This window comes from Rhincodon typus, chromosome 18, assembly GCF_021869965.1.
Source record: "Rhincodon typus isolate 14 chromosome 18, sRhiTyp1.1, whole genome shotgun sequence".
Taxonomy (NCBI): domain Eukaryota; kingdom Metazoa; phylum Chordata; class Chondrichthyes; order Orectolobiformes; family Rhincodontidae; genus Rhincodon; species Rhincodon typus.
Window position 1 is genome coordinate 15,164,879 of NC_063349.1, and position 121,090 is coordinate 15,285,968.

A 121,090-nucleotide genomic window follows, 5' to 3' on the forward strand; every position below is an offset into this window, starting at 1 on the left:
CGAGCGTAGGTGTTCTGCAAAGCGGTCCCCGAGCCTCCGCTTGGTTTCCCCGATGTAGAGGAGGCCACACCAGGTACAGCGGATGCAGTATACCACATTGGCAGATGTGCAGGTGAACATCTGCTTGATGTGGAAAGTCTTCTTGGGGCCTGGGATGGGGATGAGGGAGGAGGTATGGGGGCAGGTGTAGCACTTCCTGCTGTTGCAGGGAAAAGTGCCGGGTGTGGTGGAGCTGGAGGGGAGTGTGGAGCGGACAAGGGAGTCACGGAGAGAGTGGTCCCTCCGGAAAGCAGATAAGGGTGGGGAGGGAAAGATGTCTTTGGTGATGGGGTCGGATTGCAGATGGCGGAAGTGTCGGAGGATGATGCGTTGGATCCGGAGGTTGGTGGGGTGGTACGTGAGGACGAGGGGGATTCTTTTTTGGTTCTTATTGCGTGGACGGGGTGTGAGGGATGAGGTGCGGGAGATGTGGGAGAATTGTTCCTTACCTATTAGCATCTGCAGCCTGCAGGCCATCTTCTTTGGTGATAATGACTTTGTAAACAGGTGGTGTGCCAGGGTTGTGTGTTATCTCTTCCTCTTCAGCATCTTCATCACCCTCCTCATTTTCAAACTGCATAATCCCAAACACTTCACCCGCATCAAATATCTAAAAATAAAATGTTATATTAACACTGCAGAATAAAGCACGTAGGTGTAAAACTTTTAAGGAACTGTTACTGTTATAAGCAAAGTCAGGGAGATTGGCTTTATTTTCCATTTTAATTTGCCTAAATTAACATTACTGAAGTAGAGTATCTGGTTATATATCTTATTGTTGTTTGTCGGTTATTGCAAATTTCCTATATTACAACAATAACTGCAATTCAAAAGTATTTAATTGGCTATAAAGGGCTTTGGGGTGACTCATGGCTGGGAATGGCACAATTTAATTGAAAAACGTTTCATTCCCTCACTAACAATTTATATTTGAATCAAGAGCAGGGCTATGCCATTCAGCCCCTCAAGACTGCTATGCCATTTAGTGAGATCATGCCGGATTTAATTGTAACCACAAATCCACATTCCTGCCTATCTTTGATTACTTTTCATCCCCCAGCTTAACAAGAATCTACCTACCTCTACTTTAAAAATATTCAAGTACTCCGCTTCCCTGACTTTTTCAATGAGTTCCACAGATACATGACCCTCTGACATAGACAATCTCCTAATGCCAGTCATAAGTGGGCAACTCCTGATTTCTAAATTGTGACTCCTAGTTCTAGATACTCCCAAAACAGGAAGCATCCTGTTTATCTACCCTAACAAAACCATTAAGGTTTTATATGTTTCAAGCAAGTCACCTCTAAACTCCTGTGGATACAAGCCTATTTGTCTGACCTTTCCTCATAAGACAACTCACTCATTCAGGCACTATTCTGATAAAGCTCCTCTGAACTGCCTCCAATGCATTTACATCTTTCCTTAATATAGGAGACAAAAACTGTACATAGTACTCCACATGTGGTCTCACCAGTGTCCTGTATAATTGAGGCACAACTTCCCTAATTTTATCTTCAGTTCCCCAAGTGATAAATGTCATAAATCTGTTATTTACATTATAATATTGTATACAATTATATTTCTATTAATTTATTTAGTATCAGTTCAGCCATCAATTGCTCAGCTTATCTGGATTTTTATAACTGACAATCAGACTCAAATCTAACTGCCACCGCCATTATTTAAATAAGCGTAGAGTGAGCTAGTTCAAAATTCGCTTGACTTCGCGACTCTAATTGATAATTCAGAATCAGTCACGCAACATGCTTATGAAGTAGTTTTAAACCCCACATGGTGATTAAATTGAGGGGATACCCATCAACTTGAGCAAATAAAAATTGTAGAAGTCCATGACAGTGTTTATCCTCCATGCTAACATTATTAATCAGTTATGTTTCCTATGCGTTGTGAAAACACTACCTCCTAATGAGAGATAGTAGGAACTACAGATGTTGGAATCTGAGATAACAAGGTGTAGAGCTGGATGAGCACAGCAGGCCAGCCAGCATCAGAGGAGCAGGAAAGCTGACGTTTCGGGTCTGGACCCTCCTAATGATTGGAATGCAGCCACCTGGCCTCCTTTCTGCACTAGGTCTATGGGTGTACGGGAGTAATTTTAACAATGTACTTTAAAAACTTAGTTTGTTAACCTAATTTACTAGTTGCTTTACAACCTTTTTGATATCGAGGCATAAGCTGAAAAATGTATACATCCAATCACGTCTGCAATCTTATCAGATTCTTTGGTCTATTAGAAAGCTAAGAGTGAATTACCAATGGTTTATCGTTTCACCCCTCTAACTCTTTTAAATAAAGATGGACAACCCTTTGAATGGCAGTTGTCTTAGTGGGAATGCCAGTGTCTCAAACTTGGGTATCTCCCCACCTATCCCCGTTTACATTACATTCAGCAAATGTAAAACAAAGGAAAATATTATTCTAAAAGTTTCATGGTCACTTTTGTTTCTAGCTACCAACTTAATATAATCTTAAAGCAGTTGTGAAAAATGCTATGCTTTTTTACATCAGATCTTTTTAAGCTACAACTTTCAATGTGAAATTTAACCATCAATGCTGCATTACCCACATACAAACTTTTCTCCACTACCATGAGGCAGGCAACAATGCACCAATGGATATTGTGACAACAAGGAGAATGGTGAAGAGCCGAATCAACATTAGATTGTGGTGTTATTATTTATTTACTGTAATATATCTTTAACCGAAAAGTAAAAAATAATTGCCAAAAAATACTACTGGAATAACTCCAAAATAAATCATTAGGTCCCAAGTTCAAATCAAACATGTCTGACAATTTCAGACATTAATTAAACAATTTATCAGAACACAATATTAAGAAAACCCAAATGGAGACAATCACTCAATTTTCAAACTGTCATCCTCATTTTCAAATCCCTCCATGATCTCGCCTCTTCCTGTCTTAACAACATCCTTCAACTCTTCAACCCTGAGATTTCTGCACACCTCCAATTCTCGACTCTCAATTTTGAGACTCCGTAATTGCCCCACATCTTTGCCCCCTCTTCTCCTTTAAGTTGCTGCTGAGAACCACACTTCACTAAGCATCTGTCATCTGCCCTCCCTGCTCCTTAATTAGTTCAGTATCTTTTTATTTTGACAAGGTGCTTGTGACATTTTAGAACACAGAACAGTACAGCTCAGGGCCAGGCCCTTCCGCCCATCATGACTGTGCTAATCATAATGTAACTCTGAATAAATCCAATCTGCCTGCACGTGGTCTGTAACCTTCTGTACGCTGCCTGTTTCTGTGTCTATCTAAATGCTTCTACCACCTCCCCTGGCAGCACACTCCAGGAACCTACCAATTTTTGTGTAAAAAAAAACTTGCCTCACACATCTCCTTTAAACACGTTCCCCCACCTCAGGTTATATTTATGTCCTCTACTATTTGACATTTCCACTCTGGGAACAAGACTTCGATTATCCACCCTATCCAAGCCTCTCACTTGATTTATATACTTCTATCTGGTCACCTCTCAGCCTCTGTACTGCATTAAGTTACGCAAAGTATCTACAGCATCGAAATAGACCAACAGCTCAATATTGGTGTTTTTGCTTCACAAGCCTCTTCCCATTCCTTTCCATCCAACTTTACCAATCTCTCCAACTATTCCCTTCTCCCTCCTGTGTTTACCTAACTTCAATTTAAATGGATGTTCACAATTCACCTCAACTATTCCCTCTGGTGACTGGTTCCATGTTCTGGGTGAAGGATTTTATCCTGAATTTCCTTCCAAATTCATTACCGCAGGACCATGCCCAAATTTATTTTTGGCTGTGTACCACATTCAGATTTACTACTTTCTTTACTACTTGAGGCAGTTTCCTTTTCAACTAACCCTCCAACAACCACACATTTTTCTAAGTCAGTGTAATCATGTTACAGGCGAACGTGTGAGATAGTAACAATGGCAGATGCTGGATTCAGAGATAACACAGTGTGGAGCTAAAGGAACACAGCAGGTCAGGCAGCATCAGAGGAGCAGGAAAGCTGACGTTTCTGGTCAGGACCCTTCATCAGGCGAACATATGCCTTTTTTAAACTTTCCATTAATGGAATGGATAAGCTTGTTTGTTGGAGGCACATATTTGAAGTTGGGGGAAATATATCAATTGTTGCCCCACCATTCAATCATTAGACCCTCTTTCCAACACCACCCCCCATTCACTCATTAACCCCACTTTCTAACTCTATTCCCACCAACTCCCACATCAATTTCTCCAGCTCAGTCACTCGTCAGAGCTTTCTCCCGAATCCCCTTCATACCACAGACTCCCTACAGTGCAGAAAGAGACCAATCAGGCCGTTAACTCTGCACCGACCCTCTGAAGAATATCCTACCCAGACCCAAACCTGTAATCCCGCATGGGTTTGTTTTTTAACCATGGCTAACCCAGCTAACCTGCACATCCATGGACAAAACGGGGCAATTTAGCATGGCCAAACCAGCTAACCTGCACATCTTTGGACAGTGGGAGGAAACCAGAGTACCCGGAGGAAACTCAGGCAGACACGGGGAGAATGTGCAAATTCCACAGAGACAGTTGCCTAAGGGTGGAATCAAACTCAGGTCCCCGGCAGTGTGAGGCAGCACTGCTAACCACTATATCACCCCTTGACTTTGGGAACCCCTGGACTATGAAGGGGAGTGCCGGGAGCATAGCAAAAGTCAAAAAATGCTTTCGTTCCTGAAAATCCGCCATTGTAAAGATAAAATTTCCACTTTGGGAACCACTACAGTAGTATATTTGCAGCCTTAGTTCTGGCCTTCTCCACAGCAAACCCATCAAACTCTGCCATAACCTTTAAGGCCTCCAACAGGTTATCCACCAGCCTTTTGTTTTATCTCCCTGTCTTAATGTTCTGTCCTGAAAGAACCAAGAGTCATATATCATTCAGTCAAATTGTTATTTCACTTCTCTGGTGGCTTTTTGTAATGGGGGGACCAGACTGTTTATAGCACTCAAAATATGGTCTAGCCAAGTTCCTACACAAGTTAAAGTACTTTCTCAGTTTTGCAATTCTATCCTCCCAGAACTCCAAAGTTGTGTTTGTATTTTTTAAAAAAAAACTCAGTCAGCCTGCACCATTCCTTTCAAGCGACTTATATAAATATAGGTGCTATACAAATGCATGTTCAACAGTTGCCCGGTATTCCAGCCAAAATTTACCCCTCAGCTGCCAACACCAACAGATGAAGCAATCATCTATCTCATTAGCTATCCAACAAATAACTATGTTTCAAAAGGTTCTTAACCAGCGATGAAACCTTTTGTGATAGGCGCGACATCAATGCAAGTCCATTCAGTCAAAGGTTCCCTTCACCTGTCCCCACCACAAACCGGGGAAACCTAGCCTCCGCTGAAATTCCAGGTTAATTTTTGTTGCAAAAGGAAACCACCTCGAACCATGTTTCTCACTACAGTGGCCTCATCCGAAAGACAGCGAGTTGCAAATGCAAACTGGAAGTGCAAATAAAATGCTACTGTTCCCAATCCGTGCATTAAAAGTCTCCCGGAAAAAAAACCCAGCAATGTTTTAACGGTTTAAATGATTAGAAATGTAATTAAAAAGCAGATCCCCTAAGCCGAGTGCTTTTTCAGCATTTTGCACACTGCACCGGAAGAGTTTGTGAGACATCCACACCCTCCCCACCATCTGTAAATCTACAGAATCCGCTGCTCAGTGATGAACGACCTCATGTGCGAGTTTGTGGTGCAAACTCTCCCAATAAAGTGGTGGCACCCCCGACGTTTCCAGGGCCGCTCGGTGAGTCTCTGTGAAAAGCTGGAAATCCGCTGCTGTCTCCCCTGCCATCCTCACAGTCCAGCGGCTACATACACCACACTCCGGCGTGAAGCCAAGTGTCCCAGGCGCCGCCTGCAGGCTCCCTGCACGCCAACAAATACTTCCACTGTCATCGTAACCTCATACACTTCGGCTCCTCAAGCCTGACCCCACCATTCAACAACGGCATAGCAGATCTGCCCCAGGTTTCAACTCCTCTTTCCTCACCTTCCTCAACATATTTTCAAAAATCTACCTGCCTCCTCTCTAAATGCTTTCAGTGAACTAGCCTCCACGACTTAGGAGCAAATTACTGCAGACGCTGGAATCTGCACTGAAAACAACAAATGCTGGAGATCACAGCAGGTCAGGCAGTATCCATGGAGAGAGAGAGAGCAAGCTAACAGCTTTGATGAAGAGTCATCTAGACTCGAAACGTTAGCTTGCTCTCTCTCTATGGATGCTGCCTGACCTGCTGTGATCTCCAGCATTTGTTTTCAGTAGTCTCCACAGCTGTTTGGGGTAGAGAATTCCAGACATTCACCAGCCTCTGGGAGAAGAAATTCCTTCACATCTCAGTTTTAAAGGTGCATCCTGTTATTCTATAACTATGTCCCTTAGTTTGAGATTCCCTCAAGAGTACAAGCATCTTCTCAAAGTGCATCTCAGGCTCAGTGGTTAGCATTGCTGCCTTACAGCACCAGGGACCTGGGTTTGATTCCACCCTCGGGCAACTGCCTGTGTGGAGTTTGCACGTTCTCCCCACGTCTATGTGGGTTTCCTCTGAGTGCTCCAGTTTCCTCCCATAGTCCAAAGATGTGCAAGTTAGGAGGATTGGCCATGCTAAATGCCCATTGTGTCCAGGGATGTGCAGGCTAGGTAGATAAGCCATGAGAAATGCAGGGTTACAGGTATTGGGCAGGTAGTGGGTCTTGGACGGATGCTGTTCAGAGGTTCGGTGTGGACTCAATGGGCCGAATGGCCTGCACTCACAACTGTAGGGATTCGATGAATCTTCTATGATAATTACTCTGTCAGGCCTCTCAGAACCTAATATATTTCAATAAGAACACCCTCATGCTTCCAAACTCCATTGAATGTAGGCCTAATCTGTGTAATCAATTTTGATGAGTCAGCCCCTCCATCCCAGGAACCAGCCCAGTGAATCTTTTTTTGAACTACCACCAAAGCCTTCCTTAAGTACTAAGACCAGAAGTGTACACAGTACTCCAGATGCAGTCTCAACAAAACCTTGTACAGTTGTAACAAGACTGTCCTATTTTTAAACTCTAACTGCCTTAGCAATAAAGGCCAAAATTCACTTTGTTGTCTTAACTAACTGCACTTACATGCTAACCTCTGTGTTTCATGCACAAGGTCACCCACATCCCTCTGTGCTGCACTTCTTTTGAAATCGTTCTCCATTTAAGTAATAATCTGTCTTTTGATTCTTCCTATCAAAGTGCATGACATCACACTTTCCTACACTCAATTCCTTCTGCTAAGCTTTTGCCCACTCACTCAACCTACCTGTATCCCTTTGCAGATAACAAGGTGTAGAGCTGGATGAACACAGCAGGCCAAGCAACATCAGAGGAGCAGGAAAGCTGACGTTTCGGGCCTAGACCCTTCTTCAGAAAATCCCCTTGCAGATTTCTTATCTCCCCATTAGAATATGTCCTTCCACCTACTTTTGTATTTACAGCAAATTTGGAAATATTACACTTCCCCTCCTCCAAGTCATCCATATGTGCTATAGAAAGGATAATGTGAAACTTGAAAGGGTTTAGAAAAGATTTACAAGGATGTTGCCAGGGCTGGAGGGTTTGAGCTATAGGGAGAGGCTGGGGATTTTTTTTCTCGGAAGCATTGGAGGCTGAGGGGTGAATTTAGAGCCATGAAGGGCATGGATAGGGTAAATAGACAAGGTCTTTTCCCTGAGATGTAGGGGTCCAAAACTACATGGCACAAGTTTAATGTGAGGGGGGAGAGATTTAAAAGGGACCTGAGGGGCAACTTTTTCCCATTGAGTGTGATGCATATATGGAATGAGCTGCCAGAGGAAGTGGTGGAGGTTGTTACAATTACAACATTTAAAAGACATTTGGATGAGTATGTGAATAGGAAGTGTTTAGAAGGATACAGATCAAATATTGGCAAAGGGGACTAGATTAATTTAGGATATCTGGTCGGCTTGAATGAGTTGGACTGAAGGGTCTGTTTCCATGCTGTACAGCTCTATGACTCTATTTGAAGTTTCTCATGTCTTTTGAGACTAAGGCTATGTTTTAGAAATGTTCTCCATTTTTCCCTATTCCAAAGCACAATAAAAATAACTTTCCAATTTTTAATAATAAATTTCAATCAATCCAATTATATCAGCTATCGCATTTCCATAGCATTATCCTTGATGTATTGGGTAATATGTAAAGAGATAATACCTGAGTATCTGTTGTCAGCATTCCTACAGAAACTGCACTTTTAATTTGACAGGGGACTTAAATTGCTGGGGGGCTGTCCTGGACCAACTGCATTCTACACCATCCAGACCACTGAGCTGACTAATGGTATATTAAAACAAAGGCCTACGGATGTTGGAAATCTGAAACAAAAACAGATGAAACAAAAACAGATGGAACAAAAACAAAAAACAGAGAAACTCAGCACCTGAGGAAAGAAAGCAGAGTTAACATTTTGAGTCCAGTGACCGTTCTTCAGAATTGATATTAGCGAGGAAAAGGTGGTATATATACTGACGACAGGTGTTGGTTGGGGGTGAGGTGTGGGGTAAAGGAGTAATCAGATAAGTGGAGATGGAGCCCAGGAAGAGAGCGCGACTGTTAGGCAGACACAGAGGTGGAAGATAGTACGCCTGGGAAAGCCAAAAATCGGCTGGCTGTGCATTGGGACATGGTGATGGGTAATTCCAGCTGTTCTGTTATGGCTTGAGGGGTTATTCTAGAGGGGTTACTATTTAGGACATACAAGGCACAACCGTCTCAATTCTAAATTCCTATTAACACAAGAATTCTACACTGACAAAAATATGTAGTGTTTGGAGATATGAGAAGAAATTTGTTCACAAAATGAGTAGAAAACACTGCGTGAAAGGGAACTGGAAGTAGAATCAAGGTAACAACTTTCAGAAGGAGATTTGTTTTAGAATAGAGTGGGCTCTGTCAAAGTTCTTACACAGACATATGTGTGAGGTTGTTGACTTGCTCGCTGAGCTGGCTTGTTCTCGTTCAGACATTTCGTCACCGTGCTAAGTGACATCATCAGTGAGGCCTCTCATGAAGTAATGTTGTTCTACTCCACTTGGAATTCATACTGTCCGGTCCATAAATTCCAAGTGAAGTAGAATAACATCGCTTCATCGGCGGCCCCACTGATGATGTCACCTAGCACGGTGACGAAACGTCTGAACGAGAACAAGCCAGCTTGGTGAGCAAGTCAACAACATCACCCGCAACCCGAGCTACAGATCTTTATGTATACTTAGACTCAGTTGCACCTCTGAAACAACACAAGGCCATTGAAATTCAAGTTAGTGGTATTCTAATATTCCCAATATTATAAAACAATAATTCCAGCTTCTACACACTACTTTCTGGATCTCTCTGCTCGAACAAAATAGTTTTAAAAACAATTTGGCTATTAGAATTCCACTTCCATTTCTTTGTTATAATGTAATAGAAGAGCTGACATTTGAAGTTATCCTTCTTACAATCCACTAAGGTGACTTGTCACATTCCCAGTTCTTACTTGCTCTTTGTCTCCTGAACTGCACTTTCTGCTTGATCCCCTTTGCACTGCAGTTGCTCCTATGAAGTGGTCTGATGCAGATCCCTGACTTCCACACTGCTGTTCCCAGCTCCCTTTCTGTCAAACGATTGATTTGCTGTCATTTTTAAAAAAAATTCATTCACAACATGAGGGCGTTGTAGCTAGGCCAACATTTTATTACCCGCCCCTATTTGCCCAGAGGGCAGTTAAAAGTCAAACACATTGCTGTGGATCTGGAGTCACATGTAGGCCTACAGGACAATAATGAACCAGATGGGCTTTTCCAGACTATTTTTAATTGAATTCAAATTCCACCAGCTGCCATCGTGGAATTCAAACTCGGGTCCCCCCAACATTACCTGGGTCTCTCGATTAATAGCTCAGCAGTAATACCACTAGGTCATAACTTCTCACTCTCACAGACTGTTGTGTAGTGTCAAAATCTTTCTCCCCTCATTATTATACCTTTCTTCCAGGAGGTGCGTTATAGCCAGTAGGGGAGGATGAAAATGGAATATTGACCTTTAAATAACCCATTATTAAACGAGAAGTGTAATGTTCCCACTTTGGGTGATTTTCTAACAAATTTAAAGCTCTAAATAAGGGATGGTACAGATGGATTGTTTAAAATTTGGTGTCATATTGGATTCAGCAAAATAATTTTTAAACCCAGTGTTGATATGCCTTTCTTCCAAAAGTTCAATAATACACTGATGCTGCCTGTCCTTTTCTAGCTGTTGCTCTTGTGTTTATCATCCCTTGGTGTTGTTATTTTGAAATAACTGCACAGAGGCCAGTGTCCAGTCACCAAGTCAACCTGTCTTTATTAGTGCACAATACACGGGCCATGACCAGTCAGTCCAATCTCCTGGTTGTATTGGTCAGACAAGGCTTTCCTGATTGGGGTTGTTAATCTGGGCCAATCAAGAACCTTGTAGTTAAGGAGGTCCATCTGGTCCCAATCATTACATGCCTCCCCTCCTAAGTCCAGGGATGTAGGCTTTTGCTTGTAGCTTCACTTGCAACATTTTTATCCCAGGTCCGGTTCCTCTGACTCACACTGAGACACAGGTGGTGTGTACCTGACTGTGGCCCATCACTTGCATCTGGAACATATCATGACAGTTTCCTCCTCTTCTTCCGGCAGCAACAGTATTGAGGCTGCATCCATTTCAGACTCTGAGGTTCCCTCGACACTAGACAGAGAGGGGTGCACCTGCAGTTTCTGACAAGCCTTCTGGCTGTTCGGAGGGGCCAGGGATATTTTGTTCCAGCCCCGTTTGCGAGCTAACAGCTTTCAGGTGATCCACATGTTTGTTCAGGACTGTATCAACTACCTTAACTTTGTATGTCATAGGGCCTGACCTTGCGTCAACCTCACCTCATACCCATACGAGGCCATTTCCATGGTTCTGGCACCAAATTTCATCCCCTGAATTAAATTGTCTCTCCCGCTTAGAGTGTCGAAGATTATATGACTGGGTTCTTTGAGGACCACACAGACACATTCTTGTAAATCAAACAATAACTTTTACTTGTAAAAGGGCTGATTTTCCTACTGACAGCAAGTTATTGATGCCCTAACTATCAGTCTGAGAAGAGCAAAGGGTTATAATACACACACAGTAATTATATATATCTCTGGATAGATGCAAATCATTTCATTTGGCAGTTGAATCAGGTGATGGGTGTGTGACATAGTCAGAAAATAGTAACAAGATTTACAGAAAACGAACAAAAAAGATGCGGTCAATGAGATTTCAATTTCAACCCATTAGCCCTTAGTTAACAAGGTTCAGGTAAGCTATAATAATAGTCACTGCTGCTTGGCCTAATGAGATTACAATTTCAATGCATTAACCCTTAGTTAACAGGTATACTCCCACATTCCCCACTTTGTGTTGACCAAAGCACGATAAAACAGAAAAGTAGCAGGCTCATCATAAGCAAAATTAAAAACAATAGGACTACCAATACAGTTTCTGGTTCAGTCCACGCGTCACGATTGCCCTGCGGCCACTGCTTGATCCAGCTTCATCCACATTGGGATTTCTGTTTTATATTATGATGACTTTGAGCACAAAGTTAGGCCACAAGAAGGTCCAGCAAAGGAAGGGAATCAATGTTAGGTACAAAATCCAAGGAACGCACCAATTCCACGAAAAACTATAGTATGTGCTGACTGTGGACAGGACTAGGGCTTATGTTCTCCTTTTTCTGTTTCTGGATCAAGAGTCAATAAAGCCCATTTGTTGCTACACTGGAGGATTAAGGTCAATACTGTATATTATAGCATACAATTCTACAAAAGCGAAAAAGGCAGTCAACGAGTAACACAGCCAACTTGTTAAATTGAATTACTGCAAGACAAAAAGACAAAGGTTAGCAAGTTCCTTGACACCATTATCTTCATCAGTGCTCAATTCAGCAGTCTGTTCCATATCCAATATAACCATTTGTTAAATTTGAAGATACCTTCTTTCCCAATTTAGAGGCACATCCATTGCAACAGGCCAATCCAAATCTAATGGCTACACATTCCTAATATGATTCCATCCTTTTCAATATTGTTAGACCTGTACCTTTAAACCAAATATTTAACCAACAAAATGGATCTCAGCCATATCCACCACTGTCAGATACCCCTTTTTCCACGTCTTTCCCATCTTGCTCAATCTGAGTGATGTTGTCAAATCATTTTTGAAAGTCGTCAATCCATGAACAACACTCAGGTCCAATAATGGCACAGGCACCTCCTTCAGCTTGTAGCACATAGTCCAAGGTCATCTAATTTTGTAAGGCCATTGTCCTTATTTCTGATGTTCCCTGGTTCACCAATCCTATTGCAATTATGGTTTCGTTTGCCGTCTTGGCAAATGCATGTGCCAACTCATTTTTTTTGTAAAGAGCTGATACCACACCGTAATTTTGTAGCATAGCAGCAAAGAAATACTGCCATCTAGAGTGTTCAAATATCAGACTATGCTTGCTTCTCGTCATATAGTGGTACAATGTCCATTCAGTTGATGGAGTGGGGGGACATTCCCGTGAGTCGAAAGGGAGGGACATAATGCACCAATATGCAGTGTCCATTAAAATCAACGGGCAAGCTGTATGGTTACACACCCACATGGTAATTTCCATAGAGTTCAGGCTACATTTCTTATTATATTGGAACATATGTAGCAGGGTATTCTGGCCTTGATGCCAACATTCATGGGGCTCTCCAGCGAAGGCAGTTTCATTCTTCACCCATCTCTGGCTGGTTATTTATGCACGTCTTAGTCTATAATTATTTAATGACAGTGGCTAGGGTTAGACCAGCCTACCTCTTCCATTTGTCCACTCTATATATCAGTCAACAATTGGATGTATGGTGAATGGTATCCCTTTGGGTGCCTTCTGGCTTCTCATACATTCTTAGTTTTTCTCATACATTTCTGAGTTTCACCTTTCTGAGTTTTTCCTCCACATTTAATTTGGTGCATCGGCAGTTCTTGTCTTGTGGCATCACAGTATTGATGACTATATGGATCATCTATGTGAAGGTGTAATAGTGCACACAGAGTACAGTGTGAGATTGGAGTCCCCTGAGTAGGGAAGCCTGCTCCCACTGACCTAGGATGAGGAGTGCACAGGATCTTGTGTTTCTCAGGTACAGATCCATTGTTCTTACTCCTTACTGCTTGAGTCTGCTGCAACCATTCACTGTATAGGTTAGGACTTCTAGATTAGCACCTTCCTCCTTTGGTATCAAGGGATAGTGAAATTAAACTGAAAATCCCTTTGTTGTACATGACCTGGCCCTTGAGGGTGGTCGAGGAAATAAACACTAATGGATTGCTAGGCTGCAAAAGTTCCATTTTTGCTTGGTGGACCATTAATTCCATTTGAGTGTTGTACTGAAATATCGCATGCATATCATTAGTCGAAGTGGTGCCAATCAAATTACAAAGATATAGTGCTTGCGCCAAATTTGTTTTAAACAGGGTATGATTGGTATTCACGCAGAAGATTGTGGCATCTTTAAGGGCACTCCAGTTTAACACGTATGCAATAGGTACGATTGCTCCTACAGATGTCAGGGGCTGGTGAATTAGTGGAGGACAGGTGGATAGTAGGTTTTGGGACACTATTATCTGTGTCTGATTTGTATAGAGTCCCACCCCCACTCTCACTTATGCCCAGCATGAGGACTAATATCCTGATAATATAGAACAGTTTTACCTTCATGAAGGCACCTTTTTACAATGACTCAAATGTATCCACTTAAGTTTTCCTTTTATTTTAAATGCAGTTGGTGTCATTAGCAGGACATTATATGGTCCTTCCCACCAGGGCATCAAAGCCTTCCGGTTAAATCTTTTAACCAGTACTTGATCCCCTGTTTGGATGTCAGGATTTAATAATTCTGCAGTCAGTGATACCTCCTGTACCTCTGCTGTCTGTAAATGATATGTTATAATAGCATGAGTTAAATTCACCAAGTAGACCTGCATTTCATTATCTATTGCATGCAAATCTCTAAACTGACTAGGCTTAATCTGATAGGGAACCCCGTCACGGCCTTCCAAAGACAACTTCGGCTGGAGTAAGTTTAGTTTGCTTGTGGGGAAGGGTTTGTATTATTATCAGAGCAATCGGGAGCATCTCCAGACAGGGTCTGCCCAATTCTTGAGTCAACTTAGCTAACAATGCTTTTAAGGCACCATTTGCTCTTTCCACCACTCCCACCAATTGTGGGTGATTAGGGCAATGCAGGTGTTGCTTAATTCTTAAAGCTTTGCAGATTTCTGCATTTATCTGCGCAGTAAAATGAGAACCATTGTCGCTAGAAATTGTGGAACACCAAGCTTAGGTATAATATCTCTCAACAAACACTTAACTGCTGTTTTCGCATCTGTCTTTCTGCAAGGATAGGCTTCCACCCATCTGCTAAATAAATCAACAATAACTAACACACATTTATAACCATTATTACTGGGCAATTGAATGAAATCTAATTGTAAGTGGACGAAAGGTCTCCACGTCAAGGGAGTATGGTATTGTCTTGCCTTAATTGCTTTACTGGGATTATTCAACTGGCATATATGGCTTATGTCTTTGCAGTTTGGTCTGCTTCTAAATGTAAGGACCCCCCCTGGGCAATACCAGGAAGATAGAATTCTGTCAACTAACCCCCTCCTCCCCCTTTGCCAGTGTACATCCATGCACGGAAAACCTTTAAGAGGATGGGTACAAGTGTAGGTGGCACAACGATTTGCCCATCCGGATGGTGCCAAAATCCATTAGAATTCTGCAGGCGACTGTCCTTCATCCAAGACACATGTGAATCCGTAGCTTCATTTTGGAATTCAATAACTCCTTCCATAGACAGAATAGATAGGTGTTGTAGTTGTGGGGCCTGTAAGGGAGAGTCTTCAAAGGGAACTCATAAACTGCAGGAGACAGAGGAGCCGCTTTAGCTGCTGCATTTCCTTTGGCTACTTGATCAGTTAATGTAGTGTGAGCCGCACGCTTAATAATAGCTATATGTTTGGGTAATAATATGGCAGGTAACAAACATAGGACAAGATCCCCATGCTTAATGGCGCTACCTGATGAAGTCAAGAATTCCCTAATCTTCCAGAGCTGTCCAAAATCATGAGAAACTCCAAAGTCATATCTACATTCAGTATAGATATTAACCATCTTTCCCGCAGTGAGAATACAAGCTGTAGTAAGGGCAAACAACTCAGCCTGCTGTGCTGACAAATGAGAAGGCAGTCATCCTGGCTCCAGTATTTCGAGGTCTGAACAAACGCTCTATCCTATCATATTAGTGTCATCAAAGCCTTTGGTAGAACTACCATCTGTGTAAAGGATTAAATCTGGATTCTGTAACGGAGTCTCCTTTAAGTCTGCTCACGGGGATGTTTCGAATTTAGCAAGGTCTAAACAGTCATGTAGGGCATGAGAATCATTTTCGGAACAACTGGTAGAGGAGTTCAGGAATGAAGGATTTACGACACCAGAATGGACAATGGTAATGGTGGGGTTATTCAACGGGGCAAGTTCATACTTAGTCTGTCGAGCTGTAGTCAAATGCTGTGCTGCAACATTGAGAAGCAACTCCTTTACAGCGTGACCTGCATGTATTACTAAAGGGCTACCAAGGGGAATATTTCGAGCAGGACATAACTGCTCCATAAGCAGCAGCCACCACTTGCAGACAGACTGAAAGTCCCACTGCAACTGAATCCAGCTTCCAAAACAAATATGCTCTCGGGTATTGTCAGTCGCCATGTTTCTGAGTTAGGACAGCGAGGCTAAAACCATTTTTGGTAGACACAAACAATTCAAAAGAAACGTTGTACCATTGGAGAGTCAATATATACACATCATGTACAAACTATGTCATCCTCATCATCTGCAGCTGATTCGGAAGGTAATTGGGGGTATATATTTTGTATTAATTGTTTTCATTGTTTCTGATCTCTTCCTTTTTCTCGTTTTTGTTTGTCATGACTTTTTACATCTATTCTTAATTCTTCTAACGTTTTAGGTAATCCATTTAGGTGACATATTCTTAACCCTTTCCTACTTGCATTATCCCTCCATGAGGCAAGCAAAGACTCACTTTTCCTATCCATAACTACTTCCTTCCAGATGCACCATGCCCCATATTCTTCTCGCTTTTTCCCATATTTTCCCTTCCACTCCAATATATTCTGAACCACACACAAATCTAGACTAATTTCTTTCGGAAAAGGGTGTGGACTGTCCTTTGTTTCCTTAGACCGCTTAGAACAAAATTTTATTGCCAGCTTTTCACGGCTTTCCTCAATTATATCTTTTGCAGTTCTAACTGCTGTCGTGACTTTTCTCTTTGTACTGTTAGTCTGTAAAATACAGATATTTGAAAGGGAATTAACCTTCCCAACCTGGGTTAAATTACCTGGGACCTAATTGTGTGTCCATTTACCTGGGATGCCGTGAACTTACAGCACCCCAGAGTGAGGGAGGAGTGACAATAGTCAGCAAAGGAACTAACAAGGTAAACTTACCTTGGTGGCCACTTTAGTTTGTTTGCAACTTTGTCAATCCACTTTGTTTGCTCCCAGATGTTGTTAGTCTATTGGCATCGCACTCTCGTCGCCAAGTTTATGTCAAAGATTGTATGACTGGGCTCTTTGAGGACTACACAGACACATTCTTGTAAATCAAACAATATCTTTTACTTGTACAAGGGCTGGTTTTCCTACTGACAGCAAGGTATTGATACCCTAACTGTCAGTCTGAGAAGAGCAAAAGATTATAATACACAAATAGTATTTATATATATCTCTGTATAGGTGCAAAATGGTCCATTTGGCAGTTGGAGCAGGTGATGGGCACGTGACACATAGTCATAAAATAGTAACAAGATTTATAGAGAACTGAACAAACATTATGCGGTTAATGAGATTACAGTTTCAACCCATTAGCCCTTAGCTAACCAGTGTTCAGGTAAACTATAATAATGGTCACTGCTGCTTGGCCTAATGAGATTATAATTTCAACCCATTAACCCTTAATTAACAGGTACGCTCCCCACAAGAAGAGGCATTTGGCAGGCATTGGCGATCCTGCTGCCATTTCACCCTCCACCACTCCCAGGTCTGGGAATATCGGGTTTAACCTGGTGGATAGTCTTCTTCCCATCAGCAACTCTGCTGGAGCTACCCCTGTAGTTGTGTGGGGAGTGGTCCTATAATTAAACTGGAACCAGGACAGTTTGGTATCAAATGACGCTGTAGGCTGTCTCTTTAAGACTGCCTTCAACATTTGGGCTGCTCTTTCTGCTAGACCATTGGACGATAGATGGTATGGAGCTGTCCTCGTGCCAAATGCCATTGGACTTTAGGAAATATTGGAATTCCCTGCTGGTAAATGACGTCCCATTGTCTATGACCAGTACTTCCGGAAGTCCGTGAATCACAAACGATGCTCACAGCTTCTTAATCATTATCCCGGAGTTTGCCAATTGGATTTTATGCACTGAGAAGATTTGTAGCTTGAGTTGTGGATGAGGCTTCACCGGAGGTGCACTGACAATGTTACCTAGCAGGGTGACGAAACGTTTGTAATCAAACACATCAGCTTGGCGAACAAGTCTGCAACCTCGAACTCTATGCACGCCCAACCACTTTGAATGGGTGTCCACAATGGCCAGGAACATTGAGCCCATGAAAGGACCGGCAGAGTCAACATGCAGCCAAGTCCAGGATTTACCCGGCCATTCCCACGAATGTGGGGGTGCTGCTGGTGGCAAGTTTTGCCCTAGTTGGCACTCAGGGCACTACCCCACCAAAGCAGCTATGGTGGCATCCAGTCCTGGCCACCAGACATAGCTTCTTGCTTGCATTTTCCTCTTGGAAACCCCAGACTGGCTCTGGTGGAGTTCGCCAAGTGTCTGGCGATGACCTTTACTTGGGACAATCACCCCTCCTCCCCACAGTAATATGCCGTCCTCTACAGTGATCTGGTCTTGCCGGGTCCAGGAAGGTTTCAATCCTGGTTGTGATTGCCCTTCTGTTTCACCCATTACCACCAGCTGTTTCAGTTTCACTAGGACAGAATCTTTGTGTCCACAGTCAGATATTGTCCGCACTGACTGGAAGGGTGCCCAGGAAGTTCAAAACCCAGAACACAGTCTTAACAGGGGAGGCACCACTGGTAGAGTATCTGCCAGTGGGAGGTGGCTCAGGGCATCCCCGCATTAGCCACTTGGCTTCCTGGACGGTGCTCTAGCTTGTACTTGTACACGCTGAGAATTTTAAAATTCATTCACGGGATGAGTGCGTCTCTGTCTAGGCAGCATTTATTGCCCATCCCTAATTGCCCAGAGGGCAGTTAGGAGTCAACCGCATTGCTGTGGGTCTGGAGTCACACGTAGGCCAGACCAAGTAAGGATGGCAGTTTCCTTCCCTAAAGGATATTCAGTGAACCAGATGGGTTTTTCCAACAATTGACAATGGATTCACAGTCATCATTCGATTCCTAATTCCAGATATTTATTAAATTCAAATTCCACCATCTGCCATGGTGGGATTCAAACCCAGATCCCCAGAACGTTATTTGGGCCTCTGGACTAACAGTCCAGTGATAATACCATGAGGCCAGCACCTCCTGTTAATAAGGGCACAACACTGAATTCTACTGGAAGCTATGGGCGGCACCGCCTTGTCTTCCTTCAGAAGCTGTTGCAGGGGTTTGTGATCTGTTGCTATGACAAACTCCCATCTGTAAAGGCACTGTGGAACGTCCTCACAGTAAAAAGCGACTGCTAAACCTTCCTTCTCTGTCTGGCATACTTGCATTCAGCATCAGCCCAAGTCTGGGAAATATATGCTATCTGCCATTCCTCTCTGTTGGGCCACCAGTGAGCCGACATTACCCCTATACTGTACATGTCAGCACTACTTTTCACTTCAGATTGTAGTGGGCCAACACCTTTTTGGCTTCACAACCATTTCCAAGGCTGACCCTTTTTCAACAGCAGGTGTAAGGGTGCCAATTTGGAGGCCAGGTTATGTTGAATTTTCCATGATAATTCACTAGCCCAGGGAAAGACCTAAGCTCCAGTACAGACGTGAGAGCTGGGGCTCCTTTGATCGCCCTCACGTTCTCTTCCAATGGGTATAACCCGGTTTTCTCAGCTTTGTAACCCAAGTAGGTCACTTCGGTCACCTGAAACACACGTTTGTCTTGCCTAAAGGTGTATGCCCGCCTGGGAGAAATGTTTAAGCACTATGTCCAAGTTCTCTAAGTGCTCTTTATTGGTCTTATCCTATTATTAGTACATCATCCAGATAAATGGCAACCTTGGATAGCCCTTGTAAAATGTTCTCCATGGTCCGCTGGAAAAGGGCACAGGCTGATGATACCCCAAATGGCAGTCTTGTATATTGATATAAATCCTTGAGGTTGGATGGCTCGCCGAGCTGGTCTGTTGTTCCGCAGACATTTCGTTACCATGCTTGGTAACATCCTCAGTGCAGCCTCCGATGAAGCGTCGGTGTGTTTTCCCGCCTGGTTTTTAAACTCTGGGGTCCGTTGAGCTGGATTGCCTCACTTCTGGTTTTCCTTCGTAGTGGAGTGTATATGGGGTCGAATTTTTTGTGTTTATTACTGGCTTGCTTTGTGGAGTGCCAGGCTTCTAGGAATTCCCGTGCCTGTCTCTGCTCAGCTTGTCCCAGGATTTTGTCTTTCAAAAATGCAGCACCTCACATTTATCTAAATTAAACTCCATCTGCCACTCCTCAGCCCATTGGCCCATCTGATCAAGTTCCTGTTGCCCAGGAATTTTTCAGGGAGGATTCACCAAAATCCTGGGACAAGCTAAGCAGAGACAGGCATGAGAATTCCTAGAAGCCTGGCATTCCACAAAGCAAGCCATTAATAAACACTTAGAAATCGACCCCATATACACTCCACTACGAAGGAAAACCGGAAGTGAGGCAATCCAGCTCAACGGACCCCGGAGTTTAAAAACCAAGCGGGAAAACACACCGACGCTTCATCGGAGGCTGCACTGAGGATGTTACCAAGCATGGTAACGAAACGTCTGCGGAACAACAAACCAGCTCGGCGAGCCATCCAACCTCAACACCCACAACCCGAGCTACAAATCTACTCCAAAACCTTAGATATAAATCCTTATGGGTATTAATTGTAGCGTACTTCTGGGACTCCTCATTCAGTCACAATTGCAAGTAGGCATGGTTTGTGTCCAACTTCTAAAGTACTGCCCCTCCGCCAACTTTGCACACAAGTCCTTCATGTGAGGGATTGGGTATTTATCCAGCTGTGAGAGGCAGTTTACCATTTGCTTATAATTCGCACAAAGGCAAACTGAGTGATCAGCCTTCGCAATCAGTACAACCCGAACTGCCCATTCTGCACTGGTTTGATGATTCCGTCACTCTCCAGTCTCCTCATTTCCGCTTCTGCTTTTGACAATGAGGCAAATGGCTCTGGGCGGGCCTTACAGAATCCCGGAATTGCGTCCTGGTCTACATGTAAAGTGACTTTGGCCCCTTTTATAGTCCCAAGCCCTTCCTGAAAAACTCCTGGGCAACAGGAACTTGATCAGAAGGGGCCAATGGGCCGAGGAGTGGCAGATGGAGTTTAATTTAGATAAATGTGAGGTGCTGCATTTTGGAAAGGCAAATCAGGGCAGGACTTATACACTTAATGGTAAGGTCCTGGGGTGTGTTGCTGAACAAAGAGACCTTGGAGTGTAGGTTCATAGTTCCTTAAAAGTGGAGTTACAGGTAGACAAGATAGTGAAGAAGGTGTTTGGTATGCTTGCCTCTTTTGGTCAATGCATTGAGTATAGGAGTTGGGAGGACTTGTTGCAGCTGTACAGGACTTTGGTTAGGCCATTATTGGAATACTGCATGCAATTCTGGTCTCCCTGCTATAGGAAGGATGTTGCGAAACTTGAAAGGGTTCAGAAAAGATTTACAAGGATGTTGCCAGGGTTTGGGGATTTGAGCTAAAGGGAGAGGCTGAATAGGCTGGGGCTATTTTCCCTGGAGGGTCGAAGGCTGAGAGGTGACCTTGTAGAGGTTTATAAAATCATGAAGGGCATGGGATAGGGCAAATAGTCATGGTCTTTTTCCCAGGATGGGGGAATCCAAAACTAGAGGGCACAGGTTTAAGGTGAGAGAGAAAAGATTTAAAAGGGACCTAAGGTGCAACTTTTTCACGCTGAGGGTGGTGTTTGTATGGAATGAGCTGCCAGAGGAAATGGTGGAGGCTGGTACAATTACAACATTTAAAAGGCATCTGGATGAGTATGTGAATAGGAAGGGTTTAGATGGATATGGGCCAAATGCTGGCAAATGGGACTGGATTAATTTAAGATATCTGGTCAACGTGGACGACTTGGATGGAAGGGTCTGTTTCTGTGCTGTATGTCTCCACGACTCTATTTCACTAGGTCGTCACTGAGGCAACCGTTTTCCAATTGAAAACTGTTGAGCCAATCTAGGTGAATCTTTCTCAACCAATTCCATCCCAATAGGCTTGGGCCCGAGCCTTTTACTACCATCAGCGGTAACTGCACCAACTGCTTCTCACAGGAGACCGGAACCAAAGCCATGCATCAATTTGCAACAGTTCCCCAGTGTATGTTCTCATTGTGGCTGAGGTCTTGCGCAAACTTAAAAGGTTGAAGTCCCGAACAAATCTTGTTGAAGACAGATTCTGCAACCACCGATACAGCTGCTCCAGTATCGACCTTCATGGGAACTGGGTGACCATTTAACCAAACTTTAATTTTAATTGGCTCCAATTTGGATGCCACAAAGCAATTTAATTATTCTAATCCACATGTAGGCGGACTTCAAGGCGTGCACTCTCCTGGGTACTGGCTTATGAGATATCCTACTCAAGTCAGGCCTTGTAGGACTCCTTTGCTGTCTCGATTCTACATACCAGCAGCAGCTACAATGGTTTGCTGGCCCAGATCCTGAAGAACCTTTTAGCCACTTGGCCGAGGGTTGGCTTTGTCGTGGGGTTCTGCTGTGGCCTGGCCTAGGGTCCCTCTGCTCAGGACATGCCCTGTGTGAGGCTCTGTGATTGCCTACACTCAAGTGGTGTTCCCCAAGCTCAGTTTGACAGGTGAAGGTGTCACTTCCATTGGGATGCCCTGTAGTTCCCATGTTCCACTTGCCGCATTTCCTAATGGCAAGGCCAGTTGCAGTGTCTGTTTGAAGTCCAGTTGGGCCTCAGCTTGTAGAGACTTCTGTATTGTTACGTCATTAATTCCACATACCAAACAGACTCTCAGCATCTCATTCAAGGTTAACCCAAAATCACATGCCTCTGCCAGTCATCGTAACCTCATCAAAAATCACAATACGGATTGCCCCAGTTCAGTAACAGCTGAATAAAACTGATAGGGTCTCCATATTAGAGGAGGTTTGGGGTCGTAATATTCCTTAACCAACTCTGTCAAATCTTGGAATGTTTTAGTGTCTGGTGCCTCTAGGAAAGTCAAGCCCCTTATAACCGAAAATGCTGCGGGTCCACATGCAGTCAGAAGGATTACTCGTTGCTTTTCATCTGCCCCAATGTCATTCGCCCAGAAAAAGTAGCGCTTTCTTTCCAGATACTGGGCCCAGTCTTCAACAGCAGGGTCAAATGAGTCAAGCTTCCCAAATAGAGGCATGATGCCAGAAATGCTTACCCCAACCCCCAGATCTCAGTTGTAAGCAAATATTCTTCATGCACGTCCCATTTTCTCCCGTCGCCGCTGAAATAACTACACAGAAACCAGGTCCCGTCACCAAGTCACCCTTTATTTATTTGTACCCAGTACACTGGCTGCAGCCAGCCAGCTCAGAGTCAGTCCTCAACTGAGGAGATTCTAATCTCCTGGTTATATTGGCCAGCGAAGGCTTTCCTGACTAGCCCAGGTTAACAACCCCAATCAAGAACATTATAGTCAACGAGGTCCATCTGGTTCCAATCACGACATAACTTTTCTCTTTCTTCAGTTTGTGCTGTTTCTTCTTTGCCTGCAAGTTTGAGTACTTCTTGCTGGTAAACATGTTCCTTTCCTTCTTTAGCCAATTGGATGGCAGTGTGGTGGCAATGTCAGTGGACTCATAATTCCAAATGCTCTGGAGATATAGATTCAAATCTTACCATGGGAGATGATAAAGTTTCAGTTCAATAAAATCCTAAAGTTAATGAAACCAGTCTGTTAGAAATACCAATCAGGTCACTAATGCCATAAAAAAGGGCTGTTGTGACACAGTGGTAGTATCCCTACCTTCGAACCAGGAGGCCTATTGAATCTATGACTCTAAGTTCCTCCTGAAACTTGTAAATATTGATAGAAAGACTTGGGTGCATTCGTACAAGAAACACAAAAGATTAGCATGCAAATACAGTACAGCAATTAAGAAAGCAACCAGCATGTTGGCCTTTATTGTAAGGGAGAATAGAATAAAGAAGACCTGCTACAAATGTTCAGTGTTTTTGGTCTCTGTAGTTAAGGGTATTCTTACCTTGGAGATGGCAAGGTTCACTAGATTGGTCCCCGGTTTGAGAAGGTCTTAAAAGAGATGCAATAGTAATTGCTCTGGTTTAATTTTCCAAAATTTACTAGATTCTAGAAAGGCTCCATCTGTCTAGAAAATGGCAAATATAACTTCTCTGTTCAAGGAAGAAAACAGGAAACCATAAGCCAGTTAGCCCGACAACTGTCATCGGGAGGTATTGGAACTGATTATTAAGGAGGTTATAGCTGCCCACTTTGGAAAATTCCTGGTAATTAGGAAGAGTCAGTATGGTTTTGTGAAAATCCAATCATGTTTAATGAATTTATTGGAATTCTTTGAATGCGTAACATGCGCAATGAATAAAGGAAAGTCTGTAGACAAAGTGTACCAGGATTTTCCTGAAGCATTTATTGCGATGACAGATTATTGTGTGAAGTAGGCGCTTATGGTATAAGGGGTTAAAACATTAGGATTGATAGAATCTGTCAGAAAACAGTGTATGCATAAGTGGGTCTTTTCCTGATATAAATGTGATGAGTGTATCTTGCAGGGGCCTCTATTAGTTCTTCAGCTTTTAACAATTTGTATCAATGCCTTAGATGAGGGAGCAAAGGGATGGTAGCTACATTTGTAAATAGCACAAAGGTAAGTGTGAAACTCTGTTATGCAGAGAACATAAGCAGGTTGCAGACAGATAAAGAAAGATTGAGTGAGTGGGCAAAAATCTGGCAGATGGTATATAACATGGAAACAGTGAGTCGTTCACTTTGGCAGGAAGAATGAAAAGTCAGAGTATTACTGAAACAGGGAATGACTACACAATTCTGAAGTGCTGTGGAATCTCGGTGTTCTAGTGCATGAGCCTCTAAAACTTAGTCTGCTAAGTACAGCAAATAATTAAGAAAGCTGATGGGATACTATTTTTCATTACAAGAGCAATTGAACATAAAAGTAAAGTTGTCATGCTTCAGGTAAAGCGGGCACATATAGGACCACAACTCTAATACAATGTGCAGTTTTGATTTCCTTATTTAGCAGAGGCTGAAAATGCTCTGGGGATGGTAGGAGGAGAGGTTTGACTGGAATGATGGCTTGTCTTGTGAGGAAAGGTTGCCAGTCTGACCTTATTTCCATTGAGGGGTGACTTGTTTGACGTTTATGAGATCCTGAATGGCCTGGACAAGGTGAATATGGAAAGGGTGTCTTCTTTTGTTGCTGTGTCCAGAACTAGAGGACACTGTTTAAAATTTAAGGGTTGTTGTTTCTGGACAGGTTTGAGGAGAAGCGTTTTCTCTCAGAGGGTTGAATAACTTTGGAACTCTCTGGTTTAGAAAGCGATGGAGGTGGGGTCATTGAATAGTTAAGACAGGTCAGGCATGAATGTTATTGAATGGTGGAGCAGGCTGAAGGGGCTGAATGGCCTGTTTTGTCTCCTGATTCATATATTTGAATGGTCATGTGATGACATGCTGAGTACATTGGGATTATATTCTCTGGAGTCCTGCTGGAAGTGGCAGAAATGGTGGACGACAGCAGGATCTTCTCCTTCCGTCCATTGTCAGTATTCTGCAGGGACCGTTCCCTCTGTGACACCTTGGGCAACTCTCTTTCATCACTCCTAACACTTCCTCACTCCTCCAGGTTATAAAGGGAAGCATTCAGGCCATATTATACTGGCAGTAGTGTTTGGCCTATGAAACAACATCACTTACCTTCATTGTTCTTCATGTTATATCTCCTCTACCATGCTCTTGCTAACATTTGTCCTTGGCCGTTTTAAACTTCTTTGGGTTCTACACACAGCGGACTCTCCCACTGACCTTTGAACTGCCAGCAAATCTGGATATGTTATGCTCAATCTCCTTCACCGCGAGTTGGAATCAGCTTCCTGATGCATTGCCAAATTTATCAGGATTAACCCATCCATCCACCACCACCCAGACCCAATCCTATACAACTCCTATAGGGTACAATTCATCCCATTCTTTCAGGAATCCAGGTTACGATTCTGGTCTGCGTCCCTGTGTGAATTCCATTTCTTTCTCTCAGATACGTCTGTTTTCACCAGGATGACACCAGAAAATTTATTGCCCCTGACCCTTTGCTGAGGCCCTTTCAGGAATGGGGATACAGATCTCACAACGTTGAGTTGTTTTGCAGTGACTTTTTTTTGGATGCAAACAGGGGTTTTGCTCACAACGGGGAACGCCAATGTTCAATTGGGATTAAATGTACCTCAACCCAGGACCTACTTGTAGCCTTTTTGGGGATCTCTTACTGATGTTACAGCAGGCTTAATGGCCACAGGTTTTGAGGGTTTTGGAAAAAGTGAAGGAGGAAAGCAACTACGCAGATCCATGAGTTGGGAGCTGGTTTTAAAGGTCCACACATGGACGTTAGGCTTCCAGAAAGTCTTGGAATCTTCAGGAATTAGAAATTATTTGTGAGGTCACTGCTGCAAGTAACCAACAGAACAAGCAAAGAACATTTACAAAAATGCTGTTTTTTTAAATGCATTTCATAGTACAGCGGGGAAGCAGGCTATTTTATAAGATATAGGAGCAAAATTACGCCGTTTGGCCCATCAAGTCTGCTCCACTATTCGATATGTTTCTCAACCCCATTCTCCAACTGTCTCCCCATAGCCCTTGATCCCTTACTAATCAAGATCCAATCTATCTCTGTTTTAAATTCACTCAATGACTTGGCTTTCACAGCCATCTGCAGCATTGAGTTCTACAGGTTCACCACCTTCTAACTAAAGAAATTCCTCCTCATCTCAGTTCCACAGCATCATCTCTTCACTCTGAGGCTGTGCCCTCAGGTCCTAGTCTATCATATGACTGGAAACACCTTCTCCATGTACATTCTATCTAGGCCTCTCAGTATTCTGTATGTTTTCTGTAAATTTGAACAATTTTGTTTATTAATGTCTTGGGTGGGGCACTAGAGGCAGAAGGTCATAAGATGAAATTTCCAGGTCTACATTTAATTAAGAATTGGGAAACTTAGCTCTCTATCACAATCGATTCATCATAAATTCCATGGAGTTAGATTCACATTGAGTTAGATATAGTTGTTAGGGCTAACGGGATCAGAGGGTATGGGAAAAAGATGGAACAGGGTGCTGTATGGATGATCAGCCATGATCATATTGAATGGCAGAACAGGCTCGGAGGGCCGAATGGCCTACTCTTGTTTCTATTTTCCATGTTTCTAAATTCCCATCTTGCCAACCTCTGTGCTACCCATTTTCTGTCACCAGAGGGAGCTGCAGTAAGGCTTTTGCAACAAAACTTTCACTATGTTACAATTTATCATTAAGGTTATATTTACTTTATTGTGTAAACCATCTTCAACTTGTTCATTCTGTTTGTGTTTTGCTGCACTTTATTTTGGAGATAGGCTTCACGAAATGTTCATGATCTTGCACATCTCCTGGAGCGTTGTTCAGGGATAGTCAGCGGTTAGCAGCACTGTGGTGTGGCTGTTGGTGAGCACCTTAATTTGCCTGTCAGCCTGCCACAGTCTGGCCCACTCCCAGGCGATATCAGAGAAACAGGCAACATGTGTCGTATCCGCATGTATGCTTCAGGCCTTCTGTAACTGATGGGGACTGCAATGCATCTTGAATGATATTAATATCATTATTTAAAGGTTAGTTTTCTTCTGACTTCATTAGTTGTGTCCCTTTTGTTGGCGGTTGTATTATTGTTGGGAGCATCATTCTGTTTCAAGTCCGTCTCTTTAATTTCAGAAAAAAATCCACATGCACCTTGGTGCTAAGCAGTAAAGTAACACTTTCATATAAATCTCTCACTAACCTGGAGTAAATGTCCTGCCAAGATGTGTTTTCCCAATAGTGACAAATAGGCTTGATGGACCAAATGGCCTCTTTCTGTGCTCTATCATTCTATGAGACCCATATATTTGCCCTGCTCACAATAATTTTAGGATCCATTTTCACTGTATTTAAGTACGTGACAATAATCAAATCAAATCAAATCAAATTTCTGCTGAACCAATTTACTGTTCGTTCCTGGATGTGTCAATTATTAATGGTCTGTTCAGGAAGGCAATCTTGTTAGTTATCTTTGATGCAGGGTAAAGACTGTTATTGTTTTATTGGATCGTAGGTTTGTCACATATTTTTGAACTGTAGATTATGCCCATAGGACCTTCCAAACACTACTGTGAGCCTATTATATTATGTGAACCAAAGGGATGTGTGACAACAGTTTTCTGCATTTCAATGGCCAGCACTTAGGAAGCTGTTATTATTATAACAGCCCTCTATTGCTGAACTCCTTAAAATATGAAGGGGAATTTTCTAACGGAATTCTTGGAGATAATATATCTTCAATCCTACCACGGGCTGCTAACAGGTTGAGAAGAATTACTACAATAAGTCTGGAAACGTTGATTCCTGAGAACAAATGGATTCAGAAGGTGAACTCCCTGAGACAAGGTAATATATGGCATGAGGAGGGCCCATCAGCACCACAGAAAACAGCAGTGAGATGTTTGTGATATACAGCTGTGATAATATAACTGTGGGACATCTGGAATGAAAACTTGCTCCTTATAATTTCTATATGCAACCCCTGGAAAACTTCATTTATCATGCACTGAAGGGGTTTGCAAGAGTTCATAGTTTTTCATGGTTCTGGTAAAGCTTTAAGTTTGCAGCAAAAATATATTCAATATCATTTGTTTGATACAGCAAACAAAAAGTAACCATGATCAAAAAAAAATCTGATTCAATACTGTGCTCTTCCCTATACCATATCTAGCTTTTCTTTGCCCTACTCAAGCTAGAGGCAGGATTTTGGCTGCAATCTCCCTTTGGGGGTTGGGGGTGGGGGAAGGTCAGGGTTTATAATGCTGCCGACTGCAGTGCTGGTTGACCAGTTCTAAAGCTATTTCCTTACAGATAGGATCAGCAAGCAGCTTGCTAAACTAATTGACAGATCAATGGAGGAGTCTAGGTTCCAGTCAGTCAATGCACCCATTTCTCTCCCCTTGTTCCCTCAGTGTCAGGGGCATGGTAGCTGCCTTAGGAGCACTATGAGGCCTCACTCTTCACTGCCCACCAGCCAAAGTTGCAATCAGATGCTTTTCTGGAGAAAGACTAACCCTCTCTGATGGAAGCCCAGCAACTTTGCCCTTATTTTTATTTTAATTCTTTTTCAGTTACCAAGAAGACATCTAATGAAGAAGACTCCCTCCCTCTCTCCTCTCATTGCAACAGGTTATTGCAGGATTCCTCTGGGCCCTTCAGTTTTGAGAGCTTGATCACTGACCTTACTTGGGTGACAAGCACACACTCTGGTTGGTAATTGGCAACCTAGGCAAAATTTAGGCCTGTGCCCAACAGTGTGGGGTCGTGAGCCATGGTTGATCCCAATATCATGGTCCTGAGCCAATGTGCAAATTCCTAGGGTCCTCACCTTTCTGTAAGCTGATTCTTCTTTAAGAACAGTTCAGTCTCAAGTCTGGTCGCTGTGACCTCAGAGCATTTTCCCACCTCTCGAGAGTTCTGATTAAAAATTCCAGAAAGACAATCTCCGTAACAATCTGGCATATTCACCAAAATATAAAATCCTGAGCTGAATCATTCAATGGTGTTCTCCTCAAATATACTATGACTGGTTCTCTGCTCTACATGTGAAGTTTCCATCGGTGTGTACTATCAAACATCTTTGCTTTAAAGATTATTAGAAAAAGTTGAAGAGATCATGTTTGACCATGTTCTGATGTTCTATACGAAACATTTGGCTCACTCTTTGAAATAACTCCATGGAGGCTAGTATCCTGTCTTCAAGTCACCCTTGATTTACACATATACAGTACGTGGACCCTGAAAAGCTAGCTCAGAGCCAATCCCCAGAGAGCAGAGTCTCTGACACTCCTGTTTATATCTGTCATCTAGGGCTCCCTGATTTGCCTAGGTTAACAGCCCCAATCAGGGAACTCACATTCAATGAGATCCACCTTGGCCAACCTTGTTCCAATCACTACACTCTTAAAAATAGATTCCATGAGGGTTTTTGTTCCTACTAATCTTTATTTGAGGAATGTGACTGAGGAGCCAAACCTTTTTTTCCACCCCGGCGGATGGACGTAGTTCCATATGTGATGATGCTGTCACTTTAAGCATTGTAAAGCGGAGGTACTAACCTGTCTTTGAAAAAGTAAACTGTTTGTGAGGCCTTGGCATATTTTTTTAAAGTTGGAACAATGGAAGCATCCTGGGTGTGGCCAGCTCTCACAGACCAGGCTTTCTAATTGTTGTTTTTACTTTTTAGGTTTAGTTTTAAGCAGAAGCCTTCGGGGTCTGAAAAGAGTTGGAACCTTCAGAGAATGCCTCCTAGCTGCTACCTTCTCTGAATTTCCTTTGATTTTTTTTCCTCCTGGATTGGAGTACTGCATGTGAGAATCTGTGTCTGAATTTACCTTTTGCCAAGGTTTGTGTTTATGAGATGTTATTATATTGGAACATTTAATTAGTAATAGATACTGTATCTATTATTCGCTTATGTTTTCCAAAGGTTAAGTTATTCTAAATTCCTCTTTCTTTTGTTTGTATTTAATTATAGTGTTTAAATAAATTGTGTTTTGCTTAACTTTGTGTAGTTTGACCAGTCGCATTGCATCTGGAACACGCACTTCACATCTACCTTTAAAATAAGACAAAGTTAGGGTATAGGCTACCTTCTTAAAAAATTTTGAGCGGGCTTGTTCTGGTCCTTGACATGTGCTACTTGCTATGTGTGCAACTTACTGAGTTCACAGCAATATATTTGGAAAGTGCAAAAATTGCAGGCTTGGATTTCTCACTAGACATAATTTAGTTTGGGAACATGGTAGGCATGGACTGGTTGGACCAAAGGATCTGTATTGACTCCATGATTCTATGAGATAGCTGCTGGAAAGCATTTTTCAGGCATTTCAAACTTAAGAAATCGTACTGTACTTCTAAATTTAAGCAAATTCAATGTCAATCTAAAACAAAATCTCTGGCCTGCCTCATAACCACTGATGTGGTGAGGTGCACCACAGAGGTTTCAGGTAGAGTACTTCACTTTAATCTGCATGTATATTTGGAGAGATGTCGTGTCCTTGGAGTAGGGGAAGGCAAGATTTCCCAGGGGGCAACATCAGGGATTAGTTGTGTGGAGGGACTAGCGAAAGTGAAACTGCTCCCCTCGGAGCAGAGAAGACTGTGGGAAGTTTAGTGTTCAAAGTGTCAAGCGGTTTTGACAGAGTAAATAAGTAGAACTTGGCAGGAAGGGCGGTAAACCAGAGTACACAGATTTAAGATAATTGGCAAGAGAGGCAGCAGAGAAATGAGGAGTTACTTTTAAAACAGTGAATTATAATATGGAAGGTTGCTGCCTGAATTGATGGTGGCAGTATTTCAAAGGTAATCTTCCAAGAGAATTAGATTCACACAGATACGTTCAGAACTATAGGGGACACTGCAGGAGACTGAAATGGATCAGCTAGTTTTTATTTTCAACGTGATCCTTCCGTTCTGGAGGATGCTGTGAAGCTCATTGAGAACTGTTACCCAGGAAGAAGTCAGTTTGAGATATGGAAGCATCTATACATCTTCACGGTTTTAGAAATAAATCTGGGCATCACTGAAATGTTAACTAGCATTTGGTTTGTAACAAATCTTACCAAATGCCAACAATGAGTTGATAGAGACATGTGTGAACTTTTCCTGCTGTGCTTCAGTTATACGTATCTGTATACTGTATCATTCATTTTATTTCAATATTCATTTAGAAGTTATTTTATTATTAAGTTACTGTATAATTTTGATCATGTTTGCTGTATAACTCAGTCAGCTGGAGTTATAATTATGCTTATGTAAATGCTTAAAGGTGATCTGCCAGTTGGAGTTTAATTTAGATAAATGCGATTTGCTGCATTTTGGAAAGGCAAATCAAGACAGGTCTCATAAACTTAATGGTAAGGTCCTCGAGAATATTGCTCAAGAGTGCAAGTTCACAGTTCTTTGAAAGTGGAGTCGCAGGTAGATAGGATAGCGAAGAAGGCATTTGGTATGCTTGCCTTTATTGGTCAGTGCATTAAGTATAGGAATTTGGAGGTCATGTTGCAGCTGTGCAGGATATTGGTTAGGCCACTATTGGAATACTGCATGCAGTTCTGGTCTCCATGCTATAGAAAGGATGTTGTGAAACTTGAAAGGGTTCAAGAAAGATTTACAAGGATGTTGCCAGGGTTGGAGAGTTTGAGCATTGGGAGAGGTTGAATAGACTGGGGCTATTTTTCCCTGTGAATTTATAGAGGTTTATAAAATCATGAAGGGCATGGATAGGGTAAATAGATAAGGTCTTTTCCCTTGGGTTGGGGAGTTCGAAACAAGAGAACATAGGTTTAAGGTGGGAAGGGAAGGATTTAAAAGGGATCTAAGGGGCAACATCTTCACGCAGAGGGTGGTGTGTGTAGGAGTAAGCTGCCAGGGGAAGTGGTGGAGGCTGGTACAATTGCAGCATTTAAAAAGCGTTTGGATGGGTTTATGAAGAGGAAGGGTTTAGAGGGCTATGTGCCAAATATTTGCAAATGGGACTAGATTTATTTAGGATATCTGGTTGGTATGGATGAGTTGGACCGAATGGTCTGTTTCCACGATATATATCTCTATGACTCTATGATGCATTGTAGAAAACTTCAGGTTTATAATCCAAAATGAACAAACTACTATCATGGTTGATGTTATCTGAGATGATGTGGACTGCAAATTTGACAGAACTTCTTTTTCGCATTAATAATATCTTTGAACAAATAAAGCAATGCAATCTTTAGGTGGTGCTTTATAAACTCTTTCCCAAAATAATTGCCCTTCTATTGGTAAATATAGACTGAGTATGTTTCTTCAAAAAGCACATTGGCTAGTGCAGTGGAATGGTTTGAGGGCAGATTGCAAGGGTTTACAAGCCCTAAAACATGGAAGTGAATTATCCCAGGTTTGTTTGCTTGTGATCAAATTTCCAGGCATGCTTCTTCACTAGAAACATGTTGGGGCAGTTTTCCTTTTCACAACTAGTTCTTTACAATGAAAAAGTGAACAAGACCGTCAGCTGTACAGAGACACAGTCAGGTACTCACTAATGCCTGAGGTGACAAGATGGACTGTCAATTATGAGTGTAAATCTGATAGAAAGTGACTGGGGTTATGTTCCAGTTATACACAGAAGAAATCAAAGCTCGCTGTTGTGTCATTGAACACTCTGATGCTGGGACATAGTCACTCAGTTTGGACATCTGTGCCTGTGCCAGGGCAGTACAATCTGGCAACACCAGATTGCTGATAGCACCATTCTGACCTGGATTCAAGGGGAAAAAGCCATGTTTCTATGAGGATGCCGATTATATTTTATATTTAATATAAATTCAAGTACAAATTGAAATAAATTTGAAAACTGGCAGCACAGTGTTTAAAACAATGGCACTACTAAGGAATGTGTTGCTTGTTGCGATTTTCAACATTTGCAGTTCCAAGATGTGAAGACCAAGGGATTAAGGTTCTAAGGACCAAGGCTGCTCAACGCAACTTCATTCCTCATTCTAGATATAAAAACTGCAGTAGAATTGACTTCTAATACTGTAAAAACTAATACCAGCTAAAAGCAAGATTTATATTTTCCGCAGAGTTGACTTTGAAATGGACAAATGCTATGAATTTGCAAATAACTCTGTTAATTATTTAATATTAATTTGTTCTAAATCTTTTTTGATTCATCAAATTACAGCAACACTACTTCTTTCAGTTACGGTCATTCACTCTGATCTGTGATATCTGGTTTATTTTTGTAATTTTCAAATGTACCATCAAATCTATAACCCTTTAAAAAATTTAAAATACGGATATTTAAACAGGGAGCTTCAGAAGTCACCAATGCTCTTGTTCAATTAGATTGAAGCCTAAATCCTCTAAAGACATTTAAATACAAACCATTCGGTGCACATCAGCCACATTGATTGAGCCACAATGGATGCCAGAAGCCTGAACAAAAGGGCTTACACAATTGAAATTCCTTTGAAGGTGCGCAGTACTTTCTTAAAGATGGAATGTGCACTGATCATTAGTTGATTTCAGCTGAAACTTGCCAGACGTATGTCTGGTCACCTTGACTACAGTTTATGCAACAGATGTGCAAATAAAGTTAAATATTTATCAAGTGACAGATTGGGCACATTTTCCCTTAATTGAATAGAAAACATATCACAGAATCACAGAATTGTTACAGTGCAGAAGGAAGCCATTCACCCTATTATGTCTGCACTTGCTCTCCGAATGAGCAGTTCACTTTGTGCCATTCTTCCTCCATCTCCCCATAGCCTTGTACACCCTTTTTTTACAGATAACAGTTTAATTCCATTTTGAATGCTTCAATTCAAACTGCCTCCACCACAGTTTTAAGCAGTGAAATCCAAATCGTCACCACTCTTTCTGGGTGAAAAGGTTTCTCTTCTTGTGTGATCCTTATATTAGTGCTGTCAAAAACTTTTTTTTTTAAGTGGACTTCAATCCAGTTCTGTGTGTTGATTCCTTGGATTGTATTTCCCACGAGGAATCACCAGAATGTTTTTGCTGTGAAATGCCTTCTTGCTTGACAATGCTTATAGCTGATAAATATACTCAATATACTAACTTCAATTATATATCAGACTCTACGAAATGGAACATGACTCTGAGAACACATTTGAAGCATTGCTGAATTTACTCAAAAATGACAACAAATTACTAATAACAATGTGCTGAGTAGGGTGATGTAAATATAAAATGCACTAGGCTTATCTCAATTATTTGACATCTGCAGTTCAAGGTCAGGAGTCAAAAATAGGAGCCGAATATGTTGCTGGTTACAAAACTACTAAATGTGGGATACATAACTTAATGTTGGGTAGGAATATTTATGGCTGGAAAAAACGTTACAAGTGACGTGCTCTGGTTGTCTTTAAGTCCGTGGTATTTTGAATCTAGTTTAATTAATTGATAAATAACTCAGGTATGGGTATAATTAGAAAGATCGCTAAATTTTTAGATGATATAAAAATAAGAAATTTAGTAAAGTCAAGAACTTTGCATCCAGGTGAGGGGTTTTGATACTTTGAGCATGGCAGCACAGTGGATCAGTGGTTAGGACTGATGCCTCACAATGCCCAGGGACCTGGGTTCGATTCCAGCCTTGGGGAATTGTCTGTGGGAAGTTTGCACATTCTCCCCAGGCTGTGCAGGTTCCCTCTGGGTGCTCTGGTTTCCTCACACAGTCCAAAGATGTGTAGGCTAGATGGTTTGACCATGGGAGCTGCAGGGTTACAGGGATAGTAAAGGGTAGGTGACTGGGTGGAATGCCCTTCAGAGGGTTAATTTGGACCTGATGGGCCAAATGGCCTGCTCCTGTGCTGTGGGGTTCTATGAGTAACTGCTCCAATACCTGACAGATGCATGTTACTGTTAGCACCTTCCAACCCCACAACCACTTCTTCCTAGAAGGACATGAGTAGCAGATACAGGGGAACACCACCACCTGCAAGTTCCCCTTCAAAGCCAGTCACCATCCTGATTTGGATATATATTCTTCACTGTCGCTGGGCCAAAATCCTGGAACAGCCTTTCTAACATTGTGGGTTTACCTGTACCGAAAGGAATTGCAATGGTCCAAGATGGGAGCTAACAATCACCTTAAAGGCAACTATGGCGGGGCAATAAATGCTGGCCCAGCCAGTAATGCCCACATCCCATAAGTGAATACCAACAAGTGTCAATGGTATAAATTAGTATGGGTAGAGAGGCGCGGAAGAATGTAAAGCATGTAGCCTTGGACAAATTGGACGTTGGCAGGTCGGAGGAGAAAAATAGGATGAGGGCTGCAGAAATTAGACTCTCGATACCGATGCAAGTTGAATTCTGCAACTATGCCGAAATGTGAATCTCACCAGCGAGCAGCGAGCAGGACTATTTGCATCAATCTGAATGCATTAGCATTCCATTACTACCGAATACCCACCTGATTTATATGCAGTTTCCCAATCTCCCATCACGACCGACAAACTAGACCGCAACCCTTCCCAGCATGTAACTCCCTTCATATGGATCCCATTGGCTTCAAACCTCCCCAAGTCCCTACCAAACCCATCTACCCTGTCAACCTTTCTACCCAGGGCCTGGCATATGAACATGCCTGGAGTAGATGCTGTCCCCACCTTGAGGCCAGATTGCTCCAGACTACAGACAACCCCACCTCTTGTATTATGTTATTCCTATCCATGTTTTACTGTATGCCCCTCCTTTACAAATACAGTTGCCCTCCACATTGCCATTTACCCTTCACACCCAACGCCCCACAAAACCTGCAGCCCCCAATCCCATTTTCTGCACACTTTTCTCTGTGCTCCTGTACTCTTGTAGTTGGGTACATGTGGCAATAAAATCTAATCTAATCTAATTTAATCGGTTCCTAAGTCTCCTTCCTGCAGCAGCAGCAGCCCCTCTTCTCCTCTTCCCTCTTTCTCCTTTCTCTCTGCAATGAGACCCAATGGACTGGCAGTGGGCCAACCCCTCACCAGTCACCCCAGAGGAGTGTCCAAATCCCTGACACGTACCTGGACATCTTCCTGACTGTAATAGCCCTAATTCCCACACTGGCCACTATGAAGGCACAGGGCTGACCGTGATTAAAACCAAGAACTGCGGATGCTGTAGATTTGAAACAAAAACAGAAATTTCTGGAGAAACTCAGCAGGTCTAGCAGCATCTGTGGGAAGAGAGCAGAGTCAATGCTTTGAGCCTGGTAAATCAAAATGACACACTTCTTCCTACTGTGTCTGCTGTTCTTTAACCATTGCTCTATCTTGGAGTTTGTTTAGCTCAGTTGCCTGAACTGGTGGTTGTGAAACAGTGTGATGTCAGCAGGGTGGGTTCGATTCCCATAACTGGATGAGGTTACCGTGTAGGACTGTCCTTCTCAACCTCTCCTCTCACTGGAGGTATGGTGGCCCTCACGTTAAATCATCACCAGTCGTCTGTCTGTAATGAGAGAGCAGCCCTACGGTCTGGTAAGACTACAGCGACTCACACATTGCTGTATCTATGCCACTACACTCCCCAAAACCCCATGGGCCCTTAGCTTGTGCAACAGTGTTTTCTATGGCAGCTTATCGAATGCCTTTTGAAAATCTAAATATGCCACAGTTGCTGCCCACTCATTATCTACAGAGTGAACTATGTCATCTGAAAATTCAAATAAACCCTCTAATAAATTTATCAACCATAATATTCATAAACTCTGCCCAGTCATACAATAATTTTCTAAGCGACCTGTTAAATCCTAAAATGGATCCCAGCTTTTCCCTCACAACTGATATCACGCTATTTGTGTCTTGGCTCCCTGTTTTCTCTTCCTCTCCTTTAACAATGTTCACGGAATCATAGAATCCCTACAGTGTGGAAGCAGGCCATTCACTCCATCCAGTCCAAGAAACATCCCACCCAGACCCAACCTCCTACTGTATACATGCATTTCCCATGGCTAATCCACCTTGCCTACATTTCCCTGGACACCATGAACAAATTAGCATGGCCGATCCACCTCATCTTTGGACTGTGGGAAGAAACTGGAGCACCCAGAGGAAGCCCACGCAGACATGGGGAGAATGTGCAAATCCACACAGATGGTCGCCCAAAGCTGGAATTGAATGCCAGTCCCTGGCGCTGTGTGGCAGCAGTGTTAACCACTGAGCCACTGTGTTGCCATACTCTTATTAATATTGATCTTCCCAGAACTTAGTGACTTTTGGAAGTTCAAAATTAGTGCATCTACTATGCTTGCAGTCATACCATTTACAAACTTAGTCAAAGGAATTTGGCAGCTTTTAGTCCCATTAATATATATAATTCTGCTTTACTGTGATTAGTTGCTTCACTCATCAGATCCTTATTTCCCTATTATTTGTTTGTTTTTCTATCTTCCAATTTTTTTTTATTTGGGACAGCACCGTTAGTATTTATAAATGACTGGTGAGTCTTCAGCTGTGGACAGTTCTGAACCCCACTCTTGAGGAAAGGTGTAAAGATATTAGCACGTGTACATGGAAGCTTTACCAGGATGTTATCAGGAATGAGAGACTTCAATAATGTGAAACCATTGGAAAAGGTAGGATTGTTCTCCCTGCTACATAGAAAATTAAAGCTTGGCCTAAATTGTCTTCAAAAAACTATGAGCTGCAGGAAATATAGGAAAATTATTTCCCGTGGTGAATGGGTCAATAAAGAGAGGTCATAGATTCAATTGGAAAGATATGTAGAAGGGAGAATGTTTATTAATTCAAAGTTGTCAGGAACTGAACTATGCTACCTGAAAAAGGGAAGGAAATTGATTCCATAAATAATTTTAAAGGGAAATGAATACACGCTTGACAATGGGGAACCTACAGGTTTGGACAAAAGGCAGGAAAAGGCCTTAAAGCACAACTGCTCGTTCAAGGTGGAGTCATCTGCTGTTAGGCTTTGAGAGTGAGTCAGGGTCATTTCCTGCTCCAGATCCCACTCTGACAGTAAGGGTGACTGCCTCCGGGTTATCTGTCCGACCACGGGTCCTGGGTGGGTTACTAAATGTGCGGGCCCAATCAGAGGGCCAACAATCTTGAAAAGGTGACAGCCCTCCTGCCAGAGGTGGACACTGCTGTTTTCAGAGGAATAACATGATGGTGCCTCCATCTTTTGGGAGTTTTCTAAACAAATATTAACGATAATTAAAATACCCTGGAGCACCGGAGGCTGAGGGATGACCTTATAGAAGTTTATAAAATCATGAGGGACATAGATAGAGTGAACTTTTTCATGCAGAGGGTGGTGCGTGTCTGGAAGTGGAAGCTGCCAGTGGAAGTGGTGGAGGCTGGGACAATTACAACATTTAAAAGGCATCTGGATGGGTATAAGAATAGGAATGGTTCAGAGGGATACGGCAAATTGGACTAGTTGGACTGAAGGGTCTGTTTCTATGCTGTACAGCTCTATGACTCTAAATGGTGGCCCCAGCTGTAGCCCATTGATAGCCTTGGCTACAGGGGCAGGGTTTTGAAGAAGAGGATTTATGAATAACCTAGAGCAGCTTCTTGCAAAGCTTGGCCCTTGTTGAGGGCCCATCTACAATAGGAAGATCCTGACTTTGTGCCTATTTGGCCCACAAATGGATGTTTAATTATGTTGATTGGCTACATGCCATTATCAGGTAGATAGCCCCTGCTGTGACTGACCTGTCTCTGCAAGAATTGCCCAGAGATGGAAACACTGAGACTCTGACATGGCACATTTTTCTCTGAAATTTCTCCAATTCTACCTTGAGGTCCAGCCGAACAGGACCACTAAGATTCCACCGTCCAAGATCCAGCACAAGTCTGATAGGCCAAATGGTCTCTTTCTGGGCCATAAATTTCAATAATTCTATGCACAGCACTGCTCACCTAAAGAAAATAGTTGCCATAAGGTTTTTTAAAAAGCCTACTGATCTTAATACCGTTAAATCCCAATGAAAATAAATAAATGCAATATACAGTCATAGAGTAAATTAGCATGGAAACAGGCCCTTCGGCCCAAACTGGTCCATGCTGACCATGGTGCCCACTTAGCTAGTTCCAATTACCCACATTTGGTTCAGATATCTCTAATCCCTTCTCATCCATGTACCTATCAAAATGTTCTTTAAATGTTGCTATTGTACCGCCTCAACCACTTCTCTGGCAGCCCATTCCATAAACGCACCACTCTGTGTGTGAAGAAATTGCCCCTCAGGTCCTTCTTAAACCTATCCCCTCTCGCCCTAAACCTATGCCCTTTAGTTTTCAATTCCCCATGCCTGGGAAAAAGACTATATGCATTAATCCTATCTGTGCCCCTCATGATTTTATACACTTCAATAAGGTCACCCCTGAACAAAGAAATCTGTTATTGGGAAAATGTTACTGTCTATTATAACAGATGTAATAACAGAGCATTTTGAAGTACATAATACAACCAAGTAGCGTCAGCATGATTTCATGAATACTAAATCATATCTGACAAATTTATTAAAATTTTTTGTGTAGGTAGTAAGTGGAGAGGTGATGGCTGTGGGTATTATTGCTGGACTGTTAATCAGAGACCCAGGTAATGTTCTGGGGTTCAAGTCCTGCCATGAAGATGGTGGAATTTGAATTCAATAAAATTCTGCAATTAAAAGTTAAATGATGACCATGAAACCTTTCCCAATTGTTGGAAAGACCCATTGGTGCACTATTGTCCTTTAGGGAAGGAGACTATCAAACCTACCTGGTCTGGCTTACATGTAACTCCAGACCCAGAGCTATGGTTGACTGCCTTCTGGGAAACTAGGGATGGGCAATAAATGCTGGCCCATGAATGAATAAAAAAGGCAGAATAGATAAAGGGAAAGCAGTAGATGCAATATATTTGCAGTTACAGGGGTTTTTGATAAGGTACCTTGCTACTTAAGAGCCCATGGTGTTAAGGGTATTATAACAACGACAGAGGAGAGAGTTGAGGTAAGGGAAACATTTTCAGAATGGTAATCTATAACTAGTGGAGTGCCACAATGCGGCAGCCCCTGATATTTTCAATATATAAGAATGACTTGGACGAGGAAAGTGAATGTACTATAGCAAAATCTACATATGACACAAAAATACATGGAAAGACATATGATGAGGCTGACATAAAGAGTCTGCAGTGGGAAGTAGACAAGTAACAGGTCATATATTTAAGAATGGGATAAAGAATTTCTTCTCTCAGAGGGTAGTGAATCTGTGGAATTCTTTAACACAGAGAGTTGCAGAAGCTGGGTCATTAATTGTATTCAGTGCTGAGATAGAATAATTAGAGAGGGAGTCAAAGGCTATGAAGATAAGGCAGGAAAGTGGAGTTGAGATTATCAAATAAGCCACAATCTCATTGCATGGCAGAGAGGACTAGAATGGGCCAAATGCCCTACTTTTGCTCCTATGGTCAAATAACAGTGTATTTAACTTAAGGTCAGATTTTGAGCTATTGAGAAGGACAAAAGTAATGAACTCTGCACATTGGAAATATGGGTCAGTCTTACAGCAATTTATTACCAGGAGCATGTTTTTCTGAGCCATTCCAGACATATTACGATGTAGAAAAGGTCAGCAACATCTGGAAACATCTGAAAATATCAAACTCTTGAATCATGTCACATATCACCTGAGGCAATGGCTGTACAACAAGAATGTTAAATCTCCAGGTGTGATGAATGAGAATTTGGTTTCTATGCCTGTAGGACACAAGCGTATCAGGAGAGCACTTGTTGCATGAAAACACGAATTGACAGTCAAATGTCAATTTGTATCATTTGCATTGCATATTAGAAAGCCCTCAGATTTAAATTCACATAAAAGACTTGCCAGAAGTCAGTGTGCCCTGCTCCAGTCCCTATTTACTGTTCCAGAGCATCATACAAACATCTCAGTAGGAACCAGCAGTTCTTGCAGAGTCAACAAGAGCATTTCCAAATGTAAAGCTTCCGCAATGCCTAGGCAATCAACCACACACTATAGCCAGTCCAGTATCTACTATTAATCCTATGACATTCCTAAATATGCATGCAGATGGTATGCAAACACCGGAAGAAAAATGTAACGTTTGCAATAGTATTTCTTTAATGAGTTTTTAATGAGATGAAATAACAAAGCAAATTGATAAGGGTAGTGCACAGAAAATTTCTAATCAACCTGCTCAGCGATGTTATTACACACCTCTGGACCAGGTAGGGCTTGGAACCCAAGCCACCTGGCTCAGAGACAGGGACATTACATTCCACCTCAAAAATCTTCAAGATTTATACTTTTTGTATGGACTTTCAAAAGGTGTTTGACCAAATACTGCCTGACAGACATATTAGAAACATTAAGGCATTGATACAGCATTGCCTAAGATGTAGAAAGCAAAGAATAGCAGTAAGTAGTTGTTTCTCTGACTGGAATGAGCACACAATGTTATTTCCCAGAGATCAATATTCAGGCCACTTTTCTATTTGATGTTAACAGTAGGTCCATTAGTCCATTGGACCAAAGTTGGGCTGTTGATTTTTACTTTAATTAAGAGCTCTTAGCACTGCTGATTAGACAGGTGTCAGGGATCACTTATTGGGATTATCATTGACTGGGATCAATAGCTAGTGATGCGCCACTGAAAGCTTCTTTCATCATGGACATAGTGAAGTACAAGCCAGTTAAAAAAATGCCAAATGATCTCCAAACCTGTAATGGAAAGATTAAGTTGTTCAACAGCAGCAGTGCTGCACAGTCCTGGGTTTGTTGTCACATATCTTCCTCCACCTTTTTAATCTTTCTCCATTGTCATCTGGAAGAAGACTTTAACAATCCTTCACTAGTTCAAATGTTGATTGAAACAAGCCATTAGTTTGAAGAAGCAAATGATGCTTTCCATTCCCAGCTTTCTGCACTTCGATAATTTCAAAATTGTTTGACTTTTTTTCCTCCCCTAAACCATTCCAGCACTCGATAACGTTGCAAGTGCTGTTCACTAATAGCTTATGCAGTGCTGAGAAATTAATGCAAAGAAAATTCTTTTTATCAGGGGTATTACGGTAGCTAAATTCTCACTGGTCTCATCAATGTAGGAACTCATGGCAATTAGTTTGGTGATTCACCCTTACAGAATGCCCCAGTAAAGCCCTGTACTCAATCATTGTTGTTGTTTCTTTGTTTAGAGAAATATGGTATTAGCCTAATCAACTCAGGAGGTCATGACGATAATTTCGGTGTGTCACACTCCATCAGATAGCTCCAGGTGTACTCCGCAAACATGTCTTGCGTGCCCACACACACAACTTTTCTAGTTATAGTTAGAGATGACCTACAGTTGGGTATACAGGATATAATTTCATGTTTGCAGATGTTATAAAACTTGGAAATGTTGTGAAGAGAAAGGAGGATATTGATAGGCTGTAAGACATAGACAAACTGAAAAATTAGACATTCATGGAAGATGAAACTTAATGTACGTAATTGTGAAGTGAAACAATTTGGAGGAAAGAATAAAAAACACAATATAAATTAAATGATACAATTCCAAAGGAATGCAGAACTATAGAGACCAGGGGATATTTGCAGAAACCTTTGAAGTTGGCACGACAAGTGGAGAAGACTGATAAAAACTGAGTATTTTTGGCTTTTTAATAATTGAATGGAATACAAGAACAAGGTGATTATTCTGAACTTTTAAAACCTAGTTCAGCTCAAGCTGAAGTATTGTATTTAAATCTGAGAACTGCACTTGAAAAAAATGCCAAGGCCTTGAAGAGGGCACACAAGAGATTTATTAGAATGGTACCAGTGATGAATAAATTAATTCATGTGAAAAAAGCTTGTGAAACTTGAGTTGTTCTCCTTACAGCAGGAAGCATAGGAACATAAGAACAGAAGTAGAGAATTTAGCACCCTCCCCCAAACACCCCCCCCCCCCCCCCCCCCCAAGCCTGTTCTGCCATTCAATTAGGTCATAGTTCAAATGCAACATTACTCAATATATCTAGCTTTGTCATATATCCGTTGATATCTCTAGCTGATAAGAATCTGTCAATCTCAATTTTAAATTCTACAGACAGAGGGGAAAGAGGGACAGAGTTCCTTTATTCTCCTCGCCTGTAAACAGAGTGGCTTACTTTTGAAAAGACTGTGGAGTGTTTCCCAAACCCTAGTTTGCAACTTGCAACAAACTCTCAGTGTTAAATCAGGTGTATTGTGTATTTACACATCCAAACCTGGAGTGGTCTTCACCCTTCAAGCACACAAGTAAAACACAGGAAAGAAAGGAGTTTTAAATATATGATTATTTAAACCAACATTATAGTTAACAATTCATGTGCATATTAAAGTCCAGTGTGAGAGGGTGTCTGAACTCAGGATTAAACTCCAGGCGAGTCCAAATACCTGAAGACAGGAGTCGCAGAATTCTTTCAAATTTGGAGATGACACAACAAGCTGATGCTTGTATACAGGGAAACAGTCCACTTGCCAGGAAATGAGGAAATCCTTCTAGAAACAGAAGCCTGGTGCCATGCTTTCTGTTATTGCTGTTATATAGACTGGCATGGATGTTAAACACACACTGATCCAAAAGTTCAATAACACATAACTGAAACTCTTCAAAATACAGTGGAGTTTCATCATGCAACGCTGCCATGAGCCATTTTGCTCAACAAAGGAGTTTTGTTTTATTCCCTCTAATCAAAACCCATTGACCATCTCTGGGGGTGAATTGATGCTTTTTAACTTTTTGCAGGCATAATGAGTATTGATATGCCACTTTTGTTATCAATCCTAGCTCGGAGTCAGAGGGTTGATGCTCCCTTTATATTGTCCACACAATTAACAGGTGAGAAATTCCCAAAAGTGATCTGTCTCACCTTGGCCATCTACAATCTATGATTAGAATTTTTGCCCTACTTGCGCATCAGGTAATGTATAGCCATCTTAAAAGTCCTCCAAAGTCCGTTTTCAAAACAAGAGGCAACTACACTTTTTAAACAATTTATAACACTTTTTATGATAAATTTAGTAATGGATTTATCATTAATTGTTTCCAAACTTCAACCAGCTTTTGTGCATTTGCTAATTTCACACATGAATCACCAAACTCTTATTTTTTTGTCTGTGGATCTAGTGGAAATATTTATATCATATTATATTGTATTAGCTAGCAGAAATAATCTATCCTATCTGTTCCCTTTAATGTCATGTAAACTTTTATCATATCTCCACTTATTTTCTAAAGTCAGGGAGAGCAACCCTTCTTCATGTAATCTCTCCTTTTAATTTAACACTTGAGGTCATCTCAGTGAATCTACAAAACTGTCCTTCCAGAACCAGTATATCCTTCTGAGCGTGCAGTGCCCAGAACTGCTCTAGATGTTATCTGACTGGGGTTTCGTACAGCTGAAGTATGATTTCTAAGCTGTCGATTTCTATTCCTCTACTTATGAAAGCCAGCAGTTAATTAGCATTCTTGATAATTCTCTGGAAACATTCATGACATTTTAATAACATGGATCCCCTGGTCCCTTTGTGTCTCCACTATCTCCAAATATTCACATCCACCTGGCTTTGTTTCATTGCAAATTTGGATATGGAACTTTACAACTTATAATTTAAGTTATTAAAGAAAACAAAGAATAGCTGAGGCCCCAACGCTGATCCTTGTAAGCTATCACTAGTCACATCTGGCATATGTGAGTAACTGCACATTATCCCGATTCTCTGCTTCCATGCGCTTAACCAATTTCCTAACAAGATTAATATTTCTTCTTCAATTCCACGTATTTCAATTTTGGGTACGATCTCTAATTAGGGAATTCTCCAAATGTTGTCTGGTAGTCCCAAAATCAACATTTACAGATACTCCATTATCCAGTACTTTGGCCACCTCTTCCATTCCTTCGCTATCAGTGGGTTATAACTTGAAACTCCCTTCTCAACAGCACCATTAGTGTACCTACACCTGATTTCAAGATGGGGCTCATCACCACCAGGGGGCTCACCACTACCTTTTCAAGGGGAACCAAGAATGGCCCATTAATGCCGAGCTTGCCAGCGATGGCTACATCCATCAAAGAATAAAAAGAAAATTCAATCAGATTTGTCAGGAATGACCAATGTTTTACAAATCTAGCAAGGCTAGGAAGAGATTTGATAGAAGAATTCAAAACATAAATGGCTAATAGTACAGTGGCACAGAATCAGTACAAGAGGCTATTAATTTAAAACGATTCACAAAAACACCCGAGGAAGCAAAAAATCCTTTTTTTCTGAAAGAGAGAGTAGTTTTATTCTGGAATGCACTGCATGAATGAGTAATGGAAGCAGTGTCAATAATAATATTCTAACAAAACTGGATAACACTTGAAAGGAAAAAATACATGACCATGAGGAAAAAAATAGGGCAACTTAATTGGTCAGATAATTCTCTCAAATCACTACTAGGTTGAATAGCATCTATCTGAACCATTCCAAGATTCTATAACTATGTCTTACACTCTTATTTCAAGGGAATGGGGATGGGTAGATGAATGACTGACCTGAGACATATCAAATACAAGATGCAACCTTGGCTTGATATCTCTGTACAACTCCCATTAACTGTGTGATGAATTCTTCCATCGCTTTGACAGATGAATGTTCAGCAATAGAAAAGTAAAAGAAAGAATGTTTTAGTTTGATGTCATCCCATGTCTGACGTTAGGCCAAGTCTTGATTTGCATAACTAAGAGCAAATACTGTATATGAAGTCATTGTTGGAGCATGGGTGGAGGCAGTGGCTTTGTGCCACAGTTCTTGCCCTGAAGACACTTGACAGTGTTCACTTCCAATTTTGAAATTGCCTGATGACAGAGACTTCTCCATTTGGACTTGTCTAAGCTAGCCTCCCCCAGCCCCCTGCTTCACAGCCTCTGAGATTGACTTTCAGATTGTCTTTATAACCTAAGGGTTAGCACAGCTGTCTCATAGTGCCAGGAATCTGGGTTTGATTCCACCCTTGGGTGACTGCCTGTGTGGAGTTTGTATGTTCTACCCATGTCTATGTGGGTTTCCTCCAGGTGCTCTGGTTTCCTCCCACAGTCTAAAGGTGTGCAGGCTAGGTGGATTGGCCATGCTAAATTGCCCATAGTGTTCAGGGATGTGTAGATTAGGTGGGTCATAGGGGGATGGTTCTGGGTGGAATGCTCTGAGAGTCGGTGTGGACTTGTTGGGCCTGTTTCCACACTGTAGGGATTCTATGATTCTAAGCCGGGGATGTCCTGAAGTGCAAGTTCCCACAATTACTTAGCTTTAAAGAATTATCTTTGTGTAGAGCCTCATTAACTGAGTATGGAACAATTGTAAACACATTGGCTAACCAGGCTGGCAATGAGCTGATTTACAGAATGTCCAGTATGAATTTGCTATGTTAGAATTTAGTGTTGGTGTCTCTGAAGTGGAACTTCAACCCATAGTCTTCTGACCAACTACTCTATGCTAGTCACTATCAGACACCACTTCTTCTCTGTGCATGTTGACCTTCGTGAATATAGAACAGATGCTATGTATGATATAGTTGAATCCTTCGAGTTTGATTCGCTGTAAATATTTTTGTGGTTAGCTTTTTTTTATTCACTCATGGGATGTGGCATCACTGGCTGGGCAATTATTCATTGCACATCCCTAGTTGCTCTTGAGAAGTTGGTGGTGATCTGCCTTTTTGAACTGCTGCATTCCGTAGTTAAAATTCCTTATGACTGTACCTAAACATTTTAACAAGACTTTTACAAGTGAAATTTCTGTTACAAATCTCACTGGTGTGGTCAGGTGATCTCATACTCTGTGCTCTGCATGACTATAACTGCCTCGTTCTCGATTTTCTTCACTCTTGGCAGTAGTTCAATCATCACACTCTTACCCACTGCAATTCTTCACCCAGTTCCTCACATTTGCCAGCTCTCACCGCTTCCTTTCAACACCAGACTCAACTCCCACAGGTGGCACATTCAGTTTCCCACTTGAGCTTCAGCATTCCCTACTCAGGATCAACTGTAGTCCTTTCCTACTTATCTTAATATAAAACAGTCATTTCTGCAGGTGAGATATGCTACACACTACAAATTGTTTGTCCAGTGACCTATTGCTGCTTTTTTCAACACTCACCAGGTGCTCAGAAGCCTATTATTGTCTGAGTGGCATTTTTACACTGCTCTTGAGCCAGTATGTTTTTCAAATAGTGTGGACTCCACAACTGGATTTTTGTACTTTAGATAATTTATAGGGACTAAATGGCACATTAGCTGCTTCAGAAGAATAAAAATGATTACTATTGCAGATGGCTTGTGATTTACTAATACTTTTACTGTAGCTAACAGTATTCCAGAGGGCGCTTACGAAGCTGTATGATTCACAGTTTCAAAACACAGTCACAAACATTACTCTGTCCAATGTTCTAGGTGACTTCATTTATAAGATTAATAACGCTGGTGGCATGTATAGCGGAAACCCGGGTTCAATTTGAATTTGAGTTCCCAGAAATAAAATGACATTTCCTCTCGAGATGAGAAAGAAGGTGGGACGGCAAGGGAGTTAGGGGAGTACAGATATCTAATCTTTTTTTTAAACAATTGGACAGTGACCGAAGTCACTGTGGTTTCGCTTTTCAATCAGGAGAATGGCTATTTCCCTGTTTAAAAGCTTAAAGAGCTATTAAGATGGACAAATCGCGGGTTAAACAGTTGGAAATGTAAATAGCAATTTAAACAGTTGATTGCCCTTCATTGAAAACGCGGATTGTAGGTCGGGGGGAGGAGGAGGAGGAGGAAAGAAAGGAGGGGAATAAAACCCTTTCTGGCTTGTTTTATTGTACCGTCATTGGTATGGGGGGGGGCTTTTCCCAATACGATAGGACTGATGAATGAAGCCTGATATGTCTGAGCCCTCCTGCGGCCTTCCATTTAGTAAATCCACACTTTTTTTTTCTGAAGTGAGCAGACGTTTCTGTGATTTTCACGCCTTTCTCCCCGGGAGGACTCTTCAATTGCGCCGTTCTTCCTTTGTGTGGAGGTAATGAAGTGCTCTCTCTGAAAGCGCCGATCTCGATGGGACCCATTACGGTGCTGATGCCCAGGCCTGATACAAAGCGTTCACTCAATACATATGTATTTATATGTGTGTAGTTAGATGGATGATAAAACGGAGTTAGAAAAGAGTGTGTCCTTTATATTGTGGATTTTTCTTTTGGTTTTAGCAGCGGGGCTATGGGAATGTAACGTACCATATATTTGAAGTTTGCTTTTTTTTATGTAGGACACGTCCCTGTAGAATTCTCAATCATCGCTCAACAGATGAATCGAACTCTTTAGTGCAAAAGTTGTGATTTAATAGCTTAAGGTGGCATTTCTCCATATCCCCACTATAGGGATTTATTCTGTTGTTAGAACGACTACATATAACGTGTATCATCGCTAGTAGAAAAAGGGGAAGACAAGTACATTTTTCTACACCCCCCCCCCGTGTAAAAAGCCCCTTTCGTGACTTCCTCGCCCTACCAGGGCAACAGCTGAATGAGGTTGGCCAGGAGGGGCAAGTGCCCATGGGAGCGTATGTTCATCTTATCCAATTAGGGTGGCTTCCTTATGATAGAACCTTTTATCAATATGAGTTCCACTGGCAGATTGAAAACATCTCTCTTTCTCCCATCCCACGCCGCTCCATCTTTTCTGAAGACGGCTCTATGTTCCTCAAAGCTTTGATCGATCGCGCGTGCATTTTCATTCGTTCTGATCCCACCTGTAGCTGACTTGAACCGTCCTTGGGTCGCCGGCAGGAGGCGCAAGGCTTTAACAGTTGCGAGACAGGGAGGCCGCTGCCGGCGTGGGAAAAGCAACGTTGGGAATGGTTGATTCATTCATTCAGCACGCATTCTTTAGTGAGTTTACACACACATACACATTCTGTCCGCATTGTGTACACGTCGCGCAATTAAAATTAATACCTTATTACCGGTACGCCGGTTGCTATGTACATTTTTTTTTCACTTGCTTAATAAAGTAGGGGTATGCAAAGTTGCCTCATGTACAGAACTGAAGCTTTTTTATTTTAAAAGGCATGAGGAGGATGGAACAAATTCATATCCAGCTAAATTGCTACATTGCTCTAACGTTTATGTTCGCCGGTGATTTCTGTTGTCGTTTTGCGGGGTGTATCAATTTTAAAAACTTCAAAATGTCATTCTTTTCTACAACCATCCGGAAAGCATGTGTGCAAATGGAGAGAAAATTACATTTGGTTGAATGGTGAAAGGCATTGCGGAAGCACCGGCACGGCTTGTATAATATGGATGCAATTAGAGCACCAGAAGTTTTTTTTTCCCTCCAGCGCTCGACACGCTCCGAGGGAAACCTGCAAGACTTGTGAAAATAAACTGAAACGGCGACTCCCTCTGATCTCTACAAGGACTTGAAGTGAAACAAATACCCTGGTGCAATTTTCTATTTCAGTAAAATAAACAGGCTGCAGTTCCACCTGCATGTGGAAACCGCTCCAGTTAAACGGATAATAAGCCTTTAATGACAGGCAAGAGGACAATATTTATTATTTGCGATTTCACTTTCCAAGCCATCTCGTCAATTGGCTAGGAACAGAATTGCGCTCACCACGAGATGAACAGGAACTCGACCCTTGGAAACACAAGCACAGAGCTCCCTTTCATATTAAGACCATTATTACCGCTCCGTATCAGCAGTGAATGGTCATGCAAATAGCATACTGCTGCAAGCAGAATTTCTTCTTGCTATTTTCACTAACCAATGATCATTCTCTATGGCCGCTTGCTTTTTGACATGGTTCACCGCAGGATTTCCTACTCTGCTCTTCCCTTCATTAACCAGCTCAGGGGCAGATCCTGGTTTATTTAGACGGCTGGTTATAAATCAGTACCCAGACTACCTGAAGAACTGGTTTCTCCTCGTTTTGCCCACTTGGCCAAACTTCCCCTTCTTGCCTTCCATTCTGCTATCTCGTGTACATACACCGCCCCATTGCCACGCCTAAATTCACTGGGTGAGATGCCACAAGAAAAATAGCGATACGCGCATCCGTTATCTACCTACCCCTAGATGTGCGCCTTCCTGCTTGTACGTCTCAGCCATGAGATTTGAAAAAGCTACACCCTCCTTTGGTTAAACATTAGCCTTACCCAGACCCTCAACTGCGACTCCCAGTAGAAACCGGTGTTCGTACCAACGATTCAATCCGCCCCTCGCTACTGTCAAGTTAAACCAAAGTGCTTTTACAATCTCACTATTATTCACCACCAAACTGGGCTTCCGATTGCAATCGCTCTCCATTGAGAAAATGCTTTCACCTTCATTCACGCTGCCTCAAACTGGTCAACCACAACTCATCCATTCCTTGGCCTCCCATTTCCCACATTTTAAACGTCAACCCATAAAGGAATGCTTTGCTGATACTCCAGAGTCAGTTTCATTCTTTTCCCTCACCGTCCAGTATGACGCTATAGACACCTCGGCCATCCACTCCCTAATACTACCATCTCTCCAATGTTAACACTAACCCAGGACATTTCATTTGGTCAAATGTTAATGGTACATCTACTAATCTTCTCCGTCTCTAAGTGGCTCTGTTTCTTTATAAGGAAACCGACAGTCCTCAAAAGCCTCGATCCAAATCGTCTTTCAATTCACTTTGTAGCCAACAGGTAAGATAACATCTGGATGTGAAAATGAAACCGAGATCAGAACACTTCGCCAATTGAGACTAGCCTGCTCGCTCAACGGACTTTAGACTAACAGGAGACCCTTTAGCAACTTTAATAGATTGGAGAAAGGGACTTCTTAATTTCTGGTTTATTTACAACTGAGCTGTTTTTTTTAAAAAAAATAGTCCTGGATAAGAAGTTAGTTTGAGCTGAAGTTTTGAATTTGAGACAATTGTAACTTTCACCAGTTTCTGCAAGATTAGAGAAGGCTTGCTCTTGTTTAGTGACCGAATTTGTAAAGCACAATGAATATAATCAATACGTTCACAAGCTAGCATCCAAAACGGCCAGTTCTGAGGAAGGGTCACCGGACCCGAAACGTTAACTCTGTATTTTTTCCTTCACAGATGCTGCCAGACCTGCTCGGCTTTTTCCAGCAATTTCTGTTTTTGTTCTAGTTTCGGTGAACCTGCTATCAGTGGTTAATTATTATGTCCACAGAGAGAACAAAATTAATGACTTTAACTCTTCGCTAAGATCATTGATCTAATAGTTTCCACGGGGGAAATAAGTCGCTTTCATCTCCTGACTTTTTTCCCCGCAGATCTACCCCTCCCCCCGCGGCAAAAAAAAGCAGCAAATAACTCTAACTTGGACAATGTGTCTGTATGTTTTACCAGTACCAGTTTGGGTTCAAAACATTTCATTCATCCATCCAAATTATTGGAGATTTGACTGGAAGCTAGCAGAAAGCTCTGGTCACAGAAATAGTAACTAACATAGTCACTTTTTTTTACAATACCATTACACAGCTTACCATTTTGCATTCAGGAAAAAAACCACAATGCATCTACATGGCTGCTTGTGAGAGTGTTGGAACCTCATGTTATTATATTTGTTTCCAGTTGAGCCATATCCCTTTGTTCTGACCTCTAGGATAAAAATCACCCTTTGGTTGTCAGGGAGATCGGAGTTGCACACTGACTCCTGTCGACTCGAAATGGCTCGGCTCTGGAAATTCCTTACGGACAGATTGAGAAATCCCAGCAGTCGTCAAGATAACGGGGAGGAATCACAGGAGGGAGATACCAGAAGAGGAAGGTGATAGCAGGGAGGTGCCGGGGTGGGGAAGTTGTGGAGTAGGGGATATGCTCAGGAGCCTGGCTCTGGTAGCAGTGGGAAGATAGAGAGATACTCCTCCATCACCACAGACTGCCCAAACCCCATTCACCTCCCTCCGCGCGTCCCTGCTCTCTCTCTCTCTCTCTTCCCCCCCCGCTGCTATGGCGCGCGGGTCCTCCCACTTCCCCGGACGCGCGCATAGGGCTTGGAGGGGGTGGTGCTCGTGCGCGCGCGCGTCCAGAGTGGGATCTCTTCTCCCTCCCCGAGCTCGCACGCGCCCGCCAGCAGCTGCGACGTGACCGTGCGAGCGGGTCCGCGCCCCCTGACGCTCCCGCATGAAAATGAGGCTGTCAGCTGGTCAATGTCTCAGTCCAAACGCGTCTTATCAAAGAAACACTCAGCATCGAATCATATCATTATGGGCACTGTTTGTTTTTCATGGCACTTTTGTTTGTTTTTCATCCTCTTAAATACTTGTCGCTCCTTGGGAACTGGGGCGCTTGTCGGTAAGAGTTCTGAAATATCTACCTTCTGGCTGCGTGTGTGTGTGTAACCTTTTCTTTCAGAAAATTGCAAAAGGGACATTTCATTATGTTTAATTTCAGCGAAGAGAGTGTGAGTGCTTGTCAGTTGTTAGAAACTGGGAGAAAAATGTGAGGAGCTGCTAACGAATGCAGGTTTGCAGTCTTCCTTTGATACCGTGGGCTTTTGATGGAGTTTAGCAGTTATGTCTAGTCAATATGTTCAATTCTGCAGCTAACTACAATCCCCTTCCTCTTTGGCGAGAAAACGTTTGTAACGCTCAGAGGTGCTAACGCTTCCACCAGCGCGTTAGTTTACTTTTATTTCTGGTTAAGGAACAAACTAAAATACCTGAGTGGGGACATAGAACAAAGGAAGTGAGCATTTATTTCAGCTGTGGCCGTTTCGCATTTTAATGCAAATCTGCGACTCCTCCAATTTTTAAAACAGTTTCAGCGTCGTCGAGATTAATAAAAACATTATTTTGTGGTAAACGCGCTGTGTATGTTGTGGAAACCAATTATGGAGATTTTCTTTGGAAGTTTGTGCGGTCGTTGAGAATTGTTGAGTTTTTTTTTTCTGCGCGGTTTGGTTAATCGCAAACGCCGGGGACAAGATTGGTTTCACCTTTTTTTTGTTAAAATGTTATGTTTTAGAAAATGACAGACCTGAATAACACATGGCAGTTCCCTGCCAATGCGTGCTGTGGTATCATATTTGATCAGATATTCCGTGTAAAAGCCTTTGCTAAAGTTACACTAACTCCATTGAGTAAGCCTACACACAATTCCCTATGTTGCAATCATTAGAGGAATTATTCCCCGAAGAAACGGAGGATTTCTGTTATTGCTTAACACATCGCGGAGTGACCCCCTCAAGCCCAAATGAAAAGCCCCCTTTAGACTCATTTAAAGTAATTCTGAAGGCGGCGGCGGCGGCAGTGCCAAGGAAGCCAGCTGTCAAGTCCCTTATGAAAACAGCACTTGATAATGAGTCAAAATATGACAAGGCAGTTTTTCTTTTCTGCTTCACTGCATACGTCTCCTGCTGGAGCCCACTCTCATTTAGCTGAGACCAGGTTTAGACTTGACTGAGTCGGCAAATTCAATTGCTTTCCCCCCCCCCCAACCCTTTTTATTTTTCCAGAAAAAAAGGAAAGTGGTTGTTTCCGTAAGGGCTTTGAATAATTGTCGCTGAATAAATGAGGTCGTACCCATTCAAGACTCGCGTAGCGTTTTAACGCTCATTAAGTTGCTATTATTGTCATGTAATGGGCCATTGCATTCTACTAAATGTGGCATCAATGAAGCCTACAGACAGATCGAGGCTATCTTTCCTTTTAAAACGTCCACTGCAGCATGACTTAGAGACATAGTAGAAAACGTGCGTAGTTTCGTGTTGTCTGTCCTGTTTCTCGTATTTACTTTGGTGAGCAGACTCGGGGAGGAACTGTCTGACTGTGTCCCAGACACAGATGGATCATTCTCCCGTGAATAAATCGATTACTGGTCAAGTGCCAGTAAATAGAGCCGCCTTATTGACAGCAATCCAGTAATCAATAGCATTAGGTACATCAAGGCGCATGCTATAATGTGACAGCTCTCCGTAAACTTACAACTCAAATCAGAATCGAAAACGTCTCAACCTTTTACATTTTGGTATTATTTTTAAAAACCAACTCCCAAAACTGGAGGCCGTGGAGTCATTTACTTTTAACGGAAATACTTTATAGTCAGTTTCATCGTGCGTTTTATTTTGACTTAAAATCGATGCTCAAAAAAGCAGGATTGTTTGAGATTTTCTATCTAATTCCAAACAACTGGCCCGGGGTTTCTTTAGCATATCAGCTCGAGTAAGAATAATCCTATCAAGTACCTATAATAAACATCCAGGCTTTCTATATGATCACGTATGGAGCAAATTCAGAAAGTGGGATTGATGGAAGTTGATGTTTTGAGACAGTAGGTGGGTTAGTCTAATGATATATGAAGAAAAATATCTCGTGCAGTTCTTGGTAGTTTATCACCGTCTCCAGCAGCTATAAAATCGATTTAAACAAAAACAAAAGTCACCATTTAACGCAATATTGCCTCGATTACCCTACCCCCCCTTCCTTCAAAAGTTCAAGGTACAGTAGATTTGGCCAGAAAGAGGCGACCTTCGCAAGAACAAGAGATTTTTTTTCTACTGACACGCAGCCGCGGGGCTTGCTGCTGGTTATCGCTGCTTCCCTGGCCTCCTGCAGCTAACAGAATGACATCGAGCTGTCACAGCGATCACTCACAATGCACACATTTGTTCCGCCCATTCGTTTGCAATATTGGCCCCATGGGAATACTCAATTCGACAAGGAGCAGATTTGGCGCATACAAACGACGTTTTTTTTACTTTCTTTCTTTCTTCCCACCCCCCAGCAGATTTGAATTGTTAACTGAGCTGGGACAGACCAGAATTTGTATATCCGACTGTCATACTTCTAAATGAGAGGCAGCAGAGTGTGATTCTCGTGATTCGTCAGCACACAGGCAACTATTTTATTCGCTTTTTCTTAAAATCAAATACAAGTAAATTTACAAGTTGTTCACTTAAGATTCATTAGGCAGTTTTCGATTCAGCCCCAGTTTTTTTTTGAAAAGAACAATCCGACATACGCAGTTTCCAAGCAGCTGTTGAGCGTAAATTCACTTTTGTACGGATATCTGTGCCAAATTGCATCAGGTATATCTAAACGTATCGGACCCCAATTCTTGTGATGTGATGCCAAAACATGACGAGGTTTTGGTGAAACGGTGTAAAATTTTCAACGAATATTTATATCCGCCCAGGGTTGGAATTTGGGGCTTTTTGTTCATTTAACGATATTTGGTGAAGGTTTCAGTTTAAGTAATTTAATGTCAGTTTTGTGTGTTGGACTTCCTACAGTCGCAGGCACTTTATCAGCAACCTCGTAAATAGAGCCCAAGCCATTTGTTCGCTTTTGCCAGCTTGGTCCTGTAATAGGGCGCATTAAAGCCATTCTGCGCGATAATGGCTGCTCCAGCTGATCACTTCTTGCTGTATGTCAGACAAACCCGTCAACTAAGGCTGTCACTGTTAGAGCGGGCACTCGCCCGGACTATCTCAGAATGCAGAGTAAGGCATCTGAAAGCTGTTTAAAGCAATCGCAGCACCAGTGTTATTCGCCATCATCGGGAATGCTGCCGCCAAGTCAAAAACGTGTTCTGCTTCTTGCACAATTGATACTGTATATGAACTCCGTGTTGGTGTGATGGTAGGTTGATAAACCACGCATCTCAGAGTAGCTGATCATATATCAAGCGGTGTATCTCTTTTTGGCTGCTTACAAAAAGCAACCACCAAACCAGCCTGGGCTTTCAAAACCCGAAATGCAGTAGACATAATTCTACAATTAGACATAATTTGCCGGATAATCCTGAGTAGTGAAGAATTATATTGACATCGATGAAGAATTGTCAGTTGGGTTAGTAGTATGTCGACGTGCATGTATTGCAACTCTATATTAATACCTAGGGACCTATTGTGTTTAGATAGGAAAAAAAAGTGCATGCGCAATGCCTGTTTTAACGCAACCGTTCACCCTTCAGGGCAACGCTTTGACCAACTGGAGTCGACCTGTCTCGTTTAAAAATTAACAAAACCTGGCAGTTAACTTTCAGTCATCATTAACTCATGCATTTTTCATGGCAGCACGTCAACTAAACCAAGTCTACTTGCCAACCAACCAATATTGGCCCCATGGGAATACTCGAAATTCGACAAGGAGCAGATTTGGCGCATACAAACGACGTTTTTTTTTCTTTCTTTCTTCCCACCCCCCAGCAGATTTGAATTGTTAACTGAGCTGGGACAAACCAGAATTTGTATATCCGACTGTCATACTTCTAAATGAGAGGCAGCAGAGTGTGATTCTCGTGATTCGTCAGCACACAGGCAACTATTTTATTCGCTTTTTCTTAAAATCAAATACAAGTAAATTTACAAGTTGTTCACTTAAGATTCATTAGGCAGTTTTCGATTCAGCCCCAGTTTTTTTTTGAAAAGAACAATCCGACATACGCAGTTTCCAAGCAGCTGTTGAGCGTAAATTCTCTCATTTGGTATAAATGTTTTTGCCCTTGAATTAGTATTCTTCCAAGTTGTGCTGAGTACAAGATGAAAAGCTTCAACAATTTTTTTTCAACAGTTATAGGAACGTATTGAGATTAGGTTGTGTTATTTCACACAATGATTAAGCATAAATGCTTCTTTTGCTTTAAGGGGAAAGGAAGTTCGGTAAGTATGGAAGGGAGAATGAGCTAGTAGGATATTGTGACACAGACAGTAAATTGGAAGGAGGTTTGTGTGGAACGTAAATACCAGTGAAGGTCAGGTGGGTCAACTGCCCCCCCCCCCCCCCCCCAAAATCACCGAGAAATAATAGAGGTCAATGTCAGCATGCTGACTGTACAGGATGCGTAAACATTTACCTTTTTCCCCCCCACCGCCTTCTCAGGATTGAAAATAATTTTGAGTTCTTGTAAAAAGATGCAGGTAAAGTCAGTGATGCAGAGAATGTTGTGCGTATCGCTTACTCAGAAATCAATATGGACCACTGTCTTTGATCTTTTCATTTTGTTAATGTCATGCATGCACACCAAAAATGTGAGCTTTTTTAAAAAGTAACTAATCCTGTCATTGTGTCTCTGTAGTGGGTTTGATTTACATCTTGATGGCGTATGTTTCTGGTTTGGTTCTAGATGTCGATGAATGTGCGGTAGGAACAGACGACTGTCACATCGATGCAATCTGTCAAAATACACCTAAATCCTACAAATGCATCTGCAAACCGGGCTATAAAGGAGACGGGAAGCAATGTGAAGGTAAATTGGAGACTAACATCTGGTTCAATTCATTGCCTTCGTCACCTTTCCGTTCAAAATATTAAAGATCCCTCTGGGTTTGCAAATTATTTAATTTTATAATATATTTTATAATATAATATAAATCTTGTCCTGCAACCATTATTTTTGCATGATCTTAATACTTTGGCTAAAATGTTCGCCTTTGTAAACACATTTTATAGCCTCTTCCTTTAAAGCCTTCTGGATGTAAAGCGAAGCACTTTGCTTTGGTGTCGGCTGTGAAATTTTAGAATCTATCTCGCTGTATTTTGGAGGATTCAGAAGCAGCCCCCTTCGAACATGCATGTGTGCAGACAGATGCAGAGTTCTTGATCCAGGTGAAGCTGTCTGGGGGAGATAGAGAAGAAATGAGGTATTTATCTGGTGATCCAGAATAATGATTCAACTATCTCAACTCCCAAGCTTTTTAGTTTGAGAATAACGCTGACAATGATCAGTAAATCAATTACCCATCAATTGTCACGTTTCCCAAATTGTATTATGCGATGTAAACGTTTTTAAAAAAAACACTTTCTGATGTGATTTTCCTTGGAGATTAAAAGTTTGATTTTGAAATGTTCCTTTCTCTTGATCTCATTGCATGTTCAAACATATTTTAGGAACTTTATTTTCTAAATGCAGTGCTTCATAAATTATTCGCTTGCACTCCATATACAGAAGAGTTCCAGTGGTTTTATAATCGGAAAGAATGCTGAATTGCATGAGAACTGGGGACCTGAAGAAATGCCAAGCTGATATGTTTTTAAAAGTTGCCAAGACCAACTGAGAGTTTCGAAGAGCAGGAGAGTGGAAGAAAACTTTGGTATCTTACAGAGAAGTGTGGAAAATTTTACAAAGCTATATATAGTAAAACCCTTCCCGATGATAGATGCACAGATCTGCTTTCTCTACATTGCATTTCTTCCCTGGCAAAAGTTTTTATTTCCAATTTTCCAGTTTCATCACTTGTTGTTTTAAAGGAGTTTTAAAAATCTTGATTATATCTGGTATGATTGGGTAGATGGGAATAGAAGCAGCAATGTTAGCTCCATCCAGAAGAGCTGGGTAGTAGATGAGAGGTATTTGGGAAGATCATATCATTGACCAGCTCTAAATTTGTAGAAGGGAGAGAGGCGTAATGCAGCATTGTCACAGAGGACATAGCTTGCCATTTTGGCTGTAGTGATTTTAGTTCTGACAGTTGCAAATCTAACTGGTGACATTTCCATACCTCCCAAAGGCAAAGGTAGGCAAGAATTTGCAAGATGCGCAAGATTAGCGTGACATGTTCAACAACTTGAGAGTATCAGAAGGTTGGAGATGGGTTTATATTTTGCAAGGACAAGAGCAGATATTTGAGGGGTAGAGTACCTGAGGAAGTTAAGCTATATTCAGTACCAACTAGCATAATTTGGCTTCTTTTCAGGAAGAAGCAGTGGGTTTATAGCTACTCATCCCTCTGTGGCATTAGGTGAGGAATCAGTTGTGATTCTGCTTAATTTCAGAAGGAGCATCATTTTTCTTCATGTTATTTTTATATAAAACAACTTTCAGCATTTGCAATGAACATATTATTGATCTCAGGATGACACTTAGTTAGAACACCTCCATATAAGATGTTGGAAAGTGCTCGACAACTCAGGAGATGAAGATCTGTAGCCACTGTTGTATAGTCCACTTATTCATTTGAGAAATTCAATTATACCTGAATGCACGAGATTGTAATCTCCTCTATAGTCTCTGAGCTTTCTTTAATGAAGAGCCACCATAGGCCTCGAACAATGTCAACATGCTTTTTGGACTGGAGGTCTGTGACCAGTGGTGTTCCACAGAGATTGGTTCTGCGTCGTCTTTTGTTGGTCATTTGTGGTTTTAAAAATAGGTGTGCTTGCCTTCATTGCTCAGTGCTTTGAGTATAGGAGTTGCTAAGTCACGTTGAGGTTGTTTAGGATATTGGTGAGGCCTCTACTGGAATACTGGTGTTGAGTTCTGGTTGCCTAGTTATAAGAAGGATATGATCAAGCTGGAGAGGGTTCAGAAGAGATTTACCAGGATGTTGCCAAGTATGGAAGGTTTGAGTTATAAAGAGAGGCTGGATAGCCTGGGACTCTTTTTCACTGGAGTTTAGGAGGTTGAGAGGTGACTTTATAGAGGTTTACAAAATAAAGAGAAGTATAGAAAGGGTTATTGGTAGTTGTCTTTCCCCTAAGATGGGGGAATTTCGAGACTAGGGGACACATTTTTAAGGGGAAAGGAGAGACATTTAAAAAAGACATGAGGGACAAATTTTTTTAGACTGTAGTTCCTGTGCAGAATGAATTTCCTGAGTAAGTGTTGAATTTGGGTACAATTACAGTGTTTAAAAGTGGGTAAGTACAGGAATAGGCAGGATATGGAGGGATATGGGCCAGGAGTAGATAGGTGGAACTAGTTTAGTTTGGAATTGTATTCAGCATGGATTGGTTGTACCCAAGAGTCTTTTTCTGTGCTATATGGCTCTGTGAGGAGTGTGGAAAAGAGGGGAATTAACCTATTCTTGGCCAGTGGAACATCAAAGGGCTGGTACAATAAAGCCTTGCTAAATATTATGGTTGTCTTCCTGAAAATCACAATTTCAAGTGAAACATTGGTTCTCGTAGGAGTCCGTGTTAGGTATGTAGTTCAGTTGTGTAGGACCTTCCCTGTTGTTATACTCCAAAAGGTCGCTCTATTTAAACAGAATTCAAGTCCACACATCTATGTGAGAGCTTTATTTCAGTTAGCTAACTCCATAAAACTCACCCCACCTACCACTAACTCCTCATTTATACAAACAATTCACACCTAATTAATTCTTAATATCCATGTCCTGTTCTCTCATTTGATTAGGTCTCAGACATTTCTAATGGACACATTTTAGATGGTATCATCTATCAGACACTTAAATATTGAAATATAATGCCTGTAAGTTTAAAATATTTGATATTGCTGAATTCCTATGTTGGTAACTGAAATTGTGTTTAAAATGTTTAAAAATATGAAAGACCAAGTAACTTGCTACTTACTGGAGGGGAGTGTGGAACGGACAAGGGAGTCACGGAGAGTGGTCCCTCCGGAAAGCAGTTAAGGGTCGGGAGGGAAAGATGTCTTTGGTGGTGGGGTCGGATTGCAGATGGCGGAAGTGTCGGAGGATGATGCGTTGGATCCGGAGGTTGGTGGGGTGGTACGTGAGGACGAGGGGGATTCTTTTTTTGTTTCTTATTGCGTGGATGGGGTGTGAGGGATGAGTTGCGGGAATTGTGGGAGACATGGTTGAGGGCGTTCTCGACCACTGGGTGGGGGGGTGGGAGGGGAGTTGCGGTCTTTGGAAAAACGAGGACAACTGAGATGTACGGGAGTGGAATGCCTCATCCTGGGAGCAGATGCGGCGGAGGCGAAGGAATTGGGAATAGGGGATGGCATTACACTCCCCTCCAGCCCCACCACACCCAGCGCTTTTCCCTGCAACCGCAGGAAGTGCTACACCTGCCCCCATACCTCCTCCCTCACCCCCATCCCAGGCCCCAAGAAGACTTTCCACATCAAGCAGATGTTCACCTGCACATCTGCCAATATGGTATACTGCATCCGCTGTACCCGTTGTGGCCTCCTCTACGTCGGGGAAACCAAGCAGAGGCTTGGGAACCGCTTTGCAGAACACCTACGCCTGGTTCGCAATAAACAACTGCACCTCCCAGTCGCGAACCATTTCAACTCCCCCTCCCATTCCTCAAACGACATGTCCATCCTGGTCCTCCTGCAGTGCCACAACGATGCCACCCGAAGGTTGCAGGAACAGCAACCCATATTCCGCTTGGGAACCCTGCAGCCCAATGGTATCAATGTGGACTTCACAAGCTTCAAAATGTCCCCTCCCCCTACCGCATTCCAAAACCAGTCCAGCTCGTCCCTGCCTCCCTAACCTGTTCTTCCTCCCACCTATCCCCTCCTCCCACCTCAAGCCACACCCCCATCTCCTACCTACTAATCTCATCCCGCCCCCTGGACCTGTCCGTCCTCCCTGGACTGACCTATCCCCTCTCTAACTCACCTTTACTGGCTCCATCCCCGCCTCTTTGACCTGTCTGTTTCCTCTCCACCTATCTTCTCCTCTATCCATCTTCTATCCGTCTCCCCCTCTCTCCCTATTTATTTCAGAACCCCCTTCCCCTCCCCCTTTTCTGATGAAGGGTCTAGGCCCGAAACGTCAGCCTTTCTGCTCCTATGATGCTGCTTGGCCTGCTGTGTTCATCCAGCTCTGCACCTTGTTGTCTCTTTATATTCCATCTGCCAGTTTTTGCCCATTCACTTAAACTGTCTATATCTCTCTAGACTCTCCCATCCTTGTCACTTGCCTTCCTGCCTGTTTGTGTTTGCCCTGGAAATTTTGTCTTTAGTTTTTAACCTACCCTCACCCAAGGTGTGTATGTGGTATAAATAATTGTGGCTCAGCACTGATCCCTGTGGCACTTCACTCGTTACAGGTTGCCATGTCTGAAAATGCACCCCACCCCACCCCACCCCACCCCACCCTGACTTTATTCAAACTGTATCTGCTGTTAGATGCCAGTTCTCTATCCATGCTAACACCAAGGACATATGTTAAGTAAATAGCCTAATGTGTTCTTTCTTAGCAAATACCATTTAGTAATCCAAATACATTACATCTACTACTTCCCTTTTATCTTTCCTACTTGTTACCTCCTGGAAGAATTCTGCTAAATTTGTCAAGCACAGTTTCCCTTTCGCAAAGCCAAGCTGACTCTGCTGCTTCATATTATATATTTCTAAACGCTCTACTTATCAATAGCCACAAGTAGTGGTAGATTTCCTGCCACTTAACTGTGTGATCAATTGAAATCATGACCTGAAAAGCTGTTGTTAAAGTTGTCAGCCACTCCCCTGGGTGCTTATCAATAGATGCTTGTGATAAACCAAAGATCGAGATCGGTAACCCCAGATTAAATGAACCTGTGCAGCTTGTCATATGGTCATGTTGGCCAATTGGAGTGGAGTTGGGCCATGAGGCAGTTCAGGCAAGCCATCGTTTAACACGGAGATCTCTCTGAAACTGTGCAAGTATGGCTAAACCCATTTCAAAGTTGTGCTGTTGGTTGGAGACAAAGTGAAGTTAATAGTGCAAGTGGAATGCTGGTGTAAAGTAAAAAGTTCGCATCAAAGTAGTGGGAGATTGCCCATTGAGAATGTCAAGGTGAACATCTAGGAATGGTTTGACAAGCAGACATCTTCAAATGAGGAAGGGGATGGGAACAACTGCCTATACAGATATCGAAGAAACTCTGCTCATGTAGTCCAAAGCAGCTCAAGCAGAGAATGTTCCATTCTCTGGTCTCATTCCACAGGAAAGGGAAATACTCCATTCATTCATGGGATGTTGACATCACTGGCTGGGCCAGTATTTATTGCCCGTCTGTATTTGCCCTGAAGAAGGTGGCGGTGAGCTGCCACCTTGAACCGTTGCAGTCCTTAGGATGGAGAGACACGCATGTTTGCAATTCAATTGATCATTTTATTATAGGTCGATTGAAGAAGAAAAGGAGACTTTTTTTCTTTTTCTCCTGTTCTCCTCCTGTTCTCTATGTTCCTCATCTGGCATTTGGGTCACATAGGTTGAATTTTGTCAGCCAAGATTTGGATGGTATCTGGTTCTTACTGCAGATTGATATAGGCTGCTTTATTTGTGAATTTGTTTGTTTGTTGGTGAGACATTGTGAATGGATTTGGACCTTGGAATCTATGGTATTTATGGGTAGAAGAATGCTGCTATCAATTCTCTTTCCTTCGCTGGATCTGAGGCCTATTTGGTTTGCAGCAGTAGAGGAACCACCACTAGTGAGCCTTAACAAGTGGATGCTTTTGTCTTTTTGAGATTTAGTTAATTGCATGATCACGTTAGTAAGATAGAAACTTATTAAAACCGAGGAGACTTTGCGTATAGGTCTTTGCTGAACAGAATGCGAAGATGTTTTGTCTTATTTTCCCGCCAGCTAGCATGACATCATTCAGATTAAGTCCAACTTCTTTGCAGTCTTCAATAGTTTTTACAATTTGTTTATGGGATCTGTGTGTTACTGGCTAGTCAGTATTTATTGCTTATCCCTGGTTGCCCTTGAGAAGACGGTGCTGAGCTGCCTCCTTGAATTGGTGCAGTTTTGTGTAGCAAGATACAGATTGAATTGAAGGCACGCTTCCAGGATTTAGACCTAGTGACACTGAAGGAATGGTGATAAATTTGCAAGTCGGATCGTGAATGGCTTGGAGGGAACACCCTTTCAGAACCGTTACATTGTACAGAATTCTGAATTAAGAACAACAGACCTGTCCTAATGAGATAGGAATGCCATTGATGAAACAGCTGAAAGTGTTGTCATCAAGATTGCACCCCTGAGCAACCGTTGTCGTGGTGCAATAACATCATCAAAAACATCAAAACTAGACCCCAGTGATCACAAACGTGTCTCTTTGCAGTTGATATGTCTCCAGCCACCTGGAAAGCTTGTTCCCTGACACTATCCAGTTATGTTTCACATTGTTTATGGTCATTCGTGCTATTATCAGTCACTTGCTGTCATCATGTCAAGGGCATGTACTGTCATTTCTCGTCAGTAATATCTTCGTTTGTCTCCATGAGGCAGCATTGCAATTGTCTATTTGCAGCAATTGTCTATTTGCAAGTTAAAACGCTGATTTTTTTTTTTTTTTCTTTTGTAATCCTCTCAATTCCATATTCTGACACTTAATTTATGTGACTTATATGTACTGTCTTCAAGATGTAGGCTTTGCTTTACTTCTTTTGACATGGTATTCAAGGTTTTTGTCTGACTTGAGCACTGTATACTTTAGACATGACTTTGACATGCGCTTTCTTTTATAGTTTTGTTTGTGATCTTATTTACTTTATTGTTGCTGTTGCATGAAGGGATGCATTGCATTGGTCTTAAAACTTGGGACAGCATTCTGGGCAGGTACAATAGAATTGAGGCTGACAATTTCTTCAGAACTGACCCTGATACTCGGGACGCGCCTGTTATGTCTGTTTAGATGGTGCTGCTGGAAACCTTTGGTTCCAGGCTCTATGGAGAGGGAAGTCCATCATCCATCGCTTACCCTGGTCCCTGTAAAATCTTCTGTTCAGTTTGGACCCCACGTACGGGTGTTATTAGAAAAATACCTTGCACATCTTCAATGGTCCAGGCTATTTCTGTGAATTAGAGCTCTCTTCTGTTCCTTGAGGTTCACAAGTATTTCAAGCTAGGCTGAGGAAGCTTTGAACCTGGGTGGTGTTGATCTGGCTACACCTATCATCAAGTCTAGCTCTGTAACAAACAAGCTGAGGTTCTTGGCAAAACTTGGAAAACAAGGAGCACACAACTTTAACTGTTAAGTAGCAAATATAACAATGCTTTTGGATCTGTTTTAATGCAACCCTTGGCTAGTTTAACACAAGACATGGAGTGTGTGTACGAAATGCTTTTTATCCAAAAGAAACCTTGTGATATACTGCCACTTCTTGATTCACTAATAGGCTTTTTAAAACTTTATTTTGCAGCTCGCTGGCTGCCTCTTAAGTGTATGCTCTTTTTTTTTTTCTCCCCTCAACCCACTCCCGAGAAGAGAAATTCTGGTGTTGTCTTCAAAAAACATTCCATTTGTGTTATAATTTGAGAATTGAAGTATGAATGTAAACTTAAAATGGGACCTGTTTTTGGAGTAGCAAGAACTGTAGATGCTGGAGACAGAGATAACACAGTGTGGAGCTGGAGGAACACAGCAGGCCAGGCAGCATCAGAGGAGCGGGAAAGCTGACTCTTCAGGTCAGGACCTTTTTCTGAAGAAGGTTCCCAATCCGAAACGTCAGCTTTCTTGCTCCTCTGATGCTGCCTGGCCTGCTGAGTTCCTCCAGCTCCGCACTCTTATCTCTGTTTTTAGAGTAGACCGCAGTTTAAATTTTACTTTCAGTTGAGCAACAGTTTTTTTTTATTCCGAACAAACCAAATTTCCTTTTAAGTGTTTTCATTTTGCACTCAAGAAATTTTCAAAAGGGCACATGGAAAGGGGCGCAGCATTTTATACGTAAGAGAAGACAGTGCTGACTAATTAGCAGGTAGACTTTGGCCCTTAATGATTAAATCAGAATTTTTGCTGCCTCCTTGATTTTATTTTTAAATTGAAGCCTGCCTGAAATTTTGATAAATCAATATTTTATTTCAAAACATCCAGTTAATATGTTCCTGTTACTAATCATCTTTTGGTTTTTGTAAACTTTTTTTCTAATCTTAAGAATCTCATCCTTGGGTTAGGCTTAATGTAAGAATTTCTTTGTTACGAATTCAGCATACTTTGGTCATATTCACTTCCACAGCAATACCAGCGAATCTCATTTTTTTCCAGAGTTGTTGAAATTTGGTCCATGTTAGTTTGTATCATTAAACAAACATTCTGCTCCTCTGTTCAGATGTTTCCACAAGTAATTATTTAGCAACGTGTAACTTGTAATAAGGGATAGGATTGTATCAAGTTTTATTTCCTAATGAATTAGTATGAACGGGGCCAACAACCACAAGTTCATTTAGGATACTGTATATACATAGAGGATATGGGCACAGCATAGCTACTAAGTGCATGAGCTGAATTTGTAAGCGTGAGCTAACCATTCTATGGGAGCTAGGATTTATACAGATAAAACCACAATGCAGCTGAATGCTAAGATGAAGACAATGTCCAGTCAAAACCCCAGATTTGGGAATCTGGCATATAAAAAGTTGGGAGAAGTACTGAAGACTCGGTAAATTGTATTGCAAAGAGGCTAGGGTAAACAGTTTTTCTTGATCGATGAGGTAGAAATAAAATGGTTAGCAGCAATTCCTAAGTGATTTCTAAAATGATTGTAAACATCAAAACATACATTTATGATTTGTCCAGAGGAATTGACTTCTTTTTAAAAAGTTGCAATGAGCAATGTTTTTGCATGAATGTTTAGCATATTTATGGAGAAAGGAATTTGCATGTTGGTTTCAATAGATTAAAGAATCCATTAAAATAATGGAGGGGGAAAATTAAAACCAGCCAAGTTAAAATCATTAAGCATTTATATAAAGGGAGCAAACAGTAAATTCCAGGCTACTGTTCTTGATCAGAGAAGCATGTTTTGCAAATGTATTATGATCCTGAAAATATTCAAATACGTTACTACAGAGCAAAACTACTCTGTAGAAACATCATTTCCAAGCTCTTTCTTGCTCCTCATCATGATAAAGACCTTTAAGAAATGAGTTTTCTTATTTACTGAGACAATTGGTATATGTACCAAATGCTTTTCTGCTTTCGAACTTATGCTGATTTTCCAGCAGAAACAAATGTATCTTTTTATTCCTCAGGCCTATTGGCCTATATTTTTCCAGGATTCCACTCTAGGCTAAAATCAATGTCTGTCTCTGTCTGATCTTGCTGGCAAAAAATTAAACTGAAATAGTCCACTCAGCTCATTTGCTTGTTGCATAAAATAGTGTATAACAAATGCAAAATGCATTGCCACACTCAGAGAATCTTGGTTTGTAGCTGTCCTGTCCAGACAGAGATTGGTCTGTTTAGTATTTATTAATTTTTTACTTTTATGCAAGTGGCAAACATGAGCTGAAGATTCACTTGTGAAATTAACAGCCTGTTGTGAGAAGTGGGCACCAAGTGAGCAAAAGTGCATTATCGGCATGGAGAATAATGTTCTCATTTGATTCATCAAGGTTCCTTCAAAGACTTGGTTTGTTTTCATTACAATGTTTGGAGTGCTCCTTTCAAATGTGCACTTGATTAACTCTGTCACTGAAGATGGGTGGAGATAATATTTCCTCTCCCTTTCCTCCTCCTGTTCAGAAGAACAGGAATATAAGCCCATGGTTAGAACTTCTGTAGTGCCTCTTGTTCTTCCTCTTTGATAGACGGTTCTTTGTTCAACATGTCGTTATGTAAATGCCCTATGATCAGTGATGGTCAGGCCAGGGATAGTTGACATCCTGTTGTAATCACATCACAATTTGAGTGCCATTATGCTAAGAATCATTAACATATGTGGGCTTTACTGGCAAGGTCTGCATTTATCATTTACCCCTAACTGCCTTCGATGGCTCCCCGTTACCTTTTTGAATGGCTGTGGTCTGTGTAGTGAGGTGTTCCTTCAGTGCTTTAAGGTAAGCCGTTCTGGTGGTACACCAGTGAAGGAATCGTGATGTATTTCAATCGATTATGGTATGTGAATTGGATGTAAACTGTCATGGTGGTATTAACATGTACCTGCCAGCCTCTCTTCTAGACAACAGACTTTGAGGGTTTGGAAGATTTTGTCAAAGAAGCTTGCAGTGCATCTTGTAGGTGGTACATACTTCTGCCACAGTGCACCTCTGGTGGAGAAGGTCTATCTAAGGTGGTGAATAGTCTTTTTTCCTGGGGGGTGTTGAGCTATTTGTGTGTCAGAGCTGCATTCCTGTAGCCAAATGGAGCAAATGTCTGCTGATCTGTACATTGATGCAACTTTAGGAGGTCAGGATGTGAGCCACTTTTACAAGATATCCTGTCTTTGACATGTTTTTACAGCTGAAATATTTGACGATGACCAAGTTAAGTTTCTTGTCAATGGCAGAGTCCCCAGGTTGTTGAAGGTTGGGAATTCCAACAATGGTAAGGGATGGTCAGAAGCAAGTGGTTAGATCCTGTCTTGTTGAAGATGATTGTCTGGCACTTGTGTAGCACAAATGATACTTGCTATTTAGCATCTCCAGTCTGAATATCCAGAGCTTTCTGCTTATGGGATGAACTGCTCTGTTGTTTATCGATTTGCGAATGAAATGACATAGTGCAGTCAGCAGTGAACTTCCCCACTTCTGACCAATAGGAGGGAAGCACTGAAGCAGCTGAAAATGGTTGAACATGGGAGGCATTGTTCAGGACCTTGTGCAGCATGTTGCTGAAATGATTGATCCCCATAACCACAACCATCATCTCTTGTGAGAGGTAAGACACTACACAGTGGAGAGAGATTCCCAATTCCTGATGTCAGATGCAATTTAGCAGTAAAATTGACATCAAGGCAACATTTGACAGTCACTCTGTCCTTGCCTCTGGAATTAAGCGCTTTTGTCCATCTTTTGAAGAAGGCTGGAATGAAGTCTGGAACCTAATGGAACGAAGGCTGAGCATCTTTTTTTTTTTGGTGAGTAAATGTCACTTGACTGCCCCATCAGTAACAGCTTCTATCACTTTACTGATAATAGGGATTGATCAGATGGGCTGGTAATAGTTTGGATTGAATGTGTCCAGCTCTCTCTGGACAAGAGATACCTGGGCAATTTTCCACTGCAGGCAGATGCCCATGTTGTAATTGTACTGGAACAGACTGGTTAGTGAAGAAGTATCATCTGGAGCTCAGGTCTTCAGTGCCACAGTGCATGTTGTGGGGAATTGCTGCTTGGAATTTAATGCTTCCCCCGACCACGATGAGTTGGGAGGTGGGGGAAATTTCACTGGATGAGATGTTATGAAGTGTGGATTGCAATGAAGGCAATCCCCACCCCATCCCTGCCTTTTCAGGCCTTCAAGCCTCTCGGGTTTTTCTCATGCGGTGGTTCTCTCTCTCTCTGCTTGGTGTGGTTTGGATTGCCAACAAAATCCCAATTACTCGCTTGTTTGGGATACTCCCATGATTTTTTTTTGTGACTGGCATTGGAAAAAGTAAATTATCTGAGGGCTTCTAGGTGACGCAGGTAACACTTCCTTGCAAATAGAAGCTTGTACTCCTAAATTTATTGTCACTTTAAATCATCACTTGTCTAAGTGACTGCAATTATCATTGCAGCTCCATGGATCAAGCTATATACAGGGTATGCATCTTCAGCACTGTACTTTCTCAGACCCCTGTCTTTCCCAGTGCCTGGCGTATCACGACGTAGTGTATTTGTTCAGAACTGACTGCAACCCACTGCCAGGATGTTGCCTGGTATGGGAGATTTTAGCTGTGAAGAAAGGTTGGATAAACTGGATTTGTTTTCCCTGGAACATGGGAGGTTGAGGGATGACCTAATAGAAGTTTATAAGATTGTGAATGGCATGGCTGGAGTGGCAAGTATGAGGCTTTTTCCCAGGGTGGAGGGGTCAATTACTAGGAGATAAAGGTTCAAGGTGCAGGGCAGGAGGGTGAAGATGAAAAGGGATATGTGAGGCAAGTGTTTCTCTCAAAGGGTGGTAAGTGCCTGGAACGCATTGCCAGAGGAGGTGATGGAAGCAGACACAATAATGGAATTCAAGAAGCACCTGGACAAATACATGGATAGGATACAAAGGAAAGGAATAGAGGGATACAGATCCTGTAAGTGAAGACAGCTCAAGTATGGAAGGGCAAAATGTGTTGGCTCAGGCTTGGAGGGCTGAAGGTCCTGTTCCTGTGCTGCGTTGTTCCTTGGAAATCATACCTTGCATAAGTACATCAGGGTAATAGAACAGAATCCAGAATATAGTGTTCCAGAGAAAGACCAACTCTAATATGAGAGGCAGTTTATAAGTCTGATAACAGTGGAGGAAAAGCTGTTCTTAAATCTGTTGGCACATGTTTTCAAACTTTTGAGTCTTCTGCCTGGTGGAAGAGTGGGAGGGGTCTCTGATTATGTTGGCTGCTTTCCCGAGGCAGGGGGAAGTATAGATGGAGTCAATGGAAGGAAGGCTGGTTTTGTGATGGACTGGGCTGCATTCACAACTGTCTTAAGTTTCTTGTGATCTTGGGTAGACCTAAGCTGTGATGCATCTGGATAGGATGCTTTCTATGGTGCAATATATAGACATTGGTCAGAGTCATTGTGCTCATGCTGAATTTCCTTAGCCTTGTGAGGAAGTAGAGGCATTGCTATGCTTTGATTGTAGCATTGACGTGATGGGGTTTGGCTTGTAGCTATTTACACTGGCTGCAGAACCTCTTTCCTAGTTCCACTTATGTTTTTGATATCTATGTACACAATGACTACAGGGTCTGCCCAGTGAAAATATCCCTCCTTCCAGAGCACATGTCCTGAACCCTGGCACGAGCAGGCAACATATCCACCTGGTCCAGCAGACTGGTCATGCCCTGATGATATCAACACCACTCTTGCTAGAAGGGTTCCCCACATAGATTTCAAACTTCTCCCCGAGAGAGCTTCAGCTCCCACTTTTTTTTTTAATGATAGCTGCCAATGTTTTTGATGTGCTCAATTTCTGGTGAACAGTTGGTTTTGTTGTTTTCTCCTGTGTCTTTTGGGCAGATTTTTTTCTTTGTGATCTCAATCAAGTCATGTTCTGTTTTGCTAAAGGTCATTCTCCCTGCTGTACTTGCATTAATACCCAACACCCCTGGTAGCTGTCTTGTATGATGAATATTGTGAGACTCCTTTTATAGTACATCACCTTCTGCTGAACAAAAGATTTCCATCATTATCAGGGCAGTCAGCAATTCTAATGAACCACTGTCTAAATGGGCTGAGGAACAAGTAGTTCAATGTGCTTCTGGCCAGGCTTCCTGTGCCCACATCCTGTGTAGTGAGCTTGCTGATTTGGAGGGGGAAGGAGCTTGTCTTGCGAGGTTTGACATTCAGGTTTCCCCAAGGTTGCCGTAGGTTCATTTGTGTTGTGGGCAAATAGAACACTTTTTTATATTGCTGCCACTGTTAATTCACTGTTAAATGATACATGGTGAATTGCACAAGATTTGCACCAGACATCGACATACCTGACTTTTCCCCTGTAGTCAGTTTTATTGAATGGATAAGTCAAATAATAATGAGAACGGTGTTTCTGCCCAAGTGACTGAACAGTTGTTCAACAGTATGCTGTGAATGACATCGTGCCTGTTTTGCTGGTCAATCTGGGCATTTGTAGATTTTCCAGTCAAAAGTAATGATTTTAAAGTATGGTTCTACACACTCTAATTTTCAGATTGAGTTGTATTCAACAGGAAACTGATTTTCTTAATACTTAATTTTTATTTTTAAGGGTGAAGACATGAAATATTGTGCAGAGCTGGATGAACACAGCAGGCCAGGCAGCATCAGAGGAGCAGGAAAGCTGACGTTTCGGATCTGGACCCTTCTTCAGAAAGCAGGAAAGTCGACAACTTGGGTTTACTGAGTCCTGATGAAGGGTGTAAACCCGGAACATCGACTTTCCTGCTCCTCTGATGCTGCCTGCCCTGCTGTGTTCCTCCAGCTCTACACTGTATTGACTTTGACTTCAGCATCTGCCGTTCTTGCTGTCTCTGATAATTTGCATGATAGTTTCCTATTAACTCCAGCGTGGATTAGTTCCAAATCTTAGGCAAAAAAACACGGCTGTCTTGAATCAAGAATCGTGACATAGTACAGTGCAGAAAGCCACTGTGGAGTCAATCATACCTATGCTGGTTTTTCAAAAGCGTAAAACAATTTATCTCCATCCCATGTTCTTTTGCTATAGCCTTGCAAGTTTTTTTTTCCTTTTTCAAGGAAACACGCAAAATTGAATGAGTTATTAACCAGACTTTGATTTCAGATCAAAGTTTTTGATTCAAAATTAATCAATAGTACTGAATGGGTAAGGCACATATCTGATCCAAAATTGAATTCCTGTCCCCTATTAAGGATTAGCATTATCTTGGGAACAGAAAAGGGTTCAATATGGTGAACTTCTTTCTTTTATTGATGTAACCATTTTTTAAAAACGAATTGTAAACAGCTTCCTAACTATAATGCTAAAGATTTGAACTCCTAACTTGAAATGTAGTCTTGATTTACTTTGTGGGAGATTACCCTGTTAACAAAAGCTGTACCAGTCTCAATTGATTGTCTGGGGAGAGAGAGGAGTGACAGCAGAAGCTTCTTGGTCAACTGATCCACGTTTGATTAGTTTCTGTGGAGATAGATATTGATTGATTGACTATGCCCTCACTCCTTCCAACCAAAGAGGATTTTTGAATTCAGTTTACTGATGTGGAGAAAGTAAAAAAGGAAGAGAATTTCTTTGTAATAAATGGGTTAATAGGAAATAGCAGCTAAGAATCTTGCTGAAGGATTTATTTTTGTTTCTTATGAGTCTAGATTTTCTTTCTGTTTTAGTTGAAATTCCTGTGTTCCTAGTGCTGATTTTTCATTATTTTCATTTGCTGCATTGTTTTGACATGAACAGAAAATAATAACTTATACTGACGTTAATAGGATGTTTGAAAAGCAGTAGCATTAATGCAAATTGAGTTACGGTAGTGATAAACAATTGTTGTTGTGGACTTCAAATAGGCTGAGTTGAGGCAAAGAACCCAGGATGTTGAACTGTCTCGTTTGCAATAACATATGTAGTGGCATCTGTGGGCTAGAATAATATCCAAGAAGGATTCAGCATTTTTAGGAATAATTTAGTATTTTGCTAATTCATTCTTGACATTTTGCATGTACTAAATACATTGCATAGCAAATTTATTTCCTTCCCCTCAACATATTTTCTGTTCCCTTGTCTGTGTTGTGAAGTTTGTTTGGCAAAGTGGTATGCAGTTCTTCAGCCATCTGGTGCACACAAATAGCATCCCTGGGTGCCATAGAAACCCAAGTTACTTGTACCTTCTCTTCATTATAAACTTGATGGAATGCAAAGCAACATTGGAAATAGGGTTTTAAAATTGAATCCTGACAAATGTATTGACATTCAAAGTGCCAATATTTCCACTGTGTTTTCTGCCGATGCATTCTGGAGCAGAATGCAATCTTGTGCTTCCATTTATAATCAATGATTTGCATGTATTGTGCATATTTTATTCTTGGTGTGTCATTGAAATTCATCTGGCTGAAGAATAGAATTTTGCTGGTTTATGTCAATGATTTGTCAACATATGTGAATACTCCCAACAGTGAACTGTTGTGAAAGATCTGGTAATTTGCTTATCATTGTGTTCTGCGTTGTGATTGGAGATTCTCTCTTCAAGGCATTTCAAGAATGCGTAAGAAAATCTTGGTCTTGAACCCTCAATTATTCTGCATAAGCAACAGGAATAATATTTAAAACTTTTTTTTTATATTTGGAATCCACGTGGTTTTGAATTAGTGAGTTTTTAAAATCCCTTTCCATCACTCTACAATTTTGTGTATTTTATAACAATTTTCAAATGTTATTAATTTTAATAAAACTTCTAGACGGATAAATGGAATTGTGATCATTATCAATAAAAGAGAACTTTTCAGATACAACAGCTTATTGCCCCCAATCAGAGAACTCGTGTATTGTGACATTTCTGATTGCTCTGTAAACTTGCTATCTTTTTTACATGAATTCTAAAATGTGCTTTGTTGGTTGAACCAGCATTTAAGTAGTTGCCATTGAGACGGGGATGGTGAGCAATCGTTTTGAATTGCTGAAGGCCTTGTGGTGTAGGAACACACACACGGTGCTGTGACGGGAAGTCAGGATTGTGCTGGCCTTGGATGGCAACTAGCAGGTGGTGATATTCCCACGTATCTATTGCCCTTACCTTTTGAGATTGCAGCAGTCATAGAATTCGAAGGAAAAAAGAGAAATTGCTGGAGAAACTCAGCAAGTCAGGCAGCATCTGTGGACCAAAAGCAAAGTCAACACTTTGGGTCCAGTGACCCTTTTAGATTTGGAAGATACTATCTAAGGAGCCTTGGTGAATTTCTGCCCTGTATCTTGTAGATGGTGTGCACTGTTGCTGCTGCGGGTTGATGGTGGTGGAAGGAATGCTGTGGTGACCACCAAGAGGGCTGCTTTATTGTGATGGTTTTAAACTTGTGTTGTTGGAACCATACTCATCCAAGTAAGTAGAATATTCCTGATTTTATGCCTTATGGCATTAGGATGAGAGTTACTCGCCACAGGATTCCTAGCCTCTGACCTGCTCTTGTAACTCTGCAATTTATATGTCTAGTTTCTGGTCAGTGTTAATCCCCAGATGTTATAAATTGGGGGAATTCAGACATGGTAATGTTACTGAATGTCAAGAGGCAATGGTTAGATTCTATCTTGGATATGGTTATTACCTAGCCACTTGTATGGTGCAAATATTATTTGCCACTTATCAGCCCAAATCTGGCTTTTGTTTGGGTCTTGCTACATTTGCATGTGGACCGCTTCAATATCTGCGGAGTCATGAATTGTGCTGAACATTGTGCAATTGACAATGAAGTTCCTTGCTTACGGTGATAACATTGCTCTGTGCGCATTAGCAAGGGCTAGTGAAAAGTATATGGAGGGGAGATTTCTGCAAAGTTGAGTACAAATCCTATGCAGACCTATAGCATCATAGGTCTACATTTCTGCTCTTTGACAAATAGATTTGATTTCCTACTGGCTGTACCAGTAAACTTTTTAAAGGCAGATTGACAAATGATGAAACCATCGTCAAAGTTAATTCTTTTTCACAGCAAGGATGACTATGGATGAAGGTGGGAAAATGCCATGTCTAAAATTCTTTCATGGCATGTGGGTGTTTTTAGCAAGGCCAGCCATTTGTTGGCCATCCCTGATTGACCTGGAACTGAATGGGTTCATAAAGGAGTTCGGAGTTAGCCACAAGAGTGTGATCGAATACTTCCCACTTGCCTGGATGTGTGCAGCTCCAGAAGCTTAACACCATCCAGGGCAAAGCAGCCTGCTCGATTGGCACGATATCCATAAACATCCACTCCCTCCATCACTGATGCTTAGAAGTAGCTGTTTGTACCATCTACGAAGTGCGCTGCAGAAATTCACCAAAGGTCTTTAGACAGTATCTTACAAACCCACAAGTACGCCCATGTGGGACAAGGGCAGCAGAGACATGGGAACACCACTACGTGCACGTTCTGCTCCAAGCCACACCATTCTGACTTGGAAATACATCGCAGTTTCTTCAATGTTGCTGGATCCAAACACTGGAATTGCCTCCTTAATGACATTGTGGGCTGTCTATAGCATACTGACTGCAGTGGTTCAAGAAAGTAGCTCACCACCCCCTTCTCAAGGGCAGCTGGGGATGGGTAATAAATGCTGGCTGCCAATAACACCAAATCCCACGAGTGAATGAAAAATAAACATATTGCGATGAGTCTGGAGTTGCATGTAGGTCAGACCAGATATGGTTGACACATTTCTATCCCTAATGGAGTTAAGTAATCCAGATGGATTTTACAACAATCAATAATAGGTTCATGGTAATATTACCTCAGTATTATTACAAATATTGCATATTTGATATAAATTTCACCAGCCATTGTGGTCCTGACAAGGGGTTTGGATTGAGGTTGCTAATTAAGTTACAGTGAGAGAAATATTTACTTTTGATAAAAATATATTTTACTTTTACTCTTCAGTTTTGTTTCTTTTCTTTTATCCAGCTTTAACCTTGTCAGTACCGTGTCTCACTAGCAAAGGCAAATGTGACACTGACCATGATACTGTCAATAAACTGAAATTATACTACTTGAACAGAAATAAATGACAGATGATACAAATTTTGACAAAATATCCATTTAGTTGAAGAACTTAGGGGATTGCTTTATCTGGAGCTCGTACAATGATCTTTTACTCTTGTCCGGTCATTTTGTTGTTTACTAATTCTAAATTTAATGCAAGTTTGGCTGTGAAATTGTTTGCAAAACACTTACCTGAGTTATTTATTTATTAATTTGTAAAACAGTGCCAAAGCTAAAGTATTTCACGCTTTCTTTGGCAATGTTTAGCTTTTGACAACATGGAGGGTGGTTGGAGTGGGGGCTTAATGTTGCAGACTGATTGGGTGTGAAAGTAATCACAGGATAACTTGTCCACTTTTTTAGTTTGATATTTTGTTTTCCATTGCTCCCTCGGGGAAAGCATTGAACACCTGCTTTGCCAGGAGCTGTAGCCAAGATCAGAAACTTGCCTTCCTGGGAATTGTGGTGTACACTGGCTTCCTACTACTCTGTGCTAACTGTCGGATTTTGAAGCCCATGAAGGGATATGAGAAAACAAGTAGGCCTCTGGCCCATATGCAGAGCTCAGTTGCTTCCCTATTTCTACATATCCACTGCACCGTTCCTCTATTGCTGATGAACAACTTAAGTTTATGCTACATCAACAAGTAAGAAAAATACGGCAGAGACACAAACTAATCCAGCTTTTACTTCTGTTCTACAATTATCCCAACAATTTCCTTCATTGTTTTTGCACTTCAGTGAGGTTTCCCCTTGACCACTTACATCTGAAGCAGATTCAACCCAACTTGGTTTAACTTCTCATCGTAGTAAATCACTTCATCTGAGGTGAATTTCCAACAGTGTTTCTTCAAAGCCCATGTTCCTATTATCCATCATATGCTACTTTATCCACTTCCATAATGTATCTTTTTGCCTTTTTGCCAGATCCTGCTCTTCAGTGTATCCCTTCCCTTAAAATTCTTTGAAGGCACGCAGGAAGTGTTAGTCTCTATATTTGAGATCTCCTCAAGGGCATCCTTCTCCTGCTCAGTGCCGTTCTGGCTTATAAATGTTTTGAGTGGTTGAACACCATATGCCACTTCAGCAGGAATTCCTGATTTTGCAAGAGTTCATGCCCATCGTGTTCAAACTCCTGCCGTGTGAATGTTGCTAATGGTGATGCTGAAGAGGGAAAGCTTTTGTTAACACTGATGGTTTGAAGGTGAAGCTGAGTATTTCCAGCCTCTGAATGATGTGGGCCATGGCCTTAAATTTGGGAAAATATGGCGAGTGTGAAAAAAGACTCTTGATGCAGCAGAGAAAGTCCACTTTCTGCTTGGGGTTTTAACAGCTAGACAAGAATCAAATGGGGCCCATTTGGACATATGAGGGTTTTATTATTACCTAATCTTGTCTCCGTTTGTATGCCAGTTGCTATTGAGAATGCACAGCTCATGCTGTTTTTTTTTTTCTTTTTGTTCCTGAAATTTGCAATGAGAATTCTATAATTACCATGGGACACCTATTGCCATATTAAAGCACCTCTCTGCATCCAACGAGTGAATGTTCTGCGCTACCATCACAGCCCGTTCCACAAGTCTTTGGTGTCAATAAGATCACTGAGGTTCCTACCCACTTTTAAATACTGGCCTTCTTTTTCAAGAAAGAGAAATCATGACCAATTTAAAAATTGCCTCCAATATTCTCTTAGGCAGATTTAAGCACAGCTTTCATTTGTTGAATTTGAATTTACCTTTTTAATCACCAGGAGGTTTCCTGTAACGTTAGGAGGAACGTAATGTTTTCATTCCACTTACAAGTGAAATGGCTTTGAGATGTCTGCTGTTTAATGCTTCAGTCTCTGATACTGCTTTATTTTGTACTGTTGAGATTTTTTTTCTTTTTGTTCTGAAATAAATACATTGTAATCTGAGAATAGGTGCAAAGGTGCCTTGCAATTTAAATTTAATGTAGATCACTTGTGAAGATGCATTTTGTAATACTTGATAAGTGTTATAAGTAAAGTAGGAAAGCTTCTTTGAGTGGACACTAATGCAGAAGGCTGGTATAAAGGATAAAGAATCTTGCTGCATATGAGATACTCTGGTTCTCATTTATTGATGTTTAGTAGTCTCTACACAGGGCAGTAGTGAAATGAGTAGCAATGAAGGAATACAGTGTCATTTTAAAAACCTGCTTTTGGCTTTGTCATTTCTGGCAGTGGATAAGAGGAACTCTTCTCAACAGCTGTTAATTAATTGTAGGTATAGTTCTAACAGTATAGCTGATCGTGTGTTTTACTGTCTACTTCATATTTGGCTACGGTAATCCAGTGGCTATGGTACTAGATTAGGAACATCAAAATTGAAAGTTCAAACCTCAACTCAACAGACTTGAGTTGAATTCAGTAAACTTTGTGCAATGTGTTAAGCACCATGAAAGTTCTTGGGTTTTTGGAAACCAACTGTTTCACTAATGCTCTTCAGAGAAAGGAAATGACCTTTCCTACATGGTTGGTCTGACTTGCAGTTCTAATTCCGTACTGCCTGGTTGATGTGAAGTAGCCTCAAGCCAATTCCTGATGGCAATAAAGGCTGCCTTGTTAATATTCCAAGGACAATTAAAAATATGCTTAAACTGGAAAACTGACAATGCTACTTGCATAGCAATGTGAATGGAGCATTAAATAGAGTAGTCTTTCTTTGGAAAAAGTACTTGGAGAATAATGGATGGCTAGGAATTATAGTGAGTTGAGGTTAGTTGATGTCATTAAACTAAAAAGAATTTATTATTGTCACCTAAACTGAAAGATTACACTGTCTTGTACTCATTTTCTTCTGTGTCCAATTTCTATCTTGACATCTTATTTTTCTTTGTTAATTGTCAAATGAATGTGCTTAACTTTTAGCATGTTATGTTTTAAATATTTTATCAATAACTACGGAAATATTCTTTTAGTAGCACTATTACAGAATCAAAAGTTGATCGTCTCAAACTGGAAATTATTGATGAAATAATTTTTTTAATAAATACTTAGCGCATTACTAAATTTTTTGCTGTTTTGATCAGAGGTGTTAATTTATTTAAAATAAATTGATTGGCATCTGTTCATACAGTATACAGAAAAATATCTATCAAACTGGTTTGAGTCTTAATTAGCTAATATTGGAAATAATAATTCTTGGGGAGAGGCTGGTTACCAAAGTGGTTTTGATGCCTACTGTGTGGTACAGTGCCATCTCTAAAGGAGTTGCGACCTACTACCTTGTCCTGCCTGAGAATGACAGACAATGGCAGACCACCACTGACAAAATTCCAAGGATTTCACTCGTGAGGGAGGGCTCTTGTAGTGCAGAAGTAGAGTTCTTGCCTCTGGATCTGAAGATCTGAGTTCAAGTCTTACCTGCTCCAGAGGTGTGCCATGACATCCCTGGACAAGTGAATTTAAATTTACCTGTAGCTCAGGAGGAAACATCTGGTGATGATTTCACTTCAAGGAGACCACAGGTGACGTGACCATTTTTAGGCACTAATCAGTAGATTTGAGATGATGCGAACATAGGGACAAGTGACATACTAGACCATAAAGTGGACTAAGGACTGTAAAAGGATAGCTTTTGTTGTAATTTACTAGACATGTTCAATGTATATTCCAATTATTCAATACCAAATGCTTGATATGAGCTTTTTATTAAAAGGAAGTTTTAGAATAAGGTGTAAAGTCATAAGACAGATTCCTCCTTTTGTACCACATAATCAGATTGGTATAGACCGAAGCCTCATTTCTGCAACTAGTGCAACTCCAATCCATTTAACGGCCTGGGTTGGGATCTCTCGGAAAGTGCCCCTAAACATGCTATTGACCCAGTCAATTCCAGCCTAGTGCATTCCAGATGCTCGTAATGCTTTATATTAAACCTCTCTTGTGCTTTTAGCATTAATCCTAAAGTTAGTCTCCCTTTTTGCCTATTCAGTGTCCTTTGAAAATAATCGTCCAATATTTACTTTCTTAATCCTTTTCAGATCTTTGAATTTTTCCATTAGGGCTGGCTCTAAGCTTCTCTGCTGTGATGAATACTGTTTTAGTTTTTCGAGTGTCTCTTGTATATCTCTCATCCTAGCATTCTCTAGAGATCAACTGCTCTTTTCGATTGCTCCAATATCCTTTCTAGAATGGGATACTCAAAACTGCTCATGTTTCTGTATGATTGACCAGGTTAAGAATCATTTACTTGTTTGTTTTTACAATCAAGTCCCTTTGCATAAAATATCATTTTATCCTTGTCTTTTTCCATCTGAAATCCTGCTTTGAAAGGTGTAGAAGTACACTCAGATTTTTCAGTTTTCTGCATTCCGTTGTATTCTTACTCTCTATACCAACTGCTGCCTGTTCAGGTGTAGATAAATAGAAACATTCTTGGCATTGTTTCAGTTCAGAGCCTTTCTCGGTCAATTATTTTCCTTCCACGAACAACAAGATAGAATTGGCTAACTCTTATCTTGTTTTTGCTGTTGTTTCTAAAATATACTGGTGTGTGTGTGTGTGTGTGTGTTGGACCACAGCTCACTCAAGTAAGTTAATTGGCTTCTATTTCCTTTAGTTTAGCACATGCCTGCTCACCTTTTTTTTTTGTGAATCCATCTATGTTCCATTATATTCTCCAACATTGTTCTTCACAGTTTGTGATAGCTCAAAACTTTACACGAAATAATCCTAAAGCATACAGAAAGTAAATCAAAGTGACCAAGAGATGAGCGGAAGAGAGAGTAGCTGCGGATACTGGTATGCAATTTGTCTAATTGCATGTTATGGTTTGTTCAACACCCAGTAACTACATTTCTGTGAATAAATAAAGGACTCCAACACACCCAGCAATTTGCTGAAAGAGTGAAGCCATACAATTCCATGATTTAGACAGTTTCCTAAGTAAAATCAAACAAAACAAACACTAAATACAACCTTGGGTGGTGACCGAATTCTAAAGCTAGGAATCAAGAAAAATGAACTCTAATTAACAGAAGTTGCAGTTGATTCTGAACTGTTCATTTTATACCAAGTGGTAGAGATAATGAAGGCAGTCTTGAGCATTTGCCAAGCCACCCACTCAATGTAGAGGTCATCAATCCCGATCACCAACTCCTTCAAAATTCCCTCCTTCACAAAGGATTTCACCACTGCTTCTTCTAGGCTATTGATTGAGCATCAACTAACTTGAGTTCCACTGACAGTTGTGGACAGTAGGTAAATAGAAGAATTAGAAAGCATTTAGATTACTCAGAACAGTGGAATAGCCAGCAGGCATGTGCAAACCAGACAGCGTTGCCACTCTAGGTGGCTGGAGGTCACACCAATTGGTTGGAAGCCACTTCGAATAGGAAATCGACTGGCTGCACAAAACTCAATAGAAGAGACTAAAAGACTTGTCAAGTTTTTTTATAGAGCAACAAGAGTGAGTAGTAAACCTGAATGTTTGGAGAGAAATTCAGAATTCTAGAAGTGAGGACCAAGGAATTGGAAATAAAAAAGCAAATATGAGAGTAGACCAGCTAAGTGCATTTTTAAAAAATTGTAATAATTTCTATAGGTACGTAAATGAGAAGAGGAGAGAAAAAGTAAATGTGGGCTCGTTGGAGGCAGTGACCTTGAAATTATCAATGGGAAATGAGGAAGTGGTAAAGATGTTTAACAAGTATGTTGTATTTGTCGTCTTGGACAAGACAATAAAGGCATTCCGGAAATATTAGGGAGCCAAGGGTCGAGTGAAAATGAGGAACTTAAAGAAATCTGTATCAGAAATAGGGTCCATGCCAGGAATAGTACTATGAACCAAATGATTGCTTTCAATTCGTAAAATGACAAGAAATGTATGGCATTGTGTGGTAATGAATTGTCCTGGACCTATAATCCTGCATCTTAGAGTTTTGAGAAAGTTGAGGAAATGGTGGGAGTGTTGGTTTTGATTCTATAGACTTGTTGCATTGTAGAACACTGCTCAAAGATTAGAAAGTAACAAACATAACCCTACTATTTCAGGAAGGAAGAGGAGAGAAAGCAGGAAATTACAGGTCCATTAACTTAATATCAGTAGTAGCCAAAATGCTGGAATCTATTGTTGGGGCACCTTGAAAGTCGTAGCATGGTTAAGCAGAATCCATCTGAATTGAGAAAAGGGAAACTAACTTTGACAAATCTATTTGAGTTATTGGGGATGTAATAACGTATGGGTGAACTGTTATAGTTACTTAGATTTTCAAAGAGCATTTGAAAAAGGTTCAGTAATGTTTATTATGTAAACTTTGGACTCGTGGAACCAGGGACAATACAGTGAGATCATAACCAATTGAATTCATGGGATTTTTCCCAAACATTTAGCGCTAAGCAGAAATTCAAAATAATCAAGGAAGCTCCTATATAACTCGGAGCCTTCAAATGTGCTCTGTCAAAACAAAAATCCCAATATGCACTATGTATGTGAAATGTCTTCATTTCCAATTGGGTCACACCTTACAATGGTCTGACCTTTGTAGAGTAAGTGGCATTGAAAAATGTTGGAAGTTATGTCGAGAAAATCTTGTAATCTTTTTCTACTTCGTATTTTTTCTTTGAATGAGGTTGACGGTCTGCCTGTTGCAGTGTAGTCAAATGTACTTTTCCGTGTTTGCGCTGCAGTGCGAAATCCTAGAGCATATCTACAGACTCGGGCAGGGGACACAGGTGGGTAAAGACAAACACTCAATGGACTTTTCAGGGTCATAGACTTTGAAGAAAGAATGTGCTGCACATTCAATTGCTTCATCTGTCAGATGCATTGTGAAGTGTCTAGTTTAATGTACACCTAATTATAAGAAGCTGTAGTTTTTTGGTGCCATCCTGTTGGCACCGAGCAAAGCAGTGACCCATTCCTTCATTTTTGAGCATTAGATATTTAAACATTGAGGAGTGATCTGGTGAAGAATGGAAGAACAGTCTTATATCATCTCCTTTTAAATATCCTTGGTATGCACTTACTCAGGATGTGAGCGAAGCCATTTTGCAATCAATCATATCATATCTACTGTAACTGCCAGACCGTTGCTGTTTACAATGTGGAAGATAATGCTGAGCCTTGTCTTGAATCCGTCCAGCAATCCATCACTGTAGATAAACTGCTTGTGGCCCAGCCCCTCCAAGGCAACTTCACTATCTTGCAGGAGTGCTTCTGAGATGGAAACACTCTCTGCCTGATCAGCTCAGTAGCACAGCTGCTTCACAATGGCTCCGAGACTCTGGGATATGCATCTGTTCTAACGTTGAACCACAGAAGATAGATGCAGGAGCGGGCTATTCGACCCCTTGAACCTGCTCCTCCATTGCACGTGACCGTGGCTGATCGTTGAGCTCAATACCCTAATTCCCCACCCTCTCCCGTATCCCTTGATCCCTTTAGCTCCAAGAGCTGCTTGAAAACAATGTTTTGGCCTCAACCACTTTCTTGAATTCCCCAGGCTCACCACTCTCTGGGTGAAGAAATTTCTCCTCATCTCAGTCCTGAAAGTTTTACCTCTTGTTCTTAAACTATGACCAGGTTCTGAACTCTTCCACCATCAGAAATATCCTTTCTGCATCTAACATGTCTAGCCCTTCTGGTTTTTCACAGAAACATGCAAAGTTCTCTCTCATTGTTGGAAATTCCAGTGAATACAATCCCAACTGACTCAATCTTATTCGTACGTCAGTCCTGCCATTCCAGGAATCAATTTTGGTAAATGTTTGCTGCACTCCTTCTATAGGAATAACATCCTTCCTCCGATAAGAAAACCAAAATTGCACAAAATATTCCAAGTGTGGCCTCATCAGTGACTTGTATAATGGTAGTAAGACATCCTTGTTCCTGTACTTGAATCCCTTGACTATGAAGGCCAACATACAATTTGCCTTCTGTACTGCCTACTGCATCTGCGCACTTACTTTCAGTGGCTGGTGCATGAGGACACCCAGCTCTTATTGTAAGTTCCCCACTCTCAATTTACAGCCATTCAAATAATAATGAACTGCTACGAAAGTGGATAACCTCACATTTATTCACATTATACTGCATTTGCCTACTTACTCAGCCTGTCCATATCACACTGCAACATCTCTGCATCTTCCTCACAGCTCATCTTTCCAGTCAACTTTGTGTCATCTGCGAATTGAGATATTGCACTTAGTTCCCGCATCAAAATTGTTAACATATAACTGGAGTCCTAGTAGCAATGCCTGAGGTACCCCGCTAGTTGTGGCCTCCTATTCAGAAAAGACCCATTTATTTCTACACTCTGTTTCCTGCCAGCTAACACATTTTCTACCCACCTCCATACGCTGCTCCTAATCCCATAACCTTAATTTTACATATTAATCTCATCCCCTTCCTTGCTGGAGTGAATGACTGCTTGTGGATCTGTTGCAAGATGTTGCCTTGTGCTTCAGAATGGTTAATAAACTCAATGGTAGAATCTCCTATGCTTTAGCAACACGAACTTTTAACTTTTTTTTGCTGTAAAGATTTCCAGTGAATCAATTTAATCTTCTCTCTGACCGTATTCTTAAACTTCTCACGGGTTGAGCTATACTTGCAGAGTTTGAACCTCCTTTTGGAGAGATCTTGATGTCAAATGGCAGTTTACCTAGAGTGTTGTAAGTTTGTGCTCTAACGTGGCCTAATCCCTTCTGATGGTTTGGCACCTTGAAATGACTATCTTGCATGATTTTGGCTAATTTAGAGTTAAGAGTCCAGAACGTGGGTTTATCATGGGCATTATTCTATTACATTTGCTGTTCTGCAGGCAGGGATGGCTGGCACTTTGAATGTAACTGGAATTTCAGGTAGTTTTGAATTCAACCTGATTGCAATTTCTCTGTATATTAGTGCAAATGGTGGATTGGCTAATGGAATGAAAATAAGAGGTTGGAGAAACATGGGACAGATTTTGGTTTGGCAGATCTCTTGACCTCCCTGAATGTGCCATCTCCTCTGTCTATTTGTTTAACATGGTTGAAAAGTCTGAGCTGATGAGTAGGAGTGAAGAGATGATTTCTGGGCCCCTGTTTGCTGTAGTAGATCTGCCAGAAAGGAGAGTTTAAGCATGGATGAACATTATCCCTTAGTGAATGAGACAGCAAAGGGAGCGGAAGTTTGTTTGTGTTTGGTGCTCTGCAGGGAGGGGAGCTTGAAGGTGGGCATGTTAATTCTTTTAACCTGCTATGAGCAATATGCTTTGGCCTTGTCATCTTGCATGGCTAGAATAGATGCCTCTTTCACAATCTCCTGGACTTTCTCATGGGTGAAATGTTTTAAAGAAGCATATGCTGGTTCAGGTGCTGTCCCTGCGTGCCCTGTAGAAAAGAGAAATCCCACAAGTCCAGTGTATATTATGTTTACTGGAGGAGCTGAAGAGAGAGTATATGTGTTAATACAAGAATAGGTTTTAGGCTTGCCTATAAGTAAGTAATTACTGTTAAGGAAGTTTCTTAAAGTAGAGGTTTGTAAAGATTTTACTGTACTTTTTTACTTAGAAGTTGTTGGAATAAAACAGATGCCTATTGTATCTTGAGGAATGAGGCACTTTGAACTCTGGTAGACCTACTGCAGCATGTTGAGAATTGAAGGCAAATGTGAAGAAGTTAATGCTGTTTGTCAGAACAATATATCTGAAAAATATCAACTCAGCCTTCAGCTTGCCAGACGGATAGATTGATGATTTTTTTCTGAATAAAGCTGACTAGCATTTTATTGGTATGCTTAATTATTTCATTTGAAACATATGTTAACCTCTCAAATCCACATGATTGGTGAAGAAAATGACTTTCTAAATTTAAAAGAAAGTAATAATTCTATTTCAGATGCATAATTTAGTAATTACACAATTAATCCTAGTCATGGTTTTTCACATGAATCAAATTTGAGCTAATTGATCAAAGTGCAGTGCTTAAACTTGCATGATAATACTGAAACAACAAAGTGTGATGTTGAAATGCGGTGCCTGTATATGAAATAGAAGCATGAAGTGCTACAAACAAATTAAGGAAGATTACACGCAATAACTTCTGTTAGATCTACTGTTGTGTTGCTGCTGCTGCAGAGCTGTAATGGGGAAAGGCCACTTTTAAGGCCTCTCAGTCACAGTACGCTGAGGGACTGCAAACTGTGCAGAAACCTTCAGGCTGTATGCTTGACATGGAATGCATTTTGTAAATATCCAAAGAATTGAAATTGTATTGAGGCGCCTGGGGGTGGAATGTGCTGTATGTAGAAATGTTGAATGCTATTGCACCCTCTAAGTTTCAATTTCAAATATTTAGGTATGTACTTTCCAGAGTTTATGAATAAATGTTGGAATGCTTCATTGCTTAGAATGGGGTCAATTTTCATTGTTTCAAGATTTTGGGGTATTGGTTCAGTTCAAGAATTTGGAACAAGTGTTTTCTTTTGAGTGGCTCCAAGAAAATTGATTTTCTTTTACAACTCGTTTTGATTCTTAATAAAAGACAAAATGAAACACTGCCAATATCATTCATTGTGTTCTTTTCATTGGCCAACTTATTTTAATTTTAAGAATAATTTGGAATTGTTTTCCTATTAAATTCTGTAGTGAATCTCTATCTCAACATTCCCCTTCGGATAGGGGTTTACCTTTAAGACTGAGTTCTGGAGAAATCCTTTACCTTTGAAGGCTTGTGGATGGTTATTCAATGATTGTGTTCAAAATGGAGTTTGGTAGAGTTTACAACAACATTGTGAAGGGAAACCAGGACAGGATATAAAAATGGATGTGATGTAGAATTGCTGAGCTGGCCCAAGGAACGAATTCACCTGCTCCTCCTTTTTTTTCCCTTTTGTGGTCTTCTTTGTATTTAGAAATACAGAAGTACTGTGCTAAAAAATTATACTGCTGCATACTGAGAAATTTTGTTAGTTGCATTGGTGCAGACTGATGCATCCATGTAATTGTAGGCACAAGTGGCATTGGTAACTTTGTTCAGCTGATGGTGAGAAACATGGGAGAAGTAGCTCAAGCTTTTTTCAGGAGGCTTGGGTTCAAGTCCCACCTGCTCCTACAGCGTATAATAACATCTCTAAACAGGTTGATTGAGAAAATATATAGCTCAAGCTTTTAAGATAGACTTAGGCCTCCTAATATAAACTGTAATGAAAGGACTCGGACATGCATAAATATGTTTATGGAATCTTAGAATTTTTGTGAAATGGTTGATGTAAAAATGAGACATGATAAACCTTACTTTTGAATCCTGGGTTCAGCAATTAAATGAGGGGGGGAAAAAAGAGTAAATAACAGTCAAACGATTTTGAGCATTGTGATTGGTTTGTACTTTGTTGTATAACTATGCTTTGATCGAGGCAGACAGAGTTTATCTGATTTTATGAACTGCAGAAAACATTGTATTGTAGAGTTGGGAATTTTTACCTGTGTCAGAGTACTGGAAATGATTGACAGGAAATTCTAGTGTGTTTATATGGCAGTGTGATTTTAATGAAGGACATAATCTGCTTAAAATAATAGTTAAAACAGCCACAATAAACAATTAATGGTCACTTGATGATGTTGGCAGCAATTTGTGTACATGATACATGGGACAAGTTCAACCAAATGACTTGTAATTTCTTTAAACTAAGTAGATTCAAATTTTTTGAATTCTATATTCATAAGCTTATCAGATTTTTAAAAATTAGAGGCATCTTTTTGCAAAAAGAAAGTTTGCCCCACAACTTTGTTGTGGTAACAGACCAGTTTTGTGACTGCTCCCTCATCTGTGGACTTTCACCCCTTTTCCATTTTTATTTCCACAGCCATTGACTTGCTTGTGATGTTTGCTGTGGGTTGTTTGTACTCTTGAATTGGAAACCCAGCTTCACTGGGACTAACAAATAACATCACTATGGTGCTTGTCATCCTCACCCTCAACTACCTTATTTCTGTACGTAGTGCCTTCCAGAGTGTCCTCTCCCTTACTGAAGTATGTCTTTCTAACTTGCTTTCAGATATTGATGAATGTGACAATGACTACAATGGTGGCTGTGTTCACGAGTGTATCAACATTCCAGGCAACTACAGATGTACTTGTTACGATGGCTTTATGTTGGCGCATGATGGCCATAATTGCCTGGGTGAGTAACATCAAATTTCTAGTTTTTTTTTTAGTATGTCGGAGACTTATGGCTCTGTTGGTTGTTAATTTTAGCATTATTCAATGGAGCAAATGCTTGGGAGTATGAAAAATGCTCTTGCATCTGTAACTGTATCTCTCCATCGTACTTTGTCAAAATCTTGATTTGCAGGACTGTTATTTTGAATATGGCAATGAGAATTCTCTATCTCGTGCCCTACTCAAGGAATTTCTTATTTGGTAACTATTGTTGGGCTGTGTCTTAAATTATATTCCGGCTAGTGCATTTTTTGTGAAGAAGAAATTGAGTAAACGTTTCCTAAGTTGCCAACAGAAATGACATTGAGAGAGAACAGATTTGAAAAATCCACCTTGCATTTTAACCTTAATTTGTGACATGTACTGCCTTGGAATGTAATTTACTGCTGACTCTAGACAATGGCATTGCAAAATGCAAATATGAGGAACAAAGTGGGGGAAATAAAAAGATACTTGTGTTAGAGTAGAGGAGATGTAAGGGGTGAGCCCTGAAGATAAAACAGGTTAAATCTCTCCTCTCTGGAGTTGGGAAGGGTATCTAATTAGATTGGGTGGTACCTTGCACAAATCCTGATACATGCCTGTGATCTCTGTCCCTCTGTCCCCACCTCCCGACTTTGGAGAAAACTCTGGGCACACAGGACCACTGTTGACTCTGTCACCAGTTAAGGCTCTTAATTAACCAATTATGGACCACTTAATGGTCAGTCGACTAGTACTGGGATTAATCCATCCCATATGCATAGGAGTTGCTACCCTGCAGATAGCTTTGGGGGAGGGTTTGGGCAAGGAGAAAGGGATCAGTGGATAGGGATATCAAGCAGGGTTATCTGCTGGGAGCCAGTGCTTCCAACTCTCTCCACTGTTGCCTCTCTCCAGCCCCATATCCAAGCCCAGATATCGCTTAGCCCTGCCTCTCCGATCCTGGGGTTGTGAGTTCTCTTCCTGCAGCAGCCACTGTCACCTCCCAAACGTTGCTGAGCGCAAGAACTTGCTCAGCACTGCCTTCAGCCCCTCCCGGGAAAGTGACAGCAGAGTAAGGCCCTGATCCACTCGAGTGAAAGCAAGATCGGATAAAACAGGCGACCAGCATGATACGGTGCAGGGATCAAACTAATTCAGATTTTGGACAGAAGCTGCAGGAATTGTTTACGTGGAGGATTTTGAAAGCATTGGATGGGTTCTGAGTTAATGGCAGCCGAGATGAATACATGATTTGGGATTACACAGGTAGATGGCTGCAAGACAAATGAATAAAGGATATGGAGACACAACTGGTATATATAATTAGGATTATTACTAAAGAATAAATCCTAATGGAGGCTTGTTGGGGCAAATAGCCTGTTTCTGTCCTATAATTTCGTTGCTTTAAGTACCAAACCAGAAAATGTACAGAGAAATGTTAGAAAAGTTTTAGGAAATCCTAGTTGACCACCACCTGTTGTGGTAGTTGAAGGTTTTATTTTTAATCAACCTGTTCCTAAATGTTATTACACACCTCTGGAGCAGATGGCACTTGACCTGGGTCTCCTGGCTCAGTTAGGGACATTAACACTGCACCCCAAGTGCTCCTTTTTAGTCACATGGTACAATGATAATGGTGTTGATTAATCAAACTAAATGGTTATCAAGTAATTCACAACCTGTTAAGATTGGGGAAAACAAGTTCCAGAGATCATAAACTGAGAGCCATGGGTCCAATGTTGCCTCATTGCTTTTAAACATGCTGCAACTACCACAAACAATGTCTCTAATTACACATAGATGAAATGCCAAAATTTTATATGATCTGAGCTTGGATTCTGGAGTGGGGCTTGAACTCAAACATTTAGTTCAGAGAGATGATCGACAACCAAAGCCAAACTGTTAATTACAAATGGCTCACTTGCTATTATCTCCCTTTTACCACCAGTGTGTGCTTACATGTAAAATTGTTTTCTGGGGCTCTGCAGAATTGTGATAACGAAGTGACATTGAAAAATTGAAAATAGAACACCTTTGTTAATATCAGTGCAACACCAATTTCCAAACAAGCAGACAAGTTTGACATTAAACGTGGATGTAATACCAACTGAAGCAGGTCACATATCAACTTGGTTCCTTCGAAATCAAGGTTGTCATCGGTTTTCAGGAAAGCAGCATGACCAGTATGAAATGAGGTGGTTTGTTCCCAGCATGTCACTTGCTGTATTGAAGGTAGTGGAACATCCCATTGTAACCAGAGGAGCCAAATGCAATAGTGCTGTTCCACAAATTTGAAGGAAGTCAGGCTTGAACCCAGGCCGCCTCATTCCAAGGTAAATAACACTTGTGGTGGGGCACAAATGCCCTGCTGTCAGCCAAATCCAGTTACTTGCGTCAATTGAATCATCAGTTTCCACTCCAGCTTGACACACAACCTGGTGTGATTTAGAAATGAACTGTTAAAATTGAGAGACAAATCTGGAGACAAAAACTTACAAAAGTTTTTTTGTTTATCGGTCAGTACAGTTGTAACCAGGATTACACAGACGGCAAAGAATTCTAAAATGGTTCATTGGAACTTTGAAATATAATTTTAAGCTTTGTCTTTTTATTAGCGATAAACATGAAACTGATATCTTTGAGCAAAAGATTGCATATTCATAACAGCACAGCTTTCTCCGTTAGACTGTGGGGTGGACGTTGTAGTGTTCTTCAGTTCTGCCAGCTTGATGGTTTATAGCAGTTTTGCCATGATGGTAAGCACTGTTAAACAATGGTTTAAAAAATGTAGTACTGAGGAGAATCTGACTAAGTTTAAATACCAATTACCATTGCTGTTTTAGTGCTAAATAATCCAACTAGGATACATTTGATCCTGCATGCCCAGCAAGGGGCTGTGCTCGAAAGGATGTTATGGCTCAGTCTTTTGAGTGAAGCTACTACTAGGAGCACAGGATCAGTGAATATATCCTTTTTTTAGAAAAAAAATATGATTTGCAATGCCTATTATTTCTATAGAACAATTCCCCTATGAGAAATTCTTCAAAGGTAACTGATTTCTTCGCTGAAATATTATCCTTTCTCCCTTTGACATATCAATAGCTATCATGACACGAGATGTGAACTAGATAAGTTAAATTGGCAATGCAAAACTTGGCCAAACTCAATCTGGCAGTGTCAAAATCCGAATATTATATACAATGGAAAGTACTGTAATGGAGTCCAATTTAGGATCCGCCGTTGTTCACTTTGGTTTTCCATATCTTCAGAGATCGGATTTGTCTTTTGACAACTACTTGAGGCAAGTCCAAATCCTTTTTATTGGCAATTGTCCATTTCACAAATTAAGTACTCTTACAGTGTCTTTAATCTGTACTGAATCAATATTCTAATACAGGGGTTTTCTAGATTTTTGCTCCTGAGGTTAACCTTTATTTGTAGGAATATTATAACAATTTTTTTCAGAATGAAAATTAGTTATGAAATTCAAGATTTATAATAGGTTTCGTTTAATACTTACTTAATTTGTTGTTGGTATGGAGGCATCTTTGACGTGTATTCTTTTCAATGTTTAGTATTCATCCTGGCTTTTTTTTAAAATCCATGTCACGACTGAATGCAGGCTGTGTTCTGACAGAACCTTCCAATTCCTCAGAAATTAAAGTCCAGCATTCACCCAATGCCAATTCAGTTGGGAACAATGTGTAACTTTAACTTATAGTTTGTTTTGTACGTCCACAAGATAGTTTTACTGCCTTTTTTGTTTGCTTCCATGCTTTGGTAACGTTTTATTTGCCTTGCATTGAAGTAATGGGGTCTAGCTGTACATTATATTAGTTCTTTAAAAAAGGTTTCTTACATAGTGACAGGGGTCCAGTGGCGCGCACAACCACAAAAATCTCCTCTGTCTAGGAATGCCAGAGAGAGATTGCTGGAATCTGAATTAAAAAAAATGTTTTCTGCACCTTTTTTTTTTTTAAACAAATGTAATTCTCCTTCAATTCCTCCTTCCTAATAGTCCCTTTCTTCCCTTACATTTTGGGGTTGTTATTTGTGCTAACTAAACTGGTTGTTTTAACTGCTCTGCCATTTCCTGTTCTCCATAATCTGCTGTTTCAGGTTGTAGGGTGCCTACATTTTCTTCTTACTTTGTAGAAGCTCTTAAAGTCTGCTTTTATGTTCCTTGCGAGTTTACACGCACAGTTTATTTTCTGTTCTTAATTAACTTCTCGGTCCTCATATGCTGCATTCTAAACTGTTCCTTGTCTTCCAGTCTTGCTACTTTTTGAACACAGTATTCTAAAAGTGGCCCAACCCATGTCCTATGCAGCTGGAAAATGACATTCCAGTTTCTATACTCAATGCACTGACCAATAAAGGCAAGTGCTCCAAACGCAGCCATCACTACCCTGTCTGCCTTCGACTCCACTTTCAAGGAACTATGAACCTGCACCCCAAGGTCTGTTTTTTTTTTTTTTTTTTGTTTGGCAACACTCCACAGGATCTTGGCATTAAGTGTATAGGTCCTGCCCTGATTTGCCCTACCAAAATGCAACTGAGGGTAGTAGGTGCCTGAAACCCGCTGTTGGGGGAGATCATAGAAACAGATATATTAGCAACATGTAAGATGTATTTGGACAGATACATGAGCAGGCAGAGAACAGAGGAAAAGGATTCGATGGGGATTAGTTTAGAATGGCATAATGGTGGGCTGAAGGTCCTGTTCCTGTGTTGTACTGTTCTATGTTCCATATATAGCAAGTTATTTAGAATGCTCGTGGAATGTTCATCTTTATTGTAGAGGATTGGAGTAATGAAGAAGTAGTGAAGTCTTGCTTCATTTGGCAGGTCACACCTGGAGTACTGTGTGCAGTTCCCATCTCTTTATCTTGGGGAAGACGATATTGCCATTTGAGGGAGTGCAGTGAATATTCACCAAGCTTGTTCCTGGAATGGTGAGACTGTCCTATGTAAAGAACATGAGCAAATCAGGCCTGTATTCTCTTAAATCTCACGGAAATCAAAATACTTGAAAGGAATAGGCTGGTAGGTGCAAGTAAGATATTTCCCTTGGTTGGGGAGTCTCGGATCGGGGACACGATTTCAAAAATGAGGTTGTCCTTTAGGATCAAGATGAGGCAATTTGCTTTTATTCCAAGAGGGCTGTGAATCTATGAAATTCTCCATCGCAGAAGGCTGTGGAAGCTCAGTCATTGAATATATTTAAAGCAGAAGTTTGTTTCATCATCAATGATGTAAAGGGTTATGGGAATAAAATGGGGGATGAAGCATTTTTGAGTCAATCAGCCATGGTTGTATTAAAGGTCAGCACACTTAACTGTCTGGTCTTCTCCTGTTCTTTGTATCTATGTGCCTACTCCAGGAATTTATCCACCACCATATTCTTGCTAAAGTAGTTCACCTTGTCTATATGTAGATTAAATTCACACATGATTGCTGTAGCACCTTTTGTTTCATCTCTAATTTGCTGTTTAATACAATCCCCTACCTTTACCACTCCTATTTGGAGGTTCTATAGATAAATTTCCCTCGTGTTTCTCTCCACCTTGTTGCTTCTTAGCTCCACCAAGATTGATTCCACATCTGTGTGGTTTTTATATCAATATTCTTTCTCACTATTGCACCAATTTCAGACTTGCCTCCCAACGCCTCCCTGTCCTTCCTGAAGATTGAATACCCTTGATATTCAGTTCCCAGCTACCTCCACACTGCAGCCATGTGTCTGTAATTACAGTCGTATCATATCCACTTAGAATTCTTTGCGCTGTTAATTCATTTACCTTATTGTGCGTTCATGTGGATTCAGATACAATATCTCCTCTTTTTAACATTTTTACATAACCCTTTTATACTCTGGCTGTATTTGCTGTTAGCCCTTGTTTCTTCTGCTTTGCACTTTTGCTTTCTACTTTTCTACCTTTTTTATTGTTTCCATCTTTGTTTCTCTCATTCTCTTGTCTGACCACTCCGGGTTCTCATTCCCTTGCCACTTTTTGGTTTAATCCCTCCATGACATAAAATCGTTGATTTAAATTGTGACTAGCTGACAGCCAAGCAACGGTTCTCGCAGTGCCTACTAGTCACCGACTGACAGCATAAGAATACTGTTTATTAGTCCTGTTTTCTTTCTACAAACCAATCCTCAATATGTCAGTATTTTAGTTCCAATCCCACGTGATCTAATTTGTTTAGTTACCTAATGCTTTTCACGTGTGGTGTTGTCTGTGAGGGTGAAACAGTATCATTAAGTATTCGTCTGCAGCTGCGACCAAGAACATACACATCAACGAGAATCAAAGGCTGAACAACAATTTGAAGAATATGTTGATTCAGCCGACATTCAACTCTGTATTTCAAGCAAGCTGGAACCTAGTCCCTTACCCAACTAGATCTCCTTTCCTTCTTGCACCCAAGTGCTCCAAGAGCCTGCACTGCCACTTCACTGCTCCACTTCAGTCGTTGCAGTTCCAGACCTTTTGTGACAATTTGCTCTGCCTTTGCTACTATAACTTCCTGTGCACCCTATCCCCCAGTATGTCCAATCATCAATACGCCCTCTGCCACTGATGCTCCGTTGCAGCAGAGTGTGCTATCTACAAGATACATGGCAGAAATTCACCAAAGATCGTCAGACAGCACTGTCTCTAAACCCATGACCACTTCCATCTAGAAAGACATGGGAGCACCAGCAAACACCACCACCTTCAGGTTCTCCTCCAAACCACTCACCATCCTGACTTAGACGTACATTGCCTTTTCTTTACTGTCGCTGGGTCAAAATCTTGGAATTCCCTCCCTCATGGCATTGTGGGTCAACCCATGGCAGGTGGACAGCAGTGGTTCAAGAAAGTAACTCACTACCACCACCTCAAGGGCAACTAGGGACAGGCGATAAATGTTGGCCAGAATAAATAACTAAAAACACTCCAATCAGCTAATGTCATGTCCTTCAGACCTGCATCCGACAGCTGAACATTGCCCCTTGCATCCTGTAATAAGCCTCAACAGTCCCAAAGTATTCTCTGAACTCAAACCCAGAGTGATCTCCAGAAGCCAGAGCTTCCACATGTGATTACCTGTTTTGTTTAGGTTTGGGTCAAACCTTCTATGCCTCATATCGTATGAAGTAAACTATTTTATTTCCCATTGCTGTATGTCCAGATCATGATGGTTGCTTCTATTATTAGTTGTCTTGGGGTGATTGGGGTAGGGTTGTTATTGTTCAGTGATGGACTGTTCTTTATCATTCTTGTCTGGTCCAGCCTCAGTGTGGAATCTAAGCATACAGTGTTTCTTCTGACAAGGGCCACAATATAGCAGCCCATTGGACTTCACAAGATGCAGTTCTTGTACTTTAGCTAGCCAATGCACTCCCTTTGCCTTGTACATTCAAGAGTTTCTCTGCCGCAGTCTTCATAGCATGGCCCACCAGTAAGGCTGGACATTACAGAGCTCTTTAGTCTAGTGCTTAGACCATTTAAATCATATGTGGCACTTTGTGTGCATTAACAATGACCTTGTGAAGTACTGCTGCAAAATGAGAGGGAGAGAAACTTCCAATTAGCACACTTGCCTCGTACACTGGTCATGAAAGATGCATCTAATTTCCTTTTTATCTCGATTAAACCAGTGAGGTCATTAAATGTTTAGCACTAAAATGTTGGATGTAGAGTCACAGAATTGGCACTTAGCACCCTGATATTATCACTTTCTGCCCCATTCTCTCTCACTGGACTTCAGCTGATTTCTCTGGGGTCTTTACCACAAACTGACGGAGATAGGAAATTTGTTTCCGACCAGGCAGAGTTGAAATAAGGGAAAGTACTCAATTGGCAGGATGTGACAAGTGGTGTCCTGCAGAAATCTGGTTTGGGGCCTCAGTCTTTCATAATTTTCACTAATGACTTGGACAATGGCCTAAAGAATCAAATATTCAAATTTGTAATGAGACAAATTTGGGCAGCATGTTAGACGGTGTTGATGACAGCATAAAATTGCAACAGGATATTGATAGATTAAGTAAGTAGGCTAAGCTGCAGCAGATGGATTGTAATGTCAGCAAGTGTCAGGTTATCTATTTTAGACTGATAAAGGATAGTTCAGGATAATTCTTAATTGGCACAAAGTTAAATACAATGCATGCCCAATGAGATTTTTTTCTTTATTCATTCACGGGATGAGGGCATTGCTGACCAGGCAGCATTTATTGCCAATCCCTAACTGCCCAGCGGGCAGTTCCGAGTTAACCACATTACTGTGGGTCTAGAGTCCCATGTAGGCCAGACCAGGTAAGGATGGCAATTTGCATCCCTAAAGGACATTAGCGATCCAGATGGGTTTTCCTTGACAATCAGCAATGGATTCATGGTCATCGTTTAGATTCTTAATTCCAGATACTTTATTGAATTGAAATTCCACCATCTGCCATGGCAGGATTCGAACCTGGGTCCCCAGAATGTTATCTGGGTCTCTGGATTAAAAGTCCAGTGATAATACCACTTGGCCATTGCCTCCCCAAGAGACTTGGTTGGGGGGGGGGGGTGGTGAGTTTCAGGTGCATACACTTAAAATGCCATACACAGGTGCAGAAAATAGTTAAGGAGGCTGAGAATGCTAGTCTTCATACCTAAAGGGCTAGAGTATAGGGATGCTGCAGTTATTCAAAACCTGAGCTGTACTACACGAGTTATACAAGGCCCAATTGAGATAACAGCAGATTTGAACACAACACCTTAGGAAGGATGCTTTGGCCTTGGAGGCAGTTCAATGCAGGTTTTCAAGGATGATACCTGGATTTGGGAGGTTAAGTTATGAGGAGTGATTAGACTAATTTAGGCCTCTTATTGTCTAGCACTGAGGTTAAAGGGTGATCTACTTGAGGTTGTCAGGCTATTAACAGGGAAAGACAGGGAGATAAACTATTCCTAGAATGGGTTGAAGATTCTAGAATCAGTGGCAATAGTCTAAGAATTGGGGCCAGCCATTTAGGAAAGATGCTAGAAAGTATTTCTGCACACAATAATGGATGTTTGGAACTCTCTTCCTTAAATGGCAGTCAATGATAATTCAATTCAATTGTTAAATTTAAATCGGAGAGAGACAATTTTTTTTATTAAGCAAGGGCATCAAGGGATATGGGCCCAAGGCTGATATATGGAGTTAGGCCACAGATCGGCCATGATCTTACTGAATGACAGAGCAGGCTCCAGGCGCTGAATGGTCTACTCCTGTTCTATGTTTCTCCCCTTTGCCTCACATAGTTCAAAAGATGTGTCTTAGTCCCCCATTTCCATTCTGGTTCCAGAAGCAGTACCTTTTTTCAGACATTGATCTTTTCCCAAGACTTTGAATGCAAAAGCTAATGTGGGGTGCATTCCAGAGATAGTAAGAACTGCTGATGCTGGGGTCCAAGGTAAGTGTGGAACTGGAGGAACACAGCAGGCCAGGCAGCATCAGAGGAGCAGGGAAGTTGTCGTTTCGGGTTGGGACCCTTCTTCGTTACTGTTGCTTGTCCACACCCTGCTGCCAGCAAAATTGCTGGCTGATGATTGAAATCGGAACAATAGCTAATTTCTTACGAAATACAGAGATGGTATTGTAACTTTTGTACTGCCGTGTTGATTGAGATCGGTTAACTCGGAGATTGTTATTCCTTGGACTTTTCTGGTCTTTATGGCTCAGCAAATCCATGTTTCTTAGAGGAAATGGAATTTGCTGCTTGTCTGTTTTCTTAGCAAATTATTTTTCCTGAATTAACTTCAATTTAATCATAATCCGTTGATGTTCGGATTATAAGCGTAGCAAGCAATTTTAGGATGGTTTCCTTCCAAATTAACCCAATCCCATGAAAGAAAGTTTGATTTTGGCTCAATGCTGAATTATTGTCAGTTGTTGAAATGCTGTTAAAGTGGATCATGAGAAAATTACACTTAATTTTCGACTTGAAATATTTCAGCTCCTGTCAGGCTCTAGCAACCTACACCAGCACTCCAATGTTTTTCTTTTTAATGTATTCTATTACAGGGATTAGCATATCCATAGCATGTAGTTAAATTTGTCAGTCCTAGAATACCCAGTTCATACATGGAGAAGGGAGAGAACTAAAATACAACAGTGTTAATTCTCCAATCAATGCCCCCTGCAGCATAAGATTACTCAAGTGTACCCAGTGGTGAATTTCTGCAAAAACTGGCAACAGATCTTTTACCCCTGGGGAATGGAACCAAGTCCTCATGCAGACATCTGAACCTAGAATTTGTGTGGGGATTGCAGAACAGCATAAGTAACATCTTTCATTAAAGGACCAGAATGTTGTTCAGCGTTCCTGGATTTAAAAGTAACACGTCCATTCAGTTTAGACCATCTAGTGTTACATCAAAATCATGGATGTATGTCTGTTTTCCACTTGTAGAACATCTGAGTGAGCACGCTAACGTGACACATTTGAGAAGCTATGTAGTACCTCTTCCTGGCAACTTAAGACTGTATTAAATTTGTGACAACTCGTTTCAACTTCAAACCCAGAGCAGCTAGAGGTTACTTGAATGCATCTATCGATGTTGGGTTGGAATCGAGTCTTTGGAAATCAAAAGGCTAACATATAATGCGTTGTATCATGCAGCTCCTAGCGTATCATCATTAATGGCCAGAAAATAATTGGTAGGAAGTGTATGATGAAATACCAAAGGAAATGGCTTGCGTGTGTAAGGATTCAACTGCTGGCCCTGAAGTCAGAAGTTGCTATGGTCTTATGCCACAACTGATTATAAATTGTACCCAATGGTTCCTCCTCGTGCATTCTGCTAATGAAACTTTTTATTTAATGCACTCATAGACATGGAGTTTAAATGAGAGAGAACTTGATGTAGGTATATTGAACAGGTTGTAGTGACATTTTTGCAATGCTTATTTCTGACTCGTATTGTCTCATGAAGTTGACAGCATGAATTCTTTGGATTTTTATTGAAATTTCAAACCACACTGCATAATTCTAAAAATGTCAGATTCCCCAGCCCTACATTATGACTGGCTTTTATACATAAATATGTTCTCTAACTTTCCTGCTATAAACAGTCAATTTTCTTTCGTAATTTGAATCCAAAAGCCATTTTAGATCTTGTGAAATAGAAGTAAACTTTCTGCAGATCCAATGTGTTAAGTTGTTTTAAGTGTTCCAGACAAGTGGCCTGAGTGGATCCAAACAGTTTATTTTAGGCTAATATTACATACACAAGACTTGCAAGTCAGGAGTAACTGAGCTGAGTCCTGTACCAAACCCAAAGCAAAAGCAGCTTGAGATCGTGATTTTGATCAAAATATATTATGTTAACAACTTCAAAGAACAAAATAAACTGCAGCCGCCTTCTTTGCACTTCTGTATGATGTGAATGCAAATTTTAAAAAATCTGCTTTCCTGTGAAAGCAGAGCAGAAGGATGCAGATATACATGTTACGCTTGTAAATATAGTGCTCGGTTTTCTGACTTGACGTTTTTTTGTACGAGTAACAATTTGAAGCCAATTTTATATTTGAGAATTTTCAAAGGATAAGTGTTAGTAAGGTGTTCTAAGAAGTTTGAAGGAATGGGGAGATGAAGGGGAGAAAATAGTGCTTTTCAAATAGGTTTTATTTTAATGTGTACTACACCACTTTGAAGACAATCTGGCCAATTCGATATGTAACTTGAGCAGGGCCCCTAGCCAGGGTTCAGCTAGTCGATGTTTAGTGCTTCGTTGATGCCAGGCAGCAGAATCCTGGAGTGTTTCTCAAGAACCCTTGAATCTTGCATTACAGGCGTCATCCATTCGTCTTTTGTCACACTTGACAATTCAGTTGCAATGTCCCACTCTCTTGCCCTTTCTCTATAGTTTCACAATTTTTTTAAAAAAAAATCTTTTCTAATGTGTATATTCAATTTTGTTTTGAAAGTTATAACTGAATTCACCTCCATTACCCTTTCAAGCATCAGACTACAGATTATATAATTTGCTGCTTAAAAATTCTCTGTCCCCTCTCTATTTGGTTATTTTTGCCTTGTTGTGATGAAGCTTTATAATAATAATTGCTATTACTATTATTAGTTGGGAATTTTGGCTTTCAAAGTAAAGGTGTATGGGCTTTGGTTTTCAGTTCTATGTACGTACCATTTATTTAATGGCCATTAAAGTGTTTGCGCTGCTGAAGGTGGAGCAATTTCCTTCCTCTCTCAGGTGAGAGTTCAGAACAATCAAATAAACTTTTATTATTGACAAGGTTTTGAATCCTTTTTATTTTAAAGGAAGAAGTATCTCCTTATTCCTCCAATCAAGGATATAAACCAAAGATGTTGAGAGACACTGGAGTAAGTTAGCTACTGATAGCTGATGATATAATTCCTCTTGCAGAGTGACCAATGAAGGAAGATATATTATTTTGGAGGTTTACACAAATGTTGTATAAAAGTTGAATTAAGATGTGACTTCATAAGTGGAGAATTGCAGTTGAAGTAGTGAAACAAATTTCTCTGGAAGGTAATGATTTCTACATTGGGGAATGACCCTGGTTGGTTTGTATGAATTGGACTTGCTGAGGGTAATTGATTAACCAGGAGAAATGAAATAAACTCAGGAACTGCAGGACAACCTATTGGACGGTCATGAATAGATCTCGGACCCATGGAAATGTGCCTCACACTCTTTCATTCTGGGATCTCTCTTGTCCAGTATTACCACTGGCAGAGATCACAACATGATATCATACACTTGTGTCTCTGGTTACTGATCCTCCTGCCAGTGGAAACTGTTAGTTTTCATAAAATTAATGAAAATTGTCATAATTTTTATTAAATCTCATCTCAATCTTTTCTGTTCTGAGCACTATAATCCCAGTCTCTTTAGTCATTCCACAAAACATGGTGTAATTTGGTAAATCATCTTTGCATCAAAAGTAGTATTTGAGTGAAAGCTTAACTGTTGCATTATAAATGCTTAGCATAACCTCTCTGCCTTTGTAATCTACACTTATATTTATAAAGCCCTGGATTCTACAGTAACACCACATCATATTGTGATATTAGCATAATAAAACACTTTCACATATTTTAATGGTGCATCAAAAAGCAAAATTATACAGACACACTTACTATAAAAAAAGACATGGCCAAATGCTTGTCAAAGACCGCAGATGCCAAGCAGTCCCTTTAAAGTTGGTATGATTTTCATAGATACTGGTAAGTTGAGATGCCGAAATTTCACAAGTGATGAAAAGGCTCACCCAAGCAAGATTTAAAACTTCAATTGTAATGAATAAAGTAAAAGCAGCATTATTTAAATATTATTCAGCTATACAGTTATGCTCCAAATGACACATTTTTCTTTTTAAAAAAAAAAAAAAAAATCCCTCATTCATCTTTTTAGAATGATTGGAAATTTCCCTCCGTGTTCTGACATTCTACCCTTCCAATTTTCCAGGAGTCATCCTGCAGCTAGTTTTAGCTCCGTGTGATATTTTCCATGTGCCATGACTAAATTTAAAAAAATATGTTTGGGTAATGTTGCCAAAGAGCAGCATGTAGCTGAGAAACGGGAGCTATCCGTGAATAGATCTTTGGAGGATTCCAGTAGCAATAGCGTGGGAAACAGAAAGAGAAGACGCTAAGTTGACCATAAGATACATGAGCAGAATTAGGCCACTTGGCCCATTGAGTCTGCTTCACCATTCAATTTATGTCCAATTATTTTTTTCTCAACCCTTTTCTCCTGCTTTCTCTTTGTAACCTCGTGATCCTCTTGCAGTTGAAGAATCTTTTGTATCTCTGTCTTAAAACCTTCTGAGGCAATGAGTTCCACAGATTGTTCACCCTCTGGCTAAAGAGATTCCTCCTCATCCTCATTCTAAAGAATCATCCCTTCACTCTGAGGCTGTGCCCTCGGGCTCTAGTCTCTCCTGCTAGTGGAAAGGTCATCTCCATGTCCACTTTATCCAGGTGCCTCAGAGTTCTGTTAGTTTGAATGAGATTCTCCCTCATCCTTCCAAACTCCATTGAGTACAGACCCAGAGTCCTCAACTGCTTCTCTTTATGACATGCCCTTCATTCCAGGATCATTCTTGTAAAGCTCCTCAGGACCACCCCTTCTAAGGCCAGCACATTCTTCCTTAGATATAGAGCCCAAAACTGGTCTCAATGTTCCAAATGTGGACTCACCAAAATCTTTTCTGGCCTCAGCAGTACCTTTCATTCTAGCCTGCTCAAAATGAATGCTAACATTGCCTTTTCCTTCCCAACTGCCAAATGAATGTGCATGTTAACTGTGAGAATCCAGAACTAGGACTCCCAAGTCCCTTTTGTGCTTCAGATTTCTGAAATCCTTCCCCATTTCGAAAATAGTCTACACCTCTATTCTTCCTGCCAAAATGCAGAACCTCACACTTTGCCACATTGTATTCCATCTGACACGTCTTCGTTCAAGTCCTTCTGCACCTCTCTGCATCCTCAAAATTACCTGCACCACCCCCCCCATCTATCTTTGTCATGTGCAAACTTGGCAACCAAGCCCTCAGTTTCTTTGTCCAGATCATGAATGCGTAACGTGAATAGTTGCAGTCCCAACACTGACGCCTGCAGAACTCCACTAGTCACTGGCTTCCAGCCTGAAAAAGACTCCTTTCTCCACACTCACTGCCTTCTGCCTTCAGGCTGCTAATCCTCCATTCAAGCCAGTAGCTATCCTCTAAAACTTTGGGCTCTTATTCAGCAGCCTCTTGTGTGGCACCTAGTCAAAGGCCTTTGGCAATCCAAATAGATCACACCCACTGGCTCTTCTTTGTCTAAGTTGTTATCATCTCAAAGAGTTCCTAGCAGATTCATCAGGCATGACCTCTTGATGAAGCTGTGCTGACTCAGCCCTAATTATGATGATGATTTTCTGACTACCATTAGATAAGAATTAGATTGTCCAATTACATATGAGCAACATGGGAGAGACATTGAAGGAGGATGGTGTGAACAACTCTGTCAAAGCTGCAGATGTGTTTGAGCCGAAAGATATAGCTAACTTTTGTCACAGTCACATTGACTGGCATTGTGACTATGGTAGAACAATTTCAATACTGTGGCAGGGGCAGAAAACTTACTGTAGGTTTCAAATGTGCAGTTTCAGGAATGGTGGGCGTGAATTTAGGAGGTAACAATATTTGCAGGGATTTGGATTCATAGCTGTAACACCACATAAAGATCCTCGATCAGTCATACAGCATGGAAACGGACCCTTCGGCCCAACTAGTCCACACTAACCATGTTCTCAAACTAAAGTAGTCTCACCTGCCTGCATTTGGCCCATAACCCTCTAAACCTTTCCTTTTGTGTACTTATCCAAATGTCTCTTAAATGTTATAACTGTACCTGCATCCACCACTTCCTCTGGCAGTTCATTCCTCACAGGAACCACTGTTGTGTTTTTTAAAAAAAAAGGTCATCCCTTGTGTGCTTCTTTTTTAATAAGTTTTCTCCTCTCACCTTAAAAATATGCCCCCTAGTTTTGAACTCTGCCACCCGAGGAAAAAGATCCTTGGTGTTCACTGTTGAATGGCAGAAAAAGCTTTAGGTGAAATGGCCTGCTCCTTTTCCTTTGTCTCTATAATTAAGATATCTTTCCCAGAAGACTTGGGAAAACTTGTAAAACAAGGCATCGTTTCTGTGTTTGGAACTCTTGTACTATGATAATTGTGCAAACAGTTTGGCCAGTTCACTTGTTTACACTGCCTGGCCAAGTTTCTGTGGCAAGAGACAAATCTTTGCTTATATGTTTCAGAAATTCATGGCGTGAGCTTGAAATGCTTATTTTAACGATTCAGAACTTGACAGGAATATGGCACGTGGGACTGGGGTAACTGTGAAACATCCATAACATTGCCTGCATGAGGTCTGTTCCATTTCAATTCTCAAACCTCATTACTTTTGGAGGTTGAATTCCTGCTGGACCCAACATGGACAGCAGAAATGAGCAGATTGCAGTGCAGGTGGTTACTACAGGCAAGCTGAGAACAGACCCTGCCACAGGTTAGGTAATTGTAGGAAGGTCCCAAGGTGATCAAATCCAGAGATTGGGAGGACAGGCTCAAAGTGTCTCTGGGCCAAGTGAAGCCTACCAGCTCCTCTTGGCTCCTGAAGAAAGCTTCAAATATTTCACTTTAAAATACAAAATTAACAGAACCTCTTCTAGGTTTCCCTGCTAGGCCCAGCACTGTGTGCACAGCTAAGGAAAGGTCACGCACTTGAACAAGTCTAACTGTTACCCCATTCACTCTTTCTCAAATCTTTGACAAAACTGCAAGGACTCAAACTCCAGCTCGCTTGCCTTTGCTCATTACTTGCGCTGATATTTTAATCCTATTTAAATAACTGCCAGTGAATGAATTGTGTTCACTCATGCCACCAAACGTTATTTGTATGCTCAGATATTCAAAAACAGCATCAAAAATACCAATTGATGTTTTGTTGAATATGATAAGGTCATGTACCTAAATATAACAAACTACAATAATTAACCTTTTTTATGTCCATTGGGTTGGAGTTTCCTATCTTGTCTCTACTTTACTTGAGCATCGTCATTAGTAAAAATAATTTAAATGTGTTATTTCTCTGAATCCTGTTCTAATTTTGGAGTAGGAGTATAATCAGGACTTGACATCACTTCTTAGTAATCTATTTCTAGAGTTAACAAAAGCAGGAATCTTGACCTTTTTAAAATTCATAGATTTGTTACATGCATGCCTTTTGGCTTGAATCACCATAGAACAGCTCAAAGATGTACTATCCTTGACAGAAGCAAAGCCATTATTGTTTTGCTATTACTATACTATAGATATTTTTAAAATATTATCAAAGTTTGATATTAAACATTTCCCCTTGGTTTTATTTTTTCACCGGGCTTCAAGTGTCACACTGACCGTTGTTACATTTGCCCCTGAAATGATAGAAGTCCATTAGTACTGCTTGAAATAGCTATTTGGGCAAATGTAACACTCCGTGTCCCAAGTGTAGAGCCCAGAATGTAGAGAGCAGGCCTAGCCTGAGGGTGATTCACTTGTAAGTGATTTCAAACTTCAGGAGGCTTGCACAAACATAGAGAATAATTGCATTGTTACAGTACGAAGGGAAGCAGTTTGCCTCCTCATATCTGTCACAGGTCTCTACAAGAGCACTTGCAGGTAGTTCTCTTACAATGTGATAGTTGTGTTCTTGCGTGACCTTGCAGTATAGAAAATCGCCATGGAAAATCATGTTATAGGGAGATTGCTATACAAATTCATTATACATGTACAGCAGAAAGATTGTGTTATTCAGACAGCATCTATTATTCATCAGTTGCGTTACAGCCAATTCTCATTAACGAAACATGCATTATAGCAGAACTACCTGTAACTTGGTGCCACTGTTTTTCTTAATAACACTGTGAATTTTTATTCTTCAGGTGATCCATTTCTCTTTTGAAAGCCTTGGTCTCATACACTTCCATGGTGGTCTTGCATTATTATATGAAGCATTGGCATATACTGAGTGAGATTTTCTTTGAAACTTGTACTCTGTTCATTCACAGATGTACATAAGCTTAGTGATGAATTTTTGCGCTTCATGTTAGTAGATCACCTGAGAAGAAGCATAACCTTTTTGAATATGTTGTAATTTTGCAGCACACGAAGTAAAGGTACCAGGTTGTGATAATCTAGTGAAGCTATTGTTTAATGTCTCCAGTTCTTTTATGTTCCAGAGATAGCACTAACCTTTCTCAGCTCGGGGTAAATACTGCCAAAAGACATTGCAGTAGGATTTTGTTCCATTGTACTACCCAAGAGAACAGGAAATAGTGGTAAGGCCTACCACAGGATCTATGCTCTTAAACCAGCAGGCACCTTGGCCAGCCATGTCTGTCTTACTGCAAAATGTATAAGTAGCAGTGGGCAACTCCACAGCAGATACTTCTGAACTGTAGTTTAGAAGGGACAGAATGAGTGAAGCTGTGTGTTGTGGAGTTCTGATAGGACCAGGGCCATGACCCTTTTTTTTTTTTTTTTTTTTTTGTTTGCTTTTTTTGACTATGTTGGAAGACACAAGGAAGGAAGTAAACTATCCCCAGTTTTGTGATTGAACATGACGAGAAAGTTTCTGATATCTGTTGTTGACTGTGAAAGTGGAGTGCAATTTTTAAAAAGAAAATGCACTGGTTGTGCCACTGCTTAGGCAATTGGCTTGGAGAAGATGGTGGTGGTGGTGGTGGTGGTGGTGGGCTGCTTTCTTGTAATGTTAGTCTGTGTGTTGTAGGTACACTCTGTTGTTAGGAAGGGCATTCCAGAATTTTGACCCAGGAACAGTTGATGGAATGGTGGTGTTTCAAGTCCAGATGGTGCATGGCTTGGAGGGAAACTTGCAGCTGATGTTCCCATGCATCTGCTGCCCTTGGCCTTCAAAATGGTTGGTGGTCATGGTTTTGGAAGATACTGCCCAAGAAACCCTGGTGAGTTGCTTCTTATAGATGGTACATGCTGCTGCTACTGTTGGTCGGATGTAGTAGGAGTGAAAGTTGTTAGTGGTGGACAGAGTGTCAATCAGGTGTGTTGCTTTGTCCCAGATCATGGTGAGATTTTTTGAATGTTGTTGTATTTGCTCCAAACCAGGCAAGTGGCGTATATTCTATCTGATTCTGACTTGTATCTTGCAGATGGTGGATAGGCTTCAGTGAATTGGGGAGTGAGTTATGCGGTATTGATTTTTCAGGCAGAGGATAAACATGACTGCAGTAGAAACCTGCAACTAGGATGTACCCCTGTCTATATAGGCTTTAAGGTGTTCAACAACGACTCGTATGGGAGACTGGTCAAAAATGTAAGAACCTGTGGATAACTTAGCAAATTGGATCCAAAATTAGCTTAGTGACAGCGAACAGAGGGTGATGATCAAAGAGTGGTGGTGTGACTGGAAGCTGGTGTTTAGTGGTGTACGACAGTGTTTGGTTGCGGGATCCCTTGTTTGTTGCATACATATGTAATCTAGACATGAACATAGGTGGTTTGATCAATACGTCTGCAGCAGACAGCAAAATTGGAGGTGTGGTAAATTGCAAGAAGCCTTAGACTACAGAACAATTTGGACAGACTTAACAGTGGCAAATGGAATTTAATCTGAAAAAGTGTGAGGTGATGCGATTTGAGAGATCTAGCAATGCAAGGAGTAACCGAAGAATGGGAATAACGTAGCATGTACAGAGGATGAGAGGGACCTTGGTGTGCATCTCCATAGATCCCCAACTGCAACAGGATGGGGAGATAAGGTAGTGAAGGCGTATGGGATGCTTTCCTATTAGTCAAGGCTTTGAACACCTGAACAGGGAGGTTATGATGGGGCTATATAGGACATTGCTTATGCCACAGCTGGAGTACAGTGTGTAGTTCTGTCCAGCACACTATAGGAAGATGTGACACCGCAGAAGAGAGTCACCAGGATGTTTCCTGGACTGGAGTGATTCAGCTATGAGAAAAATCTAAATAGGCTGATTTGTTTTCCTTCGAGTACAGAAAGTTGAGGGGTCCTGGCTGAAGTGTGCAAACATTGAGGGGCATAGATAAGGTAGATGAGAATAAACATTGACCTTTAGCAGAGGGGTCATTAACCAGGGGTCAAGTCTGAGGTAAGGGACTAGAGGATTAGAGGGGATATGAGGAAGAATTTTGTCACCCAACTGGTGGCAAGTGTCTGAAATCCACTTACTGTGAATGGGTTGTAGAGGCAGGAACCCTCAACGTTTTAAGAACTATTTAGATGAACATTCAAAGTGCCATATCTTGGATGCTAGTGATCCAAGAGCTGGAAACGGAATTAGAGTGGCTAAGTGTTTGATGACCAGCATGGACACAATGAGCCAAAGAGCCGTTCTCTTTTTATCCTGTAAAACAATGACTCTGACTTGATTTATTTGATCTTTTGATGCAGATTCCTGCCTCACCAGATGACTACAGGAAACATCCCTTTCTGGCGAGCAGGATCAATTATGTTTTTGATTGACGCCAGATCAAAGTAGCGGGGAATACTAGAACTCCTTTCAGCAGTGGTGTTTGTTCAGGAACAAAGCAATAGGAGACATTGCCAGCATAGTGTAGTTCTTTTAGTCTTTCCTGCTTTGCCAGAAAAGCACATTTAGAATCCACCTGAATTGCTACAAATTGTTTTGGTCAGACTAATTTCCAGAATTTAGTTTAATCATTAATTGAACCTATTCTTCACATGTTTGGGAAAAGTCGCATTCCCAGAGAATTCCCCTGCTGCGCATTCCATTCCATTGTCACACTATCCCAGTTTGTCTGTTGCATCTGTTTGGTGCCAACTTCCACCGGGATGCCTCGACATGTCCTTTTTATCTCGACTGAGGAGTCTAACCCCTCCAAGTCCCTACTCTGGTTGACAGGGCCATCAGCCGCGACCAATTCACCTTTTTTGCATTTCTGCCCTTCCCTCTCCTCCGTCCCAGACCAACAACAGGGTTCCCCAGTCCTCACTGTTCACCCTTCTAACCTCCACATTCAAAGCAACATCCTGTGCTGTATCCACTACCTGCAGCAGGATGCCACAACACACCATGTATCATCCCCTCCTTTTGCACTGACAACATTCTATAGGGGCCGTTCTCTCCATGACACACTGGGCCATTTCTCTGTCCCTCCTCAAACTCCTCACTCCTCCATGATGTTTTTCCTTGCAGTCACAGAAGATGTAATATTTGCCCATTTACCACCTCCTTGCTCACTGTCCAAGGCCCTAACCACACCTCCCAGGTAAAGTAGCATTTCACCTGTACTTCTGTCAATCTAGTCTACTTCTTTCACTGCTGAAAATGTGGCCTCCTTTACCAATGTGGACCAAATGTGGACTGTGTAGTTACTTTGCCACACACCTCCACTCTATCTGTAACAATGACCCTGACCTTCCAGTTGTTTACCATCTTAATAAACCACCTTGCTGTCATGCTAACATTTCTGTCCTGGGCTTGCTACAGTGTTCCAATAAGAGGCAACACAAGCTCAAGGAACAGTACCTCATTTCCTACTTAGGTACTTGACAGCCTTAAGATCTCAATATTGAATTTAACAACTTCAGAACCTGCCCATATGATGTCTGTTCTCTCTTTCTCGTGTCTTCTACCCAACCCCACTGCCTTGCCCTTGTGGCTTGTTTAGTTTGCTTTCAGCTCAGAAGGCCCATTCTCTCCCTTTTTCACAGCTTTTACACCCATTTTAATTCTCTTTCCCTCCTTCATCACAAGCCCCTCCGCCTTTTGCAGTCAGCCTCTGCACCATCTCTGTCAAAAGTATAGTTATTTAAAAAGTCAAAAGCAGAAATTGCTGGAAAATCTCGGCATGTCTGGCAGCGTCTGTGGAGAGAAATCGGAGTTAATGTTTCGAGTCCAGTGACCCTTCAGCAATTTCTGTTTGTCTGATTTACAGCATCTACAGATCTTTAGGTTTTTATATTTAAAAAGAAATTTCCAACCCCTTTCAGTTCTGAAGAAGTCATACTGGGCCTAATATTAAGTGTTTGCCTCTCCCCAGACTTTGCTGTACCTGTTGTGTTTCTTAATCACTTTGTGTATCTTTCAGTTTTCCCAGCTAGTTACCTGACTACCTTGTCTTTCACCTCCTTCAGTTGCTGAGGAGTAAATGTCTCCAAGGGATTCTCTGCTTTCCTATCTGGTGCACTAATGTACATTTCTGCTCCTGTCTGTTGGGAGCTTTCTTTTCACTCACCGTCTGTTACGGAGTAATACATTGTTGACTGTGACCTTGTATTGATGAGTAGAAGTGCAGCACAGCAATAAAGGAACTAAAATTCTCAATTTGACGAGCATCTAGATAGAGAGTCTGGAACTTGCACAGTTTGCAATGAATTAGTAATACCTGAGTTTCACTCCATCACAGTGTGGCATGTGTGACTGGCAAGGTTACTGTGGCATAATGAAATTGTACAAATCATGATCAAACTGAACGTGTGTGTCTCCCTGTCTCCCTGTCTCCCTGTCTCCCTGTCTCCCTGTCTCCCTCTTATATGAGAGAAGACATCAATCTAGAATAAATGTGAAAAAGAAGGTCTTAGACACTACAGTAGAGCTGTATTTAATAATCCCATTGTATCGATGATGGTGTGTTACGTTATAAAAGCTGTTGAAAAGCCTTACTTGGAGATCAGGGGTAAACAGCCTCTGCGTTCAGGCATCAACACTGTGTTATTCTAGACTTTTATTTTGATGTGCAGGTAGCAATATTAGCTTAAAGTGCAGGATGAAGCAGGAACAAGTTTCCTAGTATTGATCTAGATAACTGTAGACTTAAGTTTGCTTCTCATTTTCCTTTGCTACGTGTTTCATGAGGAAGAAAAATCTGATTGCAAAATTTGCATTTTGTGGCCTGCACCCAACTCTTGTATCTTGGGTCAATGCAAACTTGTTTTGGTCTGACATGCAAAATGCACTCTTGATTCCCTGCTCTATAAAAAAAAGATCTACAAGCTTGACAAAAGTTTGCTCTTCGTCTAAACTTAGGGTAAAAGTGTGTTTCCTGTGTTAAATGCACAGAACTCTGAATGGAAAAAAAATTGCCACTTAAAACATACAGACTAGAAAAAGCAGTCTTTATGTAACAAAAATACATATGTGAACGTCCTGTATTAAATCTACAAGTCTCAGGAGAAAACAATATATTCTTTCCACTTTTGAGTGAAGAGGTTGTTAGCCAGACTGAAATTGCCAGTAAAAATTTGCTGTGCTCTTTATCTGTCTGGACTGACTGAAGGAACTTTTGTTTGTGTGCCAATTATAAATACCCATGTAAGCTTTTAAAAATGTCTGCATAAAGATCCAAATACAGCTCTGAATGTAGAACAAAGTGCATTAATAATAACGGGTCACAATGGTACAAGCTATCATATGCAATAACTCTCTGCCTTCAGGCATCTTCTTTCCTTCTCTTCCTCCTTTATACTCTCAAGTTCCTCAGAAAAGCTCTGACCTGCAAGAGCCCAATGCCTCAGCTTGGTCACTGTATTAACCTCAGTGAGCATTTGGGCTGTTCAAACAGCAGAACAGGTAACCGATGGTACCAAAGAGATTCAACTGTTGAGCACTTCCTGACCTTTTTAAGCATTCTCAGTTCACACTGACAAATCCATCATCTTTACAATGAGATTACACATACAACATGACTAAATTAGCAATGTAAATCTACTCATGCCAATTGCAATTTTTTTATGAAGCTAGTAGAAAGAGAAAAGATTTGCCAGGCTGTCTGTCTGTCTGTCTCTCACTAATATTGTTGCTCTGTTCCACTTCGCTGCACTGACCACTGTACATGGAACTTTGGGTCAATCTAGATTTGGCATCATTCTGAACCAAGTGCTGAAATATGCAGGCGTTGCGTTTACATCTGCTCGAGCCACCTTTTTTGATTTTTTTTTTGTACTGAATATAGGAAAAAGTTTTATATACTATATTTCTACATGAAAAGATATATTTTAAATTATTTTATAAAGCCTCATAAGCTTTTTGGTTAGATGTTCTGTAAATTTACAACAGGTAAATTATCAGGGAGCTACACTTAAAGGGAATATTTTGCCAATAAATGGTGCTGCTGTGTTGTAGCCCTGTGATACTTTGTCAAAGAGTGCCGTTGGTGAATTTATTGTACAGTTTCTTAATGTTCAGTTCCCTTGAATGTAAAGGTGGTTATGATTGCAGCATGAAGTCCACCTCAAACAGACCTAGTTAAAAATTCTGTCAGTGGAAACATTATGGAATAATTGCTTACAGGTTTTAAAGATGGGAAATGTATTTTATTAACAAGAAATGAAAACAAGCTAGACAGTTTTACATTTGTACAGTAGGCTTATTCATTGAAAGGCAAATATGTGAGTGGTTTGTGATTGTCTCCGAATGTTAACTGCCAGTTCTGCAGTTAGAATTAAAGGGCATTGAAGAGCAAGTGACTTTTCCTGCCTTGATATAAGGGTGTAGGAAGTCATTACATTAGCTTCCAGATGCTTAATGTCAACAAATTGCAACACTAATTGGTTTAAGATTGCATTGTCAATGCCTTGATTAAAGAAGGCTATTGTACAGTCTTGTTTCTTTTGATTCTAACATTTATTTTCTTTTTGCTGGAGACAGCTGCATACAGTATGTTCATTTAAAGACCTTTGGAAGTTTCTTGAATTGAGACAGTTTATTTTCTTTTGATGTTGGCCTTTTTGTTGCATAATGCAAGTAACATCGATTTCCCTGCTTGATGGGAACTCTTGTGTTTATAACAATAACATTTTGAACTTGAAACTGTTTTATTGAAATCGTTTATCTTTTCTAGGTTCCAAATATGTTGTTAGTGAAGATTTTGAAGTACACAGCTTGTTCAGAACTTTCAGCTGGCAGGCAGTTGTTTCTTTTTGAAGTAGTATTGATAGATCTTGCCTCGTGCTACTTGCTACTGTCTTTGTTTGCTACACCAGCAAGAGGATATAGATTTATTTAGCTTTTTCTGGAAGTTGTTCTGGTCAATTGCTATGCATAATATTCAAAGAAAAGAGACTGGAGTTGGGGGGAGGGGAGGTAGGGGGGCGGGTGGTCAAGGTCCCTTTTGAGTCCAGCAATCTTTGTATTTTAGCATGGGTTAATCTGAGCCAAGTTTCCCAGGGCCTTTGACTTTAGCATACGGATGGGTTGGTAAGAGGTTCAAAGAAAGCTGCATGAAAACTGAATGTCACGACACCAGGACAGCAAAGTAGTTAAGCTCAGTGTCAGTGTGAATGCATATTATAAGGCAACTTAGTTTTTTTTCGAACAGAAATTATTCAGAGATTCCACTGCATTTTCAATTTGTGTGTTTATTTTGTTCCATTTAGAAACCTGCTTGACCACAGATACTGAAAATATGGCTTCAGGATTCTCATTCATGTTGCTGAACATGTGCATTACATAATTGCAAAACTTTATCAGCTGAAGAGTACTCTTGTTCGCTTTTGGTGTAGCTGTCGAGCCCTAATTTGAATTGATATTTTTGGTTGGAAAACCCACTCGTTTCCAACTGAGATAAAAATAGTGCCATTTTTCCATTACCTCAAATAGTTGTTGTGTTGAATTATTGAAACCAGGAAGGTCCCACCCTTTGATTCTGCTGAAATAGCAGCTCTGCATCATGATGATAGTAGAAGCAACAGCTTGAAATAAAGGAAAATCACTTTGAGTTCTTGTTTAATAATGGCCTTCCACACTTCGCTGCTGAAGGATCAGATGTGTTCTTTGAATGGCAGAGCAGACTCGTTAGGGTGAATGGCCTTCACTTGATGGTTTTGCAGAATGAATGGCAGGTTCGCAAACTTGTCATCAAGACGTCCTGACACTGCGGAGAGCATGTATGGAACAATTGCTACTGCAACGGCTCTCTTACAGCTGTGCAATTCTTCTCTCTGCTGCTAAGTCTTGGTGATAGTTTATGGCGAAATGCCAACTGTCAAAAATCTACCAAAAATCAAGTGGAGGAAAGGAGGGGAGAAAGTAGCCAATGCAACAAAGTGAAGATCCATGTTGTGGATCTGCTGCTGGATTAGGAACCCAGCAATGTGGGTTGTTAATCCAGACACATTAGGATCCGAACTAATTATCATCTGAGAAATTTTAATATTTAAAAATCTGCAAACTAAAAGCCCGATACCAGTAAAAGTGACAATGAAGCTGTCAAAGTGTTGTATAATAATGGCCTCCATGTGTCTGCGTTCTGGCCTAAATGATGTGAGATACCTGGCCCACACCAATGTGGTTAACTCGTAAGCGCCTTCTGATGTAGCTGGGAAAGACAAACTAGGGATGGACAGTAAAAGCTGCCCTTGCTAACAATGCCCATGTACAGAGAGAGAAGAAAACATTGTATCTGTGTATTCATTAAATTTCTAGGAGCTAATGTATCTAACTTACCAAAAGTTGTCCAAAATATATTCCTTCTAAATTTGAAAAACGTGGCCATCTCTCAGTAAGTCAAATATTTTTCACAAGCTTTATTAAAAAGGGGAAAGTCTTTCAGATAATCAAGATTTTTGATAGGACCTTAAACAAAGAAATACTTGTGCAGTGTTGTCTTTGACAAAGCACATGAAGAGTGCTTGCTAAATCATGGATAGCAAGCTTCTACAAACAGCATGGTGCTAATGACCAGATGATTTGTCTTTATGGTGTTAATTGTGAGGACTTTGCTATTCTTCTGAGATAGTACCTTTGAAATCTTTCATATCCACTTGAGAGGTAGATTGGGACTATAATTAAAGTCTTATCTGAAAGATAGTGCAGCACTCCATCAGGACTGCATGGGGTGTCACCCTTGGTATGTACTCAAGTCCTTGGATAAAGAACTTTTTAAAGCTTTCAACTCCAAAACAAGAAAGTTGCATTCTAACCAAAGTGTATTTCAAATACTTCTGGCATCAATGCTCACCCCTCCATCTTAAGCTTTTATTAAGAAATTGTAGTGAACTGCAGGAGTCACTCTGACTTTGAGTGCTCTCAAGCCTGGCTATTTCACAAGCTTATTTATTTGCAAATTTTAACATCTCCCATCTACCAATCTTATTTCTCAGTCCTTTACTGCAGCCACCTTCCTCAAAATCTTCTCCATTGACCCTTCCTCACCCCCAGCCAAATTCTTTTACGACTGCCTGTGAGTTCGCCTGATTCTGAGAATCAGTGGGCAATCTGAGATAAACTTGTCGTTAAATCAGGCAGGAGTAGATCAGGTGGATTGTGCATTTTAGCTAGAATCTGGATATACCAGTTCCTGGCCTTTGTTCATTATTGTTGGGCTTGTTTTGTGCAGCACCTCCATCAAAATTAAATATAGTATCTTCCTTCCCGTCAGACCTGTGGTGGTCGGGTGGGGGGGGTTGCGGGGTGGATGCTGACAGTGTGTGTGATTCTAATGTGATGCACTGATACGAAAGAGAAACCCTGGCCTCCTGGGCAATGGACATGGGAAGCTCAGCTCTTGTTCCTAGCTTGCACTCATGAAGGACACAGACAGCATAAGCAAATAAGTGGTCCCCTTTGCACGATGCAACTTGCTCATTGCAAACAGTTAGCCAGCCCTCTAGGTGGATGGCTGAGCTTCACCAATATTGGCAAGTTCTGAGGAAGGGTCACTCCACCCAAAACGTTAACTTTGATTTCTCTTCACAGATGCTGCCAGACCTGCTGAGCTTTTCCAAACAAAAACTTTCTTTTTCAGTAAATCAGAGCTTTCCTGGGATTCCATTCCTGGCAGATTTGTAGTGGTTGTTCCTATTAGTTCTTGTGTTGATATGGATGGATCGTTATGTATTGATAAATTTGTATTCTGTGCCTCTGATTAGCCTGTTGCCTCAAAATTGATATGATACCTCTCACTGATGTGTGCATAGCCCATAGATTTCAATAACATCCAAGTTGGATTATTCTATTGTAATTTTGAGTCATCAAGATATACAGCATGAAAACAGACCCTTTAGTCCAACTCATCCATGGTGACTATATACCCTAAATTAATCTAACCACACTTGCCAGCATTTGGCCCAAACTCCCTCTCAACCCTTTCTATTCATGTTCCCATCTAGATGCATTTTAAATGTTATAATTGTACCAGCCTCCTCCTCCACCTTTTGGCTACTCATTCCATACACAACCTCCCTCTGCATGAAAAAGTTGCCCTTAGATCCCTTCTAAGTTGTTCCCCTTAGACCTATGCTTTCTAGTTTTGGATGTTGGTGGGGGGGGAAAAGACTTTGGCTATTTACTCTATGTCCCTCATGATTTTATAAACCTCTAAGGTCACCTTTTTGCCTCCACTCCAGAGAAAACAGCCCCAGGCTATTTAGCCTCTCCCTATAGCTCAAACCCTCCAACCCTGGCAACATCCTTATAAATACTTTTTCAAATTTTCAACATCTTTCCTATAGCAGAATAGAGATCAGAATTGAACGCAGTATTCCAAAAGTCATTTATACATATCACCAACAGCAGAGGTCCTAGTACAGAACCCTATGGAAAACCACTAGTCATGGACCTCCAGCCAAAAAGAAAACACGCATCCACCATTACCCTCTGCCTCCTATGGGCAAGCCAATTCTGAATCCAGGTGGCTAAGTCACCCATGGATCCCATGGATCACTTGAACTCAGACCTGCAGTAAGAACCTTTGAAAGGACTGACGTCAGTGTGAACATGTGGATAGGATATCAGCTCCCAGAAACTTTTCAAACACTTTCCCCAGCTTGGAAATGGACAAGGCTTCTCTCCAGCAGAAACCCAATTGGTTTCTCATTCGACTCGATGACTGAGTGAAATAATGCTTCTGCTGTGAAGAACTGTATCTTCTAACTTGGAGCGCAAGGACAAAAGAAGTAGAAGCAGGGGTAGACCCTGCTTGAACCTACTCCTCCATTGCATGTGATTCTGACCCATAACTAGCCTTCCTTCCAGTTCTTGCTGTTAGTTGTTGATTTTTCAAGAAAGCCATGATCTGTCTGTCAGTCTCATCCTTAAATATGATTAAGCATCCACAAACCTCTGGGGTACGGGATTCCAAAATTCCCAATTCCCAATCATCTACATAAAGATATCGGTCCTCGTCACTGTCCTAACTAAATAGGGCCACAGTTTTGAGATAAGGGACTATGTCCTAATTCTCGAGCCAGGGCACACCACCTCTTAATGTCTATGCTATTGAGCCTCCTTTGTATCTTTTCAGTAAGATCACGTCTCTTCTTCTGAACCCTGCAGCATACCAGCTCAATTTTCTCTGCCTCTTTTGGATGGTCAGTCCTCCCAATCTGACATGGGTGTGGAAATCGTGGTTGGGCGGGGTGGTCTGTGATTTACTTGAAACAATTAGCATTGAGAGGGAGAAGGTATTGGTAGTTTCAGCAGGTCTGAAATTAGATAAACTCCTAAGACCAGTTGAGATGTATCCCAGGTTGCTGTTGGAGGCAAGGGAAGAGATTGCAGGAGCCTTCGCATGAATTTTCAAATTCTCTTGCCCGAAGACTAGAGTTAATGTGATCCCATTATTTGAGAAGTGTGACAAAGATGAACCGGGAAACTACAGACCATGAGCCTAACATCAGTGGTAGGGAGAGAATTAATAACAACTATTTGTTGAGGCATGAATAAATCCAGGAGAGTCAGCATGGATTTGTAAGGACGTGTTTATGTCTAATAAAGTTGACTTGAATTATGTGAGGAGATAAACAGATGCATAGATGAGGCTAGTATAGTTTATCTAGTCTACATGGACTTCAGTAGGGTTTTTGGCAAGGACTCTCAAGGCAAGCTCGTTGAGCTAAGAGACAATGGAATCCAGGGCAAATCGGATAGAAAAATTGGCACAGCGGCAGGAAACGGAGGATGATGGTTGTAAGGATGTTTTTCTGACTGGAAGCCTGTGTCAAGTGGCATACCATTTGTAGCATACAGTTAATGATCTAGACATGAACGTGGGAGGTATGGTTAGTAAGTTTGCAGATGACTTGAAAACTGGTGTGGTAAATAGTGAGGTTGAAAGCCTTGGATTGTAGGATGGTTACAGATGGTCTGGCTAGTTAGACTGAAAAGTGAAGTGATGTGTTTTTGGGAGGACTGATAAACTAAGGGAGTACCTAATGAATGATAGGACCTGAGGAAGTGCAAGAGATCAGGGTGTTCTTGTCATCTATGCCGTCTAGGTCGAATGGCCTACTCGTGCTTCAAGGTAGCAGGACAGATAGATAAGGTTTTTAAGGCGGCATATGGGACACTTTCCTTTATTAGTCAAAGCATTGAATACAAGAGTAAGGAGGTTATGATGGAGCTATTTATAGCATTAGTTAGGCCACAGCTGGAGTACTGTGCAGTTGTGGCTGCCATACTATAGGAAGGATATAATTGCGCTAGTGGGGTTGCAGTAGAGATTCACCAGGATATTGCATGGGCTGGAAGAGTGATTAGATAGGCTAATGTTGTTTTCCTTAGAGCAGTGCTGGTTAGGATTGGAGTGGGATCTTTTTGAAGTGTACAAAGTTCTGAAGTGCATCGTTGAGGTAGATATGGTGAATATTTTACCCTTAACAGAGGGGTCAATAATAAGGAGGTGCATAGAAACATAAATACAGAAACATCGAAGATTGAAGCATGAGTAGGCCATTCAACCGCTTGACCCTGCTCCACCATTCAATTTAATCATGGCTGATCATCTAGCTAAATACTCTAATCTCGCCCTCCCCTAATATCCCTTGATCCCCTTAGCCATAACAGCTATATCTGCTAAGATAAAGAGCAGGAAACTTGAAGGGGATTTGAGGGAAAGATATTTCACTCAGATGATGGGTATTTGGGCAATTCCCAGAAGGGTGGTAGAGATGGGAACCCTTGATATTTCAGATGTGCTTAAATAAACACTTGAAGTGCTGCAGTATATAAGGCAATAGGCAGGGCTCTTGCAGCATGGTAATAGTGTCCCTACCTCTGAGCCAGGAAGTGCAGGTTCAAGTCCCACCAACTCCAGAGGTGCTTCATAACAGATGTGAACAGGCTGATTAATAACATAGAAAAGGCTATGGATCGAGTGCTAGAGAATGGGTTAAGAACAGATAGCTGATGACTAAAGCAGACAAAATGGGCCCAAGGACCGCCTCCTGAGCTGTGAAATCTCGGACTCTCTGCAGCTTACACTTGTCACTCAGCTTTGTACTGTCAATAAATGTAGTTATTTGTCCACATAATTAATATAGTTTCTAAGTAGGTGAGACTATGACATGTGCTATAGCAGCTGTCTGTTTAAGGTAGTAAACTCCTGGTGAAAGAAGAGTGGCTTGTTGCATGAATTGTTTAATGATTGGGGTTTGACTGTTAAGTGCCATAGAAAGCACATGATCAAATTACCAGTTCTTCCATTATGATACTTCACATATATCTTCAGTGTTCTTCTGCAAGTGCTATTTATTTTCCTTTTAAAAAGCTGGACAGTTGACTTGAATTTTAACTGTCAGCCCATGAAGATGTCCACCCACCAACCTAATGGTGAATATTTCAGAGAATCAGTCCAGATGTGATGGGCCAAATGGCTGTCTCCTTCTAAGCAATAGCCATTCTATGGTTTTTATGTAACAATAACAGTGACCGTTGACCATGCGCAAGTGAGAGGTTAGTGTCTGGCAGTGAAGCATAGGTGTGTCTTTTCATCAATGGGTTCTCTGATGTTCTCTTCCAACTAGTGAATAGTGTGAAGGCCAGGGAAGGTTTCAGCTTTGATACTTGGAAGTGAGTTAACATAGTTGATTTTAGCAGGGCGATGTGCTTGAGCTCAGTGCCATTGGATTACAAGAAAAATAAAGTATACCAAGTCTCTCACCTGATCATTGGCATTTGCCCATCCTAGTAGTGTTCCTACATGGACTTTGGATAAGATGGTCTTAAATTCTGTCCTCCGTGAATGAATAGACTGAATCAATTCACCACCAAGATTCATAGCCTGAATAATGTTATTTAGGCTACTGGCACCTTTTTTGGAAGTCTATCTGGGAAGTTGATGATGATCTCTGAAAGTAAGTGAAAGCAAGGGAAGAAAGAAGAGCATTCAATTTGAGATTGTTGTAATCAAGTCTGGAGGGTGAATAAATTCCTACCTTTCCATTCCTTGAGATTGGATATTGGATGTTTGAAAAGAGATGATTCCTCGATTTGATAGTCAGTTGACTAATGCAAAAATTTGAAAAAATGCTAATTGTATCAAGTTAGCAAGAGCTTGTGTTGCTATTTTTAATAATTTCATTCTTAAAAATATGAAAGGAGAAGTTTGAAGGTGGAATGAGAAAGTTCAAGATCATCACTGAACAGAAATGTTCCTTTGATAGTCTTGAGGTTCTGGTGGTGTCTTTTTTAACCGCAATCAGTTCTTTCTTCCCCCAGAGATGCTGCGATGGCACTCTAAGTTCCTTTTTGATTTTTAAATTCTGTCTGTTTTCGCCAACTTGCAGCAGAAGTAGAGCTCCCTACTGAGTTTAAAAAATTTTATTGAAAGAGCAATCTTGCTATTGTATTCTGCGAGCACCTTGATGTGCTTCGCCCTCTGTAATAGACAGGCTTATGATCATAACTTTCATGGGAGTTTGTCATGTGATGATTAACTAGTGATGCACAGAAGATCAGAAATATTGTTGTCGATAAATGTGATGCCATGTACATTGTTTTAGTATTTGTAGATAACTGAAGGGGATGCTGCTTTTTTGCTTTAGAAGAGATCCTGAATAAATTATATTCAGAAATAATAGATTTTGAGAATTATTTTTAATTGGAGTTGAGGGTTGGCAGCCGGAGAAATTAGCTTTGGAGTGATTTGTCTTAGCAGTGGCTTCAGAATGAATTTCCATTAATTGATCAATTGATGTGTAGGATGATTGCAGATTGTCCAAAGTAAGGAAATTATATATCCGAGATAGTAGGAACTGCAGATGCTGGAGAATCCGAGACAACAAGGTGCAGGGCTGGACGAACACAGCAGGCCAAGCAGCATCATAGGAGCAGAAAGGCTGACGTTTCGGGCCTAGACCCTTCATCAGAAAAGGAGGAGGGGAAGGGGGTTCTGAAATAAATAGGGGGAGAGTGGGAGGCGGATAGAAGATGGATAGAGGAGAGGATAGGTGGAGAGGAAACAAACAGGTCGAAGAGGCGGGGACGGGGCCAGTAAAGGTGAGTGTAGGTGGGGAGTTAGGAAGGGGATAGGTCAGTCCAGGGAGGACGGACAGGTCAAGGGGGCGGGATGAGGTTAGGAGGTAGGAGATGGGGGTGTGCCTTGAGGAGGGGATAGGTGGGAGGAAGAACAGGTTAGGGAGGCGGGGACG

General features: G+C 41.1%; 2 protein-coding genes across 2 annotated transcripts; one reads left to right on the top strand and one right to left on the bottom strand.

Annotated features, from left to right (window-relative positions):
• Positions 1 to 484: 484 nt before the first annotated feature.
• Positions 485 to 6,031, bottom strand: LOC125485374 (tubulin--tyrosine ligase-like protein 12). The gene is made up of 2 exons (XM_048607833.1): positions 5,783 to 6,031; positions 485 to 649 (listed from the first exon to the last, which is right to left on the bottom strand). The coding sequence occupies exons 1-2, from the start codon at positions 5,900 to 5,902 to the stop codon at positions 485 to 487; spliced, it is 285 nt and encodes a 94-aa protein (XP_048463790.1). The 5' UTR covers positions 5,903 to 6,031.
• A 46,431-nt stretch (positions 6,032 to 52,462) lies between these two features.
• LOC125485345 (signal peptide, CUB and EGF-like domain-containing protein 1) lies at positions 52,463 to 113,237 on the top strand. The gene is made up of 4 exons (XM_048607681.1): positions 52,463 to 52,638; positions 57,412 to 57,534; positions 88,040 to 88,165; positions 113,099 to 113,237. The coding sequence occupies exons 1-4, from the start codon at positions 52,494 to 52,496 to the stop codon at positions 113,173 to 113,175; spliced, it is 471 nt and encodes a 156-aa protein (XP_048463638.1). The 5' UTR covers positions 52,463 to 52,493; the 3' UTR covers positions 113,176 to 113,237.
• Positions 113,238 to 121,090: the final 7,853 nt, after the last annotated feature.

Excerpts from the sequence above, each read along its gene's own strand:
- LOC125485345 (XM_048607681.1), top strand. The coding sequence starts at position 52,494 with ATGTCTCAGTCCAAACGCGTCTTATCAAAGAAACACTCAGCATCGAAT. Across the intron at positions 57,535-88,039 it reads AGACGGGAAGCAATGTGAAG|ATATTGATGAATGTGACAAT; the intron begins GTAAATTGGAGA and ends ACTTGCTTTCAG. Across the intron at positions 88,166-113,098 it reads TGATGGCCATAATTGCCTGG|AAACCTGCTTGACCACAGAT; the intron begins GTGAGTAACATC and ends TGTTCCATTTAG.
- LOC125485374 (XM_048607833.1), bottom strand. The coding sequence starts at position 5,902 with ATGGCAGGGGAGACAGCAGCGGATTTCCAGCTTTTCACAGAGACTCAC. Across the intron at positions 650-5,782 it reads ACCACAAACTCGCACATGAG|ATATTTGATGCGGGTGAAGT; the intron begins GTCGTTCATCAC and ends TTTTATTTTTAG.